General features: G+C 41.9%; 1 protein-coding gene, 1 long non-coding RNA gene and 1 pseudogene across 15 annotated transcripts; all 3 read right to left on the bottom strand.

The window, feature by feature from the left end:
• Positions 1-36188: 36188 nt before the first annotated feature.
• LOC117977768 (protein VCF2-like) lies at positions 36189-38702 on the bottom strand. The gene has a single exon (XM_063601258.1). The coding sequence runs from the start codon at positions 38546-38548 to the stop codon at positions 38417-38419; it is 132 nt and encodes a 43-aa protein (XP_063457328.1). The 5' UTR covers positions 38549-38702; the 3' UTR covers positions 36189-38416.
• Positions 38703-41733: 3031 nt separating this feature from the next.
• On the bottom strand, positions 41734-45584 carry LOC117978896 (C-terminal-binding protein 2-like; annotated as a pseudogene).
• Positions 45585-77988: 32404 nt separating this feature from the next.
• Positions 77989-120867, bottom strand: LOC129393846 (uncharacterized). 14 transcript variants are annotated; one of them, XR_010111068.1, is made up of 5 exons: positions 120593-120867; positions 118234-118336; positions 109779-109890; positions 109612-109671; positions 102799-103927 (listed from the first exon to the last, which is right to left on the bottom strand). It is a non-coding gene; the product is annotated as an uncharacterized LOC129393846 (long non-coding RNA). The 14 variants fall into 14 exon arrangements; XR_010111076.1 differs by lacking the exons at positions 102799-103927; positions 109612-109671; positions 109779-109890 and adding exons at positions 101551-101565; positions 102735-102777 and having other exon boundaries at positions 120593-120859; XR_010111070.1 differs by lacking the exon at positions 109612-109671 and having other exon boundaries at positions 120593-120863.
• Between the last annotated feature and the right edge of the window lie 23312 nt (positions 120868-144179).

Below are 144179 nucleotides of genomic sequence, written 5' to 3'. Positions count from 1 at the left end.
ACAAACAGTCAGACCACAACAGGAGTGTACTAGAATCCCCTGTGGGGGACAAACAGTCAGACCACAACAGGAGTGTACTAGAATCCCCTGTGAGGGACAAACATTCAGACCCTTGAAGCAGTGTTCTGGAATACTAGTGAGGGACAAAGATTCAGACTAGAGCAGAATTCTTCTGGAATCCTATGTGAGGAACGGATATTTAGACCACATCAGGAGTGTTCTGGAATGCTATTTGAGGGACAAACATTCAGTCCCTCTTAGCAGTGTTCTGGAATCCTTTGTGAGGGCTAACCACTCAGAACCCAGCAGCAGTGTTCTGGAATCCTATGAGAGGGACAAACATTCATACCACAGGAGGAAAGTTCTGGAATCCTATGTGAGAGACAGACATTCAGACCCTGGTAGCAGTATTCTGGAATCCTATGTGAAGGCCAAACACTCAGAAACCAGCAGCAGTGTTGTGGAATCCTATGCGAGCGACAAACATTCAGATGGCAGAAGCATTGTTCTGGAATCCTATATGAGGGGCAAACATTCAGACCCAAGCAGGAGTGTTATTTAATCCTATGTGATGGATAAACATTCGGACCCCTGCAGCAGTGTTCTGGATACCTATGTGTGGGAGAAACAGTCAGAAACCAGCAGAACGGTTCTGGAATCCTATGTGATGGACAAACATTTAGAGCCTAGAAGCATTTTTAAGCAATCCTATGTGAGGGAGAAAACATCCAGACCCCAGCAGAAGTGTTCTGGAATCCTTTTTGAAGGAATAACATTTAGTCCCCAGCAGCAGTGTTCTGGAATCCTATGTGAAGGACAAACATTCAGACCCTCCTAGCAGTGTTGTGGAATCCTATGTGAGGGACAAACATACAGATCACAGCAGGAGGGTTATTGCGTCTTATGTGAGGGACAGCCAGAACCCAGCAGGGGTGTTCTGGAATCCTATGTGAGGGACAAATATACAGACCACAGCAGAAGTTTTCTGGAATCCTTTGTGCAGAACAAACATTCAGACCACAGCAAAATTTTTCCAGAATCCTATGTGAGGGACAAAGCTTCAGAACCTCTTAGCAGTGTTCTTGAATCCTATGTGAGGGACAAACTTTCAGACTCCTGTGGCAGTGTTTTAGAATCCGATGTGAAGGACAAACAATCAAAACCCAGAGGCAGTGTTCTTGGATCTTATGTGAAGGACAAACATTCAGACCCTCTTAGCAGTGTTCTGAAATCCTATGTGAGGGAAAAGTATTCAGACTCTCATAGCAGTGTTCTGGAATCCGACATGAGGGAGAAACATTCAGACCACAGAAGCAATGTTCTGGAATCCTATGTGAGTAACGTTCAGACCACAGCACGATTGTTCTGGAATCCCATGTGAGGTACAAACATTCAGATCCCAGCAGCAGTGTTCCGAAATCCTATTTTAGGTACAAACATTCACACCACAGCAGGATTGTTCTGGAATCCTATGTGAGAGACAAACATTCAGACCCCAGGGGCAGTGTTCTTGAATCCTATGTGAGGGACAAACATTCAAGCTCTCCTAGCAGTGTTCTGGAATCCGATGTGAGGGACAAACACTGCAAACCCAGCAGCAGTGTTCTGGAATCCTAAGTGAGGGACAAACATTCAGACCACAGCAGGAGTGTTGCGGATTCCTATGTGAGGGAGAATAATTCAAACTCTAGTAGCAGTGTTCTGGAATCCTATGTGAGGGACAAACATTTAGAGCCCAGTAGCAGTGTTGTGGAATCTTACTTGAGGGACAAACACTCAGACCATGGCAGGATTGTTTTGGAATCCTTTGTGAGTGAGAAACACTCAGACCACAAGAGGATTGCTCTGGAATCCCATGTGAGGCAAAGCCACTGAGACTACAGCAGCAGTTTTCTGGAATCCCATGTGAGGGTCAACCATTGAGACTACAATAGTAGTGTTCTGGAATCCTATATGAGAGACAATCATTCATACCACAGCAGTAGTGTACTGGAATATTATGTGAGGAATAAGCATTCAGACCATAGCAGCAGTGTTCTGGAATCATACATGAGGGACAAACACTCAGAAGCCAGCAGCGGTGTTCTGGAATCCTATTTGAGCGGCAAACATTCAGAACAAAGCAAGAGTGTCTTGGAATCCTATGTGAGGTACAATCATTCAGAGCCTCGTAACAGTGTTCTGGAATCGTACTAGAGGGACAAACACTGAGAACCCAACAGCAGTGTTCTGGATTCCTTGGGGGGGGACAAACATTCAGAGCATGGCAGGAGTGTTCTGGAATCCCATGTGAGGGAGAAAAATTCAGACCTTCGTAGCAGTGTTGTGGAATCCTATGTGAGGGAGAAACATTGAGACCCCAGTAGCAGTATTCTGGAATCCTATTTGAGGGACAAACACTCAGACAATGGCAGGAAAGTTTTGGACTCCTATGTGAGGGAGAAATATTCAGGCCACTGCAGGATTGTTCCGGAATCCCATGTGAGGCACAAACATGGATACCAGCGCAGGAGTTTTCTAGAATCCTATGTGAGGGCCAAACATTCAGAACACAACAGTAGAGTTCTGGAATCCTATATGAGGACAAACTTTCAGACCACATCAGGCGTGTTCTGGAATCCTATGTAAGGTATAAGCACTCAGACTACAGCAGCAGTGTTCTGGAATCCTATGTGAGGGACAAACACACAGAAGCCAGCAACAGTGTTTCTGGAATCCTGTGTGAGGGCTATCATTCAGACCACAGCTGGGTTGTTCTGGAATCCTACGTGTGGGAAAAACATTCAGACCCTCGTAGCATTGTTCTCCAATCCACTGTGAGGAAAATACATGGAGAAAACAGCAGGAGTGTTCCGGATTCCTATGTTCGGAGCAAACATTCAAACACTCGTAGCAGTGTTCCGGAATCCTATTGAGGGAAAAACTTTTAGACTCATGAAGCAGTGTTCTGTAATTGTACGTGAGGGACAAACACTGAGAACCCAACAGCAGTGTTCTGGAATCCTTAGTGAGGAACAAACATTCAGACCACAACACGAGTCTCCTGGAATCCTTTGTGAGGGAGAATAATGCAGACCCTCGTAGCAGTGATCTGGAATCCTATGTGAGGGAGAAACATTCAGACTCAAGTTGCAGTTTTCTGGAATCCTATTTGAGGGACAAACCCTCAGACCACAGCAGGAATATTTTAGAATCCCATGTTAGGGGGAAACATTCAGACCACAGCAGGATTGTTCCAGAAACCAATGTAAGGCACAAACACGGAGAACACAAGAGTGTTCTGGAACCCTGTATGAGGGTCAAACATTCAGACCACAGCAATAGTGTTCTGGAATCCTATGTGAGGGAGAATAATTCAGATGGTCATAGCATTGCTCTGGAATCCTATGTGAGGGACAAACATTTAGAACCCAGTAGCAGCGTTCTGGAATCCTATTTGAGGGACAAACACTCAGATCACTACAGGGATGTTTTGGAATCCTATGTTAGGGATAAACATTCAGATGACTGCAGGATTTTTCTGGAATCCCATGTGAGGCACAAACCCTCAGACAACAGCAGGAGTGTTCTAGAATGCTATGTGAAGGTCAACCATTCAGACCACAGCAGTAGTGTTCTAGAATTCTATGTGAGGGACAAACATTCATACCCTCGTAACAGTGTTCTGGAATCCTACGTAAGGGACAAACACTAAGAACCCAGCAGCAGTGTTCTGGCATTCTATCTGAGGGACGGAAATTCAGAACAAAGCAGGAGTATTCTGGAATCCTATGAGAGGTACAATCATTCAGAACCTCGTAGTAATGTTCTGGAATCCTAGGTGAGAGAGAAACACTCAGAACCCAGCAGTAGTGTTATGGAATCCTATGTGAGGGACAATCATTCAGACCATAGATTGGGTGTTCTTGAATCCTATGTGAAGGACAAACATTCAGACCCTCATAGAAGTGTTCTGGAATCCTATGTGAGGGACAAACACTCAGAACCCAGCAGCAGTGTTCTGGAATCGGATGGAAGGGATAACCATTCAGACCACAGCAGGAGGGTTCTGGAATCCTATGTGAGGGACAATCATTCAGACCCTCGTAGCGGTATTCTGGAATCCTGTGTGAGGGAGAAACCCTCAGAACCCAGCGGCAGTCTTCTGTAATCCTATTTGAGGGACAATCATTCAGACCACACCTGGGGTGTTCTGGAATCCTACATGTGGGACAAACTTTCAGACCCTTGTAGCATTGTTCTGGAATGCTAAGTGAGGAAAAGACATTCAGAAAACAGCAGGAGTGTTCTGCAGTCTTATATGCGGGACAAACATTCACACCCTCGTAACAGTGTTCTGGAATTCTATGTGAGGGACAAACATTTAGACCCACGTAGTAGTGTTCTGGAATCGTACGTGAGGGACAAACACTCAGAACCCAACATCAGTGTTCTGGAATAATAAGATAGGGACAAACATTCAGATCACAGCAGGAGTGTTCTGCAACCTATGTGTGGGAGAATAATTCAGAACCTCGTAGCAGTGTTATGGAATCCTATGTGAGGGACAAACATTCAGACCCCAGTACCAGGGCTCTGGAATCTTATTTGAGGGACAAAGACTCAGTCCACAGCAGGAATGTTTTGGAATCCTATGTGAGAGAGAAATATTAAGACAACAGCAGAATTGTTCTGGAATCCCATGTAAGGCACAAACACCCAGACCACAGAAGAAGTGTTCTGGAATCCTATATGAGGTTCAACCATTCGGACCACAGCAGGAGTGTTCTGAAATCCTATGTGAGGAACAAACATTCAGAACACAGGAGCAGTGTTCTGGAATCTTATGTGAGTGACAAACATTCAGAACCCAGCAACAGTGTTCTGTAATCCTGTCTGAGAGACAAACATTCATACCACAGTAGGAGTGTTCTGGAGTCCAATGTGAGGTACAATCATTCAGAACCCAGTAGCAGTGTCCTGGTTTCCTATGTGAGGGAGAAACACTCAGAACCCAGCAGCAGTGTTATGGAATCCTATGTGAGGGACAATCATTCAGACCACAGCTGGGGTGTTCTGGAATCCTACCTGTGAGACAAACATTTAGACCCTCGCAGCATTGTTCTGCAATCCTATTTAAGGAAAATTCATTCACAATACAGCAGGAGTGTTCTGGAGTCCTATGTGCGGAAGAAACATACAGACCCTCGTAGGAGTGTTCCAGAATCCTATGTTAGGGACAATCCTTTAGACCCAAGTAGCAGTGTTTTGGAATCCTATTTGAGGGACAAACACTCAGACCACAGCAGGAATATTTTGGAAGCCTATATGAGGAAGAAACATTCAGAACACAGAAGGATTGTTCTAGAATCCAACGTGAGGCACAAACAGCCAGACCACAACACTAGTGTTCTGGAATCCTATATGACGGTCAACCTTTCAGACCACAGCAGTAGTGTTCTGTAATCCTATTTGAGGAACAAACATTAAGACCACAGCAGGAGTGTTCTGGAATCCTATGTGAGATACAATGGTTCAGACTCTTGTAGCAGTGTTCTGGAATCCTATGTGATGGAGAACCACTCAGAACCCAGCAGCAGTGTTCTGGAATCCTATGTGATGGAGAAACACTCAGAACCCAGCAGCAGTGTTCGGGAGTCCTATGTAAGGTACAATCATTCAGACCACAGCTGGGGTGTTCTGGAATCCTACGGGTGGGACAGGCATTCAGACCCTTGTAGCATTGTTCTGGAATCCTATGTGAGGAAAATACATTGAGAACACATCAGGAGTGTTCTGGAGTCCTATGTGCGGGACAAACATTCAGACCCTCTTAGCGGTATTCTGGAATCCTATGTGAGGGAAAAACATTTAGACCCACATGGGAGTGTTCTGGAATCGTTCATGAGGGACAAACACTCAGAACCCAACAGCAGTGTTCTGGAATCCTAATGAGGGACAAACATTCAGACCACAGCAGGAGTGCGCTGGTATCCTATGTGAGGGAGAATAATTCAAACCCTCGTGATAGTGTTCTGGATTCCTATGTGACGGACAAATATTCAGGCCTCAATACCAGTGTTCTGGAATCGTATTTGAGGGACAAACACTCAGACCATAGCAGGAATGTTTTGGAATCCAATGTGAGGGAGAAACATTCAGACTACTGCAGGATTGTTCTGCAATCCCATGTGAGGCACAAACACCCAGACCACAGCAGGATTGTTCTGGAATCCTATGTGATGGTCAGACATTCAGACCACAACAGTAGTAGTCTGGAATCCTGTATGAGAGACAAACATTCAGATTACAGCAGGATTGTTCTAGAATTCTATGGAGGAACAAACATTCAAACCATATCAGCACTGTTCTGGAATCCTATGTGAAGGGACAGACACTCAGAACGCAGCAGCAGTGTTCTGGAATCCTATTTTAGGGACAAACACCCAGACAAGAGCAGGGGTGTTCTGGAATCCTATGTGACGGTCAACCATTCAGACAACAGCAGTAGTGTTCTGCAATCCTATAAGAGGGAAAAACATTCAGACAACAGCAGGAGTGATCTGGAATCCCATCTGAGGAACAAACATTCAGACCACAGCTGTGGTGTTCTGGAATCGTATGTGAGGGCCAAACACTGAGAACCCAACAGCAGTGTTCAGGAATCCTAAGTGAGGGACAAACATTCTGACCACAGCAGGAGTGTCCTGGAATCCTATGTGGGGTAGAATAATTCAGACCCTCGTAGCAGTGTTCTGGAATCCTATGAGAGGGACAAACATTCATACCCCAGTAGCAGTGTTCTAGAATCCTATTTGAGGGACAAACACTCAGACAACAGCAGAAATGTTTTGGAATCATATGTAAGGGAGAAACATTCAGACCACAGCAGGACTGTTCTGGAATCCCATGTGAGGCACAAACACCCAGACCACAGCAGGCGTGTTCTGGAATCCTACGTGAGGGTCAAACATTCAGACCACAGCAGTAGTCTTCTGGAATCCTAGATGAGGGACAAATATTCAGACCCCAGCAGTAGTGTTCAGGAATCCTACGTGAGGGACAAACATTTAGAACCCAGTAGCATTGTTCTGGAATCCCATGTAAGGGACAATCATTCAGCCCACAGCTGGTGTGTTCTGGAATCCTACTTGTGGGACAAACATTCAGACCCTCGTAGCATTGTTCTGGAATCCTATGTGAGGAAAATACATTCAGAACACAGCAGGATTGTTCTTCAGTCCTATGTGTGAGGCAAACATTCAGACCCTCTTAGCCGTGTTCTGAAATCCTCTGTGGAGGGCTAACATTAAGACCCACGTAACAGTGTTCCAGAATCGTACGTGAGGACAAACACTCAGAACCCAACAGCAGTGTTCTGGAATCCTAAGTGAGGGACAAACATTAAGATGCCAATACCAGTGTTCTGGAATCCTATTTGAGGGACAAACACTCAGACACAGCAGGAATGTTTTGGAAGCCTATGCGAGGGAGAAACATTCAGACTACAGCAGGATTGTTCTGGAATACCGTGTGAGGTAAAAACACACAGACCACAGCAGGATTGTTCTGGAATCCTATGTGAGGGTCAAACATTCAGACCACAGCATCAGGGTTCTGGAATCCTATATGAGTGACAAATATTCAGAACACAGCAAGAGAGTTCTGGGATCCTGTGTGTTGGACAAACTCTCAGAACCCAGCAGCAGTGTTCTGGAATCCTATTTAAGGGGGAAACACCCAGACCAGAGCAGGGGTGTTCTGGAATCCTATGTGACGGTCAACCATTCAGACCACAGCAGTAGTGTTCTGCAATCCTATGTGAGGGACAAACATTCAGACCACAGCAAGAGTGTTCTGAAATCCTATGTGAGGGACAAACATTCAGAACCCAGCACCTTTTTTCTGGAATCCTATCTGAGTGACAAACATTCAGAACAGAGCAGGAGTGTTCTGGAATCCTATGTGAACTACAATCATTCAGACCCTCATAGCAGTGTTCTGGAACCGTATGTGAGGGAGAAACACTCAGAACCCAGCAGCAGTGTTCTGGAATCCTATGGGAGGGACAATCATTCAGAACACAGCTGGGGTGTTCTGGAGTCCTAAGTGTGGGAAAAACATTCAGACCCTGGTAGCATTGTTCTGGAATCCCATGTGAGGAAAACACATTCAGGAAACAGGAGGAGTGTTCTGGAGTCCTATGTGCGAGAGAAACATTCAGACCCTCCTAGCAGTGTTCTGGAATCCTATGTGAGGGACAAATATTTAGACCCACGTAACATTGTTCTGGAATCGCACATGAGGGACAAACACTCAGAAACTAACAGCAGTGTTCTGGAATCCTAAGTGAGGGACAAACATTCAGACCACAACAGGAGTGCTCTGGAATCCTATAGGAGGGAGAATAATTCAGACCCTCCTGTCAGGGTTTTGGAATCCTATGTGAGGGACAAACATTCAGACCCCAGTAGCAGTGTTCTACAATCCTGTTTGAGGGACAAACACTCAGACTGCAGCAGGAATGTTTTGGAATCCTATGTGAGGGGGAAACAATCAGACCACAGAAGGATTGTTCTGGAATCCCATGTGAGACACAAACACCCTGATCACAGCAGGAGTATTCTGGAATCATATCTGAGGGTCAACCGATGAGACCACAGCAGTAGTGTTCTGGAATCCTATATGAGAGACAAACATTCAGGCCACAGCAGCATTGTTCAGGAATCCTTTGTGAGGGACAAACACTCAGAACCCAGCAGCAGTGTTCTGGAATCCTATGTGAATGACAAATATTTAGACCCTCGTCGCAGTGTTCTGGAATGCTATGGTAGGGACAAACTCTGAAAACCCAGCAGCAGTGTTCCGGAATCCTATGTGAGGGACAATCATTCAGACCACAGCTGGGGTTTTCTGGAATCCTACATGTGCGACAAGCATTCAGACACTCATAACATTCTTCTGGAATCCTATCATAGGAAAATACATTCAGAACACAGCAAGAGTGTTCTGGAGTCCTATGTGCGAGAAAAACATTCAGACCGTCGTAGCACTGTTCTGGAATCCTACGTAACAGACAAACATATAGACCCACGTGGCAGTGTTGTGGAATTGTACCTGAGGGACAAACACTCAGAACCCAACAGTAGTGTTCTGGAATCCTAAGTGAGGGGCAAACACTCAGATCGCAGCAGGAGTGCTCTTGAATACTTAGTGGGGAACAAATATTCAGACAACAGCAGGAGTGTTCTGGAATCCTACGTGAGGGAGAATAATTTATACCCTCATAGCAGTGTTCTGGAATCCTATTTGAGGGACAAACATTCAGACCATCGTAACAGTGTTCTGGAATCCTATGTGAGGGACAAATACTCAGAACCCAGCAGCAGTGTTCTGGAATCCTATGTGAGGGACAATTATTCAGACCACAGCTGGGGTGTTCTGGAATCCTAAGTGTGGGACAACCATTCAGACCTTCTTAGCATTGTTCTGGAATCCTAAGTGAGGAAAATACATTCAGAACACAGCAGGAGTGTTCTGGAATTCTACCTGCGGGACAAACATTCAGACTCTCTTAGCAGTGTTATGGAGTCTTAGGTGAGGGACAAACATTCAGACCCTCATAGTAGTTTTCTGGAGCCCTATGTGAGGGACGAGCATTTAGACCAACGTAGAAGTGTTCTAGAATCGTATGTGAGGCACAAAACACTCAGAACCCAACAGCAGTGTTCTGGAATCCTAAGTGAGGGATAAACATTCAGACCACAGCAGGAGTGTTCTGGAAACATAAGTGAGGGAGAAACATTCCCATGACAGCAGGAATGTTCTGGAGTCCTATGTGAGGGACAAACACTCAGACCACAGCAAGAATGCTTTGTAATCCTATGTGACAGAGAATCATTCAGACCACAGCAGGATTGTTATGGAATCCCATGTGAGGTACAAACACCCAGACCACAGCTGGAGTGTTCTGGAATCCTATGTGAGCATCAACCATTCAGACCACTGCAGTAGTGTTCTGGAATCCGATGTGAAGAGCAAACATTCTGAGCCTCGTAGCATTGTTCTGTAATCTTATCTGAGGGATAAACATTCAGACTCTCTTGGCAGTGTTCTGGAATATTATGTGAGGAACAAATATTCAGACCCTCGTAGCAGTGTTCTGGAATCCTATGTGAGTGAGAAATACACAGAACCCAGCAGCAGTGTTCTGTAATCCTATGTGAGGAACAAACATTAGGACACTCGTAGCAGTGTTCTGGAATCATATGTGAGGGAAAAACACTCAGAACCCAGCAGCACTGTTCTGGAATCCTATTTGAGGGAAACTTTCAGACCACAGCAGGAGTATTCAGGAATCATATGTGAGGGACAAACATTCAGACCCTCATAGCCGTGTTCTGGAATCCTATGTGAGGGAGAATAATTCAGACCTTCATAGCAGTGTTCTCGAACCCCATTTGAGGGACAAACACTCAGAAGACAGCAGGACTGTTTTGGAATCCTACATGAGGGAGAATCATTCAGACAACAGCAGGATTGTTCTGGAATCCCATGTGAGGCACAAACACGCAGACAACAGAAGGAGTGTTCTGGAATCCTATGTGAGGGTCAACCATTCACACCACAGCAGTAGTAATCTGGAATTCTATGGAGGGACAAACATTCAGAATCTCGTAGCAGTGTTCTGGAATCATATGTGAGGGACAAACATTCTGACCCTCGTAGCAGTGTTCCCGAATCCTATGTGAGGGACAAACACTCAGAACCCATCAGCAGTGTTCTCGAATCCTATGTGAGGGACAAACCTTCAGACCTTCGTAACAGTGTTCTGGAATCCTATGTGAGGGACAAAGACTCAGAACCCAGCACCAGTGTTCTGGAATCTTATGTGAGGGACAAACATTCTGACCATAGCAGGAGTGTGCTGGAATCTTATGTGAGGGACAAACATTCACACCCCCGTAGCCGTGTTCTGGAATCCTACGTGAGGAACAAGCACTCAGACCACAGCAGGAATGTTTTGCAATCCTAAGTGAGGGAGAAACACTCAGACGACAGCAGGATTGTTCTGGAATTCCATGTGAGGCACAAACACCGAGACCAAAGCAGGAGTGTTCTGGATTCCTACGTGAGGTCAAACATTCTGACCAAAGCAGTAGTGTTCTGAAATCCTATGTGATGTACAATCATTCAGGCCACTGCAGGAGTGTTCTGGAATCCTATGTGAGGGAGAATAATTCAGACCCTCGTAACAGTGTTCTGGAATCCTATGTGAGGGACAAACATTCAGACCGTTGTAGTAGTGTTCTGGAATTGTATGTGAGGGACAAACAGAACCCAGCAGCAATCTTCTGTAATCCTAAGTGAGGGACAAACATTCAGGCCAGAGCAGGAGTGTTCTTGAATCCTAAGTGAAGAACAAACGTTCAGACTCCAGCAGGAGTGTTCTGGAATCCTATGTGTGAGAGAAAAACTTAGACGCTCATAACAGTGCTCTGGAATCCTATGTCAGGGTCAAACATTCAGACCCTCGTAGCAGTGTTCTGGAATCGTATATGAGGGACAAACACTCAGAACCCAGCAGCAGTCTTCTGGAATCCTGTGAGAGAGACAATCATTCAGACCCTCGTAGCAGTGTCCTCAAATCATATGTGAGGAAAACACATTCAGAACAAAGCAGGAGTGTTGTGGAGTCTTATTGGCGGGACAAACATTCGGACCCTCCTTGCAATATTCTGGAATCCTATGTGAGGAACAAACATTTAGACACATGTAGCAGCGTTCTGGAATCGTAAGTGAGGTTAAACCCTCAGAACCGAACAGCAGTGTTCGGGAATCCGAAGTGAGGGACAAATATTCAGATCACAGCAGGAGTTTTCTCAAATCCTGTGAGGGAGAATGATTCAGACACTCTTAGCAGTGTTCCCGAATCCTATTTGAGGGACAAACTCTCAGAACCCAACAGCAGTGTTCGGGAACCCTATGTGACTGACAATCTTTCAGACCATATCTGGGGTCTTCCGGAATCCTATGTGTGGGAAAATCATTCAGACCTCGTTGCATTGTTCTGGAATCCTATGTGAGGAAAACACATTCAGAACACAGCAGGAGTGTTTTGGAGGCCTATGTGCGGGACAAACATTCAGACCCTCGTTGCAGTTATCAGGAATCGTACTTTAGGGACAAACACTCAGAACTCAAAAACACTGTTCTGGAATCCTAAGTGAGTTACAGATATTGACACCACACCACGATTGTTCTGGAATCCCATGTGAGGGACAATAATTCAGACCCTCACTGCAGTGTTCTGGAATCCTATATGAGGGAGAAACACTCAGAACCCAGCAGCTGAGTTCTGGAATCCGATGTGAGGGACAATCATTCAGAACACAGCTGGATGCTCTGTAATCCTACTTGTGGGACAAGCCTTGAGACCCTCGTAGCATTGTACTGGAATCCTATGTTAGGAAAATACTTTCAGAGCACAGCAGGAGTGTTCTGGGGTCCTATGTGAGGGAGAAGCATTTAGACCCACGTAACAGTACTCTGGAATCGTACGTGAGGGACAAACACTCAGAACCCATCACCAGTGTTCTGTAATCCTATGTGAGAGACAAACATTCAAACTACAGCAGGAGTGTTCTGGAATCCTAGGGAAGAAACAAACATCCAGAATCCAGCAGGTGTGTTCTGGAATCCTATGTGTGGAAGAAAAATTTAGACGCTTGTAATAGTGTTCTTGAATCCTATGTGAGGGACCAACATTCAGACCCTCGTAGCAGTGTTCTGAAATCCTATGTGAGGGACTAACATTCAGAACCCAGCAGCAGTGTTCTGGAATCCTATGTGGGAGACAATCATTCAGACCACAGCTGGGGTGTTCTGGAATCCTACGTGTGGGACAAGCATTCAGACCCTTGTAGCATTGTTCTGGAATCCAATGTGAGAAAAATACGTTCACAACACAGCAGGAGTGTTCTGGAGTACTATGTGCGGGACAAACATTCAGACCCTCGTAGCAATATTCTGGAATTCTATGTGAGGGAAAAACTTTTAGACCCACGTAGCAGTGTTCTGGAATCATACGTGAGGGAGAAACACAAAGAACCCAACAGCAGCGTTCTGTAATCCTAAGTGAGGGACAAACATTCAGACCACAGCAGGAGTGTTCTGGAATCTTAAGTAAGGAACAAACATTCAGAGTCCAGCAGGTGTTTTCTGGAATCCTATGTGACGGACAAACACTCAGAACCCAAAAGCAGTGTTCTGGAATCTGAAGTGAGGGTCAAACATTCAGACCACAGCAGGAGTGTTCTGGAATCTTGTGAGAGGGACAAACATTCAGATCACAGCAGCAGTGTTCTGGAATCCTAAGAGAGGGACTCACATTCTGAACCTCATAGCAGTGTTCTGGAATCCTATGTGAGGGACAAACATTGAGACCCTCGTATCAGTGTTCTGGAATCCTATTTGAGGGAGAAACATTCAGACCCCAGCAGAAGTGTTCTGGAATCTTACTGCAGGTACAAACACTCAGAACCCAGCAGCAGTGTTCTGGAATCCTATGTTAGGGACTCACATTCAGAACCTCGTACCAGAGTTTTGGAATCCTCTGTGAGGGACAACCTTTCAGACCAAAGCAGCAGTGTTCTGGAATTCTATGTGAGGAATAAACATTCACAGCACAGCAGGAGTTTTCTGGTATCCTATTTAAGGGACAAACATTCAGACCCTCATAGCAGTGTTGTGAAATCCTATGTAAAGGACAAACATTCAGACCACAGCAGTAGTGACCTGGAATCCTATGTGAAGGACAAATATTCAGAACCCTGCTGCAGTGTTCTAAAATCCTATGTGACAGACAAACATTCAAATCTTCGTAGCAGTGTTCTGGAATCCTATGCGAGGGACAAACATTCAGACCACAGCAGCACTGTTCTGGAATCCTATGTGAGAGATAAACACCCAGACCACAGCAGGAGTGTTCTGGAAGTCTATGTGATGAACAAACATTCAGAACACAGCAGGAGTGTTCTGGAATCCTGTGTGAGTGACAAACATTCACACCCAGCAGCATTGTTCTGGAGTCCTGTGTGTGGGACAAACATTCAGACCACAGCAGGAGTGTCCAGGAGTCCCATGTGAGGGACAAACATTCAGACCCTCATAGCAGTGTTCTGGAATCCTATGTGAGAGAAAAACACTCAGAAGCCAGCAGCAGATTTCTGGAATCCTATGTGAGGGACAAAGATTGAGAACCCCGTAGAAGTGTTCTGAAATTAAATGTGAGGGACAAACTTCCAGACCCCAGCAGCAGTGTTCTTGAATCTTATGTGAGGGACAAACATTCAGATCAAATCAGGAGTGTTTTGGAATCCTATGTGAGGGACAAACATTCAGATTAAAGCAGGAGTGTTCTGGAATCCTAATTCAGGGACACACATTCAGACCACAGCAAGAGTGCCCTGGAATCCCATGTGTGGGAGAATAATTCAGACGGTTGCTGCAGTGTTCTTGAATCCTATGAGAGGGAAAAACATTCAGACCCTCGTAGCACTGTTCTCGAATCCTATGTGAGAGACAAACACTGCGAACCCAGCAGTGTTCTGGAATCCAATGTGAGGGACAATCATTCAGACCACAGCTGGGGTGTTCTGGAATCCTACGTGTAGAATAAGCATTCAGAACCTCGTACCATTGTTCTGGAATCCTCTGTTAGGAAAATACATTCAGAACACAGAAGGAGTGTTCTGGAGTCCTATGTGCAGGACAAATATTCAGACCCTCGTTGCTGTGTTATGGAATCCTATATGAAGGAAAAACACTAAGAACCCAGAAGCAGTGTTCCGGAATCCTATGTGAGGAACAAACATTCAGACCACAATAGCAGTGTTCTGGAATCTTATGTGAGGGACAAACATTCAGATCCTCTTAGAAGTGTTCTGGAATCCTATGTGAGGGGCAAAGTTTTAGAACAAAGCAGCAGTGTTCTAGAATCTTATGTGGGGGGCAAAGTTTTAGAACAAAGCAGCAGTGCTCTCGAATCTTATGTGAGGGACAAACATTCAGACCACAGCAGGAGTGTTCTAGAAACCTATGTGAGGGAGAAACATTCAGTCCCAAGGAGCAGTGTTCTGGAATCCTATGTGAGGGACAGACATTTAGACCGACGTAGCAGTGTTCTGGAATCGTACGTCAGGAACAAACACTCACAACCCAGCTGCAGTGTTCTGGAATCCTATGTGAGGGACAAACATTCAGACCACAACAGGAGTGTTCTGGAATCCTATGTGATGGACAAACATTCAATACCCAGGAGCAGTGCTCTGGAATCCTATGTGAGAGACAAACATTTAGACCCACACAGCAGCGTTCTGGAATCGTAAGTGTGAGACAAACACTGAGAACCTCACAGCATTGTTCTGGAATCCTAAGGGAGGAACAGATATTGAGACCACAGCAGGAATGTTTTGGAATCGTATGTGAGGGACAAACATTCAGACGACGGCAGCAGTGTTATGGAATGCTTTGTGAGGGACAAACAGTCACAACCCAGCAGCAGTGTCCTGGAATTCTATTTTGGGACAAACACTCAGACAACAGAAGCAATGTTTTGGAATCCTATGTGATGGAGAAACGTTCAGACTGCAGCAGGATTGTTCTGGAATACCAAGTGAGGCACAGACAACAGCAGGAGTGTTCTGGAATCCTATGTGAGGGTCAAATTTTCAGTTGATAGCAGTAGTGCTCTGGAATCCTATGTGAGGGACAAACTTTCAGACCCTCGTAGGAGTGTTCTAGAATCCTTTCTGAGGGACAAACACTCAGAACCCAGCTGCTGTGTTCTGGAATCCAATCTGAGGTACCAATATTCAGAAGACAGCATTAGTGTTACGGAATCCTTTGTGATTTACAATCATTCAGACATTCGCAGCAGTTTTCTGGAATCCTATGTGAGGGAGAAGCCATCAGAACCCAGCAGCAGGGTTCTGGAATCCTATGTGAGAGAAAATCATTCAGAGCACAGCTAGGGTGCTCTGGAATTCTACGTGTGGGACTAGCATTCAGAACCTCGTAGCATTGTTCCGGAATTCTAGGTTAGGGAAACACATTCAGAACACAGCAGGTGTGTTCTGGAGTCCTATGTGCGGGACAAACATTCAGACCATTGTAGCAGTGTTCTGGAATCCTATGTGTGTGGCAAACATTCAGACCCTCATAGCAGTGTTCTGGAATCCTATGTGAGGGACAAGCACTTAAACCCAAGTAGCAGTGCTCTGCAATTGTACTTGAGGGACAAGCACTCTGAATCCAACAGCAGTGTTCTGTAATCCTGAGTGAGGGACAAACATTCAGACCACAGCAGGAGTGTTCCGGAATCGTAAGTGAGGAACAAACATTCAGACTCCAGCATGTGTGTTCTGGTATCCTATGTGAGGGAGAATAATTTAGACGCTTGTAGCAGTGTTCTGGAATCCTATGTGAGGGACCAACATTCAGACCCTCGTAGCAGTGTTCTGGAGTCCTATGTGAGGGACTAACATTTAGACCCATGTAACACTGTTCTGGAATCAAACATGAGGGAAAAACACTCAGAACCCAAAAGCAGTGTTATGGAATCCTACATAAGGGACAATAATTCAGACCCTCGTAGCAGTGTTCTGGAATCCTATTAGAGGGGCAAACATTCAGACCCTCGTAGCAGTGTTCTGAATTCTATTTGAGGGACAACACTCAGAACCCAGCGACACTGTTGTAGAATGCTTTGTGTGGGGCAATCATTCAGACCACAACTGGGGTGTTCTGGAATCCTACGTGTGAGACAAACATTCAGATCCTCGTAGCAGTGTTCTGGAATCTTATGTGAGGGACAAACATTGAGACTCTCGTAGCAGTGTTCTGGAATCCTATGTGAAGGACAAACACTCAGAACCCAGAAGCAGTGATCTGGATTCCTATGTAAGGGACAAACATTCAGACCACAGCAGGAGAGTTCTCAAAACCTAAGTGAGGAACAAACACTTAGACCACAGCAGGAATGTTTTGGAATCCTATGTGAGGGAGAAATATTCAGACCACAGCAGGATTATTCTGGAATCCCATGTGAGGCACAAACACCCAGACCACAGGAGGAGTGTTCTGGAATCCTATGTGAGGGTCAACCATTCAGACCACAGCAGTAGTGTCCTGGAATCCTATGTGAGGGACAAACATTCAGAACCTCGCAACAGTGTTCTGGAATCGTATGATAGGGACAAACACTCAGAACCCAGCAGCAGAGTTCTGGAATGTTATGTGAGAGACAAAATCTCAGACCCCAGCAGCAGTGTTCTGGCATCCTATGTGAGGGATAAACACTCAGAAAGTAGCAGCAGTGTTCTGGAATCCTATTAGAAGGACAAACATTCAGACGAGAGCAGGAGTGTTCTGGTATCCTATGTGAGGTACAATCATTCAGTCCCTCGTAGCAGTGTTCTGGAATCCTATGTGAGGGACAAATATTTAGACTCTCGTAGCAGTGTTCTGGAATCCCATATCTGGGAGAAACACTTAGACCCACGCAGCAGTGTTCTGGATCCCTACGTGAGGGACAAATACTCAGAACCCAACAGCAGTGTTCTGGAATCCTCAGTGAGGGACAAACATTCAGACCACAGCAGGAGTGTTCTGGAATCCTAAGTGAGGGACAAACATTGAGACCACAGCAGGAGTGTTCTGGAATCCTATGTGAGGGACAAACATTCAGACACTCGTAGTAGTGTTCTGGAATCCTATGAGAGGGACATTTAGACCCACGTACCAGTGTTCTGGAATAGTACGTGAGGGACAAACACTCAGAACCCAACAGCAGTGTTCTGGAATCCTATGTAAGGGACAAACATTCAGACCACAGGAGGAGTGTTCTGGAATCCTAAGTGAGGGACAAACATTTAGACCCACGTACCAGTGTTCTGGAATAGTACGTGAGGGACAAACACTCAGAACCCAACAGCAGTGTTCTGGAATCCTAAGTAAGGGACAAACATTCAGACCACAGGAGGAGTGTTCTGGAATCCTATGTGAGGGGCAAACATTTAGGCCCACGTAGCAGTGTTCTGGAATCCTATGTGAGGGACAAACACTCAGAACCCAAGAGCAGTATTCTGGAAACCTAAGTGAGGGACACACATTCAGACAACAGCAGGATGGTTCTGGATTTCTACGTGAGGGAGAAACACTCAGAACCCAGCATCAGTGTTCTGGAATCCTATGTGAGAGACCATCAGAAAGACCACAGCTGGTGGGTTCTGGAATCCAAGTTTGGGACAAAGATTCAGACACTCGTAGCATTGTTCTGGAATCCTATGTGAGGAAAACACAATCAGAACACAGCAGGAGTGTTCTGGAATCCTATGTGCAGGACAAACATTAGGACCCTCGTAGCAGTGTTCTGGAATCCTATGTGAGGGACAAACATTTAGACCCACGTAGCAGGGTTCTGGAATCGTACGTGAGGGACAAACTCTCAAATCCCAACAGCAGTGTTCTGGAATCCTAAGTGAGGGACAAACATTCAGACAACAGCAGGAGTGTTCTGGAATCCTATGTGAAGAGAATAATTCAGACCCCTGTAGCAGTGTTCTGGAATCCTATGTGAGGGACAAACATTCAGACCTTCGTAGCAGTGCTCTGGAATCCTCTGTGAGGGATAAACATATAGACCCATATAACTGTTTTCTGGAATCTTACGTAAGGGAAAAACTCTCAGAATCCAACAGCAGTGCTCTGGAATCCTATGTGAGGGAGAAACATTCAGAATCCAGCAGCAGTGTTCTGGAATCCTATGTGAGGAACAGTCATCCAGACCACAGCTGGGATTTTTCTGGATCCCTACGTGTGGGACAAACATTCAGACCCTCATAGCATTGTTCTGAAATCCTATTTGAGGAAGAACATTCAGAATACAGCAGTAGTGTCCTGGAGACCTACGTGCGGGACAAACATACAGACCCTCGTAGCAGTGTTCTGGAATCCTATGTGAGGGTCAATCATTCAGACCACAGCAGTAGTGTTCTGGAATCCTATGTGAGTGACAAACATTTAGACAACAGCAGGAGTATTCTAGAATCCCATGTGCGTCACAAACACCCAGACCACAGCAGGAGTTTTCAGAATCCTATAAGAGGGTCAACCATTCAGACCACAGCAGGAGTGTTCTGGAATCCTATGTGAGGGACAAATATTCAGACCACAGCAGGAGTGTTCTGGAATCCTATGTGAGGGACAATAATTCAGATGCTCGTAGCAGTGTTCTGGAATCCTATGTGAGGGACAATTTTCAGACCCTCATAACAGTGTTCTGGAATCCTATGTGAGGGACAAACACTCAGAACCCAGGAGTAGTATTCTGGAATCCCATGTTAGGGACATTCAGACCACAGCTGAGTTGTTCTTTAATCCTACGTGTGGGACAAGCATTCAGACCCTCACAGCAGTGTTCTGGAGTCCTATGTGCGGGAGAAACATTCAGACCCTTGTAGGAGTCTTCAGGAATCCTATGTGAGGGACATACATTTAGACCCACGTAGCAGGGTTCTGGAATCGTATGTGAGGGACAAACAGTCAGAACCCAACATCAGTGTTCTGGAATCTTAAGTGAGGTACAAACATTCAGACCATAGCAGGAGTGTTCTGGAATCCTATGTGAGGGAGAATAATTCAGACCCTCGTAGCAGTGTTCAGGAATCCTATTTGAAGGAGAAACACTCAGATCACAGCAGGATTCTTCTGGAATCCCATGTGAGGCAAAAACCCACAGACCACAGCAGGAGTGTTCTGGAATCCTTTGGGTGGGTCAACCATTCAGACCACAGCAGTAGTGTTCTGGAATCTTATGTGAGGGACAAACATTCAGACTTTTGTAGCAGTGTTCTGGAATCCTATGCGAGGGAGAAACACTCAGAACCCAGCAGCAGTGTTTTGGATTCCTATGTGAGTGTCAAATATTCAGACCACAGCAGTAGTGTTCTGGAATCCCTTGTGAGGAACAAACATTCAGACCCTCGTAGCAGTGTTTTGGAATCCTATGTGAGGGAAAAACACTCAGAACCCAGCAGCAGTGTTCAGGAATCCTATGTTAGGGTCAGTCATTCAGACCACACCTGGGGTGTTCCGGAATCCTACGTGTGGGACAAGCATTCAGACCCTCGTAGCATTGTTCTGGAATCCTATGTTAGTAAAATGCATTCAGAACACAGCAGGAGTGTTCTGGAGTCCTATGTGTGGGACAAATCTTCAGACCCTCGTAGCCGTGTTCTGGAATCCTATGTGAGGGAGAATAATACAGACCTTCATAGCAGGGTTCTGGAATCCTATTTGAGGGACAAACACTCAGATGACAGCATGATTGTTCTGGAATCCCATGTGAGGCACAAACATCCATACCACAGCAGGAGTGTTCTGGAATCCTATGTGAGGTTCAACCATTCAGACCACAGCATTGGTGTTCTGGAAATGCTATGTGAAGCAGAAACTTTCAGACCCTCGTAGCAGTGCTCAGGAATCTTATCTGAGGGACAAACATTCAGACCCTCTTAGCAGTGTTCTGGAATCTTATGTGAGGGACAAACATTCAGACTTTCTTAGCAGTGTTCTGGAATTCTATGCGAGGGAGAAACACTAAGAACCCAGCAGCTGTGTTTTGGAATCCTATGTGAGGATCAAATATTCAGACCACAGCAGTAGTGTTCTGGAATCCTTTGTAAGGGACAAACATTCAGACCCTCGTAGCAGTGTTTTGGAATCCTATGTGAGGGAAAAACACTCAGAACCCAGCAGCAGTTTTCAGGAATCCTATGTTAGGGACAGTCATTCAGACCACAGCTGGGGTGTTCCGGAATCCTAAGTGTGGGAAAAACATTCAGACCCTCGTAGCATTGTTTTGGAATCCTATGTGAGGGAGAATAATACAGACCTTCGTAGCAGTGTTCTGGAATCCTATTTGAGGGACAAACACTCAGATGACAGCATGATTGTTCTGGAATCCTATGTGAGAGACAACCATTCAGACCACAGCAGTATTGTATTGGAATCCTAAGTGAGGGAGAAACATCCAGACCACAGCAGGAGTGTTCTGGAATCCTATGTCAAGGAGAATAATACAGACCCTCGTAGCCGTGTTCTGTAATCCTATGTGAGGGACAAACACTCATATCCCAGCAGCAGTGTTCTGGAATCCTATGTGAGGGACAGACATTCAGACCCTCGTAGAAGTGTTCTGGAATCCTACATGAGAGACAAAGAATCAGAACCCAGCTGCAGAGTTCTGGAATCTTATGTGAGGGACAAACATTCAGACAAGAGTGGGATTGTTCTGGAATTAAATAGGATGGACAAACATTCTGACCCTCGTAGCAGTGTTCTGGAATCCTATGTGAGGGAAAAACTCTCAGAACCCAGCAGTAGTGTTATGGAACCCTATGTGAGGGAGAAACATTCAGACGACAGCAGGGGTGTTCTGGAATCCTATGTGAGGGAGAATAATTCAGAACCTCGTAGCAGTCTTTTGGAATCCTATGTGAGGGAGAAAATCTCAAAACACAGCAGCAGTGTTCTGGAATCCTATGAGAGGGACAATCATTCAGACCACAGCTGGGGTGTTCTGGAATCCTATGTGTGGGACAAGCATTCAGAAACTTGTAGCATTGTTCTGGAATCCTATGTCAGGAAAATACATTCAGAACACATCAGGAGTCTTCTGGAGTACTTTGTGAGGGACAAACATTCAGACTCTCGTAGCCGTGTTCTGGAATCCTATCAGAGAGAATAATTCAGACCCTCCTAACAGGATTCTGGAATCCTTTTTGAGGGACAAACACTCAGACCACAGCAGAAATGTTTTGGAATCTTATGTGAAGTAGAAACATTAAGACCACAGGAGGATTGTTCTGGAATCCCATGTGAGGCACAAACACCCAGACCACAGCAGAAATGTTCTGGAATCCTGTGTGAGGGTCAACCATTCAGATCACAGCAGTAGTGTTCTGGAATCCTTTGTGAAGGACAAATATTCAGACAAGAGCAGGAGTGTTCTGGAATCCTATGTGAGGGAAAATAATTCAGACCCTCGTAAATTTGTTCTGGAATCCTATGTGAGAGACAAACACTCAGAACCCAGCAACAGTGTTCTGGAATCCTAGGTTTGGGACAAACATTCAGACCACAGCAGGAGTGTTCTCGAATCTCATGTGAGGAACAAACATTCAGACCCTCATAGCAGTGTTCTGGAATCATCTCTGAGGGACAAACACTCAAAATCAAGCAGCAGTGTTCTGGAATCCTTCTGAGGGACAAACATGCAGACCACAGCTGGGGTGTTCTGGAATCCTACGGGTAGGACAAGCATCAAGACCCTCGTCGCATTGTTCTGGAGTCCTATGTGAGGAAAATACATTGAGAACACGGCAGGAGTGTTTTGAAGTCCTATGTGAGGGATAAATATTCAGACCCTCGTAGCGGTGTTCTAGAGTCCTATGTGCGGGACAAACATTCAGACCCCTGTAGCAGTGTTCTGGAATCCTATGTGTGGGACAAACATTTAGACCCACGTAGCAGTGTTTTGGAATCATACGTGAGGCACGGACACTCAGAAGCCAACGGCAGTGTTCTGGAATCCTAATTGAGGGACAAACATTCAGACCACAGCAGGCGTATTCTGGAAAGCTATGTGAGGGAGAATAATTCAGACCCTCGTAACAGTGTTCTGGAATCCTATGTGAGGGACAAACATTCATACCCCAATGGTAGTGTTATGGAGTCCTATTTGAGGGACAAACACTCAGACCACATCAGGAATGTTTTGGAATCCTATGTGAGTGAGAAACATTCAGGCCACAGCAGGATTGTTCTGGAATCCCATGCGAAGCACAAACACCCAGACCACAGCAGTAGTGTTCTGGAATCATATGTGAGGGTCAACCACTCAGACCACAGCAATAGTGTTCTGGAATCCTATGTGAGGGATAAACATTCAGAACCTCGTAGCAGTGCTCTGGAATGTTACGTGAGGGACAAACATTCAGACCGTCTTAGCAGTGCTCTGGAATCCTATTTGAGGGAGAAAACTCAGACCACAGCAGGAGTGTTCTGGAGTCCTATGTGAGGGAAAAACATTGAAACCACAGCAGAATTGTTCTGGAATTCCATGTGTGGTGCAAACCCCCACACCACAGCAGGAGTGTTCTGGAATCCTATGTGACGACAATCATTCAGACCACAGCAGGGATGTTCTGGAATCCTACGTGTGGGGCAAGCATGCAAACCCTCATAGCATTGTTCTGGAATCCTATGTGAGGAAAATACATTCAGAACACCGCTGGAGTGTTCTGGACTCCCTTGTGCGGGACAAACATTCAGACCATTCGTAGCAGTGTTCAGAAATCCTATGTGAGGGACAAACTTTCAGACTCTCATAGCAGTGTTCTGGAATCTTATGTGAGGGACAAACATTAAGACCCTCTTAGAATTGTCCTGGAATCCTATGTGAGGGAAAAACACTCAAAACCCAGCAGCAGTGTTGTGGAATCCCATATGAGGGACAAACATTCAGACCGGGGCAGGAGTGTTCTGGAATCCTATGTGAGGTATAATCATTCAGACCGTCAAGGCAGTGTTCTGAAATCCTATGTGAAGGAGAAACAGTCAGAACCCAGCAGCAGTGTTCTGGAATCCTATATGAGGGACAAACATCAGACCCTCATATCAGTGTTCTGGAATCCTAAGTGAAGAACAAACAATCAGAACCCAGCAGCAGTGTTCTGGAATCCTTTGTCAGGGAAAAACATTCAGATCACAGAAGGAGTGTTCTGGAATCCTATGTGAGGGACACACATTCAGAACACAGCATCAGTGTTCTGGAATCCTATGTGAGGGATAAACTTTCAGACCACTGCAGGAGTGTTCTGGAATCCGATGTGAGGGACAAACTTTCAGACCCCAGAAGCAGTGTTCTGGAATCGTATTTGAAGCACAATCATTTAGACCCATGTAGCAGTGTTCTGGAATCTTACATGAGGGAAAAACGCTCAGATCTCCAGCAGTGTTCTGGTATCCTAGGGGAGGGACACACTTTCAGATCACAGCAGGAGTGTTCTGGAATCCTATGTGAGGGAGAATAATTCAGACCCTCGTAGCAGTGTTCTGGAATCCTATGTGAGGGACAAACTGTCAGACCCGAGTAGCAGTGTTCTGGAAACCTATTTGAGGAACAATCACTCAGATCACAGCAGGAATGTTTTGGAATCCTATGTGAGGGAGACACATTCGGAGCACAGCAAGATTGTTCTGGAATCTCACCTGAGGAACAAACACTCAGACCACAGCAGGAGTGTTTTGGAATCCTATGTGAGGATCAGCCATTCAGACCACTGCAGCAGGGTTCTGGAATCTTATGTGAGGGACAAACATTCAGACCCTGTTAGCATTGTTCTGGAATCTTATGTGAGGGACAATAATGCGGACCCTCTTAGCAATGTTCTGGAATCCTATGTGAGGGACAAACATTCAGACCCCCGTAGGAGTGTTCTGGAGTCATACGTGAGGGACAAACACTCAGATCCCAAACTCAGTGTTCTGGAATCCCATCTGAGGGACAAACATTCAGACCAGAGCAGGAGTGTTCTGTAATCCTATGTGAGGTACAATCATTCAGACCCTCGTAGCAGTGTTCTGGAGTCCTATGTGAGGGACAAACACTCAGAACCCAGCAGCATTGTTCTGGAATCTTATATGAGGGACCATCATTCAGACCACAGCTGGCATCTCCTGGAATCCTACGTGTGGGACAAGCATTCAGACTCTCATAGCACTGTTCTGGAATCCTAGGTTAGGAAAATACATTCAGAACACAGCAGGAGTGTTCTGGAGTCCTATGTGCGGGACAAACATTGAGACCCTCGTAGCACTGTTGTGGAATCCTATGTGAGGGAGAAACTCTCAGAACCCAGCAGCAGTGTTCTGGAATCCTATGTGAGGGACAATCATTCAGACCACAGCTGGAGTGTTCTGGAATCCTACTTGTGGGACAAGCATTCAGACCCTCGTAGCATTGTTCTGTAATGCTATGTTAGGAAATCACATTCAGAACACAGCAGGAGTGTTCTGGAGTCCTATGTGAGGGACAAAGATTCAGAGCCTCGTAACAGTGTTCTGGAATCTTATGTGAGGTACAAACATTCAGACCCCCCTAGCAGTGTTCTGGAATTGTATGTGAGGAACAAACACTCAGAACCCAGCAGCAGTGTTCTGGAATCTTATCTGATGGAAAAACATTCAGACTAGGGGAGGAGTGCTCTAGAACCCTGTGTGAGGTACAATCATTCAGACCGCAGCAGGACTGTTGTGGAATCATATGTGAGGGGCAATCATTCAGACCACAGCTGATGTGTTCTGGAATCCTACGTGTGGGACAGGCATTCAGACCCTCGTAGCATTGTTCTGGAATCCTATGTTAAGAAAATACAAATGTAAGGCTGAAAGCTGTAAAACTCCTACACAAAAATATAAGGGAAAAATATGCAACGTTATGCCATTGAATTTGGCAGTGGGTTCTTGACTGCCAGCTCCTCCACATCCCTGGAGCATCCATCCGCTCACCGCTGCCGCGTGCTGGGTCCTTCCACACCTGTCGCGCTACTTTGTGAGGGGCTCTGAGGGGCTCCAGCCAGGACCCCACGCTGAGCACAGGGCACAGGCCGGGCATTGTAGTGCTATTCGCTGGCAGGCTATCCCCATGCCCGCCTCAGACGCCAGGAGGAAGGGCGGCCTGATCCGAGTCTGCGGAAGGAGGAAGAAGCAAGTTTCCTGAGCCAACAGGGACACAGAGGCAGATGCCATAAAAATATATGGCATATATTTTGAAACATGGCCGCAATTTGAATAATTAGAATATCTAAAAACTCCAAAGATTATTATGCTGAAACGGCACCAAAAATTATTCCAGTGACTACAGGGAATTTTTAATAGTTGCTATTTTTATAATAAAATTAAACTTTAATGAAATAACTGACTTTCAAACTTCAGCAAGAGGACAAATATTCAGCCAGAGATATCAGTTCCCAGTTTCTGCTCCGGGTCTTCTCTGGTCTTCCACAGCCCCTCCTGCATCACCCAGGGCTAAAGGGCCACCTGGCCTGGCCTGAATCCCCTCGTCCCTCCGCTTCCCCACTCAGCTCCTTCAGCGCCCTCCTGGAGCAGGGGCGGCAAACTGTCCAGAGCTGGAGGCTCCCTCGACCAGGGCAGCACCGCTCCGCCCCTCTCCTCACCTGCCCAGCCCCTGGCAAAGGACGTGCCTGGGCCTGGCCCACTGCACGTTCCCCAACGCCTGCCCTGTGCCTGCAACGGCGACGCTGCCAACAAGAGGTGCCAGAGGCTGAGGCGCAACCCCCTCAGAGCGCAGGGTTCCCACTCACCTGGGAGTGGGGACACGCCCCTCCTGGTAGGTTGTACTAAGATTATTTCCTTATTTATTTTACTTAAAACTGGTAGAATGTTACTATTATATGACGTACCCATGATTCTGCCAGTAAATTTGGGCATACGTTTATTAGTTTTTGTTAGATTAACTAGTTCTTTTGTTTCTGTTATTAAGGTGAAATTTAAATTCTATCTGAAATCAGTAAGATACAGAGAGATTTTAATGAGAAGTGAGTATTTTTTTCTAAAGGGGAACTGATATCTCTGGCTGAATATGTGTCTTCTTGCTGAAGTTTGAAAGTCAGTTATTTTATTAAAGTTTAATTTTACTATAAAAATAACAACTATTAAAAATTCCCTGTCATCATTGGAAGGATAAATTTTGGTGCAGTGTTAGTATAACAATATTTCGAATTTGTAAATGTTCTAATTATTCAAATTGTGGTCATGCTTTAAAAATATATGCCATAGAAGTTATGTTATTTTAAAATACCATTCTTTATTATGGGAAGAAGCAGTAAATTCACCGTAGCAGACTCTAGAGCTGGCTAAAACAACCTTTAGAGGTTAAATTGTAATGAGGTAGACCATCAATGCAAAAAACAGTTTTTTTAGTTGTTCTGCTACCTGTACAAAACTTATTAGAAGAATGTTCAGAAATTAAAATCTGTGTTTGTTAAGACTTGTTTCTGCTGGGGGTTTTAGAATGTAATAAAAGCTAAAAATAAAATTCTAAGCCCCGTATCAACTGAACATACTTCCTCTTGAGCAAGAAGACCCCAGAAAAAAACTTAAAAACTGAATTTCTGGCTATGACAGCAAGAGAGGTGTTATGTGCAGGAGATGCTCCAGGGAAGAAGAAAACACACACACACAATACCTTTAAAGGTCAACAAACTCGATCCCACGTAAATGGCAATGCAGATATAATAAGCAAATGATAGAATAAGCAAATTGATACAATAAGCAAATTGCAGTGGGAAGGGGAGAAGGAAAAAAATGTGTATATATATATATATATATATATATATATATATATATATATGAGGATAGACTATGGAGGATTCATCACCAGACCGAGAAGCAACAGCCTGGGCTCCAGAGTCAGCCACTCATCCATGCACAAAAGAACACAAAAAGGTCAATTTGCTTTTGCCGTTGTCTGTTGTTTTTCAATAACTAAAGTATAGGAATAGATTGAAATAGAGATTTCTCTGAAACAGTGCTGGATGAATGCCTCAAGGGGCTCAGAAAACCTATTCCGAGACTTGGTGACCATTATTTGTGTCCATGTTCAATTGAGTTTAAATATATTATTTAACTTTTTCTGCGTATTCGGTCCCAATTGATACTCAATTGTAGGAAAATACCCTTACAGATATACGAGGAATACATAATTGGTAGAGGTTACAGAAGCAGGGTAAGCAGAGGAGAATTAAAACACAGTTAATAAAAACCGCACCCACCAAGGCCAACGCCAATGCCAGTTGGACAGCCAATTCATGATGGGGTCCTGACAGTTAGATTCTGTTTTGCTTGTCCTTGCATGTCTTGGGCGAGGAGAGTAATATTGTGAGAACTGTCAGGGATACACACACAAAATTCAGTATGCAGCAAGGCTGAAACGCTCCTTGGGCTGCGGTAAGCATACCTAATGCCATTTGATTTTGCAACACAACAGTACACAACTGAGCAAATTCCTCTGATAACAACATAAGTCCAGTGCTACTACCATTAAGAGCTTTTTCTACACGTAAGCTTAATATTTAAATTTTTTGCTGAAGCAGAATTGTACCAGTGGCAGAGGAGAACACTGTCATAGGGTACACCCCATCAGGGATTCTGGAGCATTTGTAACCAGTGATGTTTGGAAGCATCTAGATTTAGGAAAGAGGTTGTGTTTCATTGGGGACAGTGCTGTTGATTTGGAGTATGTGTTGACAATTGTCTGGTGGGAGAAACCCCAGAGTAACATTAAAAGAGCCATTTAAGGCCTCCAGACAAAGGGGGGTGCGGTGCCATATGGAGTTCAGCTACCGGTATGGTAGGTTCCCTGTATATGTCTTTCCAGGTATATTGGGTAGAATACAAAGGCCTTTGATGCATTGCAAAAGTGGATTTCTCCTTTTGTCAGACTTGGGCAAAAATAGACTCTTTGATTTGGTTAAAAGAAGTCCAGGTGGGATTACAGGTGCTATTCTCCTGACCCCCTTGGTAGTGATGTAACCACTTGGAAATGTTGGCAGAGACAATTTTTTAAGGGAGCCCGTTCCCTGCAGCCTGTGGCAATTCGATGAATAGGCAGCACTAACTGCAGTTGACTTCTTTTGCAGCGGTGGCTACCCAGTTGCTAAATGCATTCTTGGCCTCAGACACAAAGAAGCAGGTGCTGACCATCATTCGATAGGCTATTCCTTTTAATAACAAAAACAGAGGGGAACATAACATTGTTTTTAAAATTTTACTACTCCCCTCATTTTCTGCCCCCATACTGTGGCCCCAGGATTTAAGCTGCCCACTTTGGTGGACCCAAATCCTCCAGTTCTATATGATGTTCCTATTGGGGCAGAAATTTCCTCGGGGGTTAATTGGTGACAGGGTACTACCAGTAGCTGAGCAATCTGCATCTGCGGCTTTATGGCAAAAGAATTTTCGGTGGTATTGTGTTAAAAGATTTTTAACTCTCCCTGGTAATCACTATCAATTACACCACCATACACTATAATGCCTCTCATTCCAATGCTTGGACGTGTTGTAATCCATTCATCCACATTTGAGTTTGCAGTTATGGTGGAAATTTTGGCCTGTTGACCTGCCTGCTGATTAATTAGTCTGCCAAGAGAAAGCAGAGATGCATGAGCATCAACATAACAGTGTTAATGGTAGGGTGCACAGGGATTCAGATATCTTCCCTGTATTCTTTCCCCAAACCTCTTTATTCCCAATTAACCATTTGCCTCATTGCCATTGAGGCATCTAGGTAGTAAGACCATTTGCTACTGACCAAGAGTTGGTATACAAGTGTCAAATCCCTCTGGCCTTCTTCTGAATAGCTGGGAAGATGGCTACTAGCTCAGCCAGCTGGCTGCTCCCATCCCTTCCTTCATCAGAAATACTTATGTTTTTAACAGGATTATAAGCCACGGCCTCCCCACATCGGGTCCCACCAATGTATTTGGCAGATCCATCAGTAAACCAAGCATGTTTCTGATGCTTTTGATGAGGCAGGTATCTTTCCCTGCCTGCAGGACTTGTTCGGTGGCTTTCTGAGTTGGCAAATTTTTTAAAAACGATACCCCCTTTGGTCCTGGCTTTGCCCTATCTTGTACATACCATTCCATTATGTGATGCTACTTTCTTGAGCATGCCCTATTCGATGGGTTTTGGTGGACCTCATGACCCAAGTCATAATAGGAATTTCAGGCCTTATGAAGACATCATGGTTGAAGCAGAGAGTCTCCATTTCCAGCAAAGCCCGATAGCAAGCTAACAAGTCGCTTCTCAAAAGGATTATAAGCTTCGCCAGCCTCTGGCAGCTTCCGGGTTTGAAACCCCAAGATTCCCCTCTTCCCATCTTGTTTCTGCCAAAGGCTCCAATTAGCATGTTAATCCAGGACAGTTGTTTGCAATTCTACTGGCCCATCCCATATGGGCCATCCAGGGCCAGATGCACTGCTTTCTTAGCTTGCTCAAAGGCTGTGTTCTCTTTCTACCTCCAGTGAAAGTCATTATATTTTCTAGTGACTGCATACAGAGGTTGTGAGATGTTACCCAAATTGGGAAGATGTCTCCAGAATTCAAACAAGCCAATAAATTTCTGGGCCTCCTTTTCAGTGGTAGGGGTTGCAAATTCTAGTATTTTAACGATAGCCTTTGGTAAAATGGACTTTTTCCTTGCGTTCCATGGGATGCAAAGCAATTTTATAGTTTGTGCAGGTTCTTGAAATTTGTAAAGGCTAATTTCCCATTCTTCAGATAGGAACTGGGTTTTTACCCACTCCAAGCCCCAGCTGACTCGTTCTTCAGTTTTACCCTGACCACACCACTTGCACAGCTGTTTTTTTCATCAATAATCTGTTAGCTTTGAGCCTGATCAGTCAAGACATAGGCCTGAAATTGAGCCAGGGCCAGTCTGGAAGTCAGAGTAGTGTTTTCTTTTTCCAGCTTACATTTATCTTGTAGCAATTGATTTCTATCTCAACACATTAACTTATAAGCAGTAAGCAAGCACCATCTATGCTAAGAGATCCCCCTGGCATCTCCTTTGCTGACTGAAATCCCCTGCAGCACTTCATGCACAGTCAAAGGTTCAAATTCCACTAATTTAGATACCCAATTTTCACTAAGGTCAGTTCCCCCGGACCATTCAATTGCCAAGAGGGAGAACTGGAGGAGTTTCTATCCTGGAAGGTGGGAAGTCCCTGAGCTTCCAGCCGTGATCTTGAAGCTGAAAAGTGAATCCTCCATAGTCTGGTGGGTGTAGTAGCCAACTCTGGAGCCTAGGCTGTTGCTTCCCCATCTGGCCATGAATGGTGTATAGTCTGGTGAGTACATATACATAGATATAGATATAGAGAGATAGATACATACATACATACATAGATATAGATAGATATACATATAGATATAGATATAGATATCTGCAATGCCATTTACATGGGATAAACAGTTGTTTACCCTTAAAGGTATTGTGTGTGTGTCTTTTCTTCTCCCATCAGCATCTCCCACACAGAACAGGAGGAGACAGACAGGCCTTGTTACACACCTGTTTGCTGTTGTACCTCTGTTTGCTCTTTAGGTACAACAAATCATCAGCACTAATGTTAAAATAGAGATCATAAGACTGACAAAACTGACTCTGTGGCAATATAATACCAAATTATTGTCACAATTTAAGGCAGTGCAAGGCAAGTGTTAAGCCATGCCTGCAGGTCAGCAATCTTGCTACATAGCATCCCTATCTCCACTTAAGAGTTAAAACTTTTATATCTGCTGACTCCAAGTTTTAGATAGAACATTACCCCTTTAACAGTTAAGCAAGAGGGAGGAGCCAAGATGGCTGAATAGGAACAGCTCCGGTCTACAGCTCCCAGCCTGAGCGACGCAGAAGATGGGTGATTTCTGCATTTCCATCTGAGGTACCGGGTTCTTCTCACTAGGGAGTGCCAGACAGTGGGCGCAGGTCAGTGGGAGCGCACCGTGCATGAGGCGAAGCAGGGCGAGTCATTGCCTCACTCGGGAAGCAAAAGGGGTCAGGGAGTTCCCTTTCCTAATCAAAGAAAGGGGTGACGGACAGCACCTGGAAAATCGGGAAAATCGGGTCACTCCCACCCAAATACTGCGCTTTTCCGACGGGCTTAAAAAACGGTGCACCACGAGATTATATCCCCGACCTGGTTCGGAGGGTCCTACCCCACGGAGTCTCGCTGATTGCTAGCACAGCAGTCTGAGATCAAACTGCAAGGCGGCAGCGAGGCTCGGGGAGGGGCGCCTGCCATTGCCCAGGCTTTCTTAGGTAAACAAAGCAGCTGGGAAGCTCGAACTGGGTGGAGCCCACCACAGCTCAAGGAGGCCTGCCTGCCTCTGTAGGCTCCACCTCTGGGGGCAGGGCAAAGACAAACAAAAAGACAGCAGTAACCTCTGCAGACTTAAATGTCCCTGTCTGACAGCTTTGAAGAGAGCAGTGGTTCTCCCAGTACGCAGCTGGAGATCTGAGAACTGGCAGACTGCCTCCTCAAGTGGGTCCCTGACCCCTGACCCCCGAGCAGCCTAACTGGGAGGCACCCTCCAACAGGGGCACACAGACAACTCACACTGCAGGGTACTCCAGCAGACCTGCAGCTGAGAGTCCTGTCTGTTAGAAGGAAAACTAACAAACAGAAAGGACATGCACACCAAAAACCCATCTGTACATCACCATCATCAAAGACCAAAAGTAGATAAAACCACAAAGATGGGAAAAAAACAGAACAGAAAAACTGGAAACTCTAAAAATCAGAGCGCCTCTCCTCCTCCAAAGGAACGCAGCTCCTCACCAGCAAATGAACAAAGATGGATGGAGAATGACTTTGACGAGCTGAGAGAAGAAGGCTTCAGACGGTCAAATTACTCTGAGCTATGGGAGGACATTCAAACCGAAGGCAAAGAAGTTGAAAACTTTGAAAAAAATTTAGAAGAATGTATAACTAGAATAACCAATACAGAGAAGTGCTTAAAGGAGCTGAAAACCAAGGCTCGAGAACTACGTGAAGAATGCAGAAGACTCAGGAGCCGATGTGATCAACTGGAAGAAAGTGTATCAGCAATGGAAGATGAAATGAATGAAATGAAGTGAGAAGGAAAGTTTAGAGAAAAAAGAATACAAAGAAACGAGCAAAGCCTCCAAGAAATATGGGACTATTTGAAAAGACCAAATCTACGTCTGATTGGTGTACCTGAAAGTGATGGGGAGAATGGAACTAAGTTGGAAAACACTCTGCAGGATATTATCCGGGAGAACTTCCCCAATCTAGCAAGGCAGGCCAACGTTCAGATTCAGGAAATACAGAGAATGCCACAAAGATACTCCTCGAGAAGAGCAACTCCAAGACACATAATTGTCAGATTCACCAAAGTTGAAATGAAGGAAAAAATGTTAAGGGCAGCCAGAGAGAAAGGTCGGGTTACCCTCAAAGGGAAGCCCATCAGACTAACAGCGGATCTCTCAGCAGAAACCCTACAAGCCAGAAGAGAGTGGGGGCCAATATTCAACATTCTTAAAGAAAAGAATTTTCAACCCAGAATTTCATATTCAGCCAAACTAAGCTTCATAAGTGAAGGAGAAATAAAATACTTCACAGACAAGCAAATGCTGAGAGATTTTGTCACCACCAGGCCTGCCTTACAAGAGCTCCTGAAGGAAGCACTAAACATGGAAAGGAATAACTGGTACCAGCCGCTGCAAAATCATGCCAAAATGTAAAGACCATTGAGACTAGGAAGAAACTGCATCAACTAACGAGCAAAATAACCAGCTAACATCATAATGACAGGATCAAATTCACACATAACAATATTAACTTTAAATGTAAATGGACTAAATGCTCCAATTAAAAGACCCAGACTGGCAAACTGGATAAAGAGTCAAGACCCATCAGTGTGCTGTATTCAGGAAACCCATCTCACGTGCAGAGACACACATAGGCTCAAAATAAAAGGATGGAGGAAGATCTACCAAGCAAATGGAAAACAAAAAAGGCAGGGGTTGCAATCCTCGTCTCTGATAAAACAGACTTTAAACCAACAAATAGCCAAAGAGACAAAGAATGCCATTACATAATGGTAAAGGGATCAATTCAACAAGAAGAGCTAACTATCCTAAATATATATGCACCCAATACAGGAGCACCAAGATTCATAAAGCAAGTCCTGAGTGACCTACAAGGAGACTTAGACTCCCACACATTAACACCCCACTGTCAACATTAGACAGATCAATGAGACAGAGAGTCAAAAAGGATACCAAGGAATTGAACTCAGCTCTGCACCAAGCAGACCTAATAGACATCTACAGAAGTCTCCACTCCAAATCAACAGAATATACATTTTTTTCAGTACCACACCACACCTATTCCAAAATTAACCACATAGTTGGAAGTAAAGCTCTCCTCAGCAAATGCAAAAGAACAGAAATTATAACAAACTATCTCTCAGACCACGGTGCAATCAAACTAGAACTCAGGATTAAGAATCTCACTCAAAACCACTCAACTACATGGAAACTGAACAACCTGTTCCTGAATGACTACTGGGTACATAACGAAATGAAGGCAGAAATAGAGATGTTCTTTGAAACCAATGAGAACAAAGACACAACATACCAGAATCTCTGGGACACATTCAAAGCAGTGTGTAGAGGGAAATTTATAACACTAAATGCCCACAAGAGAAAGCAGGAAAGATCCAAAATTGACACCCTAACATCACAATTAAAAGAACTAGAAAAGCAAGAGCAAACACCTTTAAAAGCTAGCAGAAGGCAAGAAATAACTAAAATCAGAGCAGAACTGAAGGAAATAGAGACACAAAAAACCCTTCAAAAAATTAACGAATCCAGGAGCTGGTTTTTTGAAAGGATCAACAAAATTGATAGACCGCTAGCAAGACTAATAAAGAAAAAAAGAGAGAAGAATCAAATAGACGCAATAAAAAAGGATAAAGAGGATGTCAGCACCGATCCCACAGAAATACAAACTACCATCAGAGAATACTACAAACACCTCTAGGCAAATAAACTAGAAAATCTAGAAGAAATGGATAAATTCCTCGACACATACACTCTCTCAAGACTAAACCAGGAAGAAGTTGAATCTCTGAATAGACCAATAACAGGAGCTGAAATTGTGGCAATAATCAATAGCTTACCAACCAAAAAGAGTCCAGGACCAGATGGATTCACAGCCGAAATCTACCAGAGGTACAAGGAGGAACTGGTACCATTCCTTCTGAAACTATTCCAATCAATAGAAAAAGAGGGAATCCTCCCTAACTTATTTTATGAGGCCAGCATCATTCTGATACCAAAGCCGGGCAGAGACACAACAAAAAAAGAGAATTTTAGACCAATATCCTTGATGAACATTGATGCAAAAATCCTCAATAAAATACTGGCAAAACGAATCCAGAAGCACATCAAAAAGCTTATCCACCATGATCAAGTGGGCTTCATCCTTGGGATGCAAGGCTGGTTCAATATATGCAAATCAATAAATGTAATCCAGCATATAAACAGAGCCAAATATAAAAACCACATGATTATCTCAATAGATGCAGAAAAAGCCTTTGACAAAATTCAACAACGCTTCATGCTAAATACTCTCAATAAATTAGGTATTGATGGGACGTATTTCAAAATAATAAAAGCTATCTATGACAAACCCACAGCCAATATCATACTGAATCGGCAAAAACTGGAAGCATTCCCTTTGAAAACTGGCACAAGACAGGGATGCCCTCTCTCACCACTCCTATTCAACATAGTGTTGGAAGTTCTGGCCAGGGCAATTAGGCAGGAGAAGGAAATAAAGGGTATTCAATTAGGAAAAGAAGAAGTCAAATTGTCCCTGTTTGCAGATAGCATGATTATATATCTAGAAAACCCCATTGTCTCAGCCCAAAATCTCCTTAAGCTGATAAGCAACTTCAGCAAAGTCTCAGCATACAAAATCAATGTACAAAAATCACAAGCATTCTTATACACCAACAACAGACAAACAGAGAGCCAAATCATGAGTGAACTCCCATTCACAATTGCTTCAAAGAGAATAAAATACCTAAGAATCCAACTTACAAGGGATGTGAAGGACCTCTACAAGGAGAACTACAAACCACTGCTCAAGGAAATAAAAGAGGATACAAACAAATGGAAGAACATTCCATGCTCATGGGTAGGAAGAATCAATATCGTGAAAATGGCCATACTGCCCAAGGTAATTTACAGATTCAATGCCATCCCCATCAAGCTACCAATGACTTTCTTCACAGAATTGGAAAAACTAGTTTAAAGTTCATATGGAACCAAAAAAGAGCCCGCATCACCAAGTCAATCCTAAGCCAAAAGAACAAAGCTGGAGGCATCACACTACCTGACTTCAAACTATACTACAAGGCTACAGTAACCAAAACAGCATGGTACTGGTACCAAAACAGAGATATAGATCAATGGAACAGAACAGAGCCCTCAGAAATAATGCCGCATATCTACAACAATCTGATCTTTGACAAATCTGAGAAAAACAAGCAATGGGGAAGGGATTCCCTATTTAATAAATGGCACTGGGAAAACTGGCTAGCCATATGTAGAAAGCTGAAACTGGATCCCTTCCTTACACCTTATACAAAAATCAATTCAAGATGGATTAAAGACTTAAACGTTAGACCTGAAACCATAAAAACCCTAGAAGAAAATCTAGGCATTACCATTCAGGACATAAGCATGGGCAAGGACTTCATGTCTAAAACACCAAAAGCAATGGCAACAAAAGCCAAAATTGACAAATGGGATCTAATTAAACTAAAGAGCTTCTGCACAGCAAAGGAAACTACCATCAGAGTGAACAGGCAACCTACAAAATGGGAGAAAATTTTCGCAACCTATTCATCTGACAAAGGGCTAATATCCAGAATCTACAATGAACTCAAACAAATTTACAAGAAAAAAACAAACAACCCCATCAAAAAGTGGGCGAAGGACATGAACAGACACTTCTCAAAAGAAGACATCTATGCAGCCAAAAAACACATGAAAAAATGCTCATCATCACTGGCCATCAGAGAAATGCAAATCAAAACCACAATGAGATACCATCTCACACCAGTTGGAATGGCAATCATTAAAAAGTCAGGAAACAACAGGTGCTGGAGAGGATGTGGAGAAATAGGAACACTTTTACACTGTTGGTGGGACTGTAAACTAGTTCAACCATTGTGGAAGTCAGTGTGGCGATTCCTCAGGGATCAAGAACTAGAAATACCATTTGACTCAGCCATCCCATTACTGGGTATATACCCAAAGGACTATAAATCATGCTGCTATAAAGACACATGCGTATGTTTATTGTGGCATTATTCACAATAGCAAAGACTTGGAACCAACCCAAATGTCCAACAATGATAGACTGGATTAAGAAAATGTGGCACATATACACCATGGAATACTATGCAGCCATAAAAAACGATGAGTTCATGTCATTTGTAGGGACATGGATGAAATTGGAAATCATCATTCTCAGTAAACTATTGCAAGAACAAAAAACCAAACACCACATATTCTCACTCATAGGTGGGAATTGAACAATGAGATCCCATGGACACAGGAAGGGGAATATCACACTCTGGGGACTGTTGTGGGGTGGGGGGAGGGGGGAGGGATAGCATCGGGAGATATACCTAATGCTAGATGACGAGTTAGTGGGTTCAGCGCACCAGCATGGCACATGTATACATATGTAACTAACCTGCACAATGTGTACATGTACCCTAAAACTTAAAGTATAATAAAAAAATAAAAAATAAAAATAAAAAATAAAACAACTGCCCATTTTACCATCTCTTCAGTCCTTGACAAGCACCATTCTAACTTTTTTTTCCTGTGAGTTTGTCTACTTAAGATACCTGATTATGAATGGAATCATAGACTGTCACTTTGTTCCTGGCTTATTTCAATTAACATGATCTTCTCCAGAATTATCATATAATGTGTCTTTTTAAAGACTGAATAATATTCGACTTTGTGTATGTGCCACTTGTTATTAATCTGTTCATTGGTCAAGGGACATCTGGATTGTTTCTGCCTTTTGGCTTGTGTTAATAATATTGCAATAAATTTGGTTGTGCAAATATCTCTTCCAGATCTGCGTTGTATATTTTAAGTACATAGCCAGAAGGGGGTTTGCTGTATTATATAATAATCTCATTTTAAATTTTTTGAAGAGCTGTCATATTATTTTAAATATCGGCTTGAGGCCATAGATTATTGTGACTTTGTTTTGCATTTTTCTAGAAGAGTGATGTCGAGTATCCTTTTATTTTTTTATTTTATTTTTTTAATTTCATAAACATTTATTCACAGCCCCTTTAAAAGTACAGCAGTGAAGTAAAACCCCAATTAAACAACTGCCCATTAACTTGTTACTTAAAATGTAGACTTAAAAACCAATAGACTTTTTTTTGGTGTGTATGCAATTACTTTTATAAACACAGTTTAGGTTGGAATAAGGAAGTCCTAATTCATCATGTTGGAACTTGCCCTCACTGCTGCAGGCTGTTGAAGTGAGCCTCCTTCAAGGTCTGGTTGATATGGGAGTAAAGACCTTGGCATGGTACATACCCCTCATGCAAGAACTGGGGAAAGTTTGCATTGGGTTCAGTAACAATGTGGTTTAAGTTGCCTTCTGGTCCACCTGCTCTCTCTGGGATATTAAGGCGGCTGCTGCTCCTTTCATTATCACTCCATGAAAACTGTGTCTTGAGAATCCTGAAAGATAGGGTTTCTCTTATTCCTTTTGGGCTGGGTGGAATGATGGTTGCCCTCTTTACTGCCATTTCTTCTTCTTTTCCGTACAGGGCAGCCTCCCATAGTCCTGCCCTCGGACGAGTATCCTTTTAAATACCTAGTTATTTCTATGTCTTCTTTGGAGAAAGGTCATTTCAAACATTTACCATTCTAAATCAAGTTATTAACATTTTGTTGTTGTTGAATTTTAGGAGTTTATATCTTTCGGAAATTAACACCTACCAAATATGTGATTAGAAAATATTTTTACACTTTTTTGTTATATGTATGTATGTATGCACATATATTACCCTATACAAGACAGGGTCTTGATATATTTTCATGGCTAGTCTCAAACTTTTGGCCTGAAATGATCATTCTGCCTTGGCCTCCTAAATTTCTAGAATTATAGGCATGAGCCAGCATGCCCAGGTTTCACCCACTTATTAGGTGACATTTGTATGCCACTAAATGTTTTCTTTGATGTGTAGAATACTTGAAGGTTAATGTAGTTCCTTTCTTTTTTGTTCTTTTCCTTGTTTCTTATGAATTTGATGTCATACTTAAGCAAAGTTTTAAGACTTATGTCATACACTTTTCCCCTATGTTTACTTCTAAGAATTTTATTAGTTTTTATGTTTAAGCATTAAATCCATTAAAAAACAACTTTTCTTTTTATATATAATACAAAAGAAGCATCCAACTTTATTTTTGCTCTGTAAACATTCAATTTTGAAAATTCTTTGTTAAAGAGATTCTTATTTTTCTATTGCATGGTCATGAAAAGCATATGGAAGATTATTTTATCACGTATGCGAGGGTTTATTTCCAGGATGTCTATTCTGTTTCATCATCTATGTATCCGTTTTTGTGGTAATACCATATTGTTTTTATTTTTGTAGCTTTGTATCATGATTTTAAATCAGAAAATGTAATAACTCTTTGTCCTTTTTAAAGGATGTTTGCCTAGTCACAGTTCCTAAACAACTTTTAGAATTATACACAAAAATTCTGCAAAAAAAATACCATTGGGATTTAGATGAAAATTACATTACATTTTTATATCATCATGGGTAATACTGACAACTTTTTTTTTTCCTTTGGAGATGGAGTTTTAGTGAGTCACTCAGGCTGAAGGGCAGAGGTGTGAGCTGTGCTCACTGCAAGCTCTGCTTCCCATGTTCAAGCAATTCTCCAGTCTCAGCCACCAGAGTAGCTGGGATTACAGTCATGCACCAACATGTATAGCTAACTTTTGTATTTTTAGTAGAGATAGGGTTTTGCCATGTTGGCCAGGCTAGTCTCAAACTTCTGATCTCAAGTGATCCACACACTTTGGCCTCCCAAAGTCCTGGGATTACAGGCATGAGTCACGCGCCGGCCCTGACATCTTAACAATATTAAATCACCTGACACTTGAGCAAGACTATATGTAAGATTTTGCTTAATTTCCTCTTATTTACGTATCTGAAACATTTTCTTGCTTTTGATTTCTAGTTTCATTTACATTGCATGACTTCAGTTTTCTTAAATTTAATAAGACATGTATCCTAACAGAATGTACCATGTGTGATTGAGAATATTGCATATTTTGCTGCTTTCGATCGCAGAGTTCTGTAAATGCTTGTCAGGTCTATAATGTTCAGGTTTGGCTTTCTTACTGATATTACATCTGACTATTCTAGTCATTATTGAAAGTGGAGTCTTGAAGTCCGCAATTGTTGTGTTGCTATATATTTCTTGCTTGATTTCTGTCAATATTTGTTTTACATATTTGAAAGATGAGAATCAGTTGAACCTGGGAGGCGGAGGTTGAAGTGAGCCAATCGCGAGATCGTGCCATTGTCCTCCAGCCTGGGAGACAGAAACTCTATCTCCAAAAAAAAAAAAATAAGAAAGATATCAGTGTTATTTATAGTAATATAAAAATTTAATGTAATTTTTATCAAAATCCCAATGGTATATTTTTGCAGATTTTTCAAATTATATATATGATTTCTAAATTATTGTTATGGATTTCTTGCAAGTTAATCCATCTCACCGTTACATAATAACAATCTGTCTCTTTTTAAAATTTTTAACTTAAAATATATTTTGTTTAATATAATTATGACCATGCCCCTCCAATTGTAGCTACTCTTTGCATAAAATATATTTTCTTTATACTGCTACTTTCAACTTATTTGAGTCCTTAGAGCTAAAGTGACTCTTGTAGAGAGTACATTGCTGGATCTTCTGTGTTCTTAATCCATTAAATCATTTTATGCATTTTCTTTAAGGTATTTAACTTTTTGTATTTGAAGTAATTACTGTAGTTAATGAAGTTACTATTATTATTTGTAATTGTCTTCTGTGTTTCTTGTAGATGTGTTATTTATCATTTTTTTCTCTTACTGCTTTATTTTTCTTCATTGATTTTGTAGTGACATGATTCAATTTCTTTCTCATTTGCTTCTGCATACCATCTACAGGTTTTTTTGTAATCATCTTGAGAAATAAAGACTTCATAAAACATCTTAAAGTTATGACAATATATAATGACTATATTTCAATGGAATGCAAAGCTTTACCTCTTTATACCCCCACTTTGTTATTAATATCACTTGTTATCTTTTCTTATTGAGTATCTATGAACCCATATTTATGCAGCTTTCTGCTTCATTTTTTAAATTCCATAGCAATAACGTGAAAGTTTTGTGCACCATCATTATGACAGTAGAGATTTCTATAGCTGTTTATGTATTTACCTTTAATAGAGAGCTTTCTATTTTCATATGCTTTTATGATGCTGTGCAGTATATATTGTAATTTTTGGACGTGATAGACTTTCTTTTACATTTCCTTTAGCACTGTTCCAGTGGTTAGTAACACACTCAACTTTTATTTGTTTTGGAAATGCTTAACTTTTTTTTCTGAAGTGAAATTATTCCAGTTGAAAGTTTTTGTTTAGCATGATTTCTTCTTGTTTAATTACCTTGTCATCTAGGGAGTTCTCAGCTACTTTTTAAAAATATCCTCTTTATTATTTTTCTCCTATACTGTTTTTCTAAGACTCCTTTTATAAATACAGTGGTCCACTTGGTGGTGTGCTGTAAGTCCCAATTTTCATTTTTTCTCTATTCAGTTTAAAAAATTTGTTTTCATGAATCAGTATTTATAAGTGCAATGTTGTCAACTGTCTAATTTTTTCTGCTTTATTAAATCTGCTCTTCTGACTGCTGATTAAATTTTTAATACAGTTACTGTGTTCTTCAGAGTCACAATTTTTCTTGGTTTTTAAAAATCTTTTTATTGATATCTCGTTTTCTTCATGCATCACTTCTAATATTCTTTTGTTGTCTATGTTCTGTTTTTGTTCATTAAGAACTTTTTTCTAATTACATTTTAATGTAATTAGAATGTCCACCTTTACAATACACAAATACAGTAACGGTAACTCGCACTAAAACAAAGCATACTTCTGATAGCCGTTATTTTTCTCTTTGGGACAAATTTAAAGTTTTTCTTTTGTCACAAAAACAGGAATGTACTTATACAAAGGCTCAAAATAGGCCATCTTTTTAAACAAAAAGGCAATGATTCACAAAAGACTATGAATAGAACATGTAACTAATTGATACAAATCTAATAGGATTTGTTAAAATCAGCCACATCCAATACATCTGAAGTGTTCTTGTATAAAATATCACGTGAAGAAAAGAAGACTTTATCAATATCTTAAAAAGTGGGTTTGTTCATAGTCTGACAAGTTACCATTAAAAGTGTTTCCTGTGACATAAGGAAATGCAATATTATTTTTCTTGAACCCTTTCAGCGCAAGACTTTCCACTCAATAAAATCGCAGAGGATCTGAAACTGAGAAAATATACTTGATTACTAACAGCTTGTGAAACTTAATACTTTTTTTTTTTTTGCATCATCAGCGGCTTTTACTGAACTTACAACCAACTTGCCCCTCAATATGCAGCTCAGATGTGAGAGACGCGTCTCTGTACAGGAGCCGGTACTGTCTTCAATCCTTTGCATGCAGGTGTTTACCACAGGCAAGCAGTTTACTCCACATTTTCTAGTAATGTAATCTTCCTATTAGCAAAAAGCAGTAACCAGTCCCTGTAGACTGAAGGGACTCAAGTCACAGGATGCAGATTTCCTCTTCATGGTTTTTATTTTGATATTTGAACTGCTGATGCAACATATAAGCAGGGTGTTCAGGACCTGCTGTGCCTAAGGGACTGATAAAGGGAAAAGTTCTATTTATTCTTTGTGATTTGACGCACAGATGAAAAACTTAACACACAATAATAGAAGTTGATCGTTAATAAATCACACCCTAGTCTTTCAGAGCTTCCGTAAGCAGACGACATTGTCAGTTTTCTAGCTCTTGTTTTAACACTGCAACAACAATGATGCATATGTCCGGAATCAGCTAAAAAGGCCGTCAGATTCTTTTTCTCTTAGATTATCTATTTTTCACTGTTCCCAAGTATATCTGAATAATTACCTTCCAGCATTCTCTGCTATTGCTCGTTGGGATGCTCTCGATTGTCCCCATGTTTTGTGGGCTGTTGGGAGAGGGCCCTTGGGAAGGATGTACCACTGTTGGGAGGTTGTCAGTCACTGGGATGTCTCCAGGGATGATGCCTTCCCTGGCTGCAGAAGTCCTCCTGGAGCCACGCCCACCATGCCTGGCAGATATCTGTAGGTAGCACCACTGAGCTCAGGATGAATTTCTTGCTGGTCTATTACGGACCAAAGCGCTGATGTGACAAAGAATTCCTTGTTCACACAGTTTCTTAAGCTTCCCGGGATGCGACTTATGATGGCTTGGCGGATCTCAGTGGCAACTGCCTCGCTCATCTCCAGTGACACCTGCTGGCTGTAGCAGGCAGTGAGAGGAGTGCAGATGAGATTCCAGGCATCTTTAAACAGACCCTGAGCAAAACTAAAGTGTTCCGACTCATTCACGTCGAGGGCTGCCCCTCGTATTCTGCCCTCCTTGAGGGTGTGTGCTCAGGCTTTCTCGTCCACCAGGCCACCACGGGCTGCGTTCACAAGGAATGCTCCCTGCCTCATCTGCTTTATGATAAAGTCATGGATAAGGTGGTAGTGTTGTTCGTTGAGACTGCAGTGCAAGGAGACGCAGTCGTTCTGATACAGCAAATCCTGCTGGGTGTAGACCCTATGCACACCCAGGGACCGCTCGATCCCATTCTGCAAAGGCCTTGGCTCGAACTGCAACCTCCTGCTGCGTGCGACCGAAGCCGATGAGGCCCAATATCTCCCCACGAATGCGGGCCTTTACTGAGGCCACCTCGCCAATCTGCTCCACGCTCTGAACTCGCGTGCCTTCCCTCAGTGCCTGGTACAGCGACCTGTTCCCCCAGTACAGATTGAGGATGTGGCCGGTGGTGGAGTCGGCTGTCTCTTCCACGGCTGCGGACGGGATGCTGCACACAGCAATTTCGAGCTCGTCAGCAGCCTTGATGGCCACGTTGTCGTAGCCACTGCCCACCTGCACGATCACTCTCAGGGCCGTGAAATTTTCCAGGTCCTCCCTGGTGAGGGAGAAGGTGTGGTACATCATGGCGCCCACGACTTCGTTTAGAACTTTCTCGTGGATCTCCTGCATGGACTGAGCCTCACAGAAGGCTAGGTGGCCAGGTCCTTCAGGATGGGCATGTCCACAGTGCAGTCCCGTCCATCCAGCAGAGCCACCACGAGGCGGGGTTCAGGGTGACTTTCATGATCTGGGGGCGAATTCCTCACAAATTCTGTCCAATCGCTGTCTCTTGACTCAGCGCTTATCCACAAGGGCCATTCTTTAGGGAACTTTGCAACTCTCAGATCAAAAGGCAAAGCAGTCCTCTAAGAACTTAGGGGAACTCGCAGGAGTCTGCGTGCATGACGCCACTATGAACCCTATATAAATTTGTTCACAAACTCTATAGTTCACACGATGGGCTGTCCGTCTTTTTAAGGGAATACAGCTTCTTTGGTTCAAAACCATTTAAGGTGATGAAACCCGTTTGTTTGCAACTCCGCCACAATCGCGCAGCCACCAACGAATCTCACCACGACCCCAGGCCGAAGCCGCCTCCATTCCCAGGGATCGCGGACTCCGGGCGCTCTAGACCTGGGGTCGTGGTGAGATTCTCCCTTGGATGCCCCTGTTCTACAGTAAAGGAAATATCTTTGGAATGTAAAAAGAGAGAAAATAATAGGCATCACCCCAATAGGCAAGAATGAACAAATAACAAAGATGAGAGGTGCAAAGGCCAAGGAGGACACTTTAAAAATGTGGTGTTGGAAGTTCTGCTTCAATGAAATTGGTTCTGGAAAATCCTAGATTTACTTCTTTTGCTGCCACAGATGGACATTTCCTACCCTATGCTTATTATGCTCCTAAATCTTCTAAGGCTCCTCCTGTCCCTCCACTAACATTCCAGGGCATTCACAGTGACAGCCAAAGTTCTCCTCTTCTTTCTGTTATTCCCTTGAAGGCTTTGTGGTCTGAGTGCTTTTCCATTGTTTTGGGGGATCTGGGGAAATCTGCACATTTTGCGAGAATTCTATATTAAGTTATTTTGTAAAAATCTGTGCCTCATGTCATAAGTTTGTGAGAGTAAAAGTGCAGGCATTGGGGTTTGGTTCACATATTTCAGAAACACCAAGGACAAACGTTTCTGCTTCATAATTTTCAGTCCTATGATTTCAAATGTGATCCTGCAAAAAAATCGGAAAAACTTTTATCAGAGCCCAAAACACCTCAGCACATATGATATAGTGAAGCTTCTATTTCACTTTATTCTTTTTTTTCATCTCTGGTAATGTAGGTCAAAAAGTTTTCTTTTCCTTGATAGAAATTAACTTAAAAACGTGAACTCTCTATTCCAAGCACCTCACCTGTGGAATAGTTTATTGTATCTACTCACCTCAAAGAATTTTTAAAGACCTTAATGCCATAGAAAAACTTAGAAATCTGCCAAGAATAGAATAAATTCTTAATTGTTACATTATTTCTTATTGAGTTATTTTATTATTTAATCTTATATAAAGCTTAGTGGGACTGTGATCTGCACGTTTTCACTTTTTGATTTTTATGTATCCCAAATTAGCCTATAATTTTAGCTTCAGGGATTTCAGAATAGCATGCTTGAATTTATGTGTTATATAAAAAGTGAATTACTTAGTATGCACCTCACATTAATAAAATTTCAGTTTGTGTGTTTAAGTTTACTGCATAGAAAAACTTATCATTAGTGTTTCTATTTACTTTCCTCAACATTATCTGAATGATAGTATAATTTATTTCTCATTGCTTATTATATAGTAGTGTTTCATTGCATATTTTTCAATATTCATGTTGTTCCCATATTTAAAAATGTAAAGCTTTTCTTTACTTAAAAAAAAATAAATTATAGGCCAGTGCGGTGGCTCACGCTTGTAATCCCAGTACTTTAAGAGGCTGAGGTGGGTGGGTCACAATGTCAGGGGTTCAAGACCAGCCTGGCCAACATGGTGAAACCCCGTCTCCACTAAAACCACAAAAAGAATGAGCAGGGCATGGGGGTGGGTGCCTATAATCCCAGCTACTCGGGAGGCTGGGGCAGAGAATTGCTTGAGCCTGGTAGGTGGAGGATGCAGTGAGCCGAGGTCTCGCCACTACACTCCAGCCTGAGTAACAGAGCGAGACTCTGTTCTCTAATATCATTGAAATCTTCATTAAAATTTTCTTCTAAATGTTCTTTATAGAAGATTATAATGCATTTGTTGTGAAATTTTGTTACTCTAACCATATGCTAATAATTCAAAATCTGTTCTTTATGGGTGTCCAGTTATGGTTGAATATTTCAGTTATCTAGAAAGAGTGTTCTTCAGTTGCATGATTTGTTTATTCAGTATTTCACAGGTTAATGTTTATCCAATTTTGTTTTGTAATATTTTATATTCCTGTATTTTCCTGTTAGGATAGGCTGTCTTACATCATTTAATTGTGTTTTTAGTTTCTGCTTATATGTTATAATTTTTTATGACTATATTTAACTGTGTACACTTTAAAAGAGTGTAGAAAAAAAGTCAAATATGAATCAACCATATGTGTATTGCCAACATAATTCTCTGTTCGTTTGACTGTATAAACATTACTCATGCTTTATTTATGACTTCTGTATTTATTTAATTAGTTGGTGGTCAATTATTTTTTTAATCCTCTCTGGGTGAGTAGTTGTGGAAATTGCCCTAATTTCCACATCTATGTATTAATGAATCTATATTACGTTTGCGTGAGGAAAACACCTCTGTGATGCGAGGGTAATTTTTTTTTTTTTTTTTTTTTGACCACAGAAGTTTTTATTGCCCTCCTGCTCCGCAAAGGGACCTTGCTTCTGCTGGCTTAGCACCTCAAGGCGTCTGTGATGTTGGTCTCAGACACCATTTTGCCGTCCACTATCCTGTGGGTGTTGGTCTTTTGTAGGCTTTACAGGTATTTTCTGCTGTCCAGAATACCACCAAGATTGAAGTCCTCCCCATCTTCTAGCAGGCGGCAGTAGGTGGCAATCTCTGTGAAATGGGACACAGAGATCCAGGAGCCCCAGACCCCATGCCTGCATAGAAGCTCGCCGCGCTGCTGACCTGCTGAGCACTTTAGCTGGGCGACTGGACAGATCCCAGGGACAGGTAGTAGTTGATGGAGAAGGTGCGGAGCAAGTGGTGAAGCTTGCTGTGTACGGGGAGGAAAGCGAGAGGACAGGACTCAGGTTTTGCCGAAGTCCTGAAGATAATTATTGAAATGCATTAAAACGGTATCTCACTTAGATATTATTATTGTTTACATTCTTATAAGAAACATATAAAATTGACAATTATTTACAATTTTACAATAATTTACAATGACAATAATTATATAGTTTAGACTTTTCAGCACATTGACATTATTCGACATATCTCTAGAACATTTTTATCTTACAAAACTAAAACTCAATACACCTGAAACAACTGCCTGTCTTCTCCTTTGTTCAGCCCTTTACAAATGCTATCTTATTCTCTGTTTCTAAGGATGTTACTACTTTAGATATTTCATACATGTGGATACACTCAGTATCTGTCTTGTAGCTGGCTTATTTTATTTAGCATAATGTCATCAAGATTTTATTTTTATTATAGATAAAAGGTTTTCTGCTTTTCAAAAGCTGGGTAATATTCTATTGTTTTTATATTCCAAATTGTACCCATTCATTGGTTTGTTGAGGGAAGTATGGATTGCTTTAACCTATTGATTTTTGTAAGTAAAGCTACAATAAATATGTGAGGGTTTACATCTTTTTTACATTCTGTTTTATTAGTCTATTTGTCTGTCTTTATGCCAGTAACAAACTATTTAGATTACTGTAGATTTGTAACAGGTTTTGAAAACAGGAATTGTAATGTTTCCAAAATTTTTCTCTTTTTGAAAACTGTAGAGTTCTTTGTGGTCTCCTGAAATTCCATATACTTTCGGGAGTCACATTTTCTGTATCTGTCAAAAATAAAATTAAGAATTTTATAGGGATTGTATTAAATCTGTAGGTCACTTTTGGCCTTATAGACATGTTCAAAATATTAAGTTTTCTAACTCTTGAACAAAAGCATGTTCCAGAGTAAATTGCTTAATTTTTACATATTTGTGAATTTTATGAATTTTCTTCTGTTATCGATTGCTAGTTTTAATCCTTTTTGGTCAGAAATTATAGTAGGTAACATTCAATTTTTTTATTATACTTTAAGTTCTAGGGTACATGTGCAGAACGTGCAGGTTTGTTACACAGGTATACATGTGCCATGTTGGTTTGCTGCTCCCATCAACTCATCATTTACATTAGGTATTTCTCCTAACGCTATTCCTTTCATAGTCCCTCACCCCCAAACAGGCCCCAATGTGAGATGTTCCTCGCCCTATGTCCATGTGTTCTCATTGTTCAACTCCAACCTATAAGTGAGAACATGCGGTGTTTGGTTTTCTGTCCTTGTGATAGTTTGCTGAGAATGATGGTTTCCATCTTCATCCATGTCCCTGTAAAGGACATGAACTCATCCTTTTTATGGCTGCATAGCATTCCATGTTGTATATGCTCCACAATTTCTTAATCCAATCTATCATTGATGGACATTTGGGTTGGTTCCAAGACTTTGCTATTGTGAATAATGCCGCAATAAACATATGCGTGTGTGTATCTTTATAGTAGCATGATTTATAACTCTTTGGGTATATACCCAGTAATGGGATTGATGAGTCAAAAGGTATTTCTGGTTCTAGATCCCTGAGGAATCACCACACTGTCTTCCACAATGGTTGAACTAATTTACACTCCTACCCACAGTGTAAAAGTGTTTCTATTTTTCCACATCCTCTCCAGCATCTGTTGTTTCCTGAAATTTTAAAGATCGCCATTCTAACTGGCGTGAGATGGTATCTCATTGTGGATTTGATTCGCATTTCTCTGATGACCAATGATGAGCAATTTTTCATATGTCTGTTGGCTGCATAAATGTCTTCCTTTGAAAAGTGTCTGTTATATCCTTTGCCCACTTTTTGATGGGGTTGTTTTTTTTTTCTTGTAAATTTGTTTTAGCTATTTGTAGATTCTTGATATTAGCCCTTTGTCAGATGGGTAGATTGCAAAAATTCTCTCCCATTCTGTAGGTTGCCTGTTCAATCTGATAATAGTTTTGTTTGCACCCTGGTTTCGAACCAGGAACGCTACGGTCCCGGGGCCGTGAGCAAGGGCTGATGGGAAGGCACTTTCGTGCATTGAGGACACAGGCCCCGCTTCTTGGCTGTGAGGTTTTTTTTTCTTTTCTTTTTTTTTTTTCCCTGCCACATGTGACTCACCTCCCCTCCCTCAAACCTAACCTTCCCCTCAGGGGCCTTCTGCCCGCTTTGGGGTACCCATAGCGGGACCGAGACGCTCCCTGGGTTCGAACCAGGGTCCGGGGCCATGTGCAGGGGCTGATGGGAAGGCACTTTCGTCCGTGGGAGACCCGGGAACGCTTCTCGTTGGCGCGGTTGTTTTCTTTTTTTTGTTTTGTTTTGTTTTTTCCTGACACAGGTGCTTCACCGCCCCTCCCTCAAACCTTACCTTCACCTCAGGTGTCTTCTGCCCGCTTTGGGGTACCCCTAGCGGGCCCGAGAAGCTCCATGGGTTCGAATCAGGGGCACCAGGTTCCCTGGGACCCAGAGCAGGGGTTGAAGGGAAGGCAGTTTCGTGCATGGGGGACACAGGCCCCGCTTCTCGGCGGCGCGATTTTTTTTTTTTTTTCCTGCCACAGGTGCCTCACATCCCCTCCCTCAAACCTAACCTTCCCCTCAGGGGCCTTCTGCCCACTTTGCGATACCCCTAGCGGGCCCGAGGCGCTCCCTGGGTTGGAATCAGGAACGCCAGGGTCCCCGGGTCCCAGCACAGGGATTGAAGGGAAGGAACTTTCGTGCGTGCGGGACCCAGGAACGCTTCCTAGTGGCGAGTTTTTTTTTTTTTTTTTTTTTCCCTGCCACAGGTGCTGCACTTTCCCTCCCTCAAACCCCACCTTCCCCTCAGGGGCCTTCTGCCCGCACTGGGGAAACCCTAGCGGGCCGAGATTCTCCCTGGGTTCGAACCAGGGACGCCAGGGTCCCGGGGCCATGCTCAGGGGCTGATGGGAAGGCACTTTCGTCCTAGAAGGACCCAGGAACGCTACTCGGAGGCGCGCTGTTTTTTCCTTTTTTTCCTGCTACAGCTGCCTCACCACCCCTCCCTCAAACCTTAACTTCCCCTCAGGGGCCTTCTGCCCGCTTTGTGGTACCCCTCGCGGGCCTGAGTCTCTCCCTGGGTTCGAACCAGGGACGCCGGAGTCTCCAAGGCCCAGTGCAGGGACTGATGGGAAGGCACTTTCGTCCGTGGGGGAACCAGGAACGCTTCTTGACGGCGAGTTTTTTTTTGTTTTGTTTTGCGTTTTTGTTTTTTTTTTTCTGCCACAGGTGCCTCACCTGCACTCCCTCAAACCTTACCTTCCCCTGAGGAGCCTTCTGCCCGCTTTGGGTACGCCTAGCAGGCCCTTTACAAGAAGCTCTTTAGTTTAAGTAGATCCCGTTTGTCAATTTTGGCTTTGTTGCCATTGCTTTTGGTGTTTTAGTCATGAAGTCTTTGTCCATGCCTATGGTATTGCCTAGGTTTTCTTGTAAGTTTTTATGGTTTTAGGTCTTACATTTAAGTCTTTAATCCATTTTCACTTAATTTTTGTATACAATGTAAGGAAGGGATCCAGTTTCAGTTTTCTGCATATGGCCAGCCAGTTTTCCCAGCACCATTTATTAAATGAGGAATCCTTTCCCCATTGCTTGTTTTTGTCAGTTTTTTTCAAAGATCGGATGGTTGTAGATGTTTGGTGTTATTTCTGAGGCCTCTGTTCTGTTCCATTGGTCTATGTATCTGTTTTGGTACCAGTACCATGCTGCTTTCCTTGCTGTAGCCTTGTATTATAGATTGAAGTCAGGTAGCGCGATTCCTCCAACTTTGTTCTTTTTGCTTAGGATTGTCTTGACTATGCGGGCTCTTTTTTGGTTCCATATGAACTTCAAGGTAGTTTTTTCCAATTCTGTGAAGAAAGTCAATGATAGCTTGGTAGGGATGACATTGAATCTATAAATTACCTTGGGCAGCATGGCCATTTTCACAATATTGATTCTTCCTTTCCATGAGCACGGAATGTTCTTCCATTTGTTTGTGTCCTCTTTTATTTCGTTGAGCAGTGGTTTGTAGTTCTCCTTGAAGAGGTCCTTCACATCCCTTGTAAGTTGGATTCCTAGGTATTTTATTCTCTTTGAAGCAATTATGAATGGGAGTTCACTCATGATTTGACTCTCTGTATGTTATTGTAGGAATGTTTGTGATTTTTGCACATTGATTTTGTATCCTGAGACTTTGCTGAAGTTGCTTATCAGCTTAGGAGATTTTTGGCTGAGACGACGGAGTTTTCTAAATATACAATCATGTCATCTGAAAACAGGGACAATTTGGCTTCCTCTTTTCCTAGTTGAATATACTTTATTTCTTTCTCTTGCCTGATTGCCCTGGCCATAACTTCCAACACTATGTGGAATAGGAGTGATGAGAGAGGATATTCTTGTCTTGTGCCGGTTTTCAAAGGGAGTGCTTCCAGTTTTTGCCCATTCTGTATGATATTGGTTGTGAGTTTGTCATAAATAGTTCCTATTATTTTGAGATACATTCTATCAATATCTAGTTTATTGAGCATTTTTTAGCATGAAAGGCTGTTGAATTTTTTCGAAGGCCTTTTCTGCATCTATTGAGATAATCATGTGGTTTTCGTCATTTGTTCTGTTTATGTGATGGATTATGTTTACTGATATGCATATGTTGAACCTGCATCCCAGGGATTAAGCACACTTGATCTTGGTGAATAAGCTTTTTGAAGTGCTGCCTGATTCGGTTTGCCAGTATTTTATTGAGAATGTTTGCATCGATGTTCATGAGGAATATTGGCTTAAAATTTTCTCTTTTTGTTGTGTCTTTGCCAGACTTTGGTATCAGGATGATGCTGGTCTCATAAAATGAGTTAGAGAGGATTCCCTCTTTTTCCATTGATTGGAATAGTTTCAGAAGGGTTGGTACCAGCTCCCCTTTGTACCTCTGGTAGAATGTGGCTGTGAATCCGTCTGGTCCTCGACTTTTTTTGGTTGGTAGGCTATTAATTATTGCCTCAATTTCAGAACCTGTTATTGGTCTATTCAGAGATTCAACTTCTTCCTTGTTTAGTCTTGTGGGGGGTGTATATGTCCAGGAATTTACCCATTTCTCCTAGATTTTCTAGTTTATTTGCTTAGAGGTGTTTATAACATTCTCTGATGGTAGTTTGTATTTCTGTGGGATCAGGGGTGATAGCCCCTTTATCATTTTTTATTGCTTCTCTTTGATTCTTCTCTCTTTTCTTTATTAGTCTTGCTAGCAGTCTATTTTGTTGATCTTTTCAAAAAAATAACTCCTGTATTCATTGATTTTTTGAATTTTTTGTAACATTCAATTTTTCAAAAATTCTGTTAAGAATTGTTTTTTGGCTTAATAGTTATTTTTAGGAGAATGTTTCATGAGCTTTTGAGAAGATTGTGAGTTTTGTTTTTGTGTAGAGTGTTCTCTATGCATCTGTTATATCTAATTGCTTTACAGTATTTTCATGTCGTCTGTTTACTTTTTAGTATTCTATCTGGCTTTTTTATTAATTACAGAACTGGTTTATTAAAATATTATACTTTTAATATATTGCCATTTTTGCTTATGTTCTGTCAAGATATTATTGATATATTTAAAAATACTCATGTAAGGTGCATACATATTTGTGTGTATACATAATTAGATATATACACACAATTATATAAATGTGTATAATTGTGATAGGTTTCCAGTGAATAAACCCTTTTATTATTTTGTCCTTTTTTTTTAACAATTTGATTTCATAATATATTTTATAAACTAAGACAGTTATTTAAAAAGCATTTTGCATACTATAATTGTGACATAGTCTGTCCTCATTTGCTTATGATTTGCATAATTTTTTGGATGCATCTTGCCACATTTAGTCTGTTTTTGTTACTATAGAGTAAGATGGCTCATATCTGTCATCCTAGCATTTTAGGAGATTGAGGTGGGAGGATCACGTGAAACCAGGAGTTTGAGACCAGCCTGGGAAACAAAGCAATACCAAGTGTCTAAAATAAATAAATAAATAAATTGAGTCCCTTTAGACAGACGTAGTTAGATTTTCTTTCTTTTTTTTTTAATTCCTATACTCAATTTATGACTTTTGTTTGAGAAGTTTAGTTTGTGAGTAGTTACATAATTTCCTGCATTTGAAGGAATTACTTTTGACACTATGTGGAGTAAAATTTAAATATTAAATTTGAACTCAATTGAATCTGGACTCAAACAATGGTCACCAAGTCCTGGAACAGGTTGTGTGAGCCCCTTGAGGCTTTCATCCAGCGCTGTTTCGGATAAATCTCTATTTCAATTTATTCCTATATGTTAGTTACTGAAAAACAACAGACAATCACAAAAAACAAGTTGACATTTTTCTTTTCCTTGAGCCCAGAAATGAAGGGCCCTCCTGACTGGACGTCATGCCAGATAACTCATTACAAAAAGAGCTAGGGTTCCAGACTGTGCCAAAACTTCATGAGATCTCTTCTCATCTGTTCACGGACAAGTGGCCAACTCTGGAGCCCAGGCTGTTGCTTCGCAGTCTGGTGGTGAATCCTCCATTGTCTGATGAGTGTAAATATATATATCTCTTTTCCCTTCTCTCCGTCCCATTGCAACTTGCTTATTATATCATTTGCTTATTATATCTGCATTGCCATTTACATGGGATACAGTTTGTTTACCCTTAAAGGTATTGTGTGTGTGTGTGTGTTTCCTTCTCTCCTTGAGCATTTCCTGCACAGAACATTTTTGGCTTCACGAACAGGATCCGAAAGCAAAAGCATGCCATTTTTTGGTGCAGGGACCAGACTGGGAGCTCGGGGACTTTCCATATCTTCAGAAGGGAACTCCCCTAGTTCTTCCCCTTGGCCATTCAGTGGTCCAAGGGAGCTGGCCTTTGTGAAAATTGGGAATCTAAGTTAGTGCATTTTGAATCATTGGCTGTGTGTGAGGAGGTGCAGGGAATCCCAGTTGGTAAATGGGATGCTGAGGGAATTTCCCGGCATGGATGGTGCTTGCTTACTGCTTATAAGTTAATGTGTCAAGATAGGAATCAGCTGCTACAACAGAAATGTAAGCCAGAAAAGAAAATGCTAATCTGACTTCCAGGCTGGCCCTGGCCCATGGCCAGGCCTATGTCTTGACTGATCAGCCTCAAAGTTATCAGCCTATTGCTGAAAAAAGCAGCTGCCTGAGTGGCCCAGTCAGGGTAAAACTGAAGAATTAGTCAGCTGGGGCTTGGATCCGGTAAAAACCCAAATCCTATCTCAAGGATGGGAAGTTAACCCTAGTAAAATTCAAGGACCTGCACAAACTGTAAAGTTCCTTGGCATCCTATGGAATGCAGGGAAACAGTCCATTTTACCAAAGGCTATGGCTAAAATACTAGAATTTGCAGCCCTACCACTGAAAAGGAGGTCCAAAATTGTATTGGTTTGTTTGGATTCTGGAGACATCATATTCCCCACTTGGGTAACATTTTACAACCTCTGCATGCAGTCACTAGAAAACGCTATGACTTTCACTGAAGACAGAAAGAGAGCGTGGCTTTTCAACCAGCCAAACAAGCAGAGCAACAGTATGGCCCTTACAGGATGGGCCAGTAGAACTGCAAGTAACTGTCCTAGATCAACACGCTAATTGGAGCCTTAGGTAGAAACAAGATGGGAAGAGATACCTTTGGGGTTTTAGACCCAGAAGCTGTCAGAGGCTAGCAAAGCTTATACTCTTGGAGAAGCAGCTGTTGACCTGCTACTGGGCTTTACAGGAAACAGAACACCTTTGTCTTAATCATGATGTTTTTATGAGGCCCCAAATTCCTATTACGACTTGAGTCATGAGCTCCCTCAAACCTCATTGGATAGGGTACACTCAAGAAAGTAAATGGAAATGGCACATACAAGACCAGGCTAAGCCGGAACCAAAACAGGTATCATTTTTAAATGAGGATGTGCAAAACTTGCCAGCGCAGCAAACCACTGAGCAAGTCCTGCAGATAGGGAAGGAAACCTCCCCTGCCCAATGGGGCAAATCCTTTAAAGAACCAAGCCCAGACGATCAGAGACATGCTTGGTTTGCTGATGATTCCACCAAATACATTGATGGGACCCGATGCTGGGAGGCCGTGGCTTATAATCCTTTTAAAAACATAAGCATTTCTGAGGAAGGGAGGGGTGTGAGCAGCCAGCTGGCTGAACTAGAATCTGTTCTCTGAACTATTCAGGAGGAGGCCAGAGGGATTTGTTACTTGTATACCTACTCTTGCTTAGCAGAAAATGGTCTTACTACCTAGTTGCCCGAATGGCAATGAAACAAATGGTGAATTACGAATAAAGAGGTTTGGAGAAAACAATACTAGGAAGATATCTGAATCCTGGTGCACACTACCATTATTGCTGTTTTCCAGATTGATGCTCATGTATCTCTGCTTTCTCTTGACAGACTATTCCATCAGCAGGTAGATCAACAGGTGTGAGATTCGGAACCTTAACCTTGGGCTGTGTTCATGTGAAAAGATGACAATTTTTGCTCTTGGCTCAGTGTACATATGAGTATCACAATCTCACCTTTGTTCTGGGCCCTATCAGGACACTCTCTTCACCGCATGAAGACTTTATAGAGTATGCATGAATGTAACAATTCTCTCTGAAACCTTAAGCAGGCACGGACCCCTCCTTGTACCTTTAGCTTTAAGCCCTGGTATGACAGTCAACATCTTTCTGCTTGGATGGGTCCAAATAAGAGTTCTTAACTGCCTATGAGTTGCGTTTAAAAATGAGTCACCATCCCACCTGTGGCTGGATGTTCACATATGAAAGTCAGAATCCCAGTTGTGGACTATGTCTGCATGTGTAATTCAGGACCTCAAGAGTGGGCTCTCTCCACGTGTGATAGAGACCATCCTGAATATTGGTGTGGTGTGAATCTGAGAAGTATAATCTCACCAGTGTGCTGAGCCCTTTGGTGACAATTTCTCTACCATAGTTTACACAATATGCAAGACAATGGTACTCCTCCGTGTGACGTATCACTGGGTCTTGCACACAGGTAATGTGAGTCTCCTCTCCTGCCTTGGAATGCTCACAGGAGGCATTGGGACATACCACTGAACCTGATATTCAGGTTATGTGACTGTCTTTCCTGTGCTCTGCCCATGGGCTTTTGTGACATATTTCTGGGTCCAAAACACAGGCGACATAGCTCTCCTGTCTGGATCCTGCCTAGAGAGGGCATGGTGGCATATCCCTGCACCAGCCACCAGATGATATAACTCTATCTTCTGTCTAGTCCCTGCTTATAGGGTGAATTGTGACTTATCGCTAGGTGCAGCGTTTAGCTAATATGACTCTTCCCTTTTTTCACGTTCTGCCCACGGGGAAGATTGGGACATATCGATGGGTAAAACACCAAAATGAGTTTACTCTTTTCTCTTTGTTCTGTCCTTAGAAGGCATTGGGACATATTGCTGAACCAGCACCAAGGTAATGTGAGTGTCCTACCTGAACCCTGCCCACAGGGAGCATAGTGACATATCTCTGAGCCCATGAACTATTTGATATGGCTCTATTCTCTTACCTGGATTTTGCCCATGAGAAAGATTGTGACGTATTTCTTGGTCCAGTGCTTAGGTAATGTGATTCTCCTCTCCAGCCTGAGACATGCCCACAGAAGTAAGAGTGACATCTCTGGGCCTAGCCCACAGGTGATGTGACTCTTATCCCTTCTTTCTGCCCAGGGGAGTCATTGTGATGTATATCTGAGACCATTATAAGAATGATGTGACTCTCCTGTTCTTACTGCGACCTGTCCACAGTGGGGATGATGATGTATCACTTAGGCCAGCACATATGTGGTGAGACCCTTCTCATGCCTGTGCCCTGCCCCCTGGGCTAATTGTGACATATAACTGGGCCCCTCCCCTAGGTTATGCAACATATCCCTGTGATAACACTCTTTGTACCATTTAAGGGCTTTATATAATATAAGAGAGAGCGGTATTCCTCTAAGACCCTCATACAAAGAGAAGATTTAGGACCTACTGATTTTCCAAAGCCTCACTAGGAAAAACAGCATTTCTCTTAGTGGCAGGTTTGAGGTATGAGAGTCATTATTACACCTGTGAGCTGGCCAAGATATATGTTTCAATCTCTCCTGTGCGTAGGGAGTGAGCAGGAGAGTCGCATCACCTGGATGCTTGGCCAGAGATCTGTCAATATCTACCCTGATGACAGGGACCAGGTAGGAGAGTCACATACCTAAGGCTGGGCCAGGGATATGTAACAATCTTTTATGAGGTCGGAGGCTAGGAAGGGAGTCCCATTACTTGTATGCTCACCCGGGATATGTTACAATCCCCTCCTGAAATCAGAGTACAAGCAGCAGAGTCAAATCACCTGAATATTGATCTCAGTGATATGTCACCACACTCCCTGTGGGTAAAGCCATGGCAGGAGAGACACATCACCTGATTACTGATTACTAGGCCCAGTGATATGTCAGAATCTTTCCTGTGGGCAAGGTGCAGGCAGAAGGGAGAGTCACATCATCTGGTGATGGAGGCAGAAATATGCTACAAGGCAGAAATATGCTCTGCCTCCCTGTGGGCAGAGTTGAGGCAGGAGCCCCCAATCTCCTAGGTGTTAAGTTCAGTGATATGTTACAATGCTCCCTGTGGGCAGCACAAGGCGAGAGAATAGAGCCACATCACCTACGTTCTAGGTCCAATGATATGTCCCAATTTTATTTGTGAGCTGGGCTTAAACAGAAGAGTCTAGTCACTCAGGTGCTGGACAAATGTGTATGTTTGTCACAATGACACCTGCAGGAAGTTCTAGACATGGGATGAATCCCGCACATATTCTGGTTTTAGGCATGAGAGTGAACACCTTCTGTATGTTTGATCTAAGTACACAAGTCACTATCTCAATAGTGGACCAAATTTGTGCATGGCAGCCCCATTTTCTCCTGCAGACTTTCTCCCCTAATTGAAATCACGGCTTCACAGGTGTGCCGACTCATGATATGAGAGTCATCAACATATCTGTGACTCTCACATATGAGAGTCAGTTTTTCAACTTTTTTTATTGTACTTTAAGTTTTAGGGTACATGTGCACAACGTGCAGGTTTGTTACATATGTATACATGTGCCATGTTGGTGTGCTCCTCCTATTATCTCCTCATTTACATTAGGTATATCTCCTAATGTTATCCCTTCCCCCTCCCCCTATCCCACAACAGGCCCCGGTGTGTGATGTTCTCCTTCCCGTGTCCAAGTGTTCTCATTGTTCAATTCCCACCTAGGAGTGAGAACATGCCGTGTTTGATTTTTTGTTCTTGTGATAGTTTGCTGAGAATGATGATTTCCAGCTTCATCCATGTCCTTACAAAGGACATGAACTCATCATTTTTTATGGTTGCATAGTATTCCATGGTGTATATGTGCCACATTTTCTTAATCCAGTCTATCATTATTGGACATTTGGGTTGGTTCCAAGTCTTTGCTATTGTGAATAATGCCACAATGAACACACGTGTGCATGTGTCTTTATAGCAGCACAGCATGGTACTGGTACCAAATCAGAGTACATGGTACTGGTACCAAATGGAGCAGAACAGAGCCCTCAGAAATAGTGCCACACATCTGCAACTATCTGATCTTTGACAAACCTGACAAAAACAAGAAATGGGGAAAGGATTCCCTATTTAATAAATGGTGCTGGGAAAACTGGCTAGCCATATGTAGAAAGCTGAAAATGGATCCCTTCCTTACACGTTACACAAAAATTAATTCAAGATGGATTAAAGACTTAAATGTTAGACCTAAAACCATAAAAACCCTAGAAGAAAACCTAGGCAATACCATTCAGGACATAGGCATGGGCAAGGACTTCATGTCTAAAACACCAAAAGCAATGGCGACAAAAGCCACAATTGACAAATGGAATCTAATTAAACTAAAGAGCTTCTGCACAGAAAAAGAAACTACCACCAGAGTGAACAGGCAACCTACAGAACGGTAGAAAATTTTTTCAATCTACTTATCTGACAAAGGGCTAATACCCAGAATCTACAAAGAACTCAAACAAGTTTATAAGAAAAAAGCAAACAAACCCATCAACAAGTGGGCGAGGATATGAACAGACAGTTCTCATAAGAAGATATTTATGCAGCCAAAAGACACATAAAAAATGCTCAATTTTTCAACTTTTGAAACTGCCTTTGGGTATCAGATTCAGAGCCTCAAAAGTGAACTATGATCATGTGAAAGAATGACAATCTTTAATGTTGGCTGGGTGTGCATCCCAATGTCATTATATTACTGTGTGCTGAGCCCTATTAGGAGTTTCTGTGTTGCACCTGAGGGCTTTATATGGTATGCATGACAGTCTCAATTCTTTCAGAGATTTTCATGCTGGTATGGACCCATGATCAAACCTGTGGCCCTAAGCCTATATATGAGTCAACATCTTTACAATTGGTGGGGTCCAGATAAGAGAATCATCACCTATCTATGCGCTGGGTTTATAACGAAGTTCCCATTCCAACTGTGGCCAGATCTTTACATATGAGATTCGCAATTCCAACTATAAACTGCATTCATGTGTGAAATTCAGGACCTCACAAGTGGGTTCTGTTTATACATGAGGGTGAAAATCATAATGGCCAGGAGGGTGCAGGGGGTGCATATGAGAAAAAAAATTTCACCTGTGCGCTGGGCCCTGTGATGAGACTCTGTACCACCTGAGGGCTTTATGTAATATGTGAGAGAGTGGATGATCTTAACGAGGAGACCCAGGGATTTTTTTTTTTTTTTTCATTTCCCTAAGTGTCGGTAGGAGAAGCAGGATCTCTCCTATTGGCTGGTTTGACATATGAAAGTCATCATTGCGCCTGTGAGTTGTGCTCCAAGATATATGTCACAATTACACCTGCATAAAGGAAGAGAGCAGGAGAGTAAAATCAGTTGGACGCTGGGCCAGAGGTATGTCGCTTCCCTGAGAACAGGGACCAGGGAACAGAGACACATTACCTGAATACTCAGGCATGGGTATGTAGCAATCCACTCCTTAAATTAGGAACCAGGCAGCAGAGTCACATCACCTGGGTGCTGGATCTAGCAATATGTCCCAATCCTCTCTGTGGTCAGGATGCAGGTAGGAGAGTCACATCTCCTTGGTGATGAATGCAGAAAAACGTCACAAGTTTCTCTGTGCATAAGGTAGAGGAATAAGCCTTTTATCCCCTAAGTGTTGGGCCCAGGGATATGTCACAATACCCAAAATATGCAAACCCAGGCAAAAGAGAACAGTCACATCACCTTGGTGGTAGGGTCACTGATATGTCACAATCCCCTCTTTTGGAAGGGCCCAGATAAGAGTGGAGAGTCACATAGCCTAGGCAATGAATAGAAAGGTATGTCATAATACCCCTGTTGGCAAGACCTATGCAGAAGGGTCACATCACCTATGTGTTCAACCCAGATATATGTTACTGTACACCATGTATGCAGGGCCCAGGCAAGAGAAAAGGCCACATCACCTCGGTTCTGGGCCCAGCAATATATCACAATACCCCCTAAGAGGAGGTAACAGACAGGAGAGTCACATCACCTAGGTCTGAGGAGCAGAGCTATATGGTAATGCCCTGTGTGTGCGCGCCCCAAAATAGAGGAGAGTTACATCACCTAGGTCGGAGGAGCAGAGCTATATGGTAATGCCCTGTGTGTGTGCGCCCCAAAATAGAGGAGAGTTACATCACCTGAAGACTGTACCCAGCTATAAGTCACAATGACCCCTGTGGGCAGCACCCAGGCATGAGAAGAGAGGACCATCATGTAGGTGCTGTGCCAGGCTGTATTTCACAATCTCCACTATGGATAGGTTTCAGGGAGAAGAGGACGGTCACATCATCTACTTGAGGAGTCTGGAGATATGTCAAAATGACCCCTCTGAAGAGACCAGGATGCAGAATCACATGACCTGTGTGCTGGGTCTAGGAATAACCCACTCTCCCTTCTGTAAACATGGCCACGCAGAAGATGAGGGTCACATATTTAAGGTGATGAACGCGGAAATATTTCACAAGGCTCCCTGTAGGAAAGACCCAGACAGGAGATTCCCTTCCCTCAGTTGTTGGGACCAGAAATACATCACAATGTGGGGCTCAAGCAAAAAAACTAAAGAAACATCACCTATTTTCTGAGCTCAGAATTAGTCACAATCTCTCCTATAGGCAAAGCCTTTGTTAAAAAAGAAGAGTTTTATCAAATAGTTGATGGGCTCAGTGATATGTCCCAATGCCATATGTTACAAATTGCTGTAGGCAGGCTTCAGGCAGGAGATGGGCCTAATAATGTGTCACAGTGCTTTCTGCTTGCAGGGCAAAGTCAACAGAGTAATGTCACCTCGGAGTTGGACCCACCAATGTATCACAATCTCCTTCCAAACAAATCCTAAAAAACAAAAGAAGAGTAACATGAGCTAGGTGCTGGGCACAGTGATATGTCACAATCCCTCCTTTAAGCAGGGACTAGGCAGGAGAAGAAAATCACACCACATGGGTGATGGGCACATAGATATTTCACAATGTCCCCTTAGGCAAAACTCGGGAAGGAGAGGTAGATCATCTAGGTTTTGGATGCAACAGTATGTCACAATGGCCATTGTGGCCTGGGCACCGGCAGAAGAGTCACATAACATGGATGTGGGACCCAACAATACATCACAACACCCCGGTGAGTAACACTAATGCAAGACAGAAAACTTACATTACCTAGGTGCAAGGCCAAGTGATATGTCCCAATGTCCCTTGTGGGCAGCACCAAGGCAGGAGGTAAGAGTCACATAACCTAGGTGCTGGCTTCAGTGATATATCAGAATCCCATCTGTGAGCTGGACACAGGAAACAGAGCTAAAATACTCGGGAGCTGGGTAGAGATGTATGTCACAATCCCACCTGCAGAAAGCGACAGGGATGAGATGAACAACTCCACACATGTCCGGATTCCAGGTATGAGAATTTGCATGTTGGGCCTAAGTACACCAGTCTCAATCTCAACAGTGAACTGGATTCATAAATGTGTCTTCTCTGGCTGACCGTGTCCCCTTAGGAGAGTTACAGTCTCACAGATGTAATGAATTTTGGTTTGAGAGTCACCCACCTACCTGTGGACAAGATCCATATATGAGAGTCAATTTTCTTTTTTTTCTTTCTTTTTCTTTCTTTCTTTCTTTCTTTTTTCTTTTCTTTCTCCCGTTCTTTTCCTTCCTTCCTTCTTTCTTTCTCTTTCTTTCTTTCTTTCTTTCTTTCTTTCTTTCTTTCTTTCTTTCTTTCTTTCTTCTTTGCTTTCTTTTTTTTTTTCTCGCTTGAGATGGAGTCTCACTCTATTGCCAGGCTGGAGTGCAGTGGGACGATCTCGGTTCTCTGCAACCTCTGCCTCCTGGGTTCAAGCGACTCTCCTGCCTCAGCTTCCTGAGTAGCTGGGATTACAGGTACATGCCACCATGCCCAGCTAATTTTTGTATTTTTAGTAGAGATGGGGTTGCCAGGCGCAGTGTTCCATGCCCATAATCCCAGAACTTTGGGAGGTCGAGGTGGGTAGATCACTTGAAGTCAGGAGTTTGACACCAGTCTAATCAATATGGTGAAACTCCGTCTCTACCAAAAATATAAAAATTAACTGGGCATGGTGACATGAGCCTGTAGTCCCAGCTACTCAGGAAGCTGAGACAAGAGAATTGTTTGAACCTGGGAGGTGGAGGTTGCAGTAAGACTAGATGGTGCCACTGCACTCCAGTCTGGGTGACAGAGCAAGACTCTGTCTCAAAATAATAATAATAATAAATAAATAGTAGAGAGGCGGGGTTTCACCATGTTGGCCAGGATGGTCTTGATCTCCTGACCTCGTGATCCACCCGCCTCGGCCTTCAAAAGTGCTGCGATTACAGGCATGATCCACCGCGCCAGGCCGGTTGTGCTCATTTTTGAGGATAACTTTTATTGTCACCAGAGTGTGCATGAGTGTTAGAATCTCACCTGTTTGCTGGGCCCTGTTAGGACACTATGTACCTCCTATGGGCCTTGTCGAGTATGCATTAAACATAATCCACTCTGAGGTCTTCATGCTGATATGAACCTATGATCATACCTGTGGCCATAAGCCCAGGTATGAGAGTCAACATCTCTCCAGCTGGCTGGATCCAGATAAGAGGATATTTACTTGGCTGTAAACTGGGTTCAGAAATAAGTCACTATCCCAACTGTGACTGGATGTTCACATGTGATAGTTACAATTCCAGCTGTGGACTGCATTCAGGTATGAGATTTAGACCTCCCTAATCACCTCTGTTCCTGTGTAAGAATGACAATTCTGATGATTGGTGGGTGTGTATACAGAGAACAAAATCTCACCTGTGTTCTGGGCCCTGTGATGACACTGTACCATCTGAGTGCTTTACAGGATATGCAAGGGTGCTTACTTTCTCTGACCTTCATAGTAAGAGAAGACCCATAAATTTGCACATTTTGTAAAGCCTGGCTATGAGACAAAGTATCTCTCCTATTGGTTGGTTTAAGGTATGAATGTCATCATCACACCTACATGCTAGGCCAAAATATATGTGACAATCTCACATTTGAGTAGTCAGCAAGCAGGAGGGTCTCATCACCTTGGTCATTGTAGGGATATATCACATTCTCCCCTGAGGACAGGGTCAAGGCAAGAAAGTCACATCCCTAGGTATTCTGCCAGGGATATGTTCTTGCCCCCTCCTGAAAGCATGACACATGCAGCAGAGTCACCTCACCTGGCTTCTGGGCCCAGTGACATGTCACAATTTTCCCTGTGAGCAAGGCACAGGCAGGAGAAACACATCACCTGTTTGCTGGGCCCAGAAATATGCTACAGTTTTTCTTGTGAGCAGGGCTCAGGCAGAAATGGGGGGGTCACATTTTCTAGGTGATAAATGCAGAGCTATGTCACAAGGTCCCCAGTAGTCAGGGCCTTGGCAGAAGCTTCCTATTGTCTAGGCGATTGGCCCAGTGATACAACACAATAGCTAAATTATGCAGGGCCCAAGGCAAAGAGGAGAGTTGCATCACCTAAGTGATGAACAAAAAGATACGTCATAATGCCCAGGTGGAAATGGCCCATGCAGGTGAGTCACATTACCTAGGTGTTGGACCCAGTGATATGTCACAATACACAATATATGCAGGGCCCAGCCAAGAGGGGAGAGTCAAATCACCCAGGTGCTGGGCCCGATGATACATTGTAATCTGTCTTTGGTCAGAGCCCTAGCAGTAGAAGAAACTCACATCACCTCCATGCTGAGGTCAGCCATATGTCACAATACCCCTGAGAAATGAGCCCAGGAAAAGAGTCACATCATTTAAGTGAGAGGCCCATAGATATTTTGCAATTCCTCCTGTGGGTAGTCCTCAGTAAAAAGACAGTCACATTACTTAGAGTCTGTCCCCAGCGATGTGTAAGAATCCCAGCTGTGAACAGGCACCAGACAGGACAAGAGAGTCCCATCACCTGGGTGAACAGTGCACAGATATGTCACAATGACCCCATGTAGGCAAAGTCTAGACAAGAGTTACATCACCTGGGTGTTGGACCCAGCAATATGTCACAATGGCTCGTGTGGGCAAAGCACAGGACAGAGTCATATAACAAAGTGCCAGGACCAGTGTTAGGTCAGGATACCCTTTATGGGCAGTGCCAAGACAGGAGATTAGATTCATATTAATTAGATGCTGGATTCAAGGATATATCACAATCTCATCTGTGGGCTACACCCAGGCAAAAAAGTCAAATCACTCAGGAGCTGGCTAGAGGTGTACATCAGAATCACACCTGCAGGCAGGTCCATGGACGAGACTAACAATCCCTCATAAGTGCCAGTTCTGGATATGAGAGTGAACGCCTCCTGTATGTTGCATCTATGTGCATAAGTCACAATCTCAATGGAGGATTGGGTTTTTTCCATGAGAGCCTTAATCCCTTTTGAAAACTGCGTTATCTTAGCGTAGTCACAGCCTCACAAGTGTTTTGGATCTTGGTCAGGGAGTCACAAACCCACTTAAGGACAATATCCACTTATAAGAGCCAATTTTCCAACTTTTGACTGCCTCTGGGTGTGAGTTTCAGAACCTCATTTATGTTCCATGTTCGTGTAGGAGAATGACAATTTTGACAGATGGCTGGGCTCAGGCAGGAGCCTTTCATCCTGCAGGTGTTGAGACAAAGGATACATCACAATACCCAAAATATGCTGGGTGCAGGCAAAAGAGGAGACTCATATTAGCTGGTTGCTAGGTCCAGTTATATGTCACCACCTCCCTTTTTGGCAGGGCTAAGGAAAAAGAGGAGAGTCAGAGCTAAAGAAATGTCATAATGTCCCTGTGGGTAGGGCCTATGCATGAGAGTTGCAACACCTAGTCATTGAACCCAGCCATATATTATAATACACAATGTATACAAGGCCCAGGCAAGAAAGGAGAGTAATATCACATAGGTACTAGGTCCAGCAATATGTCACAATACACCCTGAGTGGAGGCTCCAGGCAACAGGGTAGCATTACCTAAGTGAAGTGCCCAGAGAGATGTTTCAATGCCCCTGGTGGGTAGGATTTTGAAAAAAGAGAAGTTACAGAACCTAGGGGCTAGGCCTAGCTATGTGTCACATTCATCTCCAAGACGGAGCCCAGACATGAGAGAAAAGTCACATGATGTAGGTACTGGGCAAAGTAATATGTCACAATCCTTATGTGAGCAGGCCCTAGGAAAAAGTAGAGAGTCACATTACCAGGCTGATGAGCACAGAGATATGTCACAATGCCCCTGTAAGGCAGGGCCCAGACAGTTGGGTTACATCGCCTGAGTAGTGGACCCAGCAATATAACACAGTGTCCCATATGGGCAGTGCACAAGCCGGAGAGTCACATAACCTGGGTGCGAGGCCAAGCTATATATAAGAACGCTTCCTGTGGGCAGCGCCAAGGCAGAAGAGGAGACTCACATCTCCAGGTGCAAGGTCTAGCGATATGTCAAAATGCTCACTGTGGGCAGTGCCAAGGAAGGAGAATAGAGTTACACCCTCAATGTGCTGGATCCAGCAATATGTTAATATCCCATCTGTGGGCTGGGTCCATGCGAGATCATCAAGTCACTCAGGTGCTAGGCACCGGCAAATTTCACCATGAAAGCTGCAGAATGGTCCAGGAATTAGATTAACAATCCCACAACTGTCTCAGTGGTAGGCATGACATTCAACACCTCCTGTATGTTGGGTGTAAGCCCACGAATAACCCTCTCAACAGCAGACTGGATTTGTGCATGAGAGCTTCAATTCCTCTGCAGACTGACCTGTGTTCCCGTGAGAGGATGACAATAGTTACTGTTGGCTGGGTGTGCATATGAGTGTCACAATCTCACCTGTGTGCTCGGCCCAGTTAGCACTCTCTGTGTACTACCCAATGGCCCTATATAGTATGCATGAGAGTTGTAATCAACTTTGAGACCTTCCTAACGGTAGGGACCCATGATCGTACTTGTAGCATTAAGCCCGGTATGAGAGTCAACATCATTACAATTAACTAGGTCAGGATAGGAGAGTCCTCCCTCGCCTATGAGCTGAGTTTAGATGTGGGCCACCATTTCAACTCTGGTTGAATGTTTATATATGAACACGGGCCTAACACCGAGGTGATGTGAGTGGCCTAGACACTTCAAGCAGGAGGCAATGTGACATATCTCTGGGTCTATCAACTATTTAATGTGACCTTCCTTTTTTACCTGAGCTTTCCCCATAAAAGAGATGTGACATATGTCTAGACCAAGCACCTGTGTGATGTGACTCTCCTTTATTGACTGAGCCCTGTGTATTTTGGGTATTCTGACGTATCCCTGGACCTAACTTCTGGAAGATAAGAAGATCCAACACGGGCCCTGCCTAAAAAGTTTCTTGTGACAAATTTCTACATGAATCACCTTGGAGATTTGACTGTCCTCTCTTACCCGAGTTTTGCCCATAAGAGAGATTGTTACTTACCTCTGCAGCAAGCACCTAAATGCTGTAGCTCTTCTTTCATGCCTGGGTCATGCCCACAGATGAAAGAGTGGCTTATCGCTGTGTCCAGCACACCGGTTATGTGATTATGCTGCCTGATCTCTGCACACAGGAGCCATTGTGACATATCCCTGGGCCCAGAAACTACTTAACACGACTCTCTTCAATGACTTTAACTTGGTGCCTGGGATAAGTTGTGACATATCTCTGGATCCAGCACCTAGGTGATGCGACTCTCCTTTTCTGCATGGGCTATGCTTACAAGGAGACTGACTTATTGCTGTGTTGACAACTGACGTGATACCTCTGTTCTTGTCTTCTTAGTTTTTAAGAATTTAAACAAGAGACACAAGGAAAAAAAGTACAGCATAATTTATTGGAAAAGAAAATATTTGAAAGTTAAGTGCAGAATACAGTACACCCTGAGAGAGATACTCCAGGGTGGGCTCCTCGTAAGAGTGAGACAGCGTGGATTGTCGCTGGAGGAACCCCCTTACGGGAGTTTTACATTATTATTAGTAAGGAGGAGGGAAGAGGAGTTGCTAATAAGCATGTTCTGAGTGATATTCTGGGTGCACATACGCAGTGACTGTACATGCTTGTTCATATGTTGCATGTCTCGTTAGCATCTTAGATCTCCACCCAAGAATGTATTTCTGTTTGTTTGTTTGTTTGTTTGAGACAGAGTCTCCCCGTGTTGCCCAGGCTGGAGTGCAGTGGTGTGATCTCTGCTCACTGCAACCTCCGCCTCCTGAGTTCAAGCCATGGTCATGCCTCTGCCTCCAGAGTATCTGGGATTACAGGCATGCACCACCATACCCTGCTAATTTTTGTATTTTTAGTTGAGACGGGATTTCACTATGTTGGCCAGTCTAGTCTCAAGCTTCTGGTTTGAAGTGATCCATCTTCCTCAGCTTCCCAAAGTGCTGGGAGTACAGGTATGAGCCACCTTGCCTGGCTAGGGCCTATATTTTTTGCTATTAAAATAAGCAAAAGTTAAGTTTGAGGACAGGTGAAATCAAAATGCACATGCTTTCTAGAACAGAAAGTCCTTAATGAGGATAACTTTGCTTGAATAAGCCCAATTACAATGCGAATGCTACGGCTTATTGTGTTGGCTGTACAGTCACCATGGTTTCTGTATCCTGAGATCATGGTCATTTTCTGCACTATCTATTCTGCCTCAATTTCCCCCTAAGAGATTTTAGGGCAATAATCATATTGGAGGTTGAGGGGTTAGGCCATTATTTCTGGAGCTGTTTCCTGCTGAGTGGGTGTTACTTCTGCCTAGCCTGGGCCTTAAAGTTTCTTCCTGTGGGATCTAACAGGGTGTAAACCATGTCATTCGTGGAACCAGTGGGAAGATGTTGGCAACCAAAGGTTGAAAGCCTTGCAAAACCATCATGCAAACATGGAGTTGCCGTAAGCAAGAGAGCAAGAAATCAGTTAACATTTTAAACAAAATTGGAACAAAACTAAAAGCTGAAAATATATTAATGACTGGTACTATTAAAGAGAGCAAGGCAGACAATGGACATTGCTTTCATGTTCCCATGGAAGTTCCTAGAGATTCAATTTTGTCTGCCTGGGTGATGATATTATTAATATTTTCTTGGACTAAACCAGACTGATTGATCTCAAAAACAGCATTCTTCTTTTAGATATAAACATGTTCCTCTTTACCCGGCTGGGAGAAGATCCCAGGCTCTTTGGTTTTGTCTGACTACAGTGGCTATGGAGTCCAGATGTTGCTGAAGTCTATTGAGGCCCTCTGCTGCTTGTTGGGGACCCATTGAGTTTTCCTGAGATAGTTTCTATTGGATTCCCGAGGCTCCACCTTATGGTGACATTTGTGCTGCAAAGGAATTCTGCATTAAAATGGTGAAAGCAGCAAAAGTTTTAAGTCTTTTCTATTTTTTGCCAATAAGCAAATGTTTTCTGCAGCTACGTGGTCAGCAGTCATTGGGTCCATTTATGGACGGTGAAGTCGAATGGTGATCAAACTTAGAGCCTGGAAGGCTTCAGTAAATGCGCTGAAGTTCTTTGGGAGCCATCAGAGCTGTTGCTTGCATTGGATTAGATCATTTATTGAGAAGAGAACAAGCACTCTGATGGTCCTCTCTCCATTTGGGACTTTCTGTAAGGGGATCAAATTCTCTGGCCCTGCATGGTGTGAAGTTCCACCGTGAGTAACTACAGCTGGGCTGGTCACTATTGTACCTGGCAAAGGCTGATAGAGAGGAGCATAAGGAGGAGGTGAAACAAGCTTAGATTCTACAGAAGACTCTGATAGTGTGGGGATGCTGCGGATTCTACAGGAGGTGTAGGCCCCTGAGGGTCCCTATCTGGAGCTGGTGTTGGGCTGTTGGGTCTGGGGTCCCTTCCCCTTAATAAGAGATGATCTTCTAATGCTTCTGAGGGGCTTTGTGGCTTACTAGGCTTTAGCCCACAGGTGCTGCATAGAGCTGGGTTTTGTTGTCAGTCCATAAAGGTTTGCACATAGGATATTTCAGACCATTTTCCCTGATTTCTACAGAAAAGATCTAGCTGTAGGAGGGTGTTAAAGTTCACAGTCTCATTCCCCAGACATGTTTTGTGAGATAATCTGTATGCAAGCTAAATAGTATTACAAAAGAAGATAAGTTTTTATTATTATTATTATTTTTTGGTTCATCTAGCCAAAAGCTGTTTCAATTTTTAAATATACATCTCAGGGGTGTTTCAATGACAGTAGAGGAAGCGGCTCCCATGGTGCCGACAGAATCTTGCAATGTCAGAACATGTACTAAAGTCCAGGAGGCCATGGGCATCACAATGGGACAAGTGGAACCACCAAGGTGTCCAGCACATCCCCTCAAGACCCCATTAACTGAAGCTCTAGGAGGTCATAGGCATTTGCCATACACCGTCCTATCTCTCACCAGCACTGCCCATCTCCAGCCCTGCCGAGATGACCCCCACTGCTGGCTGGGGGGCACATGTCTGGCTGACAAGCCTTTCCCTAATTTACTGGTTTGCCATTTATGATGCCCAATTATAACACCTGCAATGCTCAGATTCAAACCCCACGACCGGGCATCTACATGACTTTGAGTCATTTGTTCAGCAAAGAAAACCTGTTGAAGAACAATTTCAAGGAGGTGGGAAATACATAAAGCCTGAAGGGACAGGGTTCTCTTAATATTCCACTCAAAACAAAACAAAACAAAATTGTAAACAGAAAACCCGATCAGAAAATAAAGTACAATAGCCACTAGGTGGCGATCGAGTATTGCTGAAGGGACAGCAAACGATAAGCTGAGTCTGAATTGTGGCCAGAAAGATGTGAAACTAAGCAGCAAACTAGCCCGAATATGAAATGTTGAGAGCAACCCATGCGGTGAGTGTCATTTATGGATAGTACAGATGCAGCAGCCAAAAGGAGAGCAGACATATATTCTCTCTCTAGAGAATATAGGTGATTTAAACACGTTTCCCCCAGAACTTTAGTGAAACAGCGCTGGAACAAGCAGCGATAGTTAACCAGGTAGTCTGGAAGTGCCATAGTATTCACTGCAAGTAAAGGGAAACTGAAATTAATGAAGCAGACAAACCTCTCTCCGGGCCATGGCAAAAGAAATGTTGATGGCTGATGTAATACCTTGGTTCTTATCTTCTTAGCTTAAAAGAATTTAAACAAGAAACATGCAGCAAAAGAAGTACAACATAGAGTAATTTATTGCACACAAAAAAGAAAAGAATACGTTGAAAATCAAGTGCAGAATAGACGGTACAGTCTGAGAAAGAGATTCCAGGGCAGCCTGCTCATAAGAGTGAGACAGCATTAATTGTTGCTGGAGAAACCCTCCTTCAGGGAGTTTTACATGATTATTCATAAGAAGGTGGAAAGAAGTGTTATAGAAGGCATGCTTTGAGTGGTCTTCTGGGTGCACATGTGCAGTAGCTGTACATATTTTTGCATATGTTGCATGTCTCATTATCATGCAATGACATTTCACCCAGGAATGTCTTTTTACTTGTTAAAATGAGCAAAGGTTCAGCTTGAGGACAGATAAAGTCAAAATGCGCATGCTCTCTAGACGTAAAAGTCCCTACTGAAGATAGTGGGTTTCAAACGACCCCAAGTGCTCCACAACTAAAAAGTCGCTCCCACGAACCTGGAACACTATCTGTTCCTGAGGGATCAGGTCCCATTTGTGTCTCTGAGACACTGGCAAGTCAGGCACGACTTGGGATGAGACGGATGATTTTAATTGTAAAATGCCTAAATAGTCAGCAGCTTCAGGTTATATTTTGGAGCTTGTCCACTTAAATGGGTTGATGAAAATGGCTCCCAAAGCTCACGCTTTGGAAAGGGGGTTTTCTCCTTTGCTCTTAGATTTTCTGCAACCCATTAAACTAACCTTCCTGATGCCTCGACTTTCACATTCGTGAAAAAGGCGCCATTGAGAGTGACGTTTCCAGGAAGGCTCAGCCCTTGTCAGCCCCTGCAGAGCTCTGAAGCTGTTCACAAGCAGGCCATGTGGAAGATTTCTCTCAAAAGCGATTGAGCACGCGCTCTGGCTAGACAAAAAAGAGGGCTGCTGCAAAATGGACAGTGTCTCAGACATCAGGATAGTTTCCACAGCAGTTTAGGAAAGAAGGTAGTGCCCTGAGCTGCAGAAGGTGCAATGCTCTGGAAGGAACCCTGGGTGCAGCTGAAAGAGGAACCTGAGAAGCATAGGGCCAATCGGGTGAGGACAACCCGCCCGATTTGGGCAAAGGTAAGGTGCCTACATAGGGTAATACCCTCCTCAATGCTCAGCCCAGACCTGTCCTCCAGTTCCACCTCTGTACTCACTCTCTGTGACAAAGAGTCGGCATAGCATAAGAACTCAGCAGTGCTTTGGACACTGGGAAGTCCACACCGCTCTGTCCCTCCCTCCAGGGCTATGCACCCCGGATCCCGGTATATGCTGGGATTATGGTTCTGAAGCCTACCGACAAATAGGCTGACAGCAGTTAATGGACTACAGCTCCCAGCATATTAGGTGGGGCATGTACAACTTTGCCCCTTCTTCCAGGGCTATGCTTTACCCCGGAGACTGGCGCATGCTGGGATTGTAGTCCTGTAGCCATTTGACCAAAGGGCTGGGAGTGTTTATGAGAATACATCTCCCAGCAATCCTAGGGAGGAGCACACAGCCCCGCCTCTTCCTCCAGTGACACTCATTGTCCCTGAGACAGGTGCATGCTAAGATCGTAGTCCTGAATCTCTGCGACCAAAGAGCTGGAAGTGTTTATGAGCATATATCTCCCAGCAAGCCTAGGAAGACGCACAGAGCCCCTCCTCTTTTTCCACTGACGCGGACTGTCCCTGACCCCAGTGCATACTGGGATGGTAGTCCTGCATCCCTGTGATGAAAGTTCTGGGAGTCTTTATGAAACTACATCTCCCAGGAAGCAGAAGGAGGCGTCCATAGCCTAGCCTTTTCCTCCAGTAATGCGCACTGTCCCTGAGCCGGGTGCATGCTGGGATTGTAGTCCTGCAGCCCGGTGATGAAAGGTCTGGGAGTGTTTATGAGACTACATCTCCTACCAAGCCCAGGAGGTGCACACAACCCTGCCTCTTTCTCCAGTGACGCCAACTTTCCCTGAGCCCGGTGCATGCTAGGATGGTAGCTCTGCAGCCCTGTGACTAAAGGGCTGTGAGTGTTTATGAGACTGCATCTTCCACCAAGCCCAGAGAGGCGTGCAGAGCCTCGCCCCTTCCTCCACTGATTAGCGCATGTTCCCTCAGTCACATGCATGCTAGGATTGCAGTGCTGCAGCCCTGTGACCAAAGGGCAGCCCAGTGACCAAATGGCTGGGAGTGTGTGAGAATACATCTCCGAAAAAGCATAGCGAGAAGAGCACAGGTCCACTTCTTCCTCCACTGAGGCGCGCTCTCCCTGAGCACGGTGCATGCTGGGATTGCAGTCCTGAAGCCCTGTGACAAAAGGGCTGGGAGAAATAATGAGACTACATCTCCAGAAAGCCCAGCGAGACGCACGTACCCCTTTCTCTTCCTCCATTGAGGCGGACTGTCCCGGTGCCCCGTGCATGCTGGAATTGTAGTCCTACAGCTATGTGATGAAAGGGCTGGGATTGGTTATCAGAATGCATCTCCCAGCAAGCCCAGCGAGGCACGCACAGCTCCACGTCTTCCTCCAGGGACACACACAGTCCCTCAAACTCGCTTCATGCTGGGATTGTAGTCCTGCAGCCCTGTGACCAAAGGGCCAAGAGTGTTTATGAGACTACATCTCCCAGAAAACGTAGGGAGACGCACACAGCCCCACATCTTTTCCCAGTGACGCATACTGTTTTTGATCCTGATACATACTGGGATTGTAGTCCTGCAGACCTATGACAAAAGGTCTGAGAGGCTTTATGAAACTACATTTCCCAGCAAGCGCAGCGAGGTGCGCACAAACTTCCCATCGTTATCCAGTGAAGGGGAATGTCCGTGAGCCCCAAGCATGCTGGGATTGTAGTCTTATAGCACTGTGAGCCAAGGGTACGGAGAGGACACGAGACTACATCTCCGAGAAAACCTAGGGAGACGCACACAGCCCCACATCTTTTCCCAGCGACGCATACTGTTTTTGATCCTGATGCATTCTGGGATTGTAGTCCTGCAGTCCCGTGACAAAAGGTCTCAGAGTCTTTATGAAACTACATTTCCTAGCAAGTGCAGCGAGGTGCACACAACCTTCCCCTCATTCTCCGGTGACGTAGATTGTCCGTGAGCCCCAAGCATGCTGGGATTGTAGTCTTATAGCACCGTGACCAAAGGACAGGGAGAGGCCATGAGACGACAACTCTCAGGAAACCCAGCAAGGCGCACACTGCCCTGCCTCTTTCTCCTTAGACTAGCGCACAGTCACTGAGCTGGGTGCATACTAGGAATGTATTCCTGCAGCCCTGTGAGCAAATAGCTGGGAGTGTTTATGAGAATACATCTCCCAGTACTCCCAGGAGGTGCACACAGCCCTGCCTCTTCCTGCAGTGACTAGCGCACTGTCCCTGAGCTGGGTGCATGCTGGGATTGCAGTCCTTGGCGATGTATGACCAAAGGGCTAGGAGTGTTAATGAGACTACATCTCCCAAAAAAGCAGAGTGAGAAGCGCACAGCCCTCCCTCTTCCTCCAGTGATGCGTGCTGTCCCTGAGCCCAGTGCATGCTGGGGCTGGAAGTGTAGTCTTTCAGCCCTGTGATGAAAGGGCTGGGAGGATTGATGAGAATACATCTCCCAGCAAGCCCAGCGAGTAACAAACAACCCCGCCTCTTCCTCCAGTGACGCGCAATTTCCTTGAGCCCGGTGCTGGCTGGGATTGTAGTCCTGCAGCCCTGTGACCAAAGGTTTGGGAGTATTTATGAGACTACATATCCCACCAAGCCCAGCGAGACGTGGACAATCCCTCCTCATCCTCCAGTAACGCGCATTATCCTTGATCTTGGTGCATACTGGGATTGTAGTTCTGCGGCCCTGTAATGAAAGATCTGGGTGACTTTATGAAACTACATCTCCCAGCAAGCCAAAGGAGGCACACAAAGCTTTGCCTCTTCATCCAGGCACACGCACTATCCCTGATCCCGGTGCATGATGGAAATGTAGTCCTTCAGCCCTGTGACCAAAGGGCTGGGAGTGTCTATGAGACCGCATCTCTCAGCAAGTAAAGCAAGGCCTGCACAGCCCCGCCTTTTCCTCCAGTGACGCTCACTGTTCACTAAGCAGTGTTCATGAGATTACATTTTCCAGCAAGCCCAGCGAGTTATGCACAGCTCTACCTCTTCTAGCGACGCGCACTGTGCCTGATTCCGTTGTATGCTGGGATTGTGGTGCTGCAGCCCTGTGACCAAGGGGCTGGGAATCTTTATAAGACTACATCTCCCAGCAAGCCCAAGAGGCTCTCACAGCCATGCACCCCCACCTCCCGCCCCACTTTTCCTTCAGTGACGCGCACTGTCCCGTGAACATGGTTCATGCTGGAATTCTCCTGTTGCGGGATTCAGGAGGACGAGACAGACCTCAGGTTGAAACAGGAGAATCTTTATTGAGTGCACTCAGGACCAGCTGACTCACGTCAAAAAGACTGGGCCCGGAACAGAGACAACACCTGACTTTTATACACACTTCACAAAAGGGGGTGGGCTAGCTTGAAGCGAGCTTACAGTGGCGTGAAAACAGGAATACAGAGGCAGGACAAAGACAGGATTGCACATGACCGTTGCCAAGCAACCCACACGTCCATTATCTAGGTTTCCCTGGGCATGGGCTTATCCTATAACTCTCACTATGGTTCCCAAACAGCTGTAGTTCAGCCTACTCAGGCTTCTCCTGACTTTCATTGTACTTCTTCGATAAAACACAATATTTGAAGTCACTAGTTACAGAGAACAAGAATCTATAAACTCATTCCATAAAACAAAGGGAATTTGTTTTTCTTTTCCCTGTGTTGGGGGAGTGTTGGCAGAACCTCCAGAGCACATTACATAATATTATCAAGAATTTTCCTGGGTCTGGGCTGTGCCTATTGCTGCCTCTGGGACAAGTCAGCCTAATACAAGAAAACTTATTTCTCTTTCTTTTTAATTTCATTTTTCTTTAATTTCCTTCCTTAGTCCTGCAGCCCTGTGACCAAAGGACTGGGAGTGCACAGTTACACATCTGTTCACTTGTCATGAGACTGTTTGCCTTTACCCCCATGAACATACTTACCATAGCTTCTTTCAAATCTTATCTACAGATTACAGCATCTTGCACATCTTGAGAATAGGTTCTATTGTCTGCTTTTTATCTTGTGAATCGATTACATTTTCATGCTTCTTCACGCATCTCATAAATTTTTAAATTGTGTGATAGGAACTACAGGGACTCTGGATTCTGTTGTATTTCTTTGAAAATTATGATTTTATGAGGGAGTTAATTTGAATAGATGCAAACCCCAATCCTTATCTCTTCTACAGTGGCACAGCTAAAATCTTCATTCAGTTCTTCTAAACAGTGTGCGTTTCTATATAGCAAAATATAGTATTTTATTAAACTTTATTATAGTATCTGTGAAACAGTTATTGAGCAATCTACTCTACTTCATTATTACTGGAAGCCAGAACCTCAGTTGTGTTCACTTTCTGGATTTTATATAAGTGAAATTGTACAACATGTATACTTTTACAACTACTTTCTTCTATGCAATTTTATATTTATGATATTAATTCATCCTATTGCAGATAGCTATAGTTTGTTTATTTAAAAAATATTTTTTACATTGTGGCAAATTATACATAAAATTAACCATTTTAGCTATTTTAAGTGTGCAGCTCAGAAAAATTAACTACACTCACATTGTTTTGCAACTATTATTCCCATTCATAGGGACCTTCTTTCAACTTCCAAAACCAAAATTTAATTTACATTAAATAACAGCTCCCTGTTACTCCCCCTCCAGATCCTAGGAACCACTCTTCTACTTGGATTTCTAGAATTTAACTACTCTAAGTATCTCATAAGTGGAATGATACAGTATTTGTCCTTTTATGACTGGCTCATGTCACTTTGCACAATGTCCTTAAGGTTCTTGCATAACGTACCATGTGTCAGAATTTTCTTATTTTACATAACTGAATAACGTTCCAATGTATGTATAAATCACATTTTATCTATTTATTCATTGATGATAATTCAAACAACACGGGTAATTCAAAAACCTTTTGGGTGATGTGAGTAATGCTGCTATGAGCCTAAGTGTACGTGTATTATTTTGTGTCTTTGCTTTCACATCTTTTGCTACATACCCAGATGTGAAATTGTGGGATCATATGGTGACTTTAGGTGTATATTTTTTAGTTATTATACTGTTATTTTATAGCAGCTGCAGCATTTTACATTTCCAACAACAGTGTACAAGGGTTCTAATTGCTCCACGTCCTCACCAACACTTGTGATTTTCTGTTTTGTTTTGTTTCTTTTGGTAGTAACTATGCTGATGTGTATTAAGTGATATGTCATTTGGAGTTATATTTGCATTTTACTAATGATTAGTTTTGTTGAGCACCTTTTCATGGACTTATTAGCCATTTCACATAATTTTTAAAGAAATGTCTGTTTAAGTATTTTGCCCATATTTTAAACAAGTAGTTTGTTTTATTATTGCTGAATTGTACTTTGTATATTCTGGATAGAGTCCTCTTTATTTTTCTTTTGTTTCTTGCATTTTTTGTGTCCTGTTAAAAAAAATCACTGCCAAATCCAGCGTTATGACGTTTTACCTACATTTTATACTAAGAATTTTGTAGTTTTAGCTCTTACATTTAGGTTTTTGTCCAGTTAGTTAATTTTTTCTTATGGTATAAGTTAAGGGAACAGCTTCACTCTTTTACTTGTAGGTACCCAATTTCCCCAGCACTAACTGTTGTAAAGGCAGTTCATTTCCCATAAAAATCATTTGACCATATATATGAGGGTTTATTTATATTGGCTTTCTATATTACTCCATTAGTCTATTTGTAGCATGCTATTTTGGAATTTTGTAGTAAGTTTTGAAATCATTAAGTGTGACTTCTCTAACTTTGGTATTTTTTTTTCAAAATTATTTTTGCAATTTAGGGTCCCTTGAGATTCCTCATAAACTTAAAAATTGATTTTTTAATATCTACACAAAATAATTGGCATTTTGCTTCTTGGTTACTTCCTAAGTATTTTATTCTTTTGATGCTATTGTAAATTGAGTTGTTTTCATAGTTTTCTTCTCAGATTATTCGTATTACTACATAAAATACAGTTTATTTTTCTATGTTGATTTTGTATGCTACTACTCTGCTGAATTTATTAATTTTAATATTTTTTGTGTGGAATCTTTAAGATTTTCTACATAAAAGAATATATTTTCTGTACACACTTTGATGCAGTTTATTTCATTGTCTTTTTTAATTTCTCTGAATGAAACTTCTAATACAGTGTTGAATAAAAGTGGCTGGCAAGAGCAGACATTCTGTCTTCTGAGCTTAGACGAAATAATTTTGGTCTTTTCCTCTAGAACATGTAGTTTGCTGTGGGTTTTTTATACGTGAATTTTACAAAGATGGTTTTCTTTTATTCATAATTTATTGTGTTTTTATTATAAAATATTTTGAATTTTGTAAAATACATTTTCTGTATTAATTAGATAATGTTTTCTAAAAATTTTGTTAATGTGTCATATGCATTGATTATTTTTCATATGCTAAAACTTTTGTTAAGAAAGGCTAGCTAAGTGAACCAGTGAGACTGGAAAAAGGATAAAGAAATCTATGCTGGTTGTGATCAATTATTTGTAAACAACATTGCACTGAAACCATCCATACGCTAAATCTTCCTTACATTCCAGTAATAAATTCCCCTTGGTCATGTGGTGTAATCTTCCTAGTATGCTGCTGAATGTGGTTAGCTAGGATGTTGCTGAGTAGTTTTGCATCCGTGTTCATAAGGGATATTAGTCTATGGGTTTTTGTAGTCTCTTTGTCTGGCTTTGGTATGAGCTAATGCTGGCATCATGGAATAAGTTTGGAACTGCTCTCTTCAGGCTTTTGGTAGATTTTGGAAAGGATTTTTGTTCTATAAATGCTTGATCTAAATCACTAGTGAAGCCAACAAGACAAGGGCTTTTCTTCATGAAGAGGTTTTTAGTTACTGATTCCATTTCCTTAGTAGTTTTGTATCTATTCAGATTTTGTATTTCTTTGTAATCAAGTCTTGTATACCTAGGAATCTGCCCAATTTATCTAGGTGGTGGCTCACGCTTGTGGTCCCAGCACTTTGGGAGGCGGGCGGATCACCTGACGTCGGGAGTTCGAGACAAATTTTGTCTGCTCAGAGATTATTGATAAGTGATCTCCATTTTCATTTATTTTAACAAATTTTCTGTACTTTTACTTTCCGTCCAAACTGTAACTTATAAATTATTATTGTTGTACATATGTAGGCCCATGTTGTGTATGCTTTGAAGACATGTCCTGCTTTCAAACTCATTTGTATTATGTTATTATTGAATTTGCCCCATTTATTGGAATTATATACTGCAATCTCCCAACTACAAGAGGTATGAGTTCTGAGGAGATCACAGTAAAGATGAGTCAGAAGTGAAAACAGTTCTCCAACTCATGCATGCAGTAAAAACAAATTTCACGTGGATACAATGAGTAATTATTTAAAATTTAAAATACCCTGAAAACATTAACGTTTATCTCATTACTATGTAATATGGAAATTACAAGACCAAAAAACCCAAAGACTTATTTTTAAAATAGAAATGGAGCTTTTTATATGATGAAATGGTCTATAATTTAAATGTAAAAAGTGAATAGGAAATATATGAAATAAAATAAAATTATTTGTAAAAGTGACAATGCCTGTATTAGATTTAACAATATCTTACAATAAAATAAGTTGAAACCTACAAAATAGAAGAAATTTTAAAATTAGGCAAATGTTATGAGCCAGATGAAGAATAAATACATATATCAATAAGTATTTAATGTATTTAGTCATAGATTTTATATGAAACAATAAAAAGTAAGCAAACCAATAGCAAGGTAATTTCACCCTGATTGATTCAAACTGAAAACATATTAACATTTCTCCATTAGAAGTTGGATTCATGGATTGGACTCATGCTGCTTTCAAGGCACTTTGGCCAGGACCCAACACTCATTCCCAAGAGTCAGCAGGCTAGAAGTTTGCTTTTAAGATGTTCCCCGGCCTGCAACCCAGACACTTTGTCTTGACTACTTCTTCAACTCTGACATAGGTTTTGCTGATATAAATGCAAACCCAGCTCTATATCTACCAAGCATCTACGTGGCTAGAGCTGCACATTGAGCATTTAGGCACTAGGCAAGAGGTCTTCCCAGGTTTCCAAGCAGACTTTCTAGAATTTCCCTAAAATACTGACATTGTCTTTTTGAGACCCCATCTCCCAAAGAGAATCAGAGAGGCGGTCTGGAAGCCATCTAGAATCTCCAGCCTCCAACCTAGTAACAACGGACTTGGATACAAAGACGCAACCTACTGACCTCAAAGACACCAGCCCAGATTCTGGGCATTGAACTGCTGCCTCCCCATGAAAGATCTCATCTGAGTCACATCAAAGCCCACACTCTTCTTCAACGTTCACCTTCCAGACACGCTCCAAAACAGCCCCTCAGAATTGTCTTGAGATGAAACAAAAGGTTTGGAATGCCTGCCTCATTCCTCACTCCTGAAAGTCTACACCTGCTGTTTAGAACTCTCATACCTTAGGGAGCCCGGGCTCTCAGAGTGCATCCTCTAACAGGACCTCCTGGCCTTTTCCTCCTTGGAGGAGAGTGCCCAAGAATAAGAGGGAATACATGGCCTCCACTCTCACTTGACTTGGTGGACTGATGAACTGATGTCGGAGGAGGAAACATATGTAGGGAACAGCCTGGGTCTTTTGAATCCCTGTTCCCCAGCTATGATGCCTGTGCAAATGGAGGGAGAATCCCAAAGTATTATTGGGTGGTAGAGAGACACTGGCTAATAAAATTAAGTAAATATAAGGTTACTTGAAGGGGAATTTATCATATGTCATATACAAAATTTTAGTTAGTAAACTTTATTTAAAAACAGTCACAATTTGTAAGGGGAGTAAAATATAATTGTAATAGGGAGCTATGAAAATTATCTGCACTTGCTATGTAAATGACTGAGTTAGGGGTAACTATCTGAAGGTCATGAGCTTGATATCTGCTACTTAATTTTGTAAGACATTTACTTGCAAATGATTGTCATTTTTGCTCTCACCATATGAAAATTTTTTCTTGCTAAGAGCATTCCTATGAAAGAAAAACTAGAAATTTTGCCAATTTCGGTTATTAAAACAATAAAATTGGTTTGTTTGTTATTCTTAACAAAATGCTCCTACAGATGGCACATAGTACCCATGCTTTGATTGTTTTTTTTCCCACCTTACGTCAATTGCCTTTCAATTTATTCATCAAACCGTATTTACTGTAGATAGACATTGCAGTTGTCATGTGCCCTATGGATTTGTACTTTGTTAGAAATATGAATTCTCAGGCCGAGTATATTGGCTCACGCCTGTAATCCCAGCACTTTGTGAGGCTGAAGAGAGTGGATCACCTGAGGTCAAGAGTTCAAGACCAGCCTGGCCAACATGGCAAAACCCCATCTGTCTACTATTTACAGTTGGCATTGTACCTTGCAATGAATATACGCTTTATCCAAAAAGCCTAAAAACAATAATGAAATTGGGGGTGGGGGCATGGCTGGAAGTATAGATAAAACAAAAATGACAATGACTAGTAGCTGTTAAAGCTGGGTGACTGGTCTGTTATACTTTTTTTGTATTGTGTATACTTTTTTAATGATCTGTAATAAAACACTTGTAGAAAATGACAAAGTTTATCTGCACTTAGATCTTAAGATCTTGGTTACCTTTGGGAAGGAGAAAGTGTCAAGGGCATGAACAAATCTGATTCTTACATACACAAGTGCACTTATTTAGTAATAATTCATCAAGCATTCCCTAAATATTTTGTGCCTATACTGCTGTATGCATGTTATACATCAATAAAAATTTAAAGAGTACATATTTGCATAACAATCTTAAATTAATATTTTAGAATAATAGCAATGTTTTGTTTTGTTTTAAAGTGGGGCGTGTTCACTCAGGACATCATCAGGTGTATGTTAATGTTCCAAGTTATTTATTTATGTTTTAACTTTTGGGTGAGCCCCCCTGGGTCTTTTAATTTTTACTTCAACACTGTAAGTAGCATGGTTTTAACTTTTTGGAATGCAGCTTTGTTTTCATCAAGGTTCTCCCCGAAGAATGATGCTCACCCAGGCCAGGGCACACAATGATCCGTGCACAGGATGCACTGAGCACACACAGTACTGGGTGAATCAGGAACAGAGGGAGCAGCACTGCCTGCGTCTGCAAAATATACTTTGCAGGAAAAGCAGGTAAAATTGAAAGGTCACAATTCAGCAGCAAACGTTTTTACATTCATTTGAGAAATCATTTCTAACAAAAGCTCCTGGTTAAAGCCATGGTTTTGTGGCTTGCCTACACATTGTAATCACCTGCACAACTTTCAACCATATTTTTTTTCAGATCCAGCTCCAAGGATTCTGATTTAATTGAGTGGTTACAACTTCGGTTTAAGGGATTTTGAAAGTTTTCCTCCCCGCAGGTGATTCTCTTGCGCCAGGGGTAAGAAGCGCTGGATAGGGGTGAGGGATGATTTAGCTGTGAGAGATAGCCATGTACACTTCAGGATTTGCCCCATCGCATATCTGGAGTTCGGGGTCTTAGAAAGCTTTCTTGCCCTGTTAAAAATTAAAGGATGGCTTCAGTACTTACTTAGCTGCTTGGCTACATTGCAGAACAAGAAAATGCCTTTCGAGAGATCAGTTTTTTGAGTCAGGGTTTTGTTCTGTCAGCCAGGCTGGAGTGCAGTTGTGTGATCATGGTTCATTGCAGCCTTGAGCTCCCAGGCTCAAGTGATCCTCCAGCTCCAGCCTTCTGAGTAGCTGGGACTGAAGTCATGCACCACCAGGCCTGGCTAATTTTTCAATTTTTTTTTTTTTTTTTTTTGTAGAAATGGCTTTCTCTATGTTGCCAGGGCTGATCTCAAACTCCTGGTCTCAAGTGATCCTCCCACATCAGTCTCCCTAATAGTTCGACCTACAGGCACAGGCAAGCATGCCCGGTGTATTTATTAAAATGTAGCTACTAGAATATTTAAAATTCGCATGTGCCTCACATATTATTTCTTAGAGAATTGCCTCCCTTTTAAATCTCAGGCTGCCTGCTCTAAAGCCTAGATGTACCAGGAAAGTAAAACATCTGAAATTTTAAAATAATTCTCATTATATTGTTTCCATGTATGAATAACACATACATATTATTCATTAATACAAATAATCTTACATACAAATGTAAATGCAAATATTTTACAGGCAGGGCCAGTTTCTAGTTCACGGAGGAAGCCCTGCCAGAAAAGGATCCAGGGAAAACCTGTAATTCTTGCTTTATTCAACCCAGTGTCAAATCACATATGTCACTCATGGCCTGAGGGGGCAGGGTAGGGATTTGAACTATATCCAATCATGGGTGCCGGAGTGGAAACTATATAATCAGGTGCACAGCTGGAGAAGAATGGGCAGCTTTTTGGAACTAGGGGGGCCTTGGCCTGTCTCTCCACTCAGAGCTCAGGACACTAGAGCCACCTCAACATAATCACCTGTTTTTTAGTTATTTTAACACTCCAAAAGAGAACTAGTTTTCTGATGCATTTTCCAAACGTGTGGCAGGCAGAGACTCAAATCTACCTCCCTGTTGCCCCAGCCTAACTCTGGCTTGCAATCAGATTTTAAATTTCCAGTTCTTTCCTGACACTTACCAACAATAACTAACCTTCAATAATCCACAACATTATCAACTGTTCTTTACTGTACATTTCAGACACAGTATTTTAATTCTTCATTTTGTCAAAAAGCAGTGGACGTCAATTAAAAAAATTTCATTTGTAAACATTTTACAGGAGATGAAAGCAGAGAATAATCCCCTGACACCCCACTGTAAAAAAAAAATAAATCGCAGAAAACCTTTGTGCCCCTTTCTTTAAACTTCCCTTGGCACAGACACCCCATCAGAATGTCTTTGGGTTGAGGTTTCATTTTGGAAACTTCACAGGGCAATACATCCTCAGCCATCCTGTTATTTTCTTGGTTTTGAGTTTCAAAACTGCTTGAGGATTCCCCAAGATGCCAACAGTGGCCATGACTCTTGAGGTGTCTAGTAAATAGCATCCCTTGTGTCACCTCCTCTCAGGGAAGAGCCCAAGGTATGGGAATGCAGCCTCTCTGTGGAGTGGTTGGATGAGCTGTGCCTGGAAGGAATCTCTAGGTGTACCCTTGCACTAAAAGCAAACCCCTTAGGACATTAAGATTTTCTTACCCCAACGATTAGTTTCCATTCCTTAGAGACACATTGCAGGCCAGGCAAATGGATGCTGATATTGAGGAAAAAATGTCCTCAGATTGGTGAAGGGAGAGAAAATATTTCAAAGCACAAAGAAACCCAACCCGGTGAGGCAGTGCAAAAACCTGCAAAGTAAAATGCACCTCACAGACACAGTGGAGCACAGCATAGCGGCTCCTGGTAGGACGCTCATCACCCACTTCACTGAACCAGATGTGAGTGGGGAAAATATCCCAAGTAATAGAATGGCTTGACTTGACACTTGGGTCTGATATGTCTGTGTTTCAATTGGCATTGTCACCTCCTAAGTTTGTCACCTTGAAAATATTTTTGTACTTAGTTTAAATTCACTTTTTAATTAAATGTAAATTATGTTTTTATCAGTAGAGCTTGAAAGGTATGAAAATATTTATAAAGCACATTAAGTTGGTGAATTTTGAATAAAATTAAGTAGTAATATATTTCACTTGTTAAAAATTGTTACTTGCCTATTTCTTTAGCAGAATGAGCATAGTATCTTTCCCAGTTCTGTTTTTTATTCGTTTGAGAGGTGATTTCAAGCAGAATCTCATGGCTTACTGTTGGAAATGTTAAAGACAGTGATAGTCTCTCTTCCACTACTATGGTAGGAAATGAATACATATCTACAAGCACATGAGGTAGATTAATTGTCAAATTACATACATTTATTACATCAGTTGTTCTTTTTTTCAAAACAGAGAATTTGTAAAAGTGAATATCTCTGTTCCATATGCTGCTATCTGGGTGTTTGAGGGTAATGCTAAGTTTTAGGAGCTGGGACTTGGCACCTCCTGGAAGTGTTCACATATGATTAATTGTTTACTAAATGATTTGTTTTGAACATAATTAAATTACATGTTTATTTTCTGAAAGGGATAGATACTTTGGCTTTTCTTGTTGAGTTATAAAATGTAAGCCCCTTATAATTTTCTTTTTTATTTTTATTTTATTTTTTAGACTTAGTTTCACTCTTGTTGCCCAGTCTGGAGTGCAATGGCACGATATTGGCTCACTGCAACCTCCACCTCCCGGGTTCAAGCAATTCTCCTGCCTCAGCCTCCCAAGTAGCTGGGATTACAGGAATACACCACCACCCCCGGTTAAGTTTGTATTTTTAGTAGAGAGGGTGTTTCTTCATGTTGATCAGGCTGGTCTTGAACTCCTGACCTCAGGTAATCTGCCCGCCTCGGCCTCCCAAAATGCAGGGATTACAGTCATTAGCCACCATGCCTGGCCATAATTTCCTCTCTTTTAAACGTTAGATTTAAATAATTTTTGCTGGATTCTTCAAACATGAAGTATTTTTTAAATTGAAAACTAACTGAATGACTAATTGGGAAGTAGAAGTCTTAGACCATTGACTAAAAGCTAAGGCTAACGGTGACCCTGCAAAAGGGGGCCACTGATGGCCCAGTGGATTATTCCTGAGTGTCTGTCCTGCAGGTATCGAAGCCTGCTGACACCAACCATGGAAGGAGCCTTTGTCACTGTCAGAAGATACAGAGCTTTGGTAAGTTGGAAGTTCACAGGCAGATGCAGTTGAGATTGAGACAGAAGAAATGTTGGGAGATTCTTTCTTGAATAGAATTGTTATTGTCCTGAGACTGTTTCTAGGCTTTGTCTAAGAAGTTACTTAAGAAGTGTTGCAACAAAGAAAAAGTACAAATGATTAGATCTTTGGGGATCTCAAAGGTTAGGTGGAAAAGGGCTTTATTTCCTAGGAAGGAGAAAACAAGTTTACAAAGAAGGTTGGAAGGGAAGCACAGGATGGAGGGTAGCAAAATCAGATCCCAGATAAGATAATGTTTCACCTTGAAGTCAGCCTGTTCTTAGGAGGGATGTGTATAAATATGGGTTGTAGGTTCTCTGAGGCTGTGGGTGAGTCAAAGTTCAGGGGCTGAGGGAAGAAGAGGAACAAGCAAAGTTTTGTTAACAAGTACTCTGTTTTGACCACTGAAGACTAAATTACAGAATGGTTGTTCATTTTTAAAAATGGGAATTTGCAATCTGTGTCCATCTTTGTGATAGGTTAAAAAAAGGGGGGAGAACATCCACAAAGTCATAATGGGAAGCACGTTCTCTTCACTAAGCTGTTCTTTGAGAACACAAAGAATGGGGGAATTTCTTTAAATATAGCTATTTCCAGGATTACCTTCACCCACAACTGTTCCTTGTCCTAGACATCTCTTCCATTTGGCAGTTTCTGAGTTATATTTTTATAATAAAGTGGTAAATATAATTAGACTTATTTGTTGAGTTTTTTTGAGTAATTCTATCAAATTATTTAACTTGAAAAGGGGTTTATGGGAGTCTCAGATTTATAGGAGGTAGCTCAGAAGTATAGATGGGCTTCTGGGATATGTGACTCTCCTCTGCAGTGAGAGCGGTGATGTGGGACTGAGCCCTGAATTTGTGGGATCTGTGCAAACTCTAAGTGGTGTCAGAATTTAATTTTTGGGCAACAAATGGATGTTGGAGAATCAGTGGGTTTTCAGGGAACTTTACACATTTAGGATCAAAATTGTTGTAAGAAGAAAGACAATGTGGAGCCTCTGCTGGAGAGAGACTCCAGGTATCTTGGGGAAGGTAGGCTCTGCTCTGCACACAGGCTGCTACACCATGCACTGCCCTATGGTTCCAGGCATCCTCCCACGGTGAGAAGGACCGAGGACTCTGAGGGAAGAAGTTCTGAGAACAGATGCCTTCTACCCTCCTGCCAACCTGAGGCCACCACATATCTTTCACCCACTGAACATACGCACTGCGTGTTGATGTGATCAAGCCCCTCCCAGCACAGGTCTCTGGCATCAAGATTTTTGCCCATGCTACTTTTCCTCATAGACTTTCCCACCAAAAACCCACACACATGCCTATAAGATCCCTGGCATATGTTCTACCTTAGACACCGAATCTGCAGTGGCAACCTGTTTTTTTCACCATCCCAGGTTTCTGTGCCACCTGATCATAATCTCGTCTTCCTGCATGAACATAGAAATAACTCAGAGGAACGTTTCACCTGGGTCAGTATCCATAGCATGAACCAGTCCTTCCACGAACCCTGTACTGTCTCCCAATTGTGGGTTCTTAATAGCACCTTCCCCTCTTTTACCTTTTAGTACACCTCAAACTCTTTCTTTTATGTGCACACAGTGTGCCCAAGGCCACCCCTCAGTTGCCTGAATCCAGCACCTACTAAAATCCAGATGTCCAGTAGTTCAAGACCATGGGCCTAGACCAAGTTTTTGCAGAAGGAAATACAAATTAGAAATGAGAGGCTCTATTCTCCCACTTGAAAATAAAAAAAGATTTTTTTTCCCTTTTCTTAAACAATGTAATTTAGAACACGTTCATTATTAATTTTTTGAGACAGAATCTTACTCTTTTACTTACCCTGAAGTGCAATGGCATAACCATAGCTCACTGTAACCTTAACCTCTTGGGTTTGAGCAGTCCTCCTGCCTCAACCTCTTAATTACCTAGGAATACAGGCATGAACAACCATGCCTGGCTAGCTTTATTTATTTTTGTTTTTATTTTTTTTTCAAGACAGTGTCTTGCTCTGTGGACCAGGCTGGAGTGTAGTGGCATGATCTTGTCCCAATGCAACCTCCACCTCCCAGGTTCAAGCAATTCTCCTTCCTCAACCTTTTGAGTAGCTGGGATTACAGGCGCACACCACCATGCCTGGTTAATATTTTATTATTATTATTTTTAGTAGAGAATGGGTTTCACCATTTTGGCCAGGCTGGTTTCAAACCCCTGACCTCATTATCCACCTGCCTCCAACTCCCAAAGTGCTGGGATTACAAGTGTAGGCCATCATGCCCAGCCATATTTATTTTATTTTATTTTATTTTTTTGTAGTGACAGAATTTCACCATGTTGCCTGCACTGGACTCAAATATTTGGCTTCAAGGGAACCTCCTGCCTTGCCCTCCCCAAATGTTCAGATTACAGGCAGGAACTACCATGCCTGGCCTGGAAAACTTGTATATGTACCTTTTTTTCTCTGCTTCTTTGAAATATAAGCAAATCATTTTAACAGCTAAATAAGCCTTTTGTCATTCTTCATGACAAAGAATTGTCTTTATCTAAGACCTGGAAACTATTGCTTTATTTTTAATTTGGCAAAGATTTATCGATTTTTTATTTTCAGTCTTTTGAAGTAGGCACAGCTCAGTACAGTGGCTCATGTTTTTAATCCCAGTGTTTTGGGAGGCTGAGATGAGAGAACTGCTTGGGCCCAGGAGTTTGAGACCAGCCTGGGCAGCATAATGAGACTCTCTCTTTATAAAAAATTAAAATCAACTAGCAGGGCATGGTAGCACAGGAAGCTGAGGTGAGACAATCATTTAAACCCAAGAGTTTGAGGCTGCAATGAGCCATGATCACAACACTCTACCACTGTACTCCAGCTTGGGTGACAAAGGGAGACCCTGTCTCTAAATAAATAAGTAAATTAAAAAATGTGTTTTTCCATACATAAAAATAAGTAAACAGATAAATAAAATAGACATAGATTTGCTTAGAATAAAACTAATTATGAGATAACAGAAAAGTGAGCACCAAAGATGAGGTTCACCCTAGCAAATGAGTCCAGCCTATTAAGACACTCACAGAATATTCCCTGCAGCATGACCGACATGAGAGTAGAATGTCATCATGTCAGGCTGTACCAGCGTCGGAAGACTAAACACTGTGGGGAAGAACCTCCCTTATGGAATATTATCAAAAGGTGAGAGCCCAGCCCCTGCCCTGATGGGCTACAGAGATGAGTTCTTGAGATAACACATTGCAGAAACATGCATAGAAAAGTTTAACCTTTTTTGTGTGTAACCCTTTCTCCATTTTCCTGTGAAATCCTCCCTAGTAATAGTGTTAGCTTTTAAGTTTTGAGGGTCTGGTAGGACTGAAGCTGCATGCTGCAGCAGATACCTGGGGCAAGAAACTAATACAAACTGCAGCCACAGGCACAAATACTCATGGCCTAATGCAAAGTGAAAACAATAGAAAGGCCTTTACTGTTATTCACACAAGTTGAGTGAACAGAGACTTTCCACATAACCAACTTGCAACTGACACTAATGTAGGCCAGATTCCACTGGATCAAGACTATCAGTTACTCATGGGAAGGCCATAGGACACAGCCCAGAGAGTTTTCCTATATGAGTCTGGGTACTGGGTCTGCCCTGGTCTTCTTGGGTTTCTGTCTGTAGAGACCCCTATGTGGCTGCTCTTACCACAGCCCGGTGCTGGCTGTGGTTGCTGGTTTAGTGCACCTGCTCTTTTTCCAAAAAGAGGGTGGAGTTGGCCACATCAAACAGCTCCTCATCAATCTGAACGCAGCTCTGAAAAACGTGCCTAGAAACCACGCAAAGAAAAATCAGTGGTCTGCCTTGTTTTCACCATATGTGACACCTCCACTAGAAATTCTGCTTTTCTCTGCACTCCAGCCTGGGTGACAGAGAGAGACTTCCTCAAAAAAAAAAGAGAAAGAAAGAAAGAAGAAAAGAAAAGAAAAGAAAGAAAAGAAAAGAAAAGAAAAGAAAAGAAATTCTGCTCTTCAGATTAGGCACGTAAGGAGAATCTGTATAAATCTCCAGCAAGGAAGGAAACCAGAGGACAAGTTAAAGTCTTGGAATTCACATCTGAGTACACAGACTCGTTCTCCAACCCTCTTCTTTTTATTCTGACAGCTTTGGCCTAGGTATGAACATGACAGGTACACAAGAGTTCCAACACCTGACAATCTGCTTCAGTCCAAGAAGAGTGCCCTCCCTCTTGCTCCCCATCCAACTCATGGTACTAAGAAGTGGTGTGGGACTGCCCAGATGAGTTGACAAGAGAGACTCGCGTGGAGGGGCCTGTCCTGGGCTGCCCTGTGTTATTTGTAGGTGCACTCGACCAATAGCCAGGGACATCAGTGATGAGGGCTGAGTTGACATCCGTGTTTTCAGATAAGACTTTTACATTGAGCCTTTGTAAGGCCAAAACTCAGAAATTTCAGGGCACAATGAAAGAACATCTCACTCTCTTGAGCGTCTCTCACTAACAGAGGTGGATACAGAGCTGTCTCAACGATGTGGGTTCCTGGTTTCTTAACTGCTGTTGGATTTTGTCACCAAGAAAGTGTGTTAAACTCTTCAAGGTTCCATCTACTGGGCCCCTTCTTTCTGTAAGACCTACCCAAAGGTCCCACTATGCTACTAACTGCTCAATCTCCTCTTCAATGTCAACTCTTCATTTGTACACAATTATGCAAACACAACTTCCCCTTAATTCCCTGGAAAGAACTAAATGCAGCCTAGGTTCCAGGATATAAGAGACAGCTGGAACATAAACTTGTTTTTCTTACCAGCTCTGGGACCCAATAAAAGTCACTGTGTATTCGAGGCTTCCCCAGCCTCCTAGCATGCACAGTGGGGATGATGCTAACATCTACTTCCTAGGGATCGTATTAAGTGTATATAAGATAAAACATAAAAATCATGATGTGGTGTTACCTGTAGATAATGCACACACTTAGAGATGGAAGCATTAGGAGAAAAGCTGGGAGGTAGCATGGGCCACAACTCAAACAGGCCTGGGTCTGGCAGGGTGATCTTGGGAATGTCACTTCTCCACTGGGCCTCATTTTCATTCTGCTCCAGTATGGAGTTGAAATTAAATGTAGATATTGTCCTCTGGCATTCATATAGTTTAGCTGTGTGTCCCACACAAACCCCTCTGTGTATTATAACCCCCAGGTGTTTAGGGAGAAACCTGAGGGGAGAGGATTGGATTATGGGGACGGGTTCTCCTCATGCTGTTCTTGCGATAGTGAGTTCTCATGAGATCTGATCGTTTCATAAGCATCTGGTACATCCCATGCCCTCACTCACTTCACTTGTCAGCCACTGTAATTGGAAGGTTTCTGAGGTGCCCCCCCAATTATGTGGAACTGTGAGTCAATTAAACTTCTTTTCTTTATCAATTACCCAGTCTCAGGTACTTCATCATTGCAGTATGAAATGACATAATACAGCCATTCAACTTTCTAGTGCTTTCTCTGTATATTTAGAATCATATCCATTTGCCTTATCATGCCTGTGACAGGGGAAGTCTTCACAAAGCCTCCCAGTACTAGGTGGTGAGTGACTCCGTTTTTTATTGAATAAAATGGCCTACTGCCTGATGCCAGTAGTATGACCCTTGGGTTTTGAGGAAAATATCATGTTGTAGGTTGGCCAACAAGGAGATAGCAGTCCAGCTGAAATTTGTTTTCTTATACTGGCTTCAAGACAGTGATTAGAAAAGGCCTAAGAGGTGGGTTGTATAAGGGATTGCTGGAAGGAAAGTAGGAATATGGAAAGTCATGAGACATACACAGTCATCTCTTCTTGCTTCCTCTCAGGTGACATGCAAATTCAGGGAGAGTTAGTATGAAACACACAATGGAAATTTGGGCTCTAACATCTGCAAACTGGTTCTTCATGGACTTCATTTGGCCATATTGGTTCCAACAATTTCAGCCAATGTTCAAAAATCTTATAAGCCGATAAAATTTTAGTGTTTCAACAAGCCGTTTCCTATCTTTCATTATGAAAATCCATTTTAAGTCTTTTTTTTAACAGTGTAGTGGTACAAATTCAGCTTCTGTCCAACGAAATACAGAGAAGGATATCACTTTTCTATTACTTCAGGCTGCTATGCCAAAGAACCATAGATAGGCAGCTTATAGACAACAGGACTTAATTTCTCATACTTCTAGAGGTTCGAAATTTGAGATCAGGTTGTCAGCATGGTTGAGCTCTGGTGATGACTCGCTTCTGAATTTCAGACTGCACACCTCAAGTTTTATCCTCATTTTGAAGTAGGAGGATGAGAGGCCTCTGTGGTTTCTTCTATAAAGCCGGTAATCTCTATAATGAGGGTCCCACCCACGGGAGTTAATTACATCTTACATCCTTACAACATTACACCGGGGGTTACAATTTTAACACAAATATAGGAGAAAAATTATTTTAACTCTCAAGATTTTTTTCCTTTTTTTTTTTTTTTTTGAGACAGTTTCGCTCTTGTATCCCAGGCAGGAGTGCAGTGGTGTGATCTCGGCTTACTGGAACCTTCACCTCCCAGGTTCAAATGATTCTCCTGCATCAGTCTCCCAAGTAGCTGGGATTACAGGCATGTGCCACCACACCTGGCTCATTTTGTATTTTTAGAAGAGACGTGGTTTCACCACGTTGTCCAGGCTGGTTTCAATCCCGTGACCTCAGACGATCCACACGTCTCAGCATCCCAAAGTGCTGGGATTACAGTTGTGAGCCACCGCACCCTGTCAAGATATTTTAAAGCTCTCATTTTTCTCCTACTGGGTTTTTCCTGTTTGTGCCCTCGATTTTTCTCTCTCTGTGTCTTTTTGTGTAAACCTTTTTGTCTAATTCTGTCCCTATATTGTATTCCTCAAACACAGGAAGCAAGCTTCAATGCTATGAGATGCTCCATGTAGTGACTCACATAACAGAGAGCTGAGGGGGTGCTCAGACCAGTAGAAAGAAGGAAAGTCAGGCTCTCCAGCCACACTAAACCCTACCAATTTTCACATGAGTCAGCTTAAAGGCTGATGTTTTCCCAGTCCTGCTTCAGTTAAGACCACAGCTCCAATCTCATAAAAGACCTGAAGGCAGAGGTAGCCAGCTGAACTGTGTCCAAATTCTGGTCCACACATTATGAGGTATTATATGTTGTTGAAAAGTGTTGAGTTATAGGGCAAAGTTGTCAGAAAGGAGCAGATATCTAACCTCATCTCCCAGGCCCTAGGATTCTCCAGCCCTCTGCTTATCTCTTCCTCAGGCTGTCTGCAGCCAAACTAGTCCCTTTCTAACCTCTGCCAAACTCACACCTATGAATCTATTCACTAAGGGTGGCTTCTTCCTGACACATACTTGTGCAGAGACACCTCCCTGTTGTCATCCTTATCATGGATTAAAAGTCAACTCAGTGAGGCCTTAGGTCCTCCCATGCAATAATTTTCCAGCTTTTCTTCTCAACATTCTACTTTATATTATAGTCCTTGCTCTTTTCTTTCACATATACTTGCTTTAGTGCTTTTGTCCAGCTGTCCTCAGACTGTTTGGTCCTGAGTTGGGGGGTGCAGGCATCATGTAATAATTTTCTGTACCACGTTGCACCCACCTGGTTAGCTGGCAAAGGGTGAGCACAAGGTAAAAAAGACTGGCTAAGTGATTATATGGGGGATCTCTAATATCCCTTCCTCTTTTGACCACCTGATAATGTGGAGATCATTGATAACATGAGGTGTGTGACTCTTACTTGTTCCAGCTGCTCCAGCAAAGCTCAGTGGGCACCAGAAACAGAGCTGGCTGTAACCACCTCCAGGCCATCACTAACCCTACAGCCCCATGCAGGAGCACTATGGAACAAATCAGGTACCTTGATTTTTCTGTCCTCAAGACACTGGTTCTTCAAGGTCCTAGGAGATAAAGTAGCAGAATCTGAAGGCCCCAAGTACAATGAGTGACCTGGGAATCCCCCTTTGCCTTCTGTTTGCCTCTGCCTTTTAGGTTGTGCTATTTATTCATGAGGTATCCTCCCCTTATCCAGTGAAATTATTTTCTACCACTTTCAAATGAGGACCTTAAGAGCCCAACAGGAGCTGGGATTTTCCGTGGACTTCAGCCTCGGAGTCCAATGCTCTGGCATATTTAGCTCCGTCTCATCTTCATCTACCCAAGATGCCTCTGAAGCTGCCATGCCTCCCTCTGATGTGAAGGACCGGAAGAGAGTGGATGCATTTTTGCACAGTCTCAGAGCAAGAACCCAGGCTGGCAGACACTTATGAGTATGTGAAATCATCGAGGTCACGCACTTCAAGCACCCCTATTTATGAGGAAGAAAACAGGCTTTCCTGTAGGCATTGTCTACATTAGGCTGAGGTGGAGCATAGCTCATTTTACTTCCAGGTGCCCTCAGAGCTGGATGCAAAACCCCAGTCCTGTTATCTTGAAACTCACATGGAGAGGTCCCCAATGTGAACAGAACCCTGGATCTGCTCATTCTGTGCCCCTGAATGTGAAGCTACAGGCTCTAACTTCCAAAGCAAACCTGATAGGTGGGATGGAGCCAAGGCCTAGGAAGCTGGAGCCCTCCCTAATGCTCTGGAGCCTGCCCACCTCCTGAGATCTGGATCAGTCCCTGCCTCTTTTGGGGCCTCACTTTCCCAATTGTAATGTAATGAGAAATTAAATGTAAAACTGCATAAGCATATGCTCTGGGAGAATTTGGTGTCAGAGTCCTCGATACTGGATGATATATTAGGATGGGATGGGTTTGGGCCCCAGGGGTTCTTAGGCTGCCTAACATACCCAGTGCAGTAGGTGTAGAGCTCAGGAGAGCCAGGTCTTCTTTCCTGAGCCAGCTGATTACAATACAATGGACCAAGGGCTCTGAACTTAAATATGGTTTCACAGGATATCCCACCTTCAGCCACCACCTGCTCTGTGTTTCCCATATTTTGGGGATCTGATGACAACCCCCATTATAGTGAGGAAGTCCAAGAAACTAGACTTGTGGGCCTGGAGAAAACAAAAAACACTTTTCTATTTCTCTCAAACTGTAGAATCTGTTGTCAAATATTTAATTTTGATTATATCTGAGCTTGATATTATGTTCATGTGTTAACAGCTGCTTAAATTTATTTTTTCTGTGAAGTGTGGGATAATGCCTTTTCTCATATTTTAAATCAACTTCTAAAAGCTCTCTTTAGAGTGGAGATGTGAGCATCTTTGTGATATAAACTGCACATATTTGTTGCCAGTGTGTTCTTTTTGTTTTTGTTAAAATGTTTTGTTTTATTCTGGTTTGGATGTCCTTCGGGGTTTTGTTTTGTGGCTATTTATTACTACAATGCAACTTCTCCCCTAATTCACTGACTGGTTTGTACATTCTCAATAAAATATTTTGGTAAAATATTTGTAAAAACTGTGTAGTCAATTTTACAGTTTACATAAACATAAAACTGTCAAGACTATCATGATGAAAAAGAAAGATTGAGGGCTTAAAAAGTAAAATACGACACAGCTAAAGTAGTGTGCAAAGGGAAATTTATAGCACTAAATGCCCACAAGAGAAAGCAGAAAGTGTCTAAAATCGACACCATAACATTACAATTAAAAAAACTAGGGAAGCAAGAGCAAACAAATTCGAAAGCTAGCAGAAGACAAGAATTAATTAAGATCAGAGCAGAACTGAAGGAGATAGAGACACAAAAGCCCGTCAAAAAAATCAATGAATCCAGGAGCTGGTTTTTTGAAAAGATCAAGAAATAAACAAACTGCTAGCCAGACTAATAAGGAAGAAGAGAAGAATCAAATGCACGCAATAGGAAATGATAAAGGGGATATAACCATTGATCCCATAGAAATAAAAGATACCATTAGAGAACATTATAAATACCTCTTTGCAAATTAACTAGGAAATCTAGACGAAATGGATAAATTCCTGGACACATATACACTCCCAAATCCAAACCAGTAAGAAGTCGAATCCCTGAATAGGCCAATAACAAGTTCTAAAATTGAGGCTGTAATTAATAGCCTACCAACCAAAAGAGGTCCAGAACCAGAAGGATTCACAGCCGAATTCTACCAAACGTACAAAGAGGAGCTGGTACCATTCCTTCTGAAACTATTTCAAACAATAGAAAAAGAGGTACTCCTTCCTAACTCATTTTATGCGGCCAGCATCATCCTGAAACCAAAACTTGGCAAAGACATAACAAAAAAGGAAAATTTCTGACCCGTATCCCTGATGAACACCAATGCGAAAATCCTCAATAAAATACTGGCAAACCGAATCCAGCAGCACATCAAAAATCTTATCCACCACGATCTAGTCAGCTTAATCCCTGGGATGCAAAGCTGGTTCAACATATGCAAATCAATAAATGTAATCCATCACATAAACAGAACAAATGACAAAAACCACATGATTATCTCAAGATGCAAAAAAAGCCTTCAATAAAATTCAACACCTCTTCATGGTAAAAGCTCTCAATGAATTATGTATTGATGGAAGTTTTCTCAACATAATAAGAGCTATTTGTGACAAATGCACAGCCAATATCATACTGAATGGGCAAAAACTTGAAGCATTCCTTTTGAAAATCTGCACAAGACAAGAATACCCTCTCTCACCACTCCTATTCAATATAGTATTGGAAGTCCTGGCCAGGGCAATCAGTCAAGAGAAAGAAACAAAGCGTAATCAAATAGGAAGAGGAACTCAAGTTGTCTCTGTTTGCAGCTGACGTGATTGTATATTTAGAAAACCCCATCGTCTCAGCCCAAAATCTCCTTAAACTGATATGCAACTTCAAAAAAGTCTCAGGATACAAAATCAATGTTCAAAAATCACAAGAATTCCTATACACAATAATAGACAAACAGAGAGCCAAATCATGCATGAACTCTTATTCACAATTGCTACAAAGAGAATACCTAGGAATCCAACTTAAAAGGGATGGGAAGGACCTCTTCAAGTAGACCTACAAACCACTGCTCAAGGAAATAAAAGAGGACACAAACAAATGGAAAACAATAAGTGCTCATGGATAGGAAGAATCAATATTGTGAAAATGGCCATACTGCCCAAAGTAATTTATAAATTCAGTGCTATCCCCATCAAGCTCCCGTTGACTTTCTTTACAGAATGATAAAAAAAACTACTTTAAATGTCATATGGAATCAAAAAAGATCATGCATAGACAAGACAATCCTAAGCAAAAAGAACAAAAGTGAAGGCATCACGCTAGCTGTCTTCAAACTATACTAAAAGGCCACATTAACCAAGACAGAATGGTACTGGTACCAAAAAAGATATATTGACAAATGGAACAGAACAGAGGCCCCAGAAATAACATCAAACATCTACAACCACCTGATCTTTGAAGAACTTGAGAAAACCAAGTAATCGGGAATGGATTCCTTATTCAACAAATGGTGTTGGGAAAACTAGATAGCCATATGAAAAAAAAATGAAACTGGACATCTCCCTTACTAGTTATACAAAAATTAACTGAAGATGGATTAAAGACTTAAATGTAAGACTTAAAACCATAAAAACCCCGAAGAAAACCAAGGCAGTACCATTCAGGACATAGGCGTGGGCAAAGACTTCATGACTAAAACACCAAAAACAATGGCAACAAAAGCCAAAATTGACAAATGAGATATAATAAAACTAAAGAGCTTCTTCACAACAAAAGAAACTATCATCAGAGTGAACAGGCAACCTACAGAATGGGAGAAAATTTCTGCAATCTATCCATCTGACAATGGGCTACCATGCAGAATCTACAAAAAACATAAGCAAATTTACAAGAGAAAACCAAACAGCCACATCAAAAATGGGCAAAGGACGTGAAGAGACACTTCTCAAAAGAAGACATTTATGCAGCCAACAAACATGAAAAAAAGCTCATCATCACTGGTCATTAGAAAAGTGCAAATCAAAAACACAATGAGAAACCATCTCACACCAGTTAGAATGGTGATCATTAAAAAAATCAGGAAACAACAGATGCTGGAGAGGATGTGGAGAAACAGGAACAGTTTTACACTGTTGGTGAGAGTGTAAATTAGTTCCACCATTGTGGAAGACAGTATGGCAATTCCTCAAGGATCTACAATGAGAAATACCATTTGACCCAGCGATCCCATTACTGGGTATATACCCAAAGGATTATAAATTATTCTACTATAAAGACACATGCACACATATGTTTATTATGGCACTGTTCACAAGAGCAAAAACTTTGAACTACACCAAATGCCCATCAGTGATAGACTGAATAAAGAAAATGTGGCATGTACACATCATGGAATATGATGCAGTCATAAAAAGGATGAGTTCATGTCCTTTGCAGGGACATGGATGAAGCTGGAAACCACCATTCTCTGCAAACTAACACAAGAGTAGAAAAGCAAACATCACATGTTCTCTCTCATAGTTGGGAGTTAAACAAAGAGAACACATGGACACAGGAAGGGGAACACCACACACTGGAGCCTGTCAGGAAGTGGGGGACTATGGGAGGGATAGCATTAGGAGAAATATTCCCGGTCTAGGCCACTATTTACATTTTCTAAATTTTGTTTCAAAAACATGATACGTTTCAAAAATCGTTATTGATATGTAATTATACAAATATATAGTTCAGAAAAAAGTATCAACATTAGTTATGCTTTTTCCAAAATACTTTATGGTTTTGAGCTCTTCTAGCAGTGACATTTTTGCTGTAGGTAGCTGCTGTATATCTGGTATATTCATCATAACATCCTTTGTGCCCTTTACACTTATCCTTCAATTTCCCACTTTCCTTACGTGTAAATTTTCAAGGCCAGGGCTCCCAGATCTTCCCAATAGTACTTTTTGAAAAGAAGCTTCTATGTACTGTTTTCTCTGGGTCTTGGTTGGATATAATGCTATAAGAGCTGAAAAATATTAATTTTTTAAAAAATTCGGTTATGAGATTAAGGAAAACATATTTTATAAATCGAATGTACAAAATGAGGCCAGCTGAGAACACAATGACAGTTGAAGCAGAACCTGAGATCCTGTTTCTCTCAATGGATGTATGAACTTAACTACAATTGGGCGAGCAAAGCCAGTTGAGTTTGTAGCACCCCACATCAGAAAAAAGCCAACCATAACCACATTTAGAAGAAAGAAAATTTGGTTACATTTGTGCACTACAGAACAGTGCAGTTAGATAAAAATCTGTCCATTCTATGATTCTCCCTCGGGAAAGAAAAAAGGGTGAAATGTGTATGCAAACTTCTGACTTATTGAGTCATACCGGGGTTCTCCAAAGGCTGGATATTGCTTCCTTTAACATTTAATGTTGACCAGAATAGAGATAGAGTTTAAATGACAGCTTGGGTCAACTGAGAATAAAGATAAATATTTCTTACAACAACAGAGATGGTAGTGCCTGTAACAGTGACAAAGGGAAGAGGCTAAAGGCTCCTAAAAGGAAACAGAGGTAAACCTTATTAACACAAAAATACATACACTAGTCCAACGAAGACACATTTTGACAACAGATTGGAGAAGCTCCCAGAATGACTAGTGTGGCAGAATGTTGTCAATTTTCCCATGTACAAAGCTATTTCATAAAAGATAAAATAGGTAGTGGTTTCTTAATTGACCAAAACCTTAACAAACCACAGTATGTAAAAGCAACCAGGAAATATAGCCTAATCTAATGAGAAAAATATATATTCAAGAGAACCAAAAGAAGTGGAGATCTATGAATTTATTTTTAACTTAAAATAATTTTATTTTTCTTTATTTTTTCATTTTATACACAGGATCTTACTCTATATCCTGGGACAGAGTGAAGTGGTGCAATCACAGCTCACTGTAACCTCAAATTTCTGAAGTCAAGCAGTCATGCCGCCTATGTCTCCTGAGTAAATATGACCACAGTTCTGCACACTACCACACCTGTGTAGTTTCTTTAAAAAAATTTGTACAAACAGAATGTTGTTATGTTGCCTCAGTTGGTCTCAAACTCCTGGTCTCAGGCAATCCTACTGCCTCAGTCTGAAAGTGCTGGGATGAGCCACCATACCTGGAATTGTTTCTCTTTTAAGAAAAAAGGACTTTAAATCATTAATAGTAAAACAAAACAAAGAAAGGCATGGCATAATGATAAAGGGTTCAATTCAACAAGAAGACTTAACTATCCTAAATGTAGATGCACCCAACTTTGGGGAACATAGAGTTATACAAGTACTGCTAGACCTACAATAAGACTCAAGTAGCCACACAATAATAGTAGGAGAATGCAACTCCCCACTAACAGTGTTTGTCAGATTATCTAGGCAGAAACTTAACAAAGAAATTCTGGGGTTTGATTTCAGGCTTGATCAATTGAAACTAATAGACATTTATAGCTAAGCCACACATCATCTAAGGAACATAAATTCTTCTCATCACTCACAGAATATACTCTAGGATCGACCACTTCCTAGCCATAAAGCAATTATCCATACATTTTTAAAAAATGAAAATTATGCCAACCATACTGTCAGGCCACAATGGAACAAAGATAAAAATCAATACCAAGAAAATCTCACAAAATCACAGAATGACATTGAAATTAAACAACTTGCTCCTGAGTGAATTTTGGGTAAATAAAAAAATTAAGGCAGAAACTTAAAAAAAATTTTGAAATAAATTAAGAGACACAATTTACCAAAATGTCTGGGTTGTACGGAAAGTACTGTTAAGAGGAAAGTTGAGAGTGCTAAATACCTGCATCAAGAAGTTGGAAAGATCTCAAACTAACAATTTAACATCACACTTAGAGAAACTAGAAAAATAAAATCAAACTAACCCCAAAACTAGCAGAATGGGAAAAATTTTCACAACCAATTAACCTGACAAAATCTAATACTCAGAATCTATAAGAAACTTAAAGAATTCACAAGCAAAAAATTACCCCATGAAAAAGTGGACAATAACAGACACTGTTCAAAAGAATACACACAAGTAGCCAAATAACGTGAAAAAATATTATCATCACTAACCATCAAGGAAATGTAAATAAAAACCACAATAAGACACCATCATACAACAGTTAGAATGGCTTTTGTTAAAAAGTAAAATTATAGTAGAAGTTGATGAGATTTTAGAGGGAAAAAAACCACTGATACAGTGTTAATAGGAATATAAATTAGTTCAGCCACTGTGGAGAGCAGCTTGGAGATTTTCCAAATAACTGAGAGTTGAACTATGATTCAACCCAGCAATTTCTCCACTGTGTATATACCAGAAAGACAATAAATTATTCTACCAAAATAGCACATGCACTTGTTGGTTTATCGCTGCATTATTTATAATAGGAAAGTCATAAATCAACCTAGGTGCCTATTAATGGTAATTTTTATTTTATTTTTTTGAGATGAAGTCTCACTCTGTTTCCCAGGCTGGAGTGCAGTGGCATGATCTCAGCTCACTACAACCTCCACCTCCCAGGTTCAAGGAACTATTCTGCCTCAGCCACCCGAGTAGATGCGACTATAGGCACATGCCACCACGCCTGGCTAACTTTTGTATTTTCAGTAGAGACCGGGTTTCATTATGCTGTCCAGGATGGTCTCGACCTCCTGACCTCATGATCCACTCACCTTGGCCTCCCACAGTACTAGGATTACAGGCATCAGCCACCGTGTCCAGCCTATTAATGGTAAATTGAATTTAAAAAGTGTCACTTGTACAGAAATACTACTTAGCAAAAAAAAAAAAAAAAAAAAAAAATTTGTCACTTGCAGCAACATTAATGCAACTAAAGGTCATTCTACAAAGCAAATTAATGCAGAAATGCAAAATGAAAATACTGCATGTTCTCACTTATAAATGGAAATTAACACTGGGTACACACGGACATAAAAATAAAAATAATAGACAACTCTTAGAGGGTGGAGACAGGGAGGGATCAAGAACTGAAAAACTGTCTATTTAGTACTATGCTCACTGCATAAGTGATGGAATTACTTATACTTCAAACCTCAGCATTATACAAAATACCCATGTAAAACACCTGTGTAGGTACCTCCTAAATCTAAAACAAATTTGAAATTCTAAAAAGAGGTCTTACTCTCTCACCCAGACAGGAATACAGTACCATGGTTATAGCTTAATGCAGCCTCAAATTCCTGGGAGCTCAAGGAATAATCTTACATCAGCCTCCAACTTCCTGAGACTACAGGAACATTCCACCATGCATGACTAATCTGTAAAAATATTTTTTACATATAGCTTCTCACAATATTGCCCAGGTTGGTCTCAAACTCCTGGCCTTAAGTAATTGATATTGTTTGGCTCTGTGTCCCCAACCAAATCTCACCTTGAATTGTAATAATCTCCACATGTCCTGGGAGGGACCCTGTGGGAGGTAATTGAATCATGGGGGTGGGATTTTCCTGTGATGTTCTCATGATAGCAAATAAGTCTCATGTGATCTGATGGTTTTATAAGTGGAGAGTTCCCTGAACAAAGTCTCTTGCTTGCTCCAATAATTGTGAGACCTCCCCAGCCATGTGAAACTGTGAGGTCATTAACCTTTTTCATTATGAATTATCTAGTCTTGGTTATGTCTTTATTAGCTGCATGAGAATTTATTAATACAGAAATCCTCTTGCCTTAGCTTTCAAAGTAGCTGGAATTAGACACACATGTCATTGTGCCTAGCTAAAACACCTAGCTTAAGGATGCTCAGTCAGCTAAAGAAGAACATAGAAAACTAAACAGAAAAAGAAAACAATGCATGAAGATAATGAGATAATCAACGAAGTGATTAAAAGTACAAAATAGAAACATAAAGTGTGGAGCTGAAAAGTAAAATACCTGAATTTAGAGAGTCACTAGAAAGTCCAACAACAGGTTTGATCTAGCAGGAAAAAAATCCAACAAGATTGATAAGAAGTCATTTGAAATTATAGGGTGAGGAGGCTAAAAATAATTTAAAAAATTAAGAGAGCCTAAGGGACTTATGGGATACCATTAAGATGGCCAATATACTCATAATGGGAATTCTAAAATTAAAAGAGAGAAAAGAGAGCAGCAAAGTTATTTCAAGAAACAAACAGTGGCTGAGAACTCTCAAAATTTGAGGGAGAAAATGGCCTAAAATTTAATGAAACTTTACCAACTCTAACTAGTAGCAACACAGGGAGACCCATGACAAGACACATTATAATCAGAGATTCAAAAGTTAAAACACCGAGAATCTTGAAGTCAGCAAGAAAAAAGTGGCTTAGCATGTACAATGTTACCCCTATAGGATGACCTGCAGATGTCTCAGCAAAAAGCATACAGGCAAGAGGTTGTAGGATGACATACTCAAAGTGCTGAAAAAATGTTAAGTACCAACCAAGAACACTAAGTCTGCCGAAACTATCATTTCAAATGAATTAAAAAATAAAAATAAAGATTATTCAAGATCAACGGAAACTATAAATTTATACACACTAGGCCTGTCTTAAAAAATGCTTGTCATTCACATTGAAAAATAAAATAATGATGAGAGCAACACAGAATTATGTAAAATATAACGTTTTCTAATAGATAATTATGTGCACAATTACAATATTCTTTGTTATTATAATGAAGATGCACAGAATACTTTTAATTCTGTTATGTATTTGAGATAACAAAGACTTAACAATGACTATATAACTTTGCCAATAGATTCACAATACAAAATGATGTAATTCGCAACATCAATAAAACACATACGGAGCCATAAAGAGGCAGAGTTTTACATGTTAGCTATAGTAGTTATTTTTGGTAATATTTATAGTAACAACAAAGAAAATACCTATAGTATTTAGGATTTTGAGACTAGTCTGGGCAACATGGCAAAACCCTGTATCTATGAAAAATAACAAATATTAGCCAGGAGTAGTGGTGCACATCTGTGGTCCCAGGTACTCAGAAGGCTGTGGTGGGAGGATTGTTTGAGTTGAGCCTGAGAGGCAGAGCTTGCAATAAGCAGAGATTGTGCCACTGCCCTCCAGCCTGGACGACAGAGAAAGACCCTGTCAAAAAAAAAAAAAAAAAAGGAAATACCTTTAATACACACACACAAAGACACACACACACTCAGAGTAGTGAGAAAAGAATTAAAACATGTCACTGCAAAAACCAATAATACACTAAGAAAGAGAACAAGAGAGAAAAACAGGAACAAAATAGCTACAGGAACAGCCAGGAGCGATGGCTCACGCCTGTAATCCTAGCAATTTGGGAGGCCGAGGTGGGTGGATCAAAGAGGTCAGGAGATTGAGACCATCCTGGCTAACACGGTGAAACCCCGTATCTACTTAAAAAAAAAAAAAATAGCCGGGCATGGTGGCGGGCGCCGGTATTCCCAGCTGCTGGGGAATATGAGGCAGGAGAATGGCATGAACTCGGGAGGCGGAGCTAGCAGTGATCCAAGATCGCACCACTCCACTCCAGCCTGGGCGACAGAGCGAAACTCCGTCTCAAAAAAAAAAAGAAAAAAAAAAAAAGCTACAGGACCTAAAACAAAAAAGAAACAAAATTCAATAGGAAGTCATAGGAAATCATTCCCTTTTAGTAATGATTTTATATATACATAAATTATGTCAATCAAAAACATACTTTCACTAAACAAATTCATGAAACAAGATTCAACTCTCTGCTTCCTACAAATGACCAAATTATGACCTGGAACAAGTATAACCTGTACATGAAAGAATAAAAAAAAAATTAAATGCAAAATCAAATACTGTCATGGTAGACTGAATATACATTATATCAAAAACTTCCTCAAGAGAGAAGAAAAAAAGGACAATAAAAACAACAATAAAAGCAACAACAATAAAACAACATACATCAATAAAAGCAACAATAAAACAACATACAACAATAAAAGCAACAGTAACGTATGTGCCTTACATCACAGTTCCCAAAATATGAAGCAACATTTTACAGAATTGAAACATGAAGTAGCCAGCACATGATAACAGTAGATGACTTTTATATCTGACTTTTAGTAACGTAAATTAAAAAACAAACATAAGATGAATAAGTAAACAGAGGATTTCAACAACACAATAGAACAATTAGACCTAACAATCACATTTATATCTCTCCACTCAACAGTAGAATACGCAATACTTTTAATCACACATGCCACAATATTCCAGATAGACCACCTGTTAAGTTAAAAAACACATCCTAGCAAATTTAAGCAGATGGAATTACACAAATTATTGCTAACTATGATACAGTAAAACAAGAAGTTAAAAACACTAGCATGTCAAAGAATAAGTAAAAATTAAACAACAAATTCTCAAACACACTCTTGTTCAAGAGGTTATAGACTTAATATTGTTAACATGTCACTACTACCGAAAGTGGTCTACGGATTCAATGTTCTTTCTTTTCTTTTCTGTCTTTTTATTTTGAGATGGAGTTTTGCTCTTGTTGCCCAGGGTGGAGTGTAATGGTGTGATCTCAGTTCACTGTAACCTCCACCTCCTGGGTTCAAGCAGCTCTCCTGCCTCACCCTCCTGAGTAGCTGGGATTACAGGCATGTGCCACCACACCTGGCTAATTTTGTATTTTTAGTAGAGATGGGGTTTCTCCATGGCTCATCTTGAACTCCTGACCTCAGGTGATCCACCTTCCTCAGCCTCCCAAAGTGCTGGGATTACAGGCATGAGCCATGACCCTCAGCTGATTCAATATACTTTCTATCAAAATATGAAAGAAAATTTTTGTGGAAGTTTTAAAATGTTCTACAATTTTTATGGAATTTCAAGTGATCACAAACAGCCAAAAAATATAGGGAAAAAAATATAAAGACAGAGGCATCATACTTTCTAATTTCAAAACATACTACAAACATATAGTAATCAAAACAGTTTGATACTGACATAAAGACAAATGAATGATGAAACAGATGAGAGAGTCCAGACATAAGTCCTCATGGGTATAGTAAACATATTTTTAAGATGTGTTACAAGAATTCACAATAAGGAAAGAACAGTCTCTTCAACAAACAGTATTGGGAATAATAAAAATTTACAAGGAAAAAATAACACAGTTAGACCTTACCTTGCACCAGATAAAAACATAAACTCAAGGCCAGGTACAGTGGCTTACACCTGTAATCCCAGCACTTTGGGAGGCTGAGACAAGTGAATCACAAGGTCAGGATATCAAGACCATCCTGGCCAACATGGGGAAACCACATCTCTACTAAAAATACAAAGAAAAATTAGTTGGCGGTGGTGGCACACGCCTGCAGTTCCAGACACTCGGGCGGCTGATGCAGGAGAATCTCTGGAACCCTGGAGGCAAGAGTTTCAGTGAGCCAAGATCACGCCACTGTGCTCCAGCCTGGTGATAGAGAAAGTCTCCACCTCAAATAAAGAAATAAACTCAAAATAACTAATTTTGGTAGCTATTAAAATGGAATTTTAAATTTTATTTTTCAGACAGTTTGCTATCATCATACAGAAAGCTACTAATTTGTTGATTTTCTGCAATTTTACTGAATTTGTTTAGTAGGTCTAATAGTTTTTGGTGTAATGTTTAGAGTTTTTCACATATAAGATTATTTTGTCCACAATGAGAGACCATTTGACTTCATCCTTTCCAATTAGTATGACTTTCATTTCTTCCTCTTGCCTAATTTCCTTGGCTAGGACTTCCAGTACTATTTTGAATAAGAGGCCTGAAAGTTTGGATGATATGTCTTGTTCCAGATCTCAGAGAGAAAGCTTTCAGCCTTTCCTTATTCAGTATAATGATAGCATTGATTTGTCATAAATGGCCTTTATTGTGTTAAGACACATATTTTCTATTCCTAACTTGTTGAGAGTTTTCATCATAATGAATGCTGAGTTTCATCCAATTCTTCTTCTGCATAAGCAAAAGCTACAAAAATGAAAATACTTAATGTGATGGCTAATACCGGGTGTCAAATTGATTGGATTGGAGGATAGAAAGCATTCATCCTGGGTGTGTCTGTGAGAGTGTTGACAAACGAGATTAACATTTGAGTCAGTGGGCTGGGAAAGGGAGATCCATTCTTAATCGGGAGAGCACCATCTAATCAGCTGCCAGTGAATATAAAGCAGGCAGAAAAGCGTGAAAAACAGAGACTGGCCTAAGCTCCCAGCCTACATCTTTCTCCTGTGCTGGACGCTTCCAGCCGTCAAACACCAGACTCCACGTTCTTCAGCTTTGGGACGTGGACCGCCTCTCCTTGCTCCTCAAACTTGCAGACAACCTATTGTGGGATCTCATGATCTCTCTAGGGAGCCCGACTAATACACCTAGCAAAAAAAAACTAAAAAGGTAAAAGCTCTCTACTCTGAAAACGACAAAACATGGATAAAAAATATAAAATACAATTGAATAAAGGAAAAAATATTGTGTTTATACACTGGAAGAATACTGTTAATATAGCTACCCAAAGTGATCTACAGACTTAATGTGATTTTTATCAAAATACCAATGACATTTTTTCACAGAAATAAAAAATATTTTAAATTTATATGGATCCACAAAAAACTCTGAATAGACAAAGCAACATTGAGCAAAATAAGCAAAGCTAAAGGCATCACTTTATCAAACTTCAAAACTTCCTGTAAAGCTACAGTAACTAAAACAGCACTGTACTGGCATGAAAACAAACACATAGACTAATGTGCCCAATAAGCCCAGAAGTTAATTTATGCACCTAAAGCCAACTGATTGTCAACAAAATTGCCAAGAACACACTTTAGAGAAAAGCTAATCTCTTCAATAAATGGTGCAGGGCCATTTAAATATTTACATTCAGAAAAATAATACTAGACCCTTGTGCCTTGCCATATTTGAAAATCAACTAAAACTAAAGACTTAAATGTAATGCCATCAATTATGAAACTATTAGAGAAAAACATTAAAAAATGCTTTATAACATTGGACGGTGAAAGCAATATTAAAATAAGATTTCAAAACATAGGCAACAAAATCAAGAATAAGCAAACAACATTATGTCAAACTAAAATGCTTTTTCATATTAAAAAACAACTAAAAGAATGAAGAGACAGCTTAGGCGATGAAAGAAAATGTTTTCAGGCTATACATGTGACAAAAGGTTAATATTCAGAATATGTAAGAAACTTTAAAATCTCAAAATGAAATACACTTATAATCTAATTTAAAAAATGCAAAAGACCTTAACAGATGTTTGTCAAAAAGAGATACAAAAATGGCTAACTGGAACATAAAAAGATGTTCTACATTAGTAATCACCAAGGAAATGCAAATCCAAGCCACAATGAGGTACCACCTCATTCCCATTGGAATGGCTATAGTAAAAGTAAATAAATAAATAAATAAAAAATAAAACAAGTACTAATGAGGATATAAAAAAGAGTGAATGTATACCTTGTTGGTGGAATTGTAAATTAGTATGGCCATTATAGAAAATAGTATGGAGGTTTCTGAAAGAAATTAAAAATATATCTATTATATGATCCCGCAACTTTACTTCTGGGTGTATATCCAAAAAAAAAGGATATCACTTTGTCAAAAAGATATTTGCATTCCCATGTTCGTTACAGAACTATTTATAATAGCTTACATATGGAATCAATTCAAATGTACAGCAACAGATAAATGGATAAGGAAAATGTACTATGTATACACAGTGAAATCCTATTCAGCCATAAGAAAGGATAAAATTCTGTCAGTTAAAAGAGCATGGATGAACCTTGAGCATACCATGTTAAGTAAAATAAGCCACATAGAAAAACACTTTATGATCTTATTATCTCACTCATTTGAGGAACCTGAAAAAAAGGGTTGATATCAGCAAAGAGTACAACAGGGGTTACCAGAGACTGAAGCGGGAGGATGGGAAAAGTCTGCTTCACAAGTATTGTGTTATGATTAGATAGGAGAAATAAGTTTTTGTTTTTTATTACACAGTAGGATAAAAATAATTAATGAAAAGTTATCTCATATTACAAAATAGCTAAAAGAGACCAGTTGTGGTGGCACATTCTTGCAATCCATACATTTTGGGAGACTGAGGCAGGATAATTACTTGAAGTCAGAAGTTCAAGATTAGCCTGGACAACATAGTGCGACCCCGTCTCTATGAAAAATTAAAACATTAGCCAGGCATAGTGGCAGCTTCCTGTAGTCTCAGCTAATTGGGAAACTAAGGTTAGAAGATTGTTTGAGGTTACAGTGAGCTAGGATTGCACCACTGCACTCCAGTCTGGGTGTTAGGGCAAGATCCTGTTTCTAAAAAAAATTAATACATAAAGATAAAATAGCTAGAGAAGAAGTTTTTGAATATTCTCACCACAAAAATAACACATGCATGAGGCAACAAATATACTAAGTACTCTTATTTTTATTGTTATACAACATATATATATAATTATTTCCCCAAAATATGCACAACTACATGTGTCAATTTTTAAAAATGAATGAAGATTACAATGTAAAACCCATAGCTGTAAAATTCCTGGCAGAATAGAGAAGGGTGAAGCTTCATGACAATCGGTCTCGGCAATAACTTGGGGGATGTAACATCAACGGATCAGACAACAAAAGCAAGGAAATAAACATACAACTGAATCACTGTATGAAAAAATCCCAAACAGGCAAAGCAGAACATAGATATATGCACATTTATGTACATTGTAGTATTACTCACAAACATGCTACCTCGAAGCAAATGTACCTTTAAGGATGAGTAGATTCAAAAAACAGGGCTTGTATATTCACTGGGATAGCATTCAGCCTTAAAAATAAGGAAATCTTGAAAAGTACTACAATAAGACAAATATTGAAAACATTATGTTAAGTAAAATAAGACAGTCAAAAGGAAAACTGTATAATTACACTTACTTAAAACATTTAGTCAAACTCAAAGAAACCAAGTGTTGTAGTCTCAGCAGTGCACCAAGATGTAACAGTCCCTCGTAGTCTGAGATAACATCCAGAGTTCTTTGTTCTACCTCTAAGGAGATTAAGGAGCATGAACACAAAGGTGAGGTTGGAGTGAAAGTTTGATAAGCAAGAGAAGAAAGCTCTTTGCTAGCAGAGATAGGTGTCTGAAAGGGGTGCCCTCTACGACGCTGGGGTCCAGGGTTTTTATGGACTGGGAAAGGAAAGGAATGTGCCTAGTTCACAGGCTGTCTTGAAAAACGTGTGGCTCAGCTTGGCCCAGGACTTTGGCCCGGGAACAATGAGGAGCTGAAGGGATGATTGACAGAAGCTGCTTAGCTTGGCCCAGGACTTATCAGAAGCTAAGGTGAAAGCTTGGCTTGGGAGCAATCAGGGACTGAAGTAATTATTCATACAGGTCAGACTTACACAGTCCAAATAAAGGAGAGCATCAACAGGAACGCACCCGAGCCCACTGTGCCCATGCCCACAAAAAGAGAGGAAACTTTTCCTGGGAGCCCACTGACTGCACAAAGACAAAGGCATTTCTTTTTTCTTTTTCTTGTCTTTCTTTCTTTTTTTTTTTTTTTTTTTTTGAGTTGCAGTTTTGCTCTTGTTGCCCAGGCTGGAGTGCAATGGTGCGATCTCGGCTCACAGCAACCTCCGTTTCCTGGGTTCAAGCGATTCTCCTGCCTCAGCCTCCCAAGTAGCTGGGATTACAGGCATGCAGCACCGTGCCCGGCTAATTTTGTATTTTTAGAAAAGACAAGTTTTGTCCATCTTGGTCATGCTGGTCTCGAACTCCCGACCTCAGGTGATCCGCCCACCTCTACCTCCCAAATTTCTGGGATTACAGGCATGATCCACCGTGCCTGGCCAAACAAAGGCATTTCTATGCTAGGTCGTTCTTGTTCCTTTATCTGAGTAAGCTGGAGTTTTGTACAAATTTTTATCCAAATGGGCCAGAGGTTTTTCTATCTGTGCAGCCACGGGCATGTCTCCAAGCACAACACCATGTGCTAGTTCCCTTGCTAGTGTCTGCAGCTTGATTTTTTCCAGGCTTCTTTATATGTTATGCACGGATGAGGCACTGAACAGGGACTTTCCAGGGACTCTTCTCTTGCTATCTACCTAAGGCAAGCTAACTAACTTCTTTCACAAGTAATGAGTATTCACTTTTACTTTTGTAAGACAAAAATTATCTAAAACCTATTGCAAAACAATAAAACTATACTTACCACTTCTAAACCATATACTTAAAATGTTAGAAATGACAATGGCATGTTTTTAACTACAATTAGAAATTTAAGACTAACTAAAAGGCACAGTTAGAAAATCTTTCAAACATCACCTTCTAATAACAAAGGGTTCTTCTCACACAATTATATGGATTTAAACTATATGTTGATTGTGAATTTAAGATTATTTCCCTCACTACTCACCAAGATAGAATAAAATAATCATTGGAAACCAAGAAAAGAGGGAAATTTATAGCACTAATGTCTACATCAAAAAGCTAGAAAGGGCCGGGCATGGTGGCTCATGCCTGTAGTTCCAGCATTTTGGGAGGCTGGGGCAGGCAGATCGCTTAAGGGCAGATGTTCAAGACCAGCCTGGCCAACAGCAAAACCCCACATCTACAAAAAAATACAAAAATTAGTTGGGTTTGGTGATGCACATCAGTAATCCCAGCTACTCAGGAAGCTGAGACAGCAGAAATCACTTAAAACTGAGAAGTGGACGTTGCAGTGAGTGGAAATCATGCCACTGTACTCCAGCCTGGGTGACAGAGTGAGACTCTGCCAAAAGAAAAAAAAAAAAAAGAGAGAGAAACTAGAAAGATCTAAAGTTAACAGCCTAACATCTTGATTAAAAGAACTAGAAAACCAAGTGAAAATGAACAAGATAGCTAGCAGAAAACAAGAAATAACCAAGATCAGAGTAGAGCTCAAGGAGACAGAGACACTGAAAACTCTTCCAAAAATAAAGTCAACCAATCCAGGAGCCGCTTTTATGAAAAAAAATTAATAAACTAGATGGAACACTAGCTAGGCAAATAAATAAGAAAAGAAAGGAGAACCAAACACAAATAGAAATAGTAAAGGAGATACCATCACTGATCCCATGGAAATACGAACAACCGTCAGAGAACACTATAAACACCTGTATGCACATAAACCAGAAAATCTAGAAGAAATAGACAATTTCCTTGCAAAATAAACCCTCTGTAAGACTGAATCCTGAATAGATCAATAAAGTGTTCTGAAATAGAGGCAGTAATAACTAGCCTACCAAGCAAGCTGAATTTGACCAGAGGTATGAAGAGGAGATGGTACCTTCTCTCCTAAAACTATCCAAAAAAAATTGAAGACAAAGAAGTTCTCTCTAACTCATACTATCAGGCCAGCATCATCCAGATACCAAAACCTAACATAGATACTACAACAACAACAAAACATCATGCCAATGTCTTTGATGAACACTGTGAAAACATCCTCAATAAAATACTGGCAAACCAAATCCAGCAGCACATTAAAAAGTGCATCCACCACAATGGAGTTGGCTTTGTCCCCAGGATGCAAGGTTGGTTCAACATATGCAAATCAATAAATGTGACTCATCACATAAGGAGAACTAAATACAAAAACCACATGATTATCTCAATAAATGCAGAAAAAGCATCCAATAATATTCAGGATTCTTTCATGTTTAAAATTCTCAATAAACTAGGAAGTGAAGAAACATACCTCAAAATAATAAGAGCCATATACAACAAACCCACAGCCAATATCATACTGAATGTGCAAAAGCTGGAAACATTCCCCCTGGAAACTGGCACAAGAAAAGGATGCCCTCTCTCACCACTCCCATTCAACATAGTATCAGAAGACTTGGCCAGGAAAATCAGGCCAGAGGGAGAAATAAAGAGTATTCTAATAGAAAGAGAGGAAGTCAAATTATCTTTGTTTGCAGATGACCAGATCCTATATCTAGAAAACCTCATCGTCTCAGCCCCAAAGCTTCTTAAGGTGATAAGCAACAGTAGCAAAATCTCAGGATATAAAATCAATGTGCAAAAGTAGCTAGCATTCCCATACACAAACAACAGGCAAGCAGGGAGACAAATCATGAATGAACTTTCATTCACATTTGCTACAAAGAGAAAAAAATACTTAGGAATACAGCTAAGAAAGAAAGTGAAGAACATCTTCCAGGAGAATTACAAACAACTGCTCAGAGAAATCAGAGTGGACACAAAACAGATGGAGAAACATTCCATGCTCATGGAGTGGAAGAATCAGTATCAAGAATATGAGTATATTGCCCTAAGTAATTTATAGATTCAATGCTATTCCCATTGAACTACTGACATTCCTCGGAGAATTAGAAAAATAAAAACTTTAAAAATTCATATGGAAGCAAAAAAGAGCCCAAATAGCCAAGCCAACCTTAAGAAAAAAAAAAAAAAAAAGCTGGAAGTGTCACTCTACCTAACTTCAAACTATACTAGAAGAGTACAGTAACAAAAACAGCATGGTACAAGTATAGAAACAGACACATAGACAAATGAAACAAAATAGAGAACCTAAAAATAAAGCCAAAAACCTACAACAACCTGATCTTTGACAAAGTCAACAAAAACAAGGAATTAGGGAAAGGTCTCCCTAGTCAATAAATGGTTCTAGGAGAACTGGCTAGCCATATGCAGAGAATTAAAATTGGAACCCTTCCTAACACCATAGACGAAAATTAACTCAAGATGGATTAAAGACTTAAATGTACAACCCAAAACTATAAAAACCTTAGAAGAAAAAATCTAGATAATACCATTCAGGATATAGGCATGAGCAAAGATTTTATGACAGAAAGGCCAAAAGCAATAGCAAAAAAAGCAAAAATTGACTAATGGGGTCTAATTAAACTAAAGAGCTTCTGCAGAGCCAAAGAAACTATCATCAGAGCCGACAACCTAGAGAATGGGAGAAAAATTTTGCAACCTATCCATCTGACAAATGTCTAATATCCAGAATCTACAAGGAATTTAACAAAATTTACAAGAGAAAAAAAACAACCCCATTAAAAAGGGGTCAAAGAACATGAACAGACATATCTCTAAAGAAGACATACATGTGCCCAACAAACATGAAAAGCTTAACATCACTGATAAGTGGATAAATACAAATCAAAACCACAATGAGATACCATCTCACACCAATTATAATGGCTATTAATAAAAAGTAAAAAAAAAAAAAAAACAGATGGTGGCGAGGTTGTGGAGAAAAGGGAACACTTTTACACTGTTGGTGGGAGTGTAAATTATTTCAAGCATTGGGGAAGAGAGTGTGGAGATTCCTCAAAGACCTAGAAGCAGAAATACCATTTGACCCAGCAATACCATTACTAGGTATACACCCAAAGGAATATAAATAATTCTATTTTAAAAATACATGTATACATATGTTCATTGCAGCACTATTAACAACAGCAATGTCATGTAATCAATCTACATGCCCATCAATGATAGACTGGATAAAGAAAATGTGGTACACACACCCCATGGAACACTATGAAGCCATAAAATGTAATGAGGTGATGTCTCTTTCAGGGACATGGTTGGAGTTTGAAGCCATTACTTCCAGCAAACTAATGCAGGAACAGAAAACCAAACGCCACCTATTACTATTCTAACTTATTAGTGGAAGCAGATCAATGAGAACACATGGACACAACAGGAAGAACAACACACACTGGACACCTGTTTCATGGCATGGGGGAGGGGAAGGAGAGCATCAGGAAGAATAGCTGCGGATGCTGGGCTTAGTACCTGGGTTATGAGATGATCTGTGCAGTAAACCACAGTGGCACACATTTATGTATGTAAGAGACCTGCATATTCTGCACATGGACCCCTAAACTTAAAAGTTGAAAAAAAAAGTTTATCACATATGGACCCCTGAACTTAAAATAAAAGTTGAAAAAAAATGCGTATCTGGTGGATTCTTTATGTTAGATCCAAACTGAGGATCTTGAAGCTCCTGCTGGGGGAATCAAGGCAGGGGGCACCCTGGGGAGCCGCTGCCAAGGCCATCTACTCTCCCTACAAGCCACCTCCCTTCCCGGCTAGTGATGGAAAGGAGAGAGGGAAAGTGAACAGCTATGGAGGTCAGACTCTCGGGAACTGAATCAGGCCCCAGCCCATTCCCCTGAGCCCAGCCCAGCCAGCATGCCTGCCAGTCTTCCCACACAGCCAGCCCAGCCCTCAGGATTATTAGATGGAACAAGACTCCATCATCACCCAGGCATGGAAGGAAGATGCCCTGGTCTTTACCAAGCAAGGCCTGGTTTACAAAGTGCTCTCCGAAGAGGCCTCATGTTTGTCACATCTTAAAAGTCCCCTTTCTGCTGTTCTTGCACCCAGCATGTTGGACAGTCAAGTTCCCCCGCTGAGCTCTCCACACATAAGGAGGAAGTCAAAACCACTGCTATGTCGGATCAGCTCCAGGGTATCCAGCAAAAGTTTTATCAGATCCCAGGAACCTCCCTGCTCCCACAGGTGACAGAGAAAAATCAAGGAACGATCTGTATGGTCACTGACCTGGATGAAACCCTTGTGCATAGCTCCTTTAAGCCAATCAGCAATGCTGACTGCCTAGTGCCTGTAGAGATTGAGGGGACCACGCCCCAGATCCATGTGCTCATGAGGCCTTATAAGGATGAGTTCCTGATATGAATGGAGGAAGTGTTTAAATGTGTTTTCTTCATTGCTGTCTTCATTCCAGCCTGAACAAGTATGCAGATCCTGTGATGGGTGTGATGGAATGGTGTGGGATAGTCTGGGGCTGCCTGTCCCATGAGTCGGGTTTGTTCCACCAGGACTGCTATGTCAAGGACCTCAGCCATCTGGGGAGGAACCTGAGAAAAACTCTCATCCTGGACAACTCGCCTGCTTTTTACGTCTTCCACCCAGAGAATGCAGTGCCTGTGCAGTCCTGGTTTGATAACATTCCAGACAGAAGCTGCTGCACCTGATATCAATCTTTGAGGAGATGAGTGCAGCAGAGGGCATCTACACTAGCCTTGGGCAGCAGTGGGCACTTAGCCTTCCCTGCTTCCCAGCAATGGCCATCACAGTAGGGGATTTTCCCACACTGTGCCTCTATGATCAGCCTGAAAGAGTGAAGGCTGGAACACCTACCCACTTGGGCCTGGAAAGCATGAGAAGTGATTGAAAAGAGCTTTAGGACAGCTTAGATGCCCAGTGGGTGAATGCCAGACCAAGGATACCCAGAGCTACCTGCCATCAAGTTGTTGGGTTCCCGAGATGTGGGTGTGAGAGAAAGAGCATGCGTGTTTTGCCATGAACTGTGGCCCCAATATATAGTGTTTCAGTGGGGGAGAAGCTAAAGGACAAAGACTCTTCCCAAGTTAGCTTTGTCTCCTCTCCTGTCACCCTATGAGCCCCTGAGCTCCATAGGGATGAAAACTATTGAAGGCTCCATTGCAAACCTGGTCTTTCTTCAGTGCTGCAAGGCCTATGCCAAGGAGAAAGGAAAGGTATGCCTTTGGGTGTTCCAGACACACATCTTTCTGAAATATTTCTCCAGCCAGTTGTTGCAGACAAAAGATGACATTGCTGGGAAGATGGGGACTTATGTCCAGACCAGTACCCAAGACATCAGGTCTTGTGGCCCAAAGGCTATGCTTACTTAAGTCCAGCCAAGTGTCTGGGATGGATCCTTTCTGCATCTCCCCAAGACTCACCACTTAGCCATAGCCTCAAACCCGTGGGGAAGGAAGTTGTCTCCCTGCCCTGCAAGAGGACAAATAACTGATTTCTGTTCTTTTGACTCTGTTTTAAAATTCTCTTTAAAAAAAAAGCCTATCTGAAACTGAGAAAAACAAAACAAAACAAAACAAAAAAACAAGGAAAAAAGATGTCATACTTACACAGGTGAAAAACATACAGATATATCTATAAGCAACAAACACAGCTAATTCACACATATATTAAACATCACATTGAGATAAAGTGTATCGAGCTAAAAATTATCATTCAACTCATGATATCAAGCTTTAAAAGCAAAAATACAATTAACTGATCTGAGAAAACATAACCCCCCAGAAAAGAAACTCAATAACACGGAACTGAAAATAAGAAGAGAGATTTTAACGCATAAAATCCTGAATACAACATAGATTTACAATGAAAAATAACTTTTTTTTTTTGAGACAGAGTCTTGCCCTGTCACCCAGGCTGGAGTGCAGTGGCGTGATCTCAGCTCATGGCAAACTCTGCCCACTGGGTTCACTCCATTCTCCTGCCTCAGCCTCCCGAGTAGCTAGGAATACAGGTGCCTGCCACTATGCCCGGCTAATTTTTTGTCTATTTAGTAGAGACGGGGTTTCACCATGTTACTCATGATGGCCTCGATCTCCTGACATCGTGGTCTACCCGCCTTGGCCTCCCAAAGTGCTGGGAATACAGGCATGAGCCACCACACCCGGCCGAAAAATGACTCTTTAGGTATCTACAGCATTCAACTTTGTGCACTTATGAAAAGCAGACATTTTAAGTCATTGAATTTAATAAATTGCAGTAAAACTATACAGAAAATACATTACAATCATTAATATTAGGCTCTAATGAGAAGAATTTAATAAATAATCATTAAAAATACAGGATAATTTTCTTATGTTCTCAATATGTTGCTGCTCTTCCTACCACAAAATATAATAAAATTATATGACTATACTGTAGCTTTCAGGAGCTAAAAAAGCCTTATATTTCCAAATAAAAGAACAACATAAATTTTGCAAAATACGATGAGCATTACTGAAGTATAAAGTAAATATCTGGAATTAAAATATACCATCATTTAGACACAGACTAAAAAAAAGTATATAAATGTTAATTATTCCTTTCTGCCTGCAGTGAGCTTAAAATTACAACCAAAAATTTTAATAAATATGTAGCACCTGCAAGAAATTTTATTAATAGCTTACATAATGTGTAAATTTGAGCAATTTATTTTAGAATTTTTGAATCTAAAAATCACCAGCTTGACATTCATTTGAGAAAGTGAAACATAAAGGACAGTAACAGAAGCAAGAAGATAGAATGGGAGGTTCTGCATCCACATCCCCCACAACATAATGCAGCTGCCACAGCAAACATAAGTGCATTCATGAAAGCCTTGCAACCCAGTTCAGAGTTTGCGACACCCAGCTGGAGACAAAGACCAAGGGAGACATCTTTAGAGGGTAAGCACTTGATCAAGTGGCAAGCTTGCCAATCATGGTCCCAGCTTCAAAACAGAATACTGCCACATCTTACTGTAGACTTGGCTATAACTCATTTGACCTTGGTCCTGACACTGCAACAGTCTGCGGAAAACACAAGAGAATTCATACTCACCTGAGACTTAAGTGACAGGCCTGCAGAACTTGGTTCTCTCTATAGTCCCTGAATCAGGCAAAACACACCTTCTTTCCTTCTCCAGCCATGGTCTGGAAGAAATCTTCACATTGATATGATGAAATGCTAACTAACAATATGAAAAATACTAAAGTATAAATGTCACTAAAATGGTAAATACACACTGAAATTCAGAATACTCTAAATTGTTATCATCTTAAACTAGACTATTAAAATACAAGGTGTTTTACCTAAGTCTCATGATAACCACTAGGAAAAAAAAAACGCAGTAAAGAAAAAGAGAAAGTAATTAAAGCATACACAAACAACAAAAATTACACATTGGATACGGTGGCTCCTGCTTATAATTCCAACACTTTGGGAGGCCAATGTGGAAGAATCATAAGCTCCTTGGGTGTTGTGGTACGTGTCTGTAGTCCAAGGTACTTGGGTGGCTAAGGTGGGAGGATTGCTTGAGCCCAGGAGGTTGAGGCTACAGTGAGCTGTGATATGCCACTGCACTTCAGTCTGAGCAAGAAAGCATAACTTTGTCTCAACAAAAATTAACAATACTACAGGAAAGACAGAACCAGAAAAAAAAGAAGCAAACTTAAAATGGACAGAAAACTACAAATTTACAATAGTAACTGCTTACCTCACTACCTTACAAATAAAAAGATTAAATTATCTACTAAACAGATACTGCTGTAGACTGAATGTCATCTCCAAAATTTAGGATAAAATTTAATAGCCAATGTGATATAATTAAGAGGTGGAACCTTTAAAAATTAATTAAGCTATAAGCACTCTGCCCTCATGAATGCATTAATGTTCTTATTATGGGAATGGGCTAATTTTAACAAGAATGGTTCTGTTATAAATTGAAAAAAGAAAGCTCTCTCTCCCTCACATCTTTGGCCATGTTATTATCCAGCAACTAGACCTTCAACAGATACCAGTATCATGTTGTTTTGCCTTCCCAGCCTCCAGAATCATGAGTCTCATACAATTCTATTCTTTATTAGTTACCAGCCTCTGATATTATGTTGCAGCAGCCAAAAGAGACTAAAAGAGACAGAATGGATAAATGTATTTTAAACCTCGTGATATGCTGCTTACAGGAGACTCAATTATGAATAAAGAGCATAGTATAAAAGTGAAAGGATAGAAAATGATATTCCATGCAAATAATAACCAAAGGATTGCAATGGCAGTTATGCTTAAATTAGACAAAATAGACTTTCTAGTAATGTCTCTCACAAGCATGAAATGAGTTTAGCATACAATAATAATAGAGGTTAATTTCTCAAGAGAATATAGCTGTATAAATTTATGCACCCAAAAGGGAGGCTTCTAAATATAAAAAGCAAATATGGGCAGAAATGTAGGGAGAAGTAGAAAGAAATGCAATAATAGAAAACTTTAATGAAATGTGTAATAAAAGACAAATAGCTAATAGCATTGTAAATGGGCAAGGGAAAGCTGGTCTCGTGTTGCATTTGAGAATGCAGCAAAGAAAGTGGGAACTGATAATTTTACTGCAAGCCTGAGTTAGGCTGAAAAACAGGGTGGTCGATTAGAGGTTCCAATTGCCATACATTGAAAAAACACAGGAGAAAACCAGTCCTCCTCTGGAGTGTTAACATAATTAAAGAGCAGAAAATTAGACTAAAGTGGCTCTAGTGCCCTGTGTTCATAGGTTAAAAAAAAAAATCTAAAACCTAACTCAAATACATTTCCTATAAACCATTATCTTAGCCTGAAACAAAAGGCAGGTTTAAACAATCACAAACATGCAATTAACCTCTGAATATGTAACCAGGACACTTCCATCTGGATAGTTCAAATAAGGCGACTACAGAACTGTAACCAATTCTTGAATTTGGGCTGCTTTCTCATGCATCTTATGTAAGCCTTTCCTTTATGCCCCTCGGGTGGATCAGAAATCATGGCTGGGTGCTTTCCATTTCACCAATCACTCTTTGTTCTGATAAACTGATGAAACTTTTAACATAGACTCCCGTTAATTTTTAACAAGAGAGACTGTGGACCCCACGGGCCGCAGCTCCTCCCACGCAAACACCCAGTCGCGGTTTTTCCCTGATGACCCACGTGGCATCCCTGAACAATCTGGTTAATACTCATGGCTGTGGGCGCAGAGCAGGGCGCTGCCCAGGGACAGGACCGGATGGGCCGGGCGGGACGTGGGGGTCCTCGCTGCTGGCCCAGCGGCCATCTTGCAGCCACAGGGGACTGAGGGCCAAGCTGCGGGAGACTCGGAGCTAACCGTGGGGAGGCCGGTCCTGCCGGTTTCACAGCCTGCTCTCCCCTCTCGGGATGCTTAACCCCGCATACTCACCATTTCCCAGCTTCCAGGATGTCCTGGCACCTTAACTATGCGTCCCCAAGGACCTACAGATCACAGGGCAACAGGGGCTGTGAGAGAGTAGCCCGGGGCTCCCAAGGTGCAGGAGGCGAAAGAGGAGACGGATCCCAAGCTCCTGTGCCAGCGCCAGCGAGAGACAAAACCCGCCAAACGCCGGAAGCCACACCCTCCTTTCCTCGCCTCTCCAACTGCGCGCCTGATTGGGCGGTTCCCACATCAGTGTCACTGATTGGATAAAACTCCAGGACTCACCCACCCCCGCCTGACTCCTGCCCCTACCCCCACTCCCCTCAGCCTTAGTGTATTTTTGTTAGTTTGTTTTACTTTAAGTTCTGGAATACATGTGCAGAACGTGCAGGTTTGTTACGTAGTTTTACATATGCCATGGTGGTTTGCTGCACCTATCAACCTGCCATCTAGATTTTAAGCCCCACATGCATTAGGTATTTGTCCTAATTTTCTCCCTCCCCTTGATCTCAACCCCCTAACAGGACCCAGTGTGAGATATTTTGTTCCCGGTGTCCATGTGTTCTCGTTGTTCAACTCCCACATATGAGTGAGAACATATGGTGTTTGGTTTCCTGTTCCCGTGTTAGTTTGTTGGGGATAATGGTTTCCAGCGTCATTCACGTCCCTGCAAAGGACATGAACTCATTCTTTTTATGGCTGCTTATTATTTCATGGTGTATATGTGCCACATTTTCTTTTTCCAGTGTATCAATGATAGGCATTAGGGTTGGTTCCAAGTCTTTGCTATTGTAAACAGTGCTGCAATAGACATATGAGTGCATGTGTCTTTACACTAGAATGATTCATATTCCTTTGTGTATATACTCAGTAATGAGATTGCTGGGTCAAATGGTATTTCTGGTTCTAGATCCTTGAGGAATCACCACACTGTCTTCCATAATGGTTGAACTAATTTACACTCCCTCCAGCAGTGTAAAAGCGTTTCTATTTCTCCACAGCCTCACCAGCATCTGTTGTTTCCTGACTTTTTAATAACTGCCATTCCATATGGTGTGAGACGGTATCCCATTGGGGTTTTGATTTGCATTTCTCTAATCTCCAGTGATGATGAGCTTTTTTCTTTTTGTGTGTTTGTTGACCGTATAAAGGTCCTCTTCCTCTTCTTCTTCTTCTCCTTCCTTTTCTTTTTATTTATTTTATTTATTATTATTATTTTTAAGACGCAGTCTTGCTCTGTCACCCAGGCTGGAGTGCAGTGGTAGCATCTCGGCTAACTGCAACATCTGCCACCCAGGTTCAAGTGATTCTCCTGCCTTAGCCTCCCAAGAAGCTGGAATTTCAGGCCACCCACCGACACACCCAGCTAATGTTTTGTGTTTTTAGTAGAGACATGGTTTCACCATGTTGCCCCGGCTAGTCTTGAACACCTGGCCTCATGGTCCACCTGCCTCCACTGCTGAAAGTGCTGGGATTACAGGCTTGATCAACCACGGCCAGCCAAATGTCTTCTTTTGAGAAGAGTCTGTTCATATTTTTTGCTCACTTTTTGATGTTTTTTGTTTCTGTGTGTGAATTTAAGTTCCTTGTAGATTCTGGATATTAGACCTCTGACACATGGATAGATTGCAAAAATTTTATGTCATTCTGTAGGTTGCCTTGTCACTCTGATGATAGCTTCTTTTGCTGTGCAGAAGCTCGTTAGTTTAATGAGATCTCATTTGTCAATTTTAGCTTTTGTTGTGATCGCTTTTGGTATTTTATTCATGAAGTCTTTGCTCATGCCTATGTCCTGAATGGTATTGCCTAGGTTTTCTTCTAGGGTTTTTATTGTTTGGTGTTTTACATTTAAGACTTTAATCCCCTTGAGATAATGTTTGTACAAGGTGTAAGGAAGGGGTGCAGTTTCTGTTTTCTGAATGTGTCTAGCCAGTTCTTTCAGCACCATTTGTTAAGTAGGAAATCTTTCTCCATTGCTTGTTTTTGTCAGGTTTGTCGGAGATCAGATGGTTGTAGATGTGTGATGTTATTTCTGAGGCCTCTGTTCTGTTCCATTGGTCTATATATCTGTTTTGGTATGAGTACTGTGCTGTTTTGGTTACTGTAGCCTTGTAGTATAGTTTGAAGTCTGGTAGCAGGATGCCTCAAGCTTTGTTGTTTTTGCTTAGGATTGTTTTGGGTTGACAGGCAAACAGGCTCGTATAGCTGGGGTCACATGCCTAGAGTATCACAGCTAATTAAGAAGTGAGCTGAGACTTGAAATGCACATGCTCCTTCCCTTGCCTGGGTCTGTTGTATAATGCATCTTAGCAGCTATTTAACGGTAGGAATTAGAACATTTGGACATCTTTTTAGCAACTTTTTAACCTGCATTTTGATAACGCAGTAAAGACCTTCATCCCATCCCTGAGCCCCTCTCTCACAATGCGGCACCCCACTGCTGACCACACTGTGGTGTGGCCATTAGGAATCAGGCAGGCAGCGGGCGCCGGAAATAAATAAGCAAGGATTATGTTGCCCAAATTTGCTCATATTAGAAAGTCTCCTCAACCATTCTGTGTGAAGTGATTTTTCCAGGGTAATTGTGCCCTGACTGTGCTGCATGTCAGTCTGACTTGTCTTTTAGAAAATCACTGGATTACTCTCATGAACGGGGGTATTTCTCTTTCTATTTGAAAATGGCAAACTGTCCTCTGCAGGTGTCCTGACTTGCTAGTTCAGACCCTGAAGGTAGCGGTGAGAAAATATTTGGGCCACATCAGAATACCTATTCTCAGCTGGAGGATATATAGAAATTTCTTAATAATATCTAACCATTTTCTCAATAACCATTATATTTAACAGTGATAGCTTGGAGGGCAGGGAAGGACACAGATGACACAATCTTGAAACTTTAATTTGTTAATAAGGTTTTTTTTTGTTCTTGTTTAGTTTCGCTTAGTTTTTGGATACAAGGTCTTGCTCTGGTGTCCAGGCTGGAGGGCAGTGGCACGATTGGGGTAACTCATAATTTGATTGTAACGGTTCTTTAAAATATATTTTTGCTTAGAGTGGTAGCTCACACCTGTAATCTAAACACTTTGGGTGGCCAAGGTGGGATGATCGCTTGATCCCAGGAGTTCAAGACGAGTCTGGGCAACATACGTAGGCTCAGTCTCAAGAAAAAAATTTAAAAATTGTCTGGGTGTAACTTTGCATGCCTGTAGTCCCAGCTACTTGAGAGGCTGAGGTGAAGCATCACTGGAGCTTAAGAGTTTTAAGCTGCAGTGACCCATGATTCAGCCACTGCATTGACAGAGAGAGACATGCGTGTGTGTCTGTGTGTGTGTGTGTGTGTGTATAAAGAATTTGTATGTGAAAAAAATTCAAGCACAGGAGAAAAGTGAAAGCCCATGGTGGGGGATGTGGAGAAAGGTGAGTATGGCTCCAGCACCTCAGTGAGACTTGGTTTTCCATCTTGAAGAATTGCCCATCCACACTGAAACCATAGCCTAACAAATGCCAGTTCTCACACTACACCTGCTGAGATACCAGTATGTAGCCTTTTGAAAAAAATAAAATCTTTTGCCTAAGAGAAGAACAAGAGAAAACAAGGGTTTCACATCTAAAGCCTTCATTTTCTTTATGAATCAACAGTCACTTGTCATATGAGTTGTCCAAAGACGACTGACAGCACTGATACACTTAATGAATCAACCAGGAAAAATGGGCCTCTCAGGTGAGGAGGAGGCACAATGGTCACAAAATCCAATCCGTTCTCAGCTTTGCATGGTGCTCGTATCACAAGAAGTGGTGTTAGCCATGTGAACCGTGTTCACTGGACAAGGCCAGAGGAAAGAATATTTAGTTCAACACAACTATGGGGCTGCAAATCAAACTGGTAGTGGGAGCATGCATGAGGCTTCAGTGGCCGAGACACTGGTGGCTACCCTTCGATGTCACTTATACCTTTGAGGTGAAGGACATCTTTTTTCCCAATTGGCTCAGAGAAACTAATAAACGTTAAAACTGAGATTTGTTTTTCTTTTCAAGATTTCTAAGACATAGAGGACTGTCTAACACTCCAAAAGATGTACTGCTGTACATGCAGCTGAGGACCTGCCTGCTCTGTAGAGGGATGGCAGAGCAGCAGCCACCAGCTTTAGTAGCTTTAAGCTCCTCCTCTCATAGGGACAGGCCACCCCCACACAAACCCCCTAACTTCATAGGCTCTGGCTGTCAGGTGCACCTGGGGGACTGTGTTCCTCCCATCTCATTAGCTATCCAAGACAGTCCAGCTCAATCTAAAACCTACCGTAGGATGGCGAATTGTAGACTCTCCTCTATTCTTCCAGCGCAGTGTGAGTTCTGGAGAGTGCTCCTCCATCCTCTTACCTCAAATGATGTGAAAAGAGCCGGTTCCCGGGCAGCTAGATGTTCAGTGATATAACAGGCCCGGCATATGCAGGGCCTGGCGCCAAAGCCTGGCTCCTCTCCCCTACCTGGCCGTCACGCCGGACTTTTCCCTTCTGCCACCCATGTCAGGTGATGGTCACCTGTACCACACTCTCATGAGCTTGGTAAGTAGCAGGGGTTTAAACCCCAACAGATTTCCTGTGACTCTACCCACTTACCTCCCACTCAAGTGACATTATAAGCATAATTTTACATTTTATCTAATTTATGCATAACTTTTTTATAACATTTTTGACAACAGCCCTCAAAACCAAATGAGTCTGGGTTACAGAACACATGGGTGAGGCTGGGGTAGCAGGTTTCAATTACTTTATTCCAATGTGAAATGAGGATTGATCTTTTAAAAACAAGACAAAGTTGTTTATCATCTGTGGGGTGGCTACCCTTGCTAGCTCATGCTCACTTCCTTTGAAACAAGGTACCTGGACAGACCATATTCATAAGTAGCTCTTCACAAAACCCCAGACAGAAGCCCCAGTCAGACACAGCTCCCTCAGGCTCACAGGGCAGCAACCTCCTCCTCCATGTTAGGCTCTGACAGCAGGCAAGGGAAGGAGCACAGGCAGCAGGGGTCAAGGAGGGCCCGGGACTGTAGGGATCCCCAAATGCCCCAGAGCTATCCTCTGTAGAAGGGCGCATGCAGGTCTCACTCTGTCAGTGCAGTGGCTGAATCATGGGTCACTGTAGCCTCAATCTCTTAGGCTCCAGTGATGCTTTCACCTCAGCCTCTCACGGAGCTGTGTGGCAAAAAGCCTCCTATTTTTTTACTTAAAACCTGGACTTTAAGCCAGGTTGGACCTGGGGATAGTGGCAGCAAAAGCAGCAGCCAAATGTATACACGCCAGATGTCTACACTCATGGGCACAGTTATATTCCACACTTGCTGGAGCACGAGAGGCCTGAGAGGCACCTGTTTCCCAGCTGCTAACTGATGTCCACACACCCCATTCACGTGTCTTCATTTAGGTCTCTGCATCGTATATTTGCTCAGCCAGTGCAAACACATCTTCTGGGAGGCATCATTAATTGCAGCACCTGCCCCACTTGTTCTAGGAGGGAGTCAGGAGGAATCTGGTCAGCTCCTAATTCCCCAGGACAAAGGTGCTGCCCCCTTTTCAGCATTCACATCCAGCAGCACCATCTCGGGGATGGGTTTTTCAGACCCAAGCAGCATGAGGTACCAAGCATGGTGTGACAGGCTCAGGGCCATGGGCAGCCGGCTGCTGGAGAAACAGCACAGGGCAGGCACATCTGTGGGTGGCACCATGACAAGCCAAGGCAGCCACAGACCCTACCCCCAACAGCCCCAGCCCAGATGGCATTCAAATCTTCCCGGATAGTACTGGGGTACTCGATGCCCATCACTCGCCTGCTCATTAGCAACCCTGTTGGTTGCTCAGGGACTAAGGAGAGTGGGTGGGGGATGTAGATCCAGGGTGGGCACCACCTCACAGCCAGAGTCCACCTGACTGCAGGCCAGCAAGCAAGCCCAAGCAGCTCAGCTCTAGTCACCTCTGGCTGTACTTTATGTGTATACATTACACAAAGGTAGAAAAAGAGGTCAACATTAGCTGTTGTGACATGAAAGTCTATGCCCCATTATGACCTTAAAATGCTATTGTCTTAAGCTCTCTTTATTCTAATAAAATTTATGCAAATAAGCACATACAAGCTGAAACTACTATAAATGAAATATTAGGATTTTTTAAAACCATAAACAGACAGGAAAACAGTCGCTGCTTGATTGCAGAGAAAGTGAGATTCTAAAGCAGCTGACCAAAAAAGAGCCTCACCAAACCCCAGGCAGGCCAGGCAGTCTGAACACTACGAGGCTACGTGATGGTCACAGAGGATGACAGCTCCCATGGGTATTCTAAGGCACTGTGTTAGCTTCTGACTCACAGTCTCAGAATACCCTGTGAGGGGAGGCCCCACCTCACTAGAGCACAGGAGGCTCCTGAGCTCTTCCCAGAAAATGGTCATCAAACGATGGAGCAGAGGGAAGCCCAGACAGAACAAGTGAGTCCCTAGGGTCTCCTTAACCTCCCTCAGCTCCTCCACATGGGTCCCTGAGGGAAAGTGAGCAGCCTCCTAACCCCCTTGATAGGGTTCCAGTCCTGCAGGTAGGACTCTCTCATTTTATGCTACCATAGGGGGTGACAATGCAACCCCAGGCCCCTTATTGGCCATCCCTCAATATCAGGCCAGGCCCAGAGCCATTTGCTGACACAGCCCAGGGGATGCTCAAGGCCCACCTCAGCACAGTCACCTGTAGTGTACTGAGATGAGCAAGGAGGTGCAAGTAGACACAAATCCCCATGGGCTTGGCCTCAGCCATGTTCCACAGGCTCAGGGCCTCGCAGATGAGCTCACAGCCGTCCTTCAGGAATCCTGCAGATCACACCCTCAGGGAGCAGTGCTCAGATCAGCAGGCAGGCTCCACATCCTCCACCCCATGACGCTCTGTTCCACTTTGCAGGCTTCTGCATTGGCCAGTCCCCACTGCTTTCTGGTGAGATGTCCGAGTTGAAGTGAATGTTGAAGGCCACACAGCTGATGGATCTCACTGCCTTGCACATGTTGTAAATCACCTCTTGGCTTCAAGGGTCAGCTGTGGAGACACAGCTTGATGGGAGGTAGGCCCACTCCACCATCAGTGGTGCTGGGTTGCCCTGATCTGCACCTTCCAGGTCCTTCCTGAGATGTCTGCATGCTTCTCTAAGGGACTGTGTCACGAGGCACCCCTGGCAAGAATCAGTTGGCAGAACAGGCTGGACACTCTCCCTCAGCCTCCCCAGCAGCCCTGCCTGTGCTGTCATCTGTGCTGATGATCTCTGTGGTAAGATTATGGGAAATTTTTTAAAGCATCTTTTCCCCATTCATTTCCCTATTTTAATAACAACACTGATAACTATTAAGCCGTAGCAAGCTGAAACTGCAAGACACATGATCTTCCGCCTTAGAAGGGCCAAGTTTGGGCAGTGTGTGCCCAGGTGAGAGCCCCATGGTTGTTAGTAGAAGAGGGGAGCTGGATGGGCCTGGTCCCATAGCCTAGTAAAAATTAGGACCCTCTCCTTCCACAGCATGAAAGTCTCAGAGGCAGGAAAAGATTCTTGGGTGGCCTGCCAAGAAGCAGAAGACTAGAAGTCCTAGAAGGAACCCCAACAGTCTTCAAGGTGCCTGAGAGGGCTGGGCTCATTCCAGCTTTCTTTGCCTTCATTCTGTTAGCAAGAAAACCTGCTCACCGATGGCAGGTGGGCCTGAGGCTGCCATTCCCTCATCAGGGGCTATAGGCACCTTTAATGTGGCTCTTTCTTGAAGCAGCTGCTCAGGCCGGTTCTTGCAAAGCAGTTCCCTTATTATCCACAAGTCCTTCTTCCAGCCGCGTGTCTGCAGAGGGTCTAGGGAGGGAGACAAGGGCTCAGCCTGTGCCCCACAACCTGCTCTGAGATATCTCTTTTGTTACTTCCTCACAGATAGCCTCAAACTTCCAAATGAACAGACCAGAATGGAGCCTCCAGGAAAGTGTACAGAATTCTGTCTAGTACCCAGATGGAAGGGGGTTCCCAGTGAGGGCAGGGCCAGGCTGCATGCACCTCTTCAGGAATGTTCTCCTCATGGTCCAACTTCAAGGTGTACATCCTCTATGTGCATGCAGTCCATGGCAGGCTCTGCCTGGGGAACCGTCCAGCTGCACACCTGCAACCTGGTGGTGACCCTATTGCATGGGTGGTTGTGGGCCCCATGGCAGGCAGCAGAGAGGGAGATGCTCAGCCCACCAAGCCCAGAGCCCTGCCACAGGCTTCCGTGAAGCCTCCACCTGCTCTGCGTTCTTGCCCTGAGAGGCTGCCCTGAAGTCAAACAGAAGCAGGTGGGCCTCTCTTCCAGGGCTGCTGTCTCCCCCACTGACAGCTCCCTAAAGGTGAACTCAGACGGTGGCGACAGATTCCTCAGACAGAAGGACAGGAGTTTAGGCTGACCGATTCATTCCATAGCCCCACATGACATGACACAAGGCAGGGGTTGTGGGACAAACGCATTGCCTTTCCTTCTGGCATGAGGAATGGCTTAGGAAGCAGGGTCTGGTGTATCTGGGGTTGAGCGATGGGCTGTGGGCCACAAGGAGTGGTTGAACACTGAGTAAGTGTCCTGGTTATCTGTCCACAGACCCAGAACAAGTGGCATCCCAGGAGCCTGAGAGGGGCTGGCAGAGACTTACTGGTTCCAGCAAAAGCTCCATATGGATGCAGTAATGCTGACTGCTGGTCCTTGGCTGTAATTACAAACAGGTAAGTAAGGTCCCCATGCATCTTGCAGCTCTCAGACCGTGTGTTCCAGCTGCTCACGGTAGGCACTTTTAGTCACTGAACGTGCTTCAGGAATGGCCAAGCTTGATTAAGCCAGGCGTCTTGCTGTGAGACCCTCCACCCAACTGAGGACACTCTTCCTTGTTCCCCCTGGCAGTTTCACCTTCCAGTTCTGGTTCTGGAGACACGATGGCCCCTCTTGGACCCCTGGGAGAATGTGCTCAGGTGACACACTGTCGACAGGGCCGATTTCCAAGCCATTCTTCCATTTTCCACTGTTTGAGGGGCCGAGGCCGGTGATCAGCCCAGGGCCACCCAGGGCCAGCTGTCTGCACCTAAATGTCATGCTGGTCTGGATGTCTCAGGGCCAGAACTCTCCAGGTGAGATGGCCTCGTCCTCAGCACCTGGCCTCCGTGCTCCTTTTTCCTCTGTTCAATCCTGGCCCCAATGCCTCCCGCAACTCTCAGGTCACCATTGGAGAAGATGCTCAGGAAGAACAAGCAGCTGCAGTCAACCCTGCTGAAGGTGGCAGATGGGTCCAGGCTCTTGAGCTGGTCTTCGACATGGTACATGTAGATGGAGGCTTTGAGCAGTGTGTGTAGCTCTTTCCGGAAGGAGGGGAAAAGGGTGTTACTGGGGTCCTACACCCTAGAACGACCCATCTAGCACAGAAAATAGTTTGCAAGGTGCTATCATGTGTGATTTTAATTTTCAGCTTTAGGCTTTCATTTTCAAATTCCATAATAAACACATAAGGTGGGGTTCTGATTTCAACACACACACACATTCTCTCCTCTCTCCCTCTCTCTTAGAATCTTCCAGTGCATTCACGCTGAAAGCCAAAGTCCTCCCAGAATCTTGTGAGAAGCTAAATGATCTGAATGTTTGTCATTGCTTTTGGGGATCTGGGAAAATCTCTGCACATTTCTGGAGACCGCTGTTATGCCATTTTTAATAAATCTGTTGTGCTTCAATTCAGAAGTGTGTGAGGGGAGCTGTGGAGGAATTGGCATTTGGGTTAGAAATTCCAGGAACACCAGAGACAGATGACACCTGTTTTCTGCTTTCTAATGTCAAGTCTTATGAAGGCTAAAACCCAATTCTACAAAAAAATTAGACTGAAAAACTTTATAGGCAAAAATTATCCTATTAAATAGGAAAATCTAATTATTTTATTTTAAAATTTTCTTTTCCTTAGTAGGATCTAATCATAGAAATTTAAACACTGTATGCCAACAGCCTCTACTGTAGGATGGTTTATTGTATGTACTTATTTTACAGATTTCTTACAAAAACTTTTTCCGTAAGGGAAATTAGAATATTGTTCGACACATATTGAATTCCCAATTATTACCTTATTTCTCACTTATTATTTTATGATTCTGTCTTCTTTAATATGAAGATTACTATGACTGTGTTTTCACTTTCTGAATTATCATGTGTCACATTTGTCTGTAATTTCAGTTTCAGAAGTTGTAAAACAGCATGCTCAAATGTATATGTTATGTATAAATTATATAATTAATTATTAAAATATTTGGCTTGTATGTTTAATTGACTCTAGGCACAATGTTACTATTAGCATTTTCTTCCAGTTTTCCCAACTTTTATTTGACTAATAGTACAATTTATTTCCAATTTTTATTTTATCTGTCAGTTTTATACTGTATTTACAATATTTATATTGTTACCATATATAATAATGTAAGACCTTTCTATTAAAGGCTAGATTACAGCCTTATCCTTTTGTGTAAGGAAAGCAACAATGCATCAGTATCATAATTTAAAACTTTCTCTAGTATTACTTAAATTTTTATTCCTTAAAACTTTCTCATCACATCTCTTTTTAATAATTATAATGTGGTTTCTTTGAAATGTTGTTGCCCTAATTGTATCCAAATAATTCAAAATTTATACTTTTTATGGATTCACAGGAAGAGTTGAAAATCATAGTTACCTAGGATTCTTTTTCAGTTGGACACTATGTTTATTCAGGATTTTATAGATTAAAGTTTCTCTTAATTATGTTTTATAATTTTATGTTTCTGTATTTTTTAGAGTAGGCTGTCTCACAGCAGTGAATTGTGTTTTTACTTTCTACCTATTTATTATGATTTTGAATTACATTATTCAAGTAAGAATTCGGGGATGGTTTCTTTTAAGTTTGTTCTGCAATTTTACTTTTCTGTGTTTCATGTTTTAGGGTAGGGCATCTTACATCAGTTTATTGTTTTTAGTTTTAATTTATATAATATAATTTTCTATGACAATATTCAACTCTGTACACCTTAAGACAGTGTGAGGCAAAAGTCAAATATGAAACATCCCTATGGTCTTTTGTTAATATAATGATTTAATTGTTTGTTTGCTTGTATAAATATTGCCCCTATTCTGTTTATGACTTGTGTATTTTCTTGTTGTTTGATGGCCAATAATTGATTCTGTCTAAGTGAGTAATCATGGAAATTGTCTTAATTTCAACATCTATTGTTTATATTATCTTAGTGTGAAAGAAAGACTTATGCTATTTGAAGATAATTTTTCAAAAACTCTGTAACTCTCTCTCTTCGGGTGTCTTTAATTATTTATTTATTTTTTTGACAGACTCTCACCCTGTCGCCAAAGTACAGTGGCACAATCTTGGCTCACTGCAACCTCCACCTCCCAGGTTAAAGCAATTCTCCAGCTGCTGCCTCTTGAGTAGCTGGCATTAAAAGTGTGCACCACCACGCCTGGTTAATTTTTGTATTTTTCATGAAGCTGGGGTTTCACCATGTTGGCCAGGCTGGTCTTGAACTCATGGCCTCAAGTAATCTGCATGCCTCAGCCTCCCAGAGTGCTGAGATTACAGGCATGAGCCATCTCTCTTGGCCCTTGGGTGTCATTTTTAATTTCGATTGTGGTAAAAATACATAACATAAAATTTAGAATCTTTAATATTTTTTCTTATAAGTTCAGTTATGTTAATGTATTTACATTGCTTTGCAACATATTTGTAAAACTTTTTTCTTTTGCAAAACTGAAACTCAGTACCCATGAAGTGACAACTACCCATTTTCCTTACCACCTGGTTCCTGATAAAAATCATTCTATTTTCTGGTTCTAAGTTTCAATACTTTAGATATTACATATAAGTAGAATCATAGAGTATCTGTTTTATTGTGACTAATTTTACTTAGCATCATGTTCTCAAGATGTCTCTTGATTATGGATGGTACAAGATTTTCTGCCTTTAAAAGCTAAGTAATATTCCGTTACTTTTGTATTACAAATGGTATTTATTTATTCATTCTATGAGGAAAGTTTGTGTTGCTTTCACCTGTTGGCCTTTGTGAATAGTGCAATGAATATGGGTGTGCAAATAACTATTTGCTCATATGTGCGAGGTTTACGTCTGTGCTACCTTCTGTTTTATTGGAAAAATTGTCTGTCTTTATGCTAGAAACAAACTGTTTTCATTGCTGTTGCTTTGTAATGTGCTTTGAAATCAGAAAAGTTGAGGCCACTAACATTGTTTTTTTTTAAACATTTTTGGGCTCTTTATGGTCGCTTGAGATTCCATATAATTTGTTGGTTCCTTTTTCTATTTCAAAAAAATTGCTAATTTAAAAGGGATTGCATTGAATCTGTAACTCGCTTAAGGCATCATGAGCATTCTTCATAATATCAAGTCTTACAACCCTTAAACATGAGCATGCTCAAAAGTGAGTTGTTTAATTTCCATATATATGTTGCTATTTTTGTTTTCTTCTGTTATTCATTTCTAGTTTTATTCCATTTTGATCAGAAATAATAGCCATTGAAAGGCTAAACCACTCTGGAAAGTGACCTCCATTATAGAACATTACAAAGATATGTGAGGGCACCACTTCTGCCCTGATGGGCTAGAGGGATGTGTTCTCTGAGATGACACATTGCAGACAAATGCAGGGAACAATATAACCCCCTTTTCATGTAAACTCTTCCCTATTCTTCTAGAGTATTAGTGATAGTGGTGGCTTTCAAGTCTTGGAGAAGGTGTGGCAGTGCCGTGAAGCTGCCTGCTACAGGTGATACCAGGGGGGAATAATTAAAACCATACAAACTGTAGTAACATGAATAAATACAGCCTAGTGTAAAATAAAAGCAACACAAAGGCCTTCTCTGATATTTCTACAAGAATGTAAAAAGGGACTTTACACTTAACCAAGTTGCCTTTGGGACTAGTTAAGGCTAGATTTTTGGGAGGCAGATCTTTGGGTCACTCATGGAAATCCCCTAAGAGAGAGCCCAGAGAAATTCCATATTTGGGTCTGGATCCTGGGCCCATCCTGGTTTTGTCAGACCCCTGTCTGTAGAGACCCCCATGTGCCTGCTCTCACCGTAACTCACTGTATGACATGCTTGGGGGTGTGGTGAACCTGCCAGTTGTCCAAGGAGATGGTGGACTTGAACCCATCAAATATCTGCTCAATAATTTTAATGAAACTCTACAAAGAGCGTTCCCAGCAGCGAAGCAGAAAAAAAAAAAAGAAAAAAGAAAAAAAATTAATTGTCTCCTTTGTTTTTACCACCAGGTGACATCTCCATTAGAAATTCTGTTTCCTAGATGAGGAATATAGGAGTATCCGCATAGACCCCCAGCCAATGAGGAAACCCGAGGACAGCTTAAGGCCTTGGGATTCACATCTGAGTAGACACACTTGGTACACAATGCTCAACTTTTTATTCCACCAGCCATGACCTGGGTATGAACATGACATACCCACCAGGGTTCCAATGCCTTACAACCTGCCACTGTGAGAAAGAGCCCCCTCCTTTCCTGCTCCCCTTGCAACACAGGGTAATGGTAGGCAGGGTCGGGTTGCCCAGATTAGATGACACGGGTGGCCTGGCATGGACGGACCTGCCCTGGGCTTCACTGTGTTACCTGTGTTTGCCTCTTGTCGAATGGCCAGTGGTATGAAGGATGTGGGCTGAGCCAATATGTATATTGTCAGAAAAGGCTCTCACTTTGAACCTTTCTCAGGCAACAGCTTAGGAATATAGCACACAATGAGAACACAGTGCTCTCTCAAGCATCTCCCATGAAATTAGCTAGATACAGGGCTGTCTCTAGAATGTGGGTGTCTGGTTCCCAAAGTTCTAAATTCTGTTAGGTTCTGTCACAAGGGAAGTCTGTTAACTTCTTCAAGGTTTTATCCCCTGAGCCCTTTTCCTCCATAAATCTATGCGAAGGCCCTGCTGGGCTGCTGATTGCTCACCCTCATCTCCCATGTGAACTCTTTACCTGTAAACAGTTATGCAAACACAATTATGCCCCTTAATCCCCAAAAAGATCTAAATACAGCCAGGGCCCCAGGTTTGAGAGAACAGAGTTGGGTTAAAATCTTCTTTTCCTTTTCATTTCTGTGACCATATGAAAATGACTCTGTGCTTCAGGTCTCCCCAGCCCTGAAGTATGCATAATGGGATTAGGCTAGCATCAACTTCCAAAAACAGTCATTGGCGATATATGAGATAGAATGAATCAAAATCGGTTGGATGTAGTTGCTCTTGCCTGTAATCTTAGCAGATTGGTAGACCAAGGCAGGTGGAACACTTAAGGCCAGGGGTTTGAAACCAGCCATGGCCGGCATGGCAAAAATCCTTCTCCACTAAAAATGCAAAAATTAGCCAGATGTGTTGATGCTTGCCTGTAATCCCAGCCACTCAGGAGGCTGAGGTGTAAGAATCACTTGAGCCAAGGAAGCAGAGATTACACTGAGCCATGATCGTGCCTCTGCACTCCAGCCTGGGTGACAGAGCGAGACTGTGTCTTAAAAAATATATATATACTATGTATATATATATTTATATTTATATATTATATATAATATATAAACTTATACATATACACCTTTATGTATAAAAGATACTTATTTCATATATCTGTATACATAAAAGATATATATTTTATATATATGGCCTTATTTTTCCATACTGCAGCAGAAGAGGTTGAAATCAAAAGAAAATCAGATACTGTCTTCTGGCATTAAATATTCCAGTGCTGTGCATTATATTTAGAATCATATGTATATGCCTCATCTCAGCCTATGTGGTGGGCGCCCCCAACAAAGTCTCACAACAACACTAAGTTGTGAGTGACTCTGTTATTTAAAAACGCAGCTCACCACTCAGTGCCTCAGAAGCCGGTACTATAACACCAGGTTCCCAACAAAGACATTGGATTCCAGCTGAAGCCTCTTTCCCTGTGCTTACTTAAATGTAGTAATATTCTCAGAAAGGTTTAGGAGGTGGCTTCTTGTTTAGCAGGGAATTGATGAAAGGAAAAATGTATGGAAAGTCATTGGGTATGAACAGCCATCTTTTCTTGCTACACACAGGTCATGTGCAAATTTGGGGACAGTTAGTACAAAACATGTGATGGAAATTTGGGCTCTGACATCAGTGAGCTTATTTCACACAGACTCCAGTTGACCATATTGGTTCCGACCAATTTTAGCCACTTTTTAGAAGTCTCATAAGTGGAATAAATTTCAGTCTTTTGACAAGTTCTATCTTTTCTTATCTGTCATTCTGCAAACTGAAGAATTTCTGCTAGTCATTGGTTGAACTCTTTGGGGATCTGGTTCTAGTTTCTGTCAAAGAGAATACAACAAATGTGATAGGTTATCACTTCTGACTTAGTTCAGACTTCTATACCAAAAAACATAGACTAGGCAACTTATAAACAAAAGACTTTAGTTCTGGAGGCTAGAAATTTGAGATGGGCTTCCAGCATGGTTGGGGTCTGGTAAGGACTCTCTTCTGAGTTTCAAACTCCAGACTTCAGGTTGTTTTCTCATTTAGCAGAGAGAGGGAGAGACAGCCTTCTGCAGTTTCTTTTGCAAAGCCAGTAATCTCTATCAGGAGGGCCTCATGCTTAGGACTTAATTACCTCTGACCTGCTAAGGCCATTACACTGGGGATTAATGTTCTGGAATGTGAATATGGTGGGGAATCACATAGTCTACTGCAACTACCAAAGTTATATTTCTAAAACAGCTATTATTTTCCTCCCACTTGCTCTGTCCTGTGTTTCGTCTCTCAATCTCTCTGTCTCCCTTTCTCTTTTTCTGTGCATATGTCTGTCTATCTCTTTCATTTTCCATCTCTCTATTGTATTCTTCAAGATGAGGAAGCGATCTGCAGTGTCCTAAGATGCTCTAGGCACAGACCCACATGATAGAGAACTGAGTAACTGCCCAGGCCAATCAACAGGAAGAAACTGGGGTTCTCAGTTCACACTGAATCTTGCCAATTTCCATGAGGCAGATTGGAGGCTGATCTCTCCCCAAATCCAGCTTCAGTTGAAATCACAGCCCCAGCCTCATAGGGGACGTTGAGGCAGAGGCACCCAACAAAGCTATATCGAGATTCTGGTTCACAAAAATTGTGAGATAGTATTTGTTGTCAAAATGTGCTAAAATTCAGGGCAATGTTGTCAGAGACGGGCAAATGACTAACCTCCTCTTTCAGGCCCCAGGATACACCCTCCCCTCTGTTCCTTTCTTTCTCAGGCTGCCTGCAGCCACACTTGTCCCTTTATAACCTCCTCTGCTAAACTGACTTGTGCCTCTGAGTCTTTTCACAAAGAGTGGCTTTTCCCTGACACACTTTCCACACCTGCGCAGTTGTCATTCTGGTCACAACATAATGTCAGCTCAATGAGGTATTCATGTCCCCTCCAGGCAACCTCTCCCGAGCCCTCCCTCCCAACATTCTACTTTATTTCGATTATAAAATGCTCTTTTCTTTCGCATGTACTTGCTTTAGTGTTTTTGTCCTGCAGTCCTCAGACTGTGGGCTCCCCGCGGTGACGCAGGGATAACATAATCGTTTTTGGTACCACATGGTGAACCTACCAAGGTTGCTGCCACAGGGTGATTGCTAGGGGAAGAGCCGCTGAGTAAAATAACATGGAAAATCACAAAGTCCTTCCTGCTTTCGGTCACCCAATAATGTGGAGATCAAGAATGATAACAAGAGCTGCAGGACCTCAGCCTGTCTCTCCCCCGGCTCCAGCTACTCCAGTAAAGGCCAGCGGGCACAAGAAACACGTGGTCTGCCGCCACCTAGAGACCTCCGCTAGCACTGTAGTCCCAGGCAGAAGCATCACAAAACAGGCACCTGCATTGGGGAATTCTCAAGGCAGTGCCTCTTCAGGGACCCCTGGGAAAAGGAGCAGTGTCTGAAGGCTCCAAGGGCCATAAAAGTGACCTCGGAAGCCTCCCTTGATTCCTATTTTCCTCAGCCTCTTTGGGTGTGCTGTGCACTCATTAAACATTTTAACAGCATTCGGCGACATTATTTCCTTCCACTTCCGAATGAGGACCTCAAGGACAGCCCAAAAAACTAGTATTTTTTCTGGGCCCCACACTCCAGAGCCCAGTGCATTGTCACATTCTGCTTTACTCCAAGTCCTCATCCGCCCAAGTCTCTAGGCCTCTCTCTTCTCTGAAGGACCTCTAGAAACTGAAAAGCCTCTTCCCAGAGTCTCAAAGCACCGTGAGTTACCAATGAAAACCCAAGGGCAGCAGACACCTATGAGTATCTAGAATCCTTGGTATTATTCCTTCTGAGTACCCCTATTTATGAAGGATAAAACAAAGGCTTTCTTTCCCATAGCCTCTCTTTATATCACACGGGGTGGTGGGTGGAGGGCATAGCTCATTTTAGTTCCAGGTGCCCACAGAAGTGGGAGTCACAACCCCAGTCCTGTCCTCTTGAAACAGGTGGGAAGGTGCCCAGGCTTGGAAGAACCCAGGGAACCTGGAGGATCCTTCATCGCATGCTGTCAGCTCCTAGTCATGTAGCTGGGGGAGTGGTTGCCTCTGCCTCATGGCAAAGCTGCATCTACTGTTTCTTCCCCTTTTGTCACTTCTTTGGTTTCCTCTTCCCTAACCTCACTTTAGAATCTCCACTTTAGATCTCCACTTTAGAAGCCTGTGTGTGTGTGTGTGTGTGTGTGTGTGTGTGTGATGTGTTTGTGTGTGCATGCCTGCACGCCTACATGACAACTTTGAAGAGTAGAAAGCCCAGGTAGAAAGTAGAGCACAGGGTTTTCCAGGACTCATGGGCTCTCATTTCCAAAGCAAACCTGATGGGTGGGGTGCATGCAAGGCCTACGAAGCTTGCTCCCTTCCTAATACTCTGTGCTCTGCCCAATTTCTGGGATATGGACCAGTCTTTGCCTTTTTTGGGGGCCTCTGTCTTCCTGTTGTAAAATGAAGAGTTGGCTACAAAACTGTATGAGGGCATGCTCAGTGAAGACAGGGTGTCATGCTCAATACCACAGAGAATATTGGGATGGGGAAAGTTTGGGCAGACTTAGGTGTCCACGCGTGCTCAGGCCTCTGAACAGGGCCAATGCAGGCGAACATAAAGCATGGCACAGCCAGGTTTTCTTTCCAGGGCTACAGGATGAAACAGTGCACCACAGGATCTGCTCTTGAGGTAGGTCCCGCAAGATTTTGCCACCTCCAACCAGCAACTGTTTGATGAATTTCATGTCCTGTGAAGCCCATATCCACCCCCATTACAGTGAGGGTCACAGGGCACTAGACTTGTAAAATAATGTCTTTTTCCTTTTTTTCTTTTCCTTTTTATTTTTTTTAACTGAGTGGATGTTCTTCTTTCTCTTTTTCTGTTTTGTTTGTTTTTTAACTAATTTTTAAGAGGTCTTTACAGGTCAGCTGTGGTGCCTAGCACCTGTACTTTCAACACTTTGGGAGGATGAGGTAGGTGGATTATTTGAGGTCAGGAGTTCAAAACCAGCCTGGTGAACCTGGTGAAAATCCGTCTCTACTAAACTTACAAAAAAATTAGCCGGGAATGGTGGCCCAAGCCTGTAGCCCCAGCTACTCAGGAGGCTGAGACAGAAGAATTGCTGAAACTTGGGAGGCAGAGGTTGCAGTGAGCCGAGATTGCACGACTGCACTCCAGACTGGGTGACAGAGTGAGTCTCTGTAAAAAAAAAAAAAAAAAAAGAGAGAGAGAGACAGGGAGAGAGAGAGAGTGCTCTTTATGGAAACGTGAGCCCCTTTGTAATTTCATGTGTTGAAAATATTTATTCAAATTTTGGAATTTCTTTTCTTATTGTGGTGTTCTCTTTAAGTTTGGTTTGGATGTTATTAGTGTTTTCTTTTGCTTTGTTTCTATGTAACTTCTCCCCAAATTGATTTATAGATTTCCATTTTCGCAATACAATATTTTGGCAGAAATCTTGTGGAAACTGTCTAATCAGTTTAAAAATTTAAATACATATAAAAAAATCAAAGAACTGTAAACTCTGTCCTGAAGAATGACAAAGTTTGTGAGCTTACAATGCCATATATTCAGACTTAGATTAAAGCTATAGTAAAAAAAGCTATCTATGGTAGTAATGTAAAAATAGGCACAAAGAAAACTAGAAAAAGTCGAGAGTCCAACTCAGACTCACACATTTAGACATTTTGTATATTACAAAACAGGCACAGAAGGGCAGTGGAGAGAAGACAGCAACTCGGTAATTAGCCTTGGGTCAACTGGTTATTTATGTGAGAAAGAAATAAACCTATCTTATATTGTTAACAAATTTGAAGACAAGTGGATTTTAAATTTTAAGGTGAAAATTGAAAACAATATTTCTAGTAAATAACATAGATAAATATGTCCATGACTTTGGCACAGGCCAAGATTTCTTGGGACACAAAATGCATAAATTCTCAAGACAAAAATATGACAAATTGGACTTTATTAGAATTAAAACCTTCTCTTCATAAAAAAAAGCTTCAGGAGAGCTGAAAGGCAAGAACAAAGTGGAAATCAACATCTGTCATATATTGATGTGGCAAAAGCTTTTTATCTAGATTATTAAGCTAAATCCCATCACTTAGTAAACAAAGATGTATACATTGAACAAAATTGGCAAAGATATAACTAGGATTTCCACATACAGAACCGAAGGGCCAACAAGTAGATGAACATATCCACATCCTTATGCATCAGAACAATGCATATTAAAACTACAATTGAATACCACTATGCAATCATTAACATTTTTGAAAACTGACAAAATTAAGTACTAGTGATGATGTCAAGCAACTGGAACTTTCTTATACCATTCTGTGTCTAAACTGTTATAACCACATTCAAAACCACTTGAGTAGTATCTCCTTACATACACAATGTACGTAAGCACACTCTAGAACCCGGCAACTCTGCTACTAGGTATATACACCCAATAGAATTGCCAGCATATTTTCCAGTGCAGAAAAGTGCTCGAAGCAGCATTATTTGGTACTTTTCCAAACTGAAAAAAACTCAAATGTGCATCAATAATAAAATAAATAAATAAAACAGCTACATATTCCTTTATAAGGGGACATTATACAGATATAAAATTAATTGGAGACAATATTAAAATGTACAAAAATCTAACAAACACAATTTAATTAGTTTTAAAAGTCCTATCCACAGCAATCAGCCAATAGAAAAGAAAAAGGCATACAAATAGAAAAAAAAATTGAATTCTCTTTCTCCATTTGCAATATGAGTCACTACGTAGAGAATGCTAAAGCCTCTCCAAAACTCCTTTTGGAGAAAACTTGAAAAGCCTCCTGAAATGGATAAGCAAGTAAAGTTTTAGGACACAAAACCAATGTACAAAAATCAGTAGCATTTCTATGCATCAACAACTTTGAATTCCTGAACATCTTCTGGTTTTATTGCATTTTCAATTTCTTCCCTCAGTTAACTATACATTTTTTTCTTTTTTCAGCTAAACTAATTTATTCTTCTGTATAATTTCACCTTGTTAATAAACCCCAGGCCAAAATGTGAGAATAAAGTATTTGTCTGCATCCTGTTTCCTCATTTTGAAAACTAGCCTAGATGAAATCTATACTTGTTCTAGGGAGTTGACATAGACAGCATTTATTTCCATTCTCAGCAGTGATGCCAGCCAGAAGATGGAGCTCCCCATTTTCACTTTGGTTAGACAGGACTCTGGATGGTTGTAGGGGAAAAGTTCCAGACTCTAAGGGAGCCAAATCGGACATTGCAAAGATTTATGCATTTACTCCGGGAGCAATTATTGTGTTAAATTTTGTGCAAAACACTGCGCAAAGAGCAATTAAAGTGAAATTATTAAGTCATTACCTTTACCTTGGGAAACTCACACTAGTCAGATTCTCCGAACCCCAGAAATTAACAGCAACATAGTAAAATCTTGTTCAGAGTGAAGAGGGTGAACAGCAACATAGTAAAATTTTGTTCAGGAAGGTAAGTTTAAAAATTAGGCTGGGTGAATGAGATAATTACCCCTAGTAATGCAGTGGAAGTATGGATGGCTTTGGGATGGGTGAAGACAAAAGAGTCTCAGCAGAGGGTGCAGATAATAAAGGGCAGAAACCCAGGAGGCTTATGCAGAAAGAGGAATGAGTTTGCTGGACTGGGGAGAGTGACAGTAAAAAGCAGAGGATAATAGGCCTCTGTGGTCATCTAGGGACTATAGGGTGGATTAGTTGGGGGTTACAGAATCAGTGAGGTACTTTTGAACAGTAGGATGGATAAAGAAGGGCTATATTTTGGAATAATTATGTAGCAATGATGGTTAGGAGCAATAGAAACTCAAAGTATTACATAAATATCTTTTTTTCTTATTCTCCCACACAAGCCTTTCGCCTTCCCTCTTAAATTGAGAACGGAGTGGTTTGCTATGATGTTTTTAAATTCTCACAGGCAAGCATTACTCTGTGCTGCCTTTTAATAAAGGCTAATTTTAACCAAATTAAAGAAGATTGAATGGATTTTCTTGCTCATAATGGTTGAGTACAACATCTCATACCTTCTACTAGTTTTCAGTATAACTGAAGTAACAGAGTGTCAATACTCCATGGAGGGGTGCTCTGCTTGCTAAGGCTCCCGCCTCTGGGCTAGGCCTTCTACACCATGGCTGTCCTGCTGTGGCTGGAGCTGAAATTTGGATTGACCTCTGTGTGTCTTCCTAGCACACAATAGGTGTCCAATTAGCATGGGCAGAATCAAGCTCTTCCCTCTCACCATTTATTTCTCCGTTTGTCCCTTGTTGGGAATGGAGAGTCCTGCAACTGAGTTCAGCCCAGGGTTGAAGTTCAAATCTCAGCTGATACTTGGTGGATGTTGACTTTTTTGAGAAGAACTTGGGAGAATAAAACATTATAAAGGCGCTGGCCAGGCACTGTGTCTCATGCCTGTATTCCTGGCATATTGATTGGCTGAGGAGATAGAATTGCTTGAGGCCAGGAATTTGATACCAGCCTTGTCAACATAGTGAGACCCCATTTATACAAAAAACTTGAAGCATTAAAAAAATTTAGCCAGCTGTGATAGTTCCAAACTGTTGTCTCAGCTATGCTGGACATTGAGGCAGAGGATCACTTGAGCCAGGAGTTCTAGGCTACAGGGAGCTATGATCGTGCTGCTGCAATCCAACCAGGCAACCATGCAAGATGTTTCAAAAATAAAATATTTTATTATTCTTCACCCCTATAATCTCTCCAGAACTTGTGCACTATGTAGCAGAAAGAATCAAACTCCCCAAGAGTTTGGTTCTTGCTTATGATTTGGTTTTCTGCTGCTTGGCTGCCCCCTCATTTCCCCATTTTATATAAATAAGAACCCCCAGGTGAAGTAGAGTTTCTCCCCAGCAGAGGGTCTCACCAAGGCCCCAGGACTGGCACTTTAGGTGGAGGCTTGCTTTTCAACCTCTGAATAATAATTGATACTAAAATTGAGAAGTTTTCCAGACACCAGCTTCCTGAAAGGAGCACCCAGTCGAGACAAGATGAGGTCAGCAGCGAAGGTGACCCAGGCTGAGTGGGCCGTACATTCCTCTACTTTTCCCAAACTTCCCTCTGACATCCTCCAAACTTTCTATCTTCCCAGGACTTTCTTGCCAGGGAGTCTAATGAAGTAAAAGCTTTAAAATTGCTTTGATCTTAAAAATAATTTTATTGGTTCTTAAAATGTACTGTTAAATATTACTGTTTTTCTTCCCCCAGGGGCTACGTGAACATAAGCTCGTTTTTCACACTAGCAGCATTTAGAAATGTCTCTTATGGAGGAACACTGATGCTCTCAAATCACGCGTGGTAATTCTCTCCTCCAGGCACAAAATGCAGTCTCAGCATCTCTGTATCAGGAGTCACTGTCTAAGAGTCTCTCCAGAGAAATAAGCTACCTAGGCCGTCCAGCTGCTGGTGAGTTGCTTTGTGGTCATGAACTGGGTAGATTTCCTCATCTCATGCTCATTGGCCACATTCAGGATTAATGATTCAATGCTTTTGTTGTTCCAGAAGCTGTGGTCAGTGGCTATGCAGGAGTCAGTCTTTCAGTGCTGATTTTTGCTGAGAAAATAATAGTATTGTTCAAACAGTATATAGGATTTGCACTCAACATTTAATAATTTAGTGACAAAAATCTCTTAAATACACATTATACTGATACAAAATAAGTTACTCATCTATTACCAAATTTACTCTTTTATTTAATATAACCCTTGGGATAACATTTTCTTTTATGCTTCCATAAATATGCTTCACATGGATATATCACATATTGTGTATAATTTCACACAGTGTTAATATAGTTTCCATCTATTTAGATGTTTGCGCATTTATTTTATCTCAATGTTTGTTCTCAGGAAGAGTATTTTTCTTCATAAACTAAATTTTCAGCAAATTTTAAATGCATTTCACTGACGTAATTATACTGTTTACATTGTATTTGTGTATTAAGTTACATTTTGTCCTTAAACCTGAAAATAACTTTTCAAATATATGTAATT

This window comes from Pan paniscus, chromosome 22 (assembly GCF_029289425.2).
Source record: "Pan paniscus chromosome 22, NHGRI_mPanPan1-v2.0_pri, whole genome shotgun sequence".
NCBI lineage: Eukaryota > Metazoa > Chordata > Mammalia > Primates > Hominidae > Pan > Pan paniscus.
Note: the sequence above shows the minus strand (reverse complement) of the source record. Positions and strands in the feature narration are given on the sequence as shown.

Excerpts from the sequence above, each read along its gene's own strand:
- LOC117977768 (XM_063601258.1), bottom strand. The coding sequence starts at position 38,548 with ATGGGAGGCTGCCCTGTACGGAAAAGAAGAAGAAATGGCAGTAAAGAG.